The sequence below is a fragment of the Arachis ipaensis genome, chromosome B7, assembly GCF_059453495.1.
Source record: "Arachis ipaensis isolate K30076 ecotype BB chromosome B7, ASM5945349v1, whole genome shotgun sequence".
Classification (NCBI taxonomy): domain Eukaryota; kingdom Viridiplantae; phylum Streptophyta; class Magnoliopsida; order Fabales; family Fabaceae; genus Arachis; species Arachis ipaensis.
The window spans coordinates 13,985,345-14,115,848 of record NC_142442.1 but is presented as its reverse complement, the minus strand read 5'-3'; the positions used below and the strand labels follow the sequence as shown (position 1 = coordinate 14,115,848).

The 130,504-nt window shown below is 37.2% G+C and overlaps 9 protein-coding genes, 3 non-coding genes and 1 pseudogene across 16 annotated transcripts; 9 read left to right on the top strand and 4 right to left on the bottom strand.

Annotated features, from left to right (window-relative positions):
• Positions 1-12,099: 12,099 nt before the first annotated feature.
• LOC107606750 (uncharacterized) lies at positions 12,100-13,815 on the bottom strand. The gene is made up of 2 exons (XM_088494477.1): positions 13,086-13,815; positions 12,100-12,677 (listed from the first exon to the last, which is right to left on the bottom strand). The coding sequence occupies exons 1-2, from the start codon at positions 13,813-13,815 to the stop codon at positions 12,100-12,102; spliced, it is 1,308 nt and encodes a 435-aa protein (XP_088350603.1).
• Positions 13,816-14,526: 711 nt separating this feature from the next.
• LOC107606749 (uncharacterized) lies at positions 14,527-15,633 on the bottom strand. The gene is made up of 2 exons (XM_088494476.1): positions 14,906-15,633; positions 14,527-14,800 (listed from the first exon to the last, which is right to left on the bottom strand). Exons 1-2 carry the CDS (start codon positions 15,631-15,633, stop codon positions 14,527-14,529), a joined length of 1,002 nt encoding a protein of 333 aa, XP_088350602.1.
• A 13,051-nt stretch (positions 15,634-28,684) lies between these two features.
• LOC107606748 (uncharacterized) lies at positions 28,685-31,769 on the top strand. Its single transcript, XM_016308775.1, has 3 exons — positions 28,685-28,955; positions 29,189-31,026; positions 31,338-31,769. The coding sequence occupies exons 1-3, from the start codon at positions 28,685-28,687 to the stop codon at positions 31,767-31,769; spliced, it is 2,541 nt and encodes an 846-aa protein (XP_016164261.1).
• An 18,438-nt stretch (positions 31,770-50,207) lies between these two features.
• Positions 50,208-53,323, top strand: LOC107608150 (uncharacterized). Its single transcript, XM_016310031.3, has 4 exons — positions 50,208-51,427; positions 51,707-52,298; positions 52,382-52,821; positions 52,979-53,323. Exons 1-4 carry the CDS (start codon positions 50,684-50,686, stop codon positions 53,321-53,323), a joined length of 2,121 nt encoding a protein of 706 aa, XP_016165517.3. The 5' UTR covers positions 50,208-50,683.
• A 6,483-nt stretch (positions 53,324-59,806) lies between these two features.
• LOC107609442 (receptor-like cytoplasmic kinase 176) lies at positions 59,807-63,011 on the top strand. The gene is made up of 6 exons (XM_016311425.3): positions 59,807-60,228; positions 60,854-61,173; positions 61,264-61,399; positions 61,616-61,758; positions 61,840-61,963; positions 62,426-63,011. The coding sequence occupies exons 1-6, from the start codon at positions 60,177-60,179 to the stop codon at positions 62,857-62,859; spliced, it is 1,209 nt and encodes a 402-aa protein (XP_016166911.1). The 5' UTR covers positions 59,807-60,176; the 3' UTR covers positions 62,860-63,011.
• An 8,321-nt stretch (positions 63,012-71,332) lies between these two features.
• LOC107609610 (Radical SAM superfamily protein) lies at positions 71,333-75,275 on the top strand. Its single transcript, XM_016311619.3, has 10 exons — positions 71,333-71,653; positions 71,904-71,979; positions 72,058-72,155; positions 72,491-72,592; positions 72,759-72,845; positions 73,082-73,198; positions 73,442-73,545; positions 74,131-74,270; positions 74,381-74,517; positions 74,597-75,275. The coding sequence occupies exons 1-10, from the start codon at positions 71,447-71,449 to the stop codon at positions 74,780-74,782; spliced, it is 1,254 nt and encodes a 417-aa protein (XP_016167105.1). The 5' UTR covers positions 71,333-71,446; the 3' UTR covers positions 74,783-75,275.
• A 2,417-nt stretch (positions 75,276-77,692) lies between these two features.
• LOC148550387 (uncharacterized) lies at positions 77,693-78,550 on the top strand (annotated as a pseudogene).
• A 12,781-nt stretch (positions 78,551-91,331) lies between these two features.
• SCL30 (SC35-like splicing factor 30) lies at positions 91,332-94,102 on the top strand. 2 transcript variants are annotated; one of them, XM_016311225.3, is made up of 8 exons: positions 91,332-91,508; positions 91,592-91,884; positions 92,724-92,885; positions 93,011-93,048; positions 93,159-93,231; positions 93,313-93,501; positions 93,607-93,737; positions 93,838-94,102. In XM_016311225.3, the coding sequence occupies exons 2-7, from the start codon at positions 91,616-91,618 to the stop codon at positions 93,728-93,730; spliced, it is 855 nt and encodes a 284-aa protein (XP_016166711.1). In that variant the 5' UTR covers positions 91,332-91,508; positions 91,592-91,615; the 3' UTR covers positions 93,731-93,737; positions 93,838-94,102. The 2 variants fall into 2 exon arrangements, with proteins under 2 accessions (XP_016166711.1, XP_016166712.1); XM_016311226.3 differs by having other exon boundaries at positions 93,607-93,744.
• Positions 94,103-94,772: 670 nt separating this feature from the next.
• TRNAK-CUU (transfer RNA lysine (anticodon CUU)) lies at positions 94,773-94,845 on the bottom strand. Its single transcript has one exon. It is a non-coding gene; the product is annotated as a tRNA-Lys (tRNA).
• Positions 94,846-94,920: 75 nt separating this feature from the next.
• On the bottom strand, positions 94,921-94,993 carry TRNAK-CUU (transfer RNA lysine (anticodon CUU)). Its single transcript has one exon. It is a non-coding gene; the product is annotated as a tRNA-Lys (tRNA).
• Positions 94,994-113,820: 18,827 nt separating this feature from the next.
• On the top strand, positions 113,821-115,939 carry LOC107609241 (Calcium-dependent lipid-binding (CaLB domain) family protein). The gene is made up of 5 exons (XM_016311130.3): positions 113,821-114,016; positions 114,365-114,430; positions 114,584-114,725; positions 115,398-115,533; positions 115,684-115,939. Exons 1-5 carry the CDS (start codon positions 113,950-113,952, stop codon positions 115,738-115,740), a joined length of 468 nt encoding a protein of 155 aa, XP_016166616.1. The 5' UTR covers positions 113,821-113,949; the 3' UTR covers positions 115,741-115,939.
• A 443-nt stretch (positions 115,940-116,382) lies between these two features.
• Positions 116,383-116,454, top strand: TRNAK-UUU (transfer RNA lysine (anticodon UUU)). Its single transcript has one exon. It is a non-coding gene; the product is annotated as a tRNA-Lys (tRNA).
• A 351-nt stretch (positions 116,455-116,805) lies between these two features.
• LOC107609240 (ternary complex factor MIP1 leucine-zipper protein (Protein of unknown function, DUF547)) lies at positions 116,806-121,936 on the top strand. Of its 4 annotated transcripts, XM_088492409.1 has the most exons (10): positions 116,808-116,996; positions 117,243-117,359; positions 117,473-117,782; positions 118,246-118,452; positions 118,561-118,675; positions 119,146-119,245; positions 119,342-119,401; positions 119,515-119,598; positions 121,347-121,457; positions 121,530-121,936. In XM_088492409.1, exons 1-10 carry the CDS (start codon positions 116,928-116,930, stop codon positions 121,836-121,838), a joined length of 1,482 nt encoding a protein of 493 aa, XP_088348535.1. In that variant the 5' UTR covers positions 116,808-116,927; the 3' UTR covers positions 121,839-121,936. The 4 variants fall into 4 exon arrangements, with proteins under 4 accessions (XP_088348536.1, XP_088348535.1, XP_088348534.1 ...); XM_088492408.1 differs by having other exon boundaries at positions 116,813-116,996; positions 118,246-118,675; XM_016311128.3 differs by having other exon boundaries at positions 116,817-116,996; positions 118,246-118,675; positions 121,350-121,457.
• Positions 121,937-130,504: the final 8,568 nt, after the last annotated feature.

Sequence of the window (130,504 nt, the reverse complement as noted above, 5' to 3'; positions counted from 1 at the left end):
TTCCAGATAATTTTCTAACCGCCATAACACATTTTGTGGAGTTGAAAACCGCTGCAAATCCATAGTGATATTTTCGTTCAGCATTTCTAAATTCCTAAGATATTATATACATATTTATTATTCTATTTATTTTAAATTTCTTCATTATAATTGTAGTCTTGTAGATAATTTTAAATTGTTAATTATCTTTTGTATTTCTTTGTATATTATTTATCCTCAAATAGTAATTCACCAATTAAACCAATAGCTTGTGAGTTGTGACCTAATAATTCAACCGATTCAATTATCAATTTAATTCTGATAACAATGGCACCATAATGTTGATAATCATCACACTTGGTAAATTAATCTAATTCAATTTGTACTTAAATTTTGATTGCTTTAAATGTAGAAACTTGCAACTAAAAATCTTCTAAGTTCATCATCCTTCCTTCGGGATTTGACATTTTCACACTTTTAAGAAAATTACAGACATGGCTTCAACCAAAATGCATGCTTTAATATAGATTGTCCAGGGTTTGTTCAAACAACTGATGAACAATATCTTGGGTCAGTGGTGGTCTGGTGGATAAAACATCTGTTTATGAAGAAGACACAACAGATAAGGCTTTTTCTATTACACAAGTAATTTTGCCACACTTCAACTTTTTATTAATGATACAATTCTTTATATGGGAGCAAACTTGAGAGATGTTACTATGTTTTATATTTCTTAGATATTTTTAAAGATTTATATATTTGGCTTAAATAAAATTTTGAACTAATGTTATGGGACAGGGTAATACTACTCTTTAATTAATAAATTTTATTGTAAATGTCTTTGGTATTAAGAGTAATATGTTTAAGTCTCTAAAATTATTATATGCATTAATCATTATATATTTGTCATTATATATTATATTAATCAAAATAGTTAACCAAATAATAAACACGAGTTAAATTATTTCTAAATATGAGTTAAATTTAGAAACTAATATTTGTTGAAAATAGTTATAGAAATTATTCTGATTTATTAAAACCTATACTAATCAAAGTGACTCCTATATCCAGAGATCAAACGAGTGTCAACCCATATGTCTATTGTCATTACATAAATTTTGACTTTGAACTTTGTAACTCTTATTAGATTTTAATTGTTATAAAATTTATGTTTGATATAGTTTTATACATTCTTGTAATCACGGAAAAAAATAAGATAAAGTTTCACAGAAGTTACATAAAGGAACTCTTTCTAGGCATCCAACTACAAATGATAATTAAATTTATATGTGAAGAGGATATATAACATATAATGCTTATTAAAACAAAGTTGATGGATGCATATGCAGGACCCCCAAATGTTTTCTATATAAATTCAAATTACGAAAGCTGCACCTAATGATAAGCTTGCACAATCTTGCAAAGATAATGAGGATTGATTTATTTATTCATGTTAAATCAAGAAGCTTTGTTTTGAATTAATTAATAAATTAATGCTGTTACAATCATTGTGGTCTTTTCTTCTCCAATAATACAAATTATTGCATTCTATGTATTTTTGGTATAAAAGTTCATTGGAATTTAACTAGCTAGCTAGTCTGACTTAAGTTGAATTGATTTATTATATTATGCAAGAACTAGCAAATATTATTGTTATATTTAAAGATCGTATGATTATTTCAACACATTATCTACTTCCAAACTTTTTAATAATGGAATTGTATTATTTTACTCTGATCATCAACATCTAATAAATAATATTACAAAGAGGTTATAATAACATTCTATTATAATATATAAAAAGTCTCCAAAGAAATATTATAGTTGTAAGTTGATAACACTAAAATTTTTAAGGTTTTTGTTATAAATTTGTTATGTTAATATTAAACTAATATATAAAAGGAGAGATCAACTTAACGTGTGTTATAGTAAACTTATGATGCCGAAGCTATAAAGAGAAAGTCTAGGAGCCAGCAAATTCTTTTTTATTTGCTTGGAATGATGATTCATATCTAAAAATATATGAGTCTTTCTTATCTTTAATGGATTGATATGAAAAAAGATCATATTCATATTGTGTGTTTTTTTTTTAATGAGCCTAATTGTTGGTTTTTGTAAGGAATTGATCTGGTTTTTTTAGTGGTTTTTAGCCATCAATTAGTCATTAATGATATTTTTAATGGTGTGAGATTGCATCTAATGGTGTAGAATCATTCAATTTCTTTTTGATGGTTAAGTGCTGACCAGAATTTAACAAAGATGATACCCCTAACACTCATCTTCTATAAATTTGTCATGTCAAACCTCAACTTTTCTTTTAAATTATGTTCTCTCACTTATTATAACATAGAGAATAAAATTTATATAACTAACCTCTTATAATTTCTCATATTAAATTTTTCAATTATATTAAAAATATATTTTAGAAAATATTAATTCATGTACAAGGTCATGTATGTCTTGGTCACCTGTGGGGAGCTCTCGACCACCGGGAAGATTTCGGAGAGGAATCAAGCGAGAGAATATAAGATGAGAAGACACCACGTCCAACTAAAAACCTTAAGGTAGTAAGTTAATGAGTCTCTCATCTTATGTTCTTTCGCTTGATCCTTCTCGAAATCTCCCCGGTGATCGAGAGTTTCCCACGATGACCAACAAGTGGTATCAGAGCTGATGGTTAATCGGTCTAGTGGTTTTAAGGGGAATTCAAGGTGAAGTATCGAAAGTCTTCCTGGCAAAGGTGGTCCGGGCGGCGTTTCCCGCTGTGTTTTGCGGCGGTGTGATGGACGAATACTCATATGTGGTGGAGGAGCTAGAAGGGAGTTGATACTTGATGTGGAGGCTCACATTTGAGGGGGAGATTGTTAATGTTGTAAGTGTGAGGAGTGTTGAAGTTAGTCTCAATTGTTAATGTTGCAAGTGTGAAGAGTGTTGAAGTTAGTCTCACATCAAAGAAAACAAGAAAGAGTGAGAATTTTATAAGATGAGAGACCCATTAACTCAGTGGCGGAGCCACATACAAGCCAAGGGGGGCAATGGCCTCCCCCAACTATTAAGTTTTCTTTACAAATTATGCATAAATTTTAATTTAGCCCCCTTAAAATTTTTATTTTATTTTTTGTTAATTATAAAATTTTTTTTAGCCCCTCCCTAAAAGTTAATCTAGCTCCGCCCCTGCATTAACTTACTACTTTAAGGTTTTAAGTTGGATGTGTGGTGTCTTCTCGAAATCTCATGTCAACACTAAATTTAGTTTTTAACTGCATAGAAAAAAATCTATCTATATAGTTATATTTATAATATAATAGAGAACATCATCTATATAGTTTATAAGAACTAAAAAATTATTTAGATAATTTTTTAATTTTAAATTGGGCTTAAGAGGATTTAAATTGGCCAATTTAAGTTAATTGGCTAAAAATTTAAAATTGTCAATTAAAAAATTTGCAGATAAAAATTGAATTTAGTAAATTATTTGGAATTTGAAAATATAATTATTTTTTCTAATAAACCATACACACTTAAATCATGAGTTTGGTACTCCCAATAAAAAAAAAACCAAAAAAATATTCAAAATTTAGATCCCATATAGGACTAAAAGGAAAAAAAATTAAAGAAAAATGTGCCATTGTGCCTAAAGTCAAAGTCAAAGGCACCTAAGGTAGAAAGAAAATAAAACCAAAAAAAAAAAAATTAGATAACCCATTTTTCTTTCATTATGCAGTGCTTCTTAAATTGAGATATTATTTCAGGTTTTAAGCATGCATGATAAACATTTATAGGGTAGAGATTATTAAGTAGTTTGATATAACACTTCAAAAGATTTTAAAATAGATATAACTTGAACATTTTTAGTGTATTGTTATATCCATAGATCTCCAGAAGCTAATGCATGCCAATGATTGATGGACAAGCACTACAAGCAATAAGCAAATAAATAATCCTTGACTTTCCTGTGCCAGGCAATGAGTTATTGGGTATAATTAAGAGTAGCTGTCTAAACATGGTCTGCTAGAATTGAAATCTTGAAGCTAGTGGTAATTATTAAATGGTTAAAAAGAATTTTTTTTTTCTTGTCATCGTGAATGGTTAAAGATTAATTCTCTATTTAGTTATCAAAAAGATCAATAAAAGGATTTTGATATGCAAGTGTCTTGTTTTAATAGCAAAAAAGATAAAATCTCTTTATTAAATAAAAAAATATATTTTATATATATTTTTAATATATTAAATCTACCAAAAGTTCATTATTCTTAGTTTTTTTTTCTGAGTTAATTCTAAAAGATATACTAAATAAATAAGTCATTTTTACAACCGTTTAATCAACTTATTCTATTTTTTTTCTTATGTTTCTTTTTTTGTTATTAAATATTAAATTGATTAATTAATTAAATTTAATTACTAAAATTACTTGATCATACCGATTCTAAAAAAAAAAAGAGAACACTTCGTGAATCACAAAAAGTATGTCATAATTGTACCTTTTTTTTGGGTCAATTGTCATAATTGTACTTTCAATAACATGCTAACGTTTGAATTTTTTTTTCTTTTTGAATTTGTTTTTTGGATCTTGATTAGTGTTTGTTCATGACCACAAAAAAATGTTAAAAAGTGTAAATGATTAAGAGTGATGTCATTGTCTACGTCATAGGGGTTTGTAGGGCACTGTAAATTATCTTTATTTTTATATTTTTGTTTGTCATGATAGGGCATTATAATTTTGTTTATTTATTGAATGAAAGACTATTCTATTATGAATAATTCATGTCGTACAATTCCATGCTACTATGTTTTATATTCTTCTAAACTTCCATTACTGGTCCTATATATCTTTTGCAGCTTTCACACTGATGGTCAAATCCACGTGCATGTGTGACAACTTTATTTTCTTTTCAAACCTTGTATTAATTATTTTTAATTTTCAGATAAGTCAGCTAGGTCTAGTATTCGGAATAATATTAGATGATTAATTGAAAAATGCATGCATTTAGTTTAGTTTTACATTACAAGAGATCAGAAGTGCATCATGACAATAACCCTTAGTTTTACATTCATGACAATAATATTACGATTTTATATTTTGTACATTTAATTTTTTCTATTAATTTTATATAAAAGTTCAATTTATATAAATAATTACACAAAATTGGTATAGAAAGAAATTCTCATGCATAGTTTATGAGAGGATTTTTTTTAGAATTAAAAAAAAAAATATTTATATTTGATTTTTTAATTTTAATTTCTTAAATATGATTTTTTTATTTAAGACAAATTTGTCGTACTCATAGCAAACTCTATAATTTATATAGAATTCGCTTAATTCTCCTGCAAATTTCTATATTTTTATAGAATTCGGCTCATATCCTGGTGGACTTCAATATAGTCTTTCAAAAATATTAATCAGATTAAACGAAAAAAAAGTTAAAAGATTAACAATGACAACCATTATCACTATCTTCAGAATATATAGAAGTATATAAGGGTACATAAGAATAAATTATATTTTTTTAAAATAATTTTTTTAATTTATAATTATAAATTTTTTTTGTTAAATATGACTTATTTTAACGTATTTGTATATTTTTGGAGACGATGATAATAATCATCATTATTTTATTTTAAAAGAAAATCTGTTTATGAGATACAGAGAGTACAAGGTGTGTCATATATATCACATATGTATGTAATGATGTATTGGTGATGAACGTCAGTCGTGAATAATGGGTTTGTGATAATGTTATTAATTTGAAAACGGCACCCTTTCATTTTTTATTTTCATTGATAACTACTAATATGTATATGGAGTTGTCACGATATATGGTAGTGTTATGAAGATAAATTGTAGACTTTTGATAATAGAGATATCCAAAACCACAATATATGGTAGTGTTATGGAGATAAATGGTAGACTTTCGATAACAGAAATATCCAGAATCCAATATAAAATATTTTTATTTACAAAATTTAAAAAGCATTTTTATGACTATGTTTTTAAGTACAAATTTTAAAAATTATTACCTGATTATAAAGAAAATAATCTATCACTTCTGGTTTTTTCAGAGAGGTAGTATAATATATTAATACTCAATTTTACTTTTCTTTTTAAAAATAAAAAATAAAATAAAAGTTATTTTTCATAAAATAATTTGACAATACATCTTTTTTATTTTTTTTATAACTATAATTTTTTTTTCTTTTTTTCTCTTTATTCATTCTTTATCAATACAAGGTATTATACTTTCTACTGTGCATTTTATTTGTAATTTAAAAAAAAAAACACACATTTTTTTCTTTTTTAGATGAAAATAGGCTTTTAAAAAAATTATTTAAAAAACATTTTAACACGAACCTAAATAAAATAACATCCTCCCTCCCGTAAGGGCAGAATTACGTACTGTTATTAGAAAAATATATATTAATAATAGTAAATTAAGTTATTTTATGTTAAATAATTTAGATAACGATATAATCTCATTTATTATTATTATTATAAATATTGAATTAAATAAATTATTATTTTTTTAATTTAAAATTAAATAAAATTAAAATTAAAAATAAAAATAATTATTTTTTTATATCTAATTTTTTAATTTTAATTTTTTAAATATAATTTTTTTGTATTTAAGATAAATTTGTCGTACTCTCAGCAAACTCTATAATTTATATAGAACTCGCTTAATTCTTCTGCGAATTTCTATATTTTTATAGAATTCGATTTATATCCTCGTGGACTTTAATATGCTCTTTCAAAAATTTCATATTGGACGAGAAAAAAAAAAGTTAAAATGTTAACAATGACAATCATTAGGAGTACATAAGAGTACATAAGAATATATTATTTTTTTTTGAAAAATAAGTTTTTTTTAATTTATAATTAACAAAATTCTTGTTAAATATGACTTATTTTAACGTATTTGTATATTTTTTGAGACGATCATAACAGTCATCATTATTTTATTTTAAAAGAAAATCCGTTTGAGATATAGAGAGTAATAGGTGTGTCATATATATCACATATGTATGTAATGATGTATTGGTGATGAACGTCAGTCGTGAATAATGGGTTTGTGACAATGTTATTAATTTGAAAACGGCACCCTTTCATTTTTTATTTTCATTGATGACCACTGATATGTATATGGAGTTACCACTATATATGGTAGTGTTATGGAGATAAATGGTAGACTTTCGATAATAGAGATATCCAAAAGTCACGATATATGGTAGTGTTATAGAGATAAATTGTATACTTTCGATAACAGGGATATCCAGAAATCAATATAAAAGTATTTTTATTCACAAAATTAAAAAAAAGCATTTTTTTTTACTCTTTATGTTTTTAAATACAAAATTTAAAAATTATTACCTGAATAAAAAGAAAATAATCTATCACTTTTGATTTTTAGTGAGATAGTATAATACATTAATACTCAATTTTACTTTTCTTTTTAAAAATAGAAAATAAAATAAAAGTTGTTTTTCATAAAATAATTTGTCAATACATCTTTTTTATTTTTTTTATAACTATAATTTTTTTCTTTTTTTCTATTTATTCATTCCTCATCAATACAAGGTATTCTATTTTTTACTGTTCATTTTATTTGTAATTAAAAAAAAATACACATTTTTGTTCCTTTTCTTGGATGAAAATAGGCTTTTAAAAAAATTATTTAAAAAAAAATTTAACACAAACCTAAATAAAATAACATCCTCCCGTATAAGGGCAGAATTATATACTGTTGTTAGAAAAATATATATTAATAATAGTAAATTAAGTTATTTTTTGTTAAATAATTTAGATAACGATGATCTCATTTATTATTATAAATACTGAATTAAATAAATTATTATTATTTTAATTTAAAATTAAATAAGAATAAAATTAAAAATAAAAATAATTATTTTTTTATATTTAATTTTTTAAATTTAATTTTTTAAATATGATTTTTTTATTTAAGACAAATTTGTCGTACTATCAGCAAACTCTATAATTTATATAGAACTCTCTTAATTCTCCTGCGAATTTCTATATTTTTATAGAATTCGGCTTATATCCTGGTGAACTTCAATACGCTCTTTCAAAAATATCAGATTGGACGAGAAAAAAAAAAGTTAAAATGTTAACAATAATAACCATTATCATTATCTTCAAAGTATATAAGAGTACATAAGAGTACATAAGAATATATTATATTTTTTTGAAAAATAAATTTTTTTAATTTATAATTAAAAAAATTCTTGTTAAATATGACTTATTTTAACGTATTTGTATATTTTTGGAGACGATGATAATAGTCATTATTTTATTTTAAAAGAAAATCTGTTTATGAGATATAGAGAGTAATAGGTGTGTCATATATATCACATATATATGTAATCATGTATTGGTGATGAACATTCGTCCTGAATAATCGATTTGTGACAATGTTATTAATTTGAAAACGGCACCCTTTCATTTTTTATTTTCATTGATGACCACTAATATGTATATGGAGTTACCACGATATATGGTAGTGTTATGGAGATAAATAATAGACTTTCAGTAATAGAAATATCCAAAAGCCACTATATATATAGCAGTGTTATAGAGATAAATTGTAGACTTTCGATAACAGAGATATCCATAACTCAATATAAAAGTATTTTTATTCACCAAATTAAAAAAGCATTTTTTTATTCTTTATATTTTTAAATACAAATTTTAAAAATTATTATCTGATTGAAAAGAAAATAATATACCTGTACGAGATGTCTCTGGTATGGGTTAAAGGGTGGATCAGGAATGGGTACCTGCAAAGACACTCCGACGCTTAAGTCAGAATGGATCTGAGAGGTGTTACGTGTGTGAAATGAGTCATACCTGGAGGGACCTGGGTCCTCTATTTATAGGTGATGGGAGTCGTCTTATCTTATCTTGTTTGGCTAAGATAAGGGAGGTGTTTGAATTCGAAAGTCGGTTAGGAGCTCTAGAGGGCCGGTTTCGGGCCTTCCGGAAGAGGGAGATGGGTCGGACCCGAGGAATCGGGTTCGGGTTTAGCCTTGGGTCCGGGATCCTTGGGCCGGATCCGTAACAGTTGCCCCCGCAGCAGGAGAGCGAACAAGGTCGGTCTGTCGCTGGGAGGTGTGGTGTTTGACCGCGGGCTGGGTCTTTAGTTTTTCTCGGGTGTTCGTTTGGTTTTTTGACGTGAGATCGGTGTCTCGGCCTCGGCTTTTGCTGAAAGGTTCGTCTGACCGTTTTGGTTTGACGTGACTCTTCCGAGCCTACTGCGTCTGTTGCGTTCTTCGAGGCGTGCTTTATTAGCTTCTATTTTTGAGGGGGACATTTAATGCGAGGGGGCATTTTCCTCTTTTGCCCCTACGAGCCTTACCTTGTCTGGGGTTATTTGTGTATTTTCGCCTCCCTCCCTTTTGTAACCGTTTTGGCCTTTTGCTTTAGTTCCCTTGTTCGTTTTGTTTTTCCTTTTTTCGTTCTTTCTTGAAGAAATCTTCTCTTCTCTCTGTGTTACTGCTCTCTGGTGCTTGTTTGCCGCTTCTGCTTCTCAAGCTTTCCCAGGATCATTTTCTGCGTTTCCAGGTTGGTATGCTTCGCTTTTCTTCTTTTTTTTTTGTGCTATGCCTGTCATTCTGTATTTGCCATGCGTTGCTTTGTCATTTCCTTGCTGCATTGTGTTTTGGGCGGTGGTATTTGAGTTTTGAGGGGGCTGAGTGTGGTTGTGTTTGGTTAGTAGTGGCAGTGCACCACCGTGTTGGATTGGCAGTAGCGGTAGGTTTCTGTTCTTGCTTCTGCGTAGGGTTGGTAGGCTGATGGTGGTGCTCCTCCCTGTTTTAGGTATGTATCGGCGGAGAAATGAGGGTGTTGGTGCTCCCGTAGCTCCCTCCAGGGGCGTCCCCGCTCGCTACACTTGGGTGACTAGCGACGTGTGGGGCGTTTCGTCACGGATGACGGAGGCCGATCTTCAACGCCTCCGTGATCAGGGGACGATTTGTGGTGGTGGTGAGATGGAGCAGCAGTACGAGTTTGCCCTTCCAGATGCCGACGAGCGTGTTTGTTATTTAAATCTTCATTCGCCCACTGTTCCGGACTGGATGTGGGTTTACGAGTCGATGTTTACTCGGCTCGGCGTGCGGTTTCCTTTCTCGCCGTTTGTTCAGGATTTGCTGAGTCGGTGTTCCGTGGCGCCGTCTCAGCTTCATCCAAATAGTTGGGCTGCCGTGCGGTCTTTTGAATTGGTGTGCCGGTATCTCGACCTTCCGGCTTCTGTTCCTGTTTTTCTTTTTCTCTTCTTATGCACTCTCCCGACTAAGGAAGGGAAGCATAAGAAAGGATATATGTCATTCCATGCTCAGCCTCATTGCCAAATTTTTGGGTTATTTGAGGATTCCTTTCACGGTTTCAAAAGGGAGTATTTTAAGGTGCACCCCGTCCAGGGGCATCATCCGTTTTGGCTGTCGCCGGAGGGCGTACGCCGGTTTCCGACATACTAGAATTTCCGTGCTGGCCCGTCGGTTCTGACTAAGTTCACCTATGATGGTTTATCCCGGGAGGATAAGGATGTTGCCAACATTTTGTGGCATTTGTTTGGCGAGCATCCGTTGAATCCTCGGGATGTCATGGGGGATCCCGAGGCTTGTCGGGCGTATATTGGTGTGTGCCTTTTCTCTTTCCTTGATTTTTTATGTTTTGTTTTCCCGAGTTTGTAACTTGATTTTTCTTTGGTTTCTTTCAGTTGAGATGGCTGGTGGGCTGACTTCTCTGGCCAGGTTGAAGGCAGCGATGGGTCGGGAGGAGGGATCTTCGTCTCCTTCTACCCCTGTCTCCAATCCTGCCGTGGATTCTCAGGAAGTGATTTCCTCGGGTGCGCGAGCCGACGCTTAAGTTTCTCCTGGTCCTGCGAACTCTCCTGAAGTCGTCGTGGTGACGGCTGCTGAGGCTTCTCGGAAGAGAAAAAGGCCTGAGGACCCGAGCAGCGAGACTTTCGAGGAGGAGGGTTTGGTGCCTAGTGTGATGGATCGTCGTTTCGATGCCCCGGGTTTTATTGATCAACACTTGATGCCTGGTACGGAGCCATTTTTTGATGGTTACGATGTTTCGTTCCAGGCCAAGTCGGTGTATCGTGCCCTCCTTCAGTCTGCTGTCGTTGTTCGGAAGGCTGAGCCCGTGATGGCTCAAGTTAGTTTGTTGGATAAGAAACTCCGTCACTCTCAAGCTGAAATGGTTAAGCTGAAGGAGAAGCTTGAGGCTGCCGAGATTGCGAGGGAGAAGGCAGTGAAGTCTTCTGAGGAAGCCGGGGCAGAGATTCTCCAGCTTTCCGAGGTTGAGACTTCACTTCTTTCTCAACTGGGTGAGGAGCGGCAAAAGGCTTCTAATGCGGGTTCCCAGGCTGCCGTGCTTTTCGGTGAGACGGAGGCTCTGAAGGCCGGGGTTGCTACCTTAAAGAGGGAGAAAACGGAGTTGCTGGCTGATGCTAAGGATGCGATTACTGCTACCGAGGAGACGATGAAGGCACAGGCCCTGGTGTTGGCTCCGGGCGTGGATGTGTCCGTGATGGGAGCGTTCAAGACCGTTCGTGATGGCCGGATAGTCGACCTCGAGTAGCTTTATCTCTTGTAATTTTGTATTTTTGCTTTTAGACTTGGTTTGTTTCTTGGGTATTTTGGTTTTGGCCGTGGGCCGTGTAACTGTGACTTCGTGATTTCGGTTTTCGTTTAACGACTTTTACGGCCGTTCGGGCCTTTCGTATATTCCGTTTAAAGCTATTCCGTGTTTTTGGTTTATTTTGTTCCCTGTTTGGGATGAGCGGACCGTCGTGTGGTCGGATTTTCGTGGATATCCGTGTTTTGGGCCTGGAGGGTGATCGGTCCTCCAGTTTGTGGCCGTAATTTTGTTCCGTATTTGGGACACTTAGAAGATAAAGAATTTAGGGATAGCTTTTTAATGGAATTTTATTGATGGGTGGGCCTCGTTAAAATCCTCCGTGTGTGGCGGGAAAGAGTACCCGGGATTGATACTTAAACGAAATTAAAAAGGTTTTTCAAGATTTGTAAAAATGGGAACATAAGTGGAGAAAAGACGATAAAAAAGGAAGGGGGTGACTTAGCGAGGTCAGTCTAAGTGTAGTATCATCGTAAGTTGGCGGCGTTCCATGTCCTCGGGACTTCGTTGCCGTTAAGCCATTCGAGTTTGTATGCTCCCTTTCCGATTGCAGCCTTGATTCTGTATGGTCCTTCCCAGTTGGGGGTGAGTTTTCCCTCTCCTGGGGTCGGGGGACCGATGTCGTTTCGTCGTAGGACGAGGTCGTCAGTTACGAATTCTCGCCGGATGACTCCGTGGTTATATCTTAGGCTAATTCTCTGTTTTAGGGCTAGCTCCTTGAGATGGGCTATGCTTCTTACTTCGTCAATGAGGTCTCGTTCCGCTCCCTCATCGTTACCTCCGACTGTTTTTCTGGGGCTTGGGTCTCCGATCTCTACCGGGATGACCGCCTCCACACCGTATGTTAATCGGAAAGGTGTTCCCGTGGACGTTTGGGGTGTGGTTTGGTATGACCATAGGACCGATCCGAGTTCATCGGCCCATAGTCCTTTGGCTTCGTCGAGCCGCTTTTTGAGTCCTTTGACGATTATCTTATTCGCGGATTCCACCTGTCCGTTTGTTTGGGGGTGTTCTACCGAGCTGAAACGGTGAGATACACGTAGCCCTTCTAAAAATTCTTTGAACTTTTTGTCAGCGAATTGGGTTCCGTTGTCCGAGATAATGATCTCGGGGATCCCGAATCGGGTGATGACCTGTCGCCAGAGGAATTTTCGGCATTGGGTTGCCGTTATGGAGGCCAGTGGTTTGGCTTCGATCCATTTGGTGTAATAGTCTATGGCGACGATGAGGTACCTGAGTTGACCGGGTGCCGTAGGGAAGGGTCCGACGAGGTCGATCCCCCAGGTGCCGAATGGCCGTTTTGCCGATATGATGCTGAGCTGGTGAGGGGCGGCTTGGTGGATATTGGCGTGCCTTTAGCATTTGTCGCAGCTTTTGACTATTTGTATGGAATCCCGGATGACCGTGGGCCAGAAGTAGCCTGCCCTGATGACTTTTTGGGCTAATGTTTTGCCTCCGACGTGGTGGCCGCAGCAACCTTCGTGGATTTCGCGGAGTATGTACTCTGTGTTCTCAGGTTCGACGCATTTGAGCAGGGGTTGCGAGAATCCACGTTTGTATAGCTGTCCTGCGACAACGGTATATTTGGCGGCTTCCCTTTTTATTCTTTTTCCTTCTTTGGGGTCCGGCGGCAGTGTTCCGTCGAGGAGGTACTGTAGGATAGGGTGGGTCCAAGATCCCTGGTTTGAGAATGTCAGATGAGCGTTGGTTGTCGTTGACACGGAGGGTGACTTAACGACTTCCTGGATTAGCGATTTGTTACCGTGTCCAGGTTTGGTACTGGCTAGTTTGGAAAGTAGGTCTGCCCTGACGTTTCGTTCCCTAGGAACGTTCTGTATGGTAACGTGCTCGAATCCTTCTTTTAGTCTGTTTACCTTGGCGAGGTATTGTTGGAGTAGGGGATCTCGTGTCTGGTAGTCTCCGCTAATTTGAGAGCTGACTACCTGGGAATCGATATTTACCTCTAGGACCTTTGCTCTGACTTCCCGGGCTAGGGCTAGGCCTGCCAAGAGGGCCTCGTATTCTGCCTGGTTGTTTGAGACCGGGAATTCGTATCGTACTGACTGTTCGATCACGACTCCGTTATGGCTTTCGAGAATGACTCCGGCGCCTTCGGAGGTGATGTTCGAGGAGCCGTCAACGTGTAGTTTCCATGATTCGGGGATGGAGTCTCCTGGTGTCATTTCGGCGATAAAGTCGGCCATGGCTTGTGCTTTGATCGCATATCAGGGTTCGAACTTGATATCGAACTGGGATAGTTCGATGGACCATGCTAGCATTATGCCCGCTAGGTCGGGTTTTTGTAGTACCTGCTTGACCGCTTGGTCGGTTCGGACCGTCACGGAATGTGCCTGGAAGTATTGTCGTAGGAGCCGGGAGGCTGTAAGGAGTGCGAAAGCTAGTTTTTCTAAGCGTGAGTAGCGAGCTTTCGCATCCTGTAAGACTCTGCTTATGAAGTACACGGGTTTTTGTTCTTTTTTCTCGTTTTCTCGGATGAGCGCTGCTGCGAGTGTCTCCTCCGTTATGGAGAGGTACAGGTAGAGTGTTTCCCCTGTCTTGGGTTTGGCGAGGATTGGAGGTTCCGCTAAGACTCTCTTGAAATGTTGGAATGCTTCTTCGCATTCCGTTTCCCACTTGAAGGAGGCTCCTTTTTTCATTAGTTTGAAGAAAGGGATTGCCTTTTGAGCCGATGCCCCGAGAAAGCGTGATAACGCCGTCAATCGGCCAGTGAGCTTTTGGATGTCTTTAAGGTTTTTTGGGCTTGTCATTTCGAGGATGGCACGACATTTCTTCGGGTTTGCTTCAACTCCGCATTGCGTGATCATAAAGCCGAGGAACTTCCCTGCTTCCATCCCGAAGGCACATTTTGCCGGGTTAAGTCGCATTTGGTGCTTTCATAGGGTGTTCATTATGATCTTGAGGTCGCTGGTGAGTTGCTCGCCGGATTCGGTCTTGACGAGCATGTCGTCTATGTAAACTTCTAGTTTGCTTCCGGATAGGTTTTGAAATATCTTGTTGACAAGTCTTTGATAGGTGGCTCCCGCGTTTTTCAGGTCGAAGGGCATCACTGTGTAGCAGTAAGTCCCGTCTGGGGTGATGAACGCTGTTTTTTCTTCGTCTGGTCGGTGCATCGGGATCTGATTGTAGCCGGAATATGCGTCCATGAAGCTGAGGTATCGGTGGCCGGATGTGGCATCTACTAATCCGTCGATGTTTGGTAAGGGAAAGGCGTCCTTCGGACAGGCTTTGTTGAGGTCCGTGTAGTCGACGCACATTCGCCATTTCCCGTTAGGTTTTTTCACTAGTACAACGTTGGCTAGCCATGTCGTGTAGGGGAGTTCCCTGATGAAGTTGGCTTCGAGTAGGGCTTTAACTTGCTTTTTGACCTCGGCGGCTCGGTCTGATGACATTTTTCGTCTCCTCTGTGCTACTGGTTTAGCTTTGGTGTCCACGGCTAGCCGGTGGGACATGAGGTCGGGGCTTATACCCGGCATGTCGGCTGGTGTGAATGCGAACAAGTCTCTATTTTGCTTCAGGAGTTGGGAGAGTTCTTCTTTAAGATCGTATGGGAGGTTCCTATTAATGAAGGTGTATTCCTCCTTGGTTGGCCCTATTTGTAGCTTTTCCATGTTTCCTTCTGGTTCTGGCCTGGGTTGGCCGTCTTGGCGGGCATCCAGGTCAGCTAGGAATACCCCGGCTGCATCTCGGGATTTCTTCCTTAGAGCTAGGCTGGTGTTGTCGCATTCGGTTGCGACCTCTCGGTCTCCGTGGATGGTACCGACGGAGCCGTCGTCGGTTCTAAACTTCATGAGGAGGTATTTGGTAAAGATGACTGTGGAGAAGTCGTTGATTATTTTTCTTCCGAGAATCACGTTATAGGCTGTGGAGTCTTTTAGGACTACAAATCCAGATAGGACTGTCTTCTTTTGGTTGCTTGTTCCTATGGTGATGGGAAGGGTGATTGAGCCGTTTGGTTTGAGGAACTTGTCTCCGAGTCCCATGACGCCGTTGCGGTGTGTTTGGAGGTTGTCGTTGTGGAGCCCGAGCTTGTCGAAGGCTCCTCGGAAGAGGATGTTCGAGTCTGCCCCGGTGTCCACCAGTATTCTTCGTACTAGTCCTGTTCCGATCCTGGCCGAGATGACGAAGGGGGCATCTTCGGCCGAGGTACCGTGCTAGCAATCCTCTGGTAAGAAGGTTATCGTGTTGTCAGCTGCAATGGTTGGAGTTTGGTTTCTGACCGCCATTACTTTGAGATCTTTTTTCATTGTTAGTTTCGATTTGCTTGATATGTCCTTGCCCGTGATGACGTTTACTATGATGGTCGGGTCGTCTTCCGGGCTTTCCCTGGGGGTTTGCTTCTGGGTTCTCGGGTTACGCCCGTCTTTTTCGGGCGACCTGTCTCTTTCCGCACGTCTTGGTTCTCTGATGATTTTGGCAAGTTCTGGGATTTTGCCGTCTCGTATGGCTTGTTCGAAGGCGTCTTTAAGGTCGAAACAATCTTGCGTTCTGTGACCGTAACCTCGGTGGTAGTCGCAGTAGAGGGTTTTGTTGCCTCCCGTCCTCTCTTTGAGTTGTCGTGCTTTTGGGATGATGCCTCGATCTGCTATTTGGTGGTATATTTCGGTAATGGGTGCTGTCAGGGGCGTGTAATTAGAGAATTTGCCAATTCTCGGTGGTCGGTTTGTATTTGTCGGTCTGGGGTGGTCCCTTTGATTCTCTCTAGGTGGTGGATTTTGGCGAGAAGTCGAGTTACCGTGTTGGGTGTTGCCGTGCTACCGTTTGTTGGCGGCGACAACCTGGCTGACTTCTTCGTCATTGATGTAATCTTTTGCGACATTCTGGATCTCGTGCAATGTCCATACTGGTTTGGTGGTGAGGTGTTTGCGAAAATCTTCGTTCATGAGTCCGTTGGTTAAGCAAAGGCTCGCGACGGAATCTGTGAGTCCGTCGACCGTTAGGCATTCGTCGTTGAAGCGGTCGAGGTATTTCCTTGTGGATTCTTCTTGCTTTTGCGTTCCCCCTAGCAAGCTGATGGGGTGCTTGGCTTTGGTGATTCTAGTTGTGAACTGGGCCATGAACTTTTGTGTTATGTCGTGGAAACTGGCTATGGATCCGTTTAGGAGGGCGTTGAACCATTTGATTGTCGGCCCTGCAAGGGTTACCGGGAAGGCTCTGCATCGGACCGCGTCGGCCGCTCCTTCTAGGTTCATTCTGGCCTCGAAGGCCGTTAGATGTTCCTGGGAGTCCTTGGTCCCATCGTACTTCATGTCGGTCGGTTTGTCGAATCCTTTGGGGAGTTTCGCTCTCAAGATTCTTTCCGTGAAGGGTGTAGCTCCCATTATTGTGTGGTCGTTTCTTGTGCGCTTGGTATTTCAGTATCTCCGATCTTCGTCTGAGTCGTGTTGTCGACTTAGATCTCGGGAAGTGCTGCGGTTGTGTTTCTTGTTGTACCGCCGTTCTGGCGATTTCTCGTGACCGTGGTCTCGTGAGGCGCTGCGACCGTCTCTCTTATCGGGTCGTCGGGTTGGCGACCTGCCGCGGCGAGATCTTGACCTGGAAGTTGCTTGGCTTCCGTGTTCGTTGTTGTGTTTTTCTCTATTGGTTAGTTTGCCTTCGAGTTCCTGGACCCGGAGGCAGAGGTCCTGGATGATCTGCGCCGCTTTGTCCCTTGCTTTCTCAGTATGTCGTTGGTCCGTGACGACGTGATCGTTCGTGTGGTGGACAGTACTTGCTATTCTTGCTTGGTTTGTGACCTCCCGGTGTTCTGGGGTTGGGTTAAGCAGTCGGGAGTCATCCTGGCTTGAGGGGGTTTCCTCCAGGACGTCTCCCATCCGGCTCGGCTGGCGCAAGTTCCCCACAGACGGCGCCAATGTACGAGATGTCTCTGGTACGGGTTAAAGGGTGGATTGGGAACCTGCGAGTCGAGGCGAAGACCGAATCGCTTGACTGGAGCAATGGGGGGAGGTACCTGCAAAGACACTCCGATGCTTAAGTCAGAATAGATCTGAGAGGTGTTACGTGTGTGGAATGAGTCATACTTGGAGGGACATGGGTCCTCTATTTATAGGTGATGGGAGTCGTCTTATCTTATCTTATTTGGCTAAGATAAGGGAGGTGTTTGAATTCGAAAGTCGGTTAGGAGCTCTAGAGGGCCGGTTTCGGGCCTTCCGGAAGAGGGAGATGGGTCGGACCCGAGGAACCGGGTTCGAGTTTAGCGTTGGATCCGGGATCCGTGGGCCGGATCTGTAACAGTTGCCCCACAGCGGGAGAGCGAGCAAGGTCGGTCTGTCACTGGGAGGTGTGGTGTTTGACCGCGGGCTGGGTCTTTAGTTTTTCTCGGGTGTTCGTTTGGTTCTTTGACGTGAGATCGGTGTCTCGGCCTCAGCTTTTGCTAAAAGGTTCGTCTGACTGTTTTGGTTTGACGTGACTCTTCCGAGCCTACTGTGTTTGTTGCGTTCTTCGAGGCGTGCTTTATTAGCTTCTATTTTCGAGGGGGGCATTTAATGCGAGGGGGCATTTTCCTCTTTTGCCCCTACGAGCCTTACCTTGTCTGGGGTTATTTGTGTATTTTTGCCTCCATCCCTTTTGTAACCGTTTTGGCCTTTTGCTTTAGTTCCCTCGTTCGTTTTGTTTTTCCTTTTTTCGTTCTTTCTTGAAGAAATCTTCTCTTCTCTCTGTGTTACTGCTCTCTGGTGCTTGTTTGCCGCTTCTGCTTCTCAAGCTTTCCCAGGATCATTTTCTGTGTTTCCAGGTTGGTATGCTTCGCTTTTCTTCTTTTTTGTTTTGTGCTATGCCTGTCATTCTGTATTTGCCATGCGTTACTCTGTCATTTTCTTGCTGCATTGTAATTTACTAATTCATGTGAATATTGGTCAGCCCAAAAGAAGATCTATATTTGACCGAATTACATACACACATTGATGGTAACTATATGGTTCGATAACTATTTAAACTTAAATATTGAACCTTGTGTTTATTTTTTATTTAATCATACAACCATTTATCGGATCGAAGGAAGGTTGGTATTTGGTCAATTAATAGAAATATATACGGTAATAAATAGATATAATTCTCAAGTTTTCATGTGAATAATGAGTCGATCCAAAGATAGGCTTATTGTTAGACAGAATTTCGTTGAGAATGTTTGGTAAACTGCACTAAATAAATTTATGTCTGTGTAATTTATGCGAGTCCAAATCGGCCCAAAAAAAGTTCTGTACTTAACCAAATTACATGCACATTTATGATAATAAACATATGATACTTATTTAATTCCATGTAAACAATAAATTTGTCCAAAGATCCACTTATTATTTGATAGGATTTATTATCAATGTTTGATTACTATATTAAAATACTACTTACAAATTAATATTTTTATCTAAAGACTAGATATTAATGTTGTGCTAGGTATTTATGATGGACCCATCATTATACGAATTTTATTCATATAATATATAACATGTGTGAATACATTATTTTGCTTTAAAGTTATATCTGCTAATGTTAGTCTATTTTTTAAATAAAATTTTTAAATTAAATAAAAAAAGAATTTCTATGTCATTAATAACTTATATTTCATCAATTATTATTTCATAAGGTTGAGATAAATGGTTGAATTGAATGTGGTTGATAACTTATATTAGTTCAGTAGGAGTAAATATATTTTCACTATTCTTATATGTCAGCGACATGTATGATTGTAAATAAGGTTATATACTCAATTCTAAGGGAAACAAGTATAGTCTCATTAGATACCTCAAGAAAGTTATAAAGCTCAAAATGTTTATTATGTTTCAGTAGTAATCTGATTAATAATAAATTTGTAAACAGTTACAGTTATTATATATTTTATTGGTATTTTTGATAGATATTTGAGTCAGTTAAAAATGAATCACTAAATAATAGACAAATAAATTTTGTTATAGTAAAACATTACATGTTCACACATATAAAGTCAAAATCTAAAATTAGAGATTATTTGGTATTCAGATTTTGATTTTGTTGGATGTCAACATAATTTTGATCCATTGCAATTATATTTATATGCTCATTGAAAAAATTCTTTAAAAAAGTGTTGAGAAAATACTTATTACTCTTTTCATTAAAGCACTTGAGTATAAAACATATTTTTAAGGCATCCAATTTTACTGATTATAAATACTTGTCACAAATTATGAAAATAAATTTGAAAAATCATTTGAGTTATTTTGTGATAATGTATTTGTAGTCTAATATTTTAAATTATTATTAAATAAAAAATTTCAAAATATTTAAGTGTCTAATGAGTAAACTAGCACAAATTCCATAAATACATGCATATTTGGTTTATAAAAACAAACACCTAAGGTCTTTTATGTGGATACTATTCATATGGGTGTCATGTCATTTTATGATATATTGTAAATCTTGAGTAATTAGTAAATAATTAATTAATGAATTAATTATTATTCAAAAAAATTAAAAATTAAATTTTATAGTTTCATGAAGTAAAAATAATTAAAATATGAATTTTAACACTGATTTTAAAGATTTTAGTCTAAAATTGGATCGAACCGATTGGACTAGACTTAAATTGGACCCAAGGCTCAGCATATAAATGGGACATTCAGCCTTCTTCCTTCCTCAGGAACAGTTTCACGCAGAGGAAGTTGAAGAAAAAGAAAACCTAACGAAATCTTTTCCCCAAATATTCAAACCCTTGTAGCTTTTAATCTAGAGCTTTGATTGACGAGCTGTTAGGGCCATGCGTTTATCTCAGAATTCTCTACAGAATCCACCTAACAATTTGGTAAGAAATTTTAGATTTGATTCTTAGTTCTTCCCCTCTTTAATTTGTGATTTTAGGGTTTTGATATTGAGAGATTTTATGATTTTGATGGTTTAGGGGTATTCTAACGGTGGATAATTGTTGGGTTTCACTCCAATTTTGAGTGGATAAGGTAAGAAATCATTTAACCATATATGAATCATTAATCAGCAAACTCTATGTTAATTATAGTGAATTTGGATTATATTAGATTGAATTGGGTGTTTTGGAGTTAAATTGGTGGATATTGGAAGCTTGAAATTGAATCCTAAGAGCTGAAAATTTAATTAGTGAGGAGTTGGAGCTTTAGAAGTTGAGAAACGGTGGATAATTGAAGCGTTCTGAGTTTAGAGAGGAATCGGCCACGGTATAGTTTCGGTTTCTCGTAATTAAAATATAATGTATCGTGAAAACTTAGGTTAGTTGACTGTAAGATAGGATTGAATTGTTGATGTTGTGAGGATTGATATTTGTTCGTATTTATGAGGTTTGGTGATTTTGATGTTGATGATTATTGATATGTATGATTGGGTATTGTATTGGTGGTGTGATAATGATGATGTATGTTTGGAACGAGCATAATTGGTATTGTTGTATTTGGATGAGAATTGTTGAATAAAGGATGAGAAATGGGAGTTTGAATAATGTTTAAATGTTGGAAGGGTTGGAGAGTATTTAGTATAGTATAAAAATGCTTGATATTGATTTTGGAATGGTAAAAATTGGGTTTTGTTTGTGTGTTTTGAAACTTGGAGGTTTGGTAAAATTTGAGTAAAAATCAATTTTTGACCAAACTTCGACAGGTCATAACTCGGCTTCTGGACTCTCAATTTTTGTTAAACTTGTTTTTAAAAGAAAATTGTGTTTGTGAGATTTATGCCATTCGAAAAATGGACGAAAAATGTTTTAAAACAAAAGAGTCATGCACGTTTGAAGTTTGTTGTGTGAAAAGAGAAATTTGCAACTTTGCTATTTTTTGGAAGAAAAAGGAGGCATGCATACGTGGACCATCATATGTGACGCGGACAGAGAGCGCTACCCAAACGTCTCGTGTATGCATTAGTTTCTGGAGGCTCGCGTACGCGGACACCATGTTGCGTACACGGAACCTTGTTTTGGTAGCATAAGTGATTTTTTTGAAGTCTTGCCAATTTTCTAGTTTTCTAACCTCTTTTAATTACCTGTTAAGGTTCGATACGCAGTTTTAAGCGTAGGAACGATAGTGAGCCTATAGAATAAAGAAGAGAATTTGAGTTACAGAGTATAAATAAAGTGATATATGACTTGAATGAGAACTGAAACTATGTTGATTGATTAGGAATGATAAATTGTTGATGATATATGATTAATGGATATATGATTGATAAATAAATGAGATTGGAATTATTAAATTGAGGATTCGGATAAGATGCAGTGGCATCATCCACTTGCTCCAAGTAAAGGTTCAAGAAAGTGATTATGATGGTTAGGCGGTTTGAGAAGGAGGAGGTTGGCTATGAAAATGAAGAATGATAAGAGTTGATTTAATTATGATTTAATGAATGAATTTGGAAATGAAACTGTTTTTGAGCTTGACCTAGCAAGGATCATGGTGCTTTATCGCTTGTCCAGTGTCGATATATCTGTAGGGATCATGGTTATTTATCGTCCACGTGTGTACTATTTTTCAATTAAAAACGTCTATGGGGATCGAGGTGGTTTACCGTCCGCAGATGGTGGGGATCGAGGTGGTTTACCGCTCACCAGTTTTCAAGAGGACAATGTCCGGGTTAGCTACCGGACATGTCGGGTTGACTATATAACCGACAGATAAGACTCATCAACCATAGGACAGGCATACACCATATGCATTTGTTTGTCTTGATTGAGTTTGCATTTCTTAGGTTTGCCTATTTGATTTATTTTGTCTAATTGCTATATGTTCTATCAGTTGTATCTGCATTCTATCTGTGTTTTCTTTATCTGCTTTGTATCTCTATGCAAATGAGAGGCCCCTTATCTGGTGGAGGAGTGATGAAGGCAGTTCCACCAGTGTTTCGGAGGGTTGGAGGAAGCAGGATTTGAAGGGTTAAGTTAGAATTAGAGTTATAACTTGAGATCCTTAGATTATATACCCAAGATATGTTTTAACTTATTCTTTAAGTTTAATTTAAGTGTCGGGGTTCTAGGATTGTTTCTGGCTTTCTCGAGACCTTATATGTTAATTATGTGGGCACCGTTTTCATGCTAAGAACCTCTGATTCTCATTTCATACATATTATTGCTTTTTAGATGCAGATCAAGAGGTACCTCACTGAGCATTCTAGAGACTCTTGGGACCGAAGAACTATCTTAGGATTTGATGTTTGTATTTGGTTTATGTTTATATATTTGTATAGATTCTCTATCTTGTATATATTATATTTTGTCCCTCTTAGAGGTTGACTTGGAGAAATAGGATTTATATTTATCTGTTGATTCATAATCGCAGGTCGAGTTCGGAGTTTGATATTTGTATTTTGGAATTCTAATATATGTTTATGGTCTTTTAGCCTTCTTTTCAATCTTGCTTATCTGTCTATGCTTATCTTTCATGAGCGACGCGATTTCTGTTTCGATTTTGCTTAACTTCTTTTTCAAGACTTCCAGTTATAACTTCTTTCAACTATATCTATGTACGTATTTTATTTTTAGAGGTCGTAGCACCTCACCACCCCTGATTTACGTCATAGGCGTAAAGCTCTGTGTGATAGGGTGTTACATATATTATTTCAGCAAGAGTGTACATTTGAATGCTCATAATTTAGACAAATTTACGAATATAAATATTTCTGCATAAATAAAGGATTTAGTTTTGTTTTCACTATGACTCATTATCTCATAAAGGTATTAAAGTTGGACCAGTTGAAAATAGACATGAATGAGATCATTTTTGCATGTAATTTTTAGATTTTCTCATCCAAATTTGATTTATGTCATTGAGTATATTAGTATGGTGATTATCGTGGTTTTGTCGCGACACTAATGTGATAAAAGTTGCAATAATTTCATAATTGATATAAGAGACGGATCATATTGTTAAAGTAATAAAGGAAATAGCATTCAGATGTGCGCATAAAATTTATAAGATGTGATTATCTCAAAAAAATATATATGTATAGTCTAAGTGAGAGATTGTTAGGAAATTATTGTTTTCTAATCTATTTATGGACAATATATATATTAATTATAATCGTAAATTAAGCTATTTCATAATAAATGACTTATATAACGATGATCTCAATTATTGACATAAATGGTAAATTAAATAAGTTATTATTATTTTTTATTTGAAATTAAATAATAATAAAACTAGAGATACTAATTTATTTGAATTTTAGAGTTTGATGAGTGTCACACTCAAATACACTCAAATATAAATAGTAACTTTAGGATTTTAGTCTCCAACATAAAAAAAAATTATAATTCGACCCTATTAAAAATATAAAAAATTTTAATTGATAAAGACTGAGATAACTTTTTTTTTTATCATTTTTATGAATATAAATTCACTTTTGTATCATAATATATATTTTTTTGATAATTTAATATAAATAATCTAAATTAATAAAATTATTTGTTCTAACACGCGCGCATAATTAAAAAGGAGGAAAGGTCTCCTTCCTTTTAAAATTTCAAGAGAACTTTTATCATTTTATATTTTGGCACTTTTTAACATTCTATTTTTTATTTTGGTTAGACCCTTCTCATTAAATTTATAATTCGCTGATGAATATTTGAAATTTTTTTTATCAAATACTATTAAAGATAAAAAATTTAAAAGTTTCTTATCAAAAAATATTTAAGATTCGTCTTTTCATAATTTTATAGGCTAATTTTTATTTGAATAAACTCGTACTTATATTTAAAATAAAAAATAATCTAGAAATTATTTTAAACACAAATTTTTACTATTATATTTCTTTTTAATTTGGTGATATATTAGTGTAAACAATACGAAATATGTATCAAATAACATATATAAGATTTTTTATTTTTTAAAATAATTTAATTTCTCAAACATATTTTTTAACTTTTTTTAAAATATCTTTCAATCCAACAGATCAAGAATTTCTATATGTACAAAATGAGATTCAAACCTTTAACATTTACTTAAACAAACTAGTAATCTAATTACTAAATCAACCCAATTTTATTATAATTTTTTAATAACTATTATTTTTTCTTACTGAAAATTTTGGCCCCTTGCAAATGTGGCCTAGTTCTATCTCCCCAACCCCCCTTCTCTCTCCACTAGCTCATTTTAACTATCTTAGTCTCCCCCCCTTTTCTCTCTCTCCACTAACATTATTATTATTATTATTATTATTATTATTAAAATACTATTTTAGTCCTTAACATTTGAATTAATCCTAATTTAATTCATAACATTTTAAATATTTTATTTTTGTCCCAAAAAATTTTAAATAAATTTAATATTGTTCTACTATAAATTTGACACTAATACTAATAGTTAACGGAACAAATGATATAAATGTTAATAACATTACTAGTTAAGTTATATATCTTTCACGTGCTAAAAAAACATAACCAAAACTTTTTTGTAACACTTCTTTTCAATTTTCTTTTGGTACGAAATTCCAAATCCTAACAATCAATCATTAACGCGCTTTAAAATCAAAGAAAATTTTTTTATATTAGTGATCGTGGATCAATTTTAATTACTTACATACTGAAATCGAATGTTATTGGCTCTTTAATATACAAATTGTTTATATCAAATTTAATGGTGAGACAACATTGAATCCACTTAAAACTTTTTTGGAATTGAAATAAAAAATTTGAAAATTTTTTAGATTGAAAACTGACATTTAAAATTATAGAGACCAAATTAAAATTTGATCCAAATACTGAGACTAAAATATTATTATTATTATTATTATTATTATTATTATTATTATTATGTTTTTAGTAGTCAATATTATTTAATTTTTTATTATAAAATTATTCTTTAATTTTTATTTTTAGAGAATTTAAAATTTAAAAGTAAAATTAAAAATTAAAAAATTAACACTCTAATTAAATCTCTGTTGTTATATACTATATATCTGCATATATATATAAATAAACTTCAGGAGTTTGAAAAGCAATTAATTAATTTCGTACTTTTTATTGGTTTATTATTCGATACCCTTGACTTTTATTATTATAATTTTTGTTGGTGCATTTGGTACCTCAATCTTTAATATGCATACTTTTTTAACGGTGAGTACTAATCCATGGCCACACAAAGCAAAACAAAAACGATTACGATGTGGATTGCTACATAATATCCCTCTAAAACTCAATGCATATATGAAGAAATCTAGTGTTGTTGGATCAAATCTAGCAGCACATTATTGCCCAGCGGAGTTTTGTCGTATGTTATGGACCACTACAAGTTCAGTCCAACTAGTCGTCGGGTTGGATCACCACCTCTAATCCAGGCCCAAGCCATCCCTCACAAGGAAAATTCAACGGGTCGGCCCCCAACACTTGATCTGACCGACATCCGGCTTCACCACCTGCGCAAATCGGCACACCACGCCTAGCAAACCGGTCGGGTCGGTTTTTTCGGGACAACACCCGAAGTCCGGGACGACCAGCACCTCCCACGTGGACAGGGACAACTCATGAGCATCCTGGCCAGTGGGCTAAGTCATCTTTGGGCCCGTCCACCGCAGTATATAAGGGGAGAGGTTAGCACTCCTCCCCGAGGTACACATCACCTTTCCTAATCTGGCTATCATTTCGTACGGGCACTGACTTAATCGTTGGAGTGTCCTTGCAGGTGGCCACCCCCTTCTCTCGTCCGTTGCACCACCAACTCCATCAGTCTCTGGTTAGAGGCCAAGAAACCGCTCTGTGCTACTTCAGGGTTTCGTCCCCTCATCCTTTCGTCATCACCCGACCCATCGAGCACCCGAGATCATCAGGTGACGAACATTGGCGCCGTCTGTGGGGATCCTGGAGCAGACATGGAGTGACTCCCCACTTCAGAGGAACTCCGTGACGGAGGTGGGGCCCGCCTGAGCAGGGAAAGTTTGACAGCCCGTGCCGGCGAACAGCCACGATCCTCCGTTCAGCCAAACCAACAAATCTACACCAAGATCCCCGAAAGACGTCCCTTCGGAGGAACGGGGCCGACAGCGCCAAGATCATGCAAGAACTCAGGCACAGAGTACAAAACCTTGAGCGAGAGCTGGCAGCGAGGAGCCGATCCCACGGAGACATCAGCCACTCTCACGGCGATGCCAGCCAATCGCGCACCCGCACCCGATCCCCCTCTCAAAGACACGAGATCCAAGAAAGGAGCCTAGCATTGTGCGACAAGGCGCATACACAGGCGACTTCTCGACCTACCCACGGCAGGTCCGAAAGTCACGGGGAGTCCCAAAGAGGGAAAGCCAAGAAACAATGTGATCCCATCATCATGGGAGCCACCCCCTTTCACCCCTCAATCCTCAAGGCTCGGCTTCCGAAGAACTTCGACAAGCCAACGAACATGAGGTATGACGGGACTAAGGATCCCCAAGAGCACCTCATAGCCTTTGAAGCAAGAATGAACTTGGAAGGAGTAGGCGACGCGGTCAGATGCCGAGCATTCCCTGTAACGCTGGCAGGCCCAGCGATTCGATGGTTCAACGCCCTCCCACAAGGATCCATCACAGCTTTTACGAACATTTTCCAAAGCTTCCTGGCTCGATTCACGACACGCATAGCCAAGGCAAAGCACCCAATCAACTTGCTAGGGGTTACCCAAAAACCCGGGGAGCCGATCAGAAAATTCCTAGACAGATTCAACGATTAGTGCCTGGAGATTGACAGCCTTATGAACTCAGTCGTTAGTCTTTGCCTAACGAACGGCCTGCTAAACAAGGACTTTAGGAAGCACCTCACTACCAAGCCTGTCTGGTCCATGCAATAAATTCAAAGCGTGGCCAAGGAATACATCAATGATGAGGAAGTGAGTCAGGTTGTAGCAGCCAACAAACGGCAGCTCCCAAACCCCCAGCTCAGCAGGCCCCCCAGGTCGACAGGTACAAAGAAGCTCCCAGGGACGGCACCCTAGGCAAGCAGTCCAAGCAACCCCCACGGGTAGGAAGGTTCACGAACTACATGCCACCTACGACGGCCATAGTAGAGGTTTACCAACAGATTGCAAACAAGAGAATCCTATCTAGACCTAGACCATTGAAAGAAAGAACGGGAGGCAACAAAAGCCTTTACTGTGATTATCACAAGGAATTTGGTCACAAAACCCAAGACTGCTTCGATCTCAAAGATGCCTTAGAGCAGGCCATCAGAGAAGGAAAGCTGAGTGAATTCTACCGGCTCATCAGAGAACCAAGAAGACGAGAACGAGAGCGCTCTGAGGAAGATCGTAGCCGAACTGTCAAGCCAAGGCAAGAACCCATGGGGGATGGAAATAACCCCCCAACCTTTGTGGTCAACATCGTGGTCGGGCGCGACAGCCCTCCTAAGTCCAAATCGGCAGCAAAAAAGAATACCCGGGTACTCTCCATCTCAACAGAAGGTCCCGTCACCAGCAAAAGATCTCCCACGATATCCTTTGGCCCGGAAGATAAATGGTTTCACAACCTCCCCGAGAACCCCCTCCCCCATGGTGGTTACTGCGATGGTCGAGACAGGATTAGTCAGACGAATCCTCGTCGATACGGGAGCTGATTCTAACATCCTATTCAGAAACGTGTTCGATGCCATGGGGCTCAATGAGTCTGACCTCAAGAATCACCAGCATGGAGTCATGGGACTAGGTGATAACTACATAAAACCTGACGGGACGATCTCTCTCCCAATCTGCCTGGGAACCGGTGACGCCAGGAAATCGGTTATGGCAGACTTTGTAGTCCTCAGAGACTCCACAGCCTACAATCTCATCCTGGGGAGAAAGACCATCAACGAATTCTTAGCTATAATATGCACTAAGTTCCTAACAATGAAGTTCATAACGGACAAGGAAACAGTTGGCTCTATAAGGGGAGACCTAGAAACGGCAGTCGCCTGCGACAGTGCCAGTCTCTCCTCAAGGAAAGAATCTAAGAGGGCAGCTGGCGTGTTCTTGGCAGACCTGGACGTCAGGATGGAGGACAAGCCGAGACCAGAACCAGAGGGGGACATGGAAAAGTTTCAGATAGGGAGGTCGGCAGATCAGTTTACCTTTGTAAACAGGAACCTGCCCCCATGAACTCAAGGGCCCCCTCATGGAGGTTGTAAGGGCAAACGGCGACCTCTTCGCATGGACACCGTCAGACATGCCGGGACTGGATTTCGAGGTCATGTCCCACCGACTAGCCGTAAAACCTGATGCCAAACCAGTATCCCAGCAGCGAAGAAAGATGTCTCAAGAAAGGGCCGATGAAGTCACCAGACAAACAGCAGGGTTACTAGAAGCAGGATTCATCAAAGAACTCGAGTATTCAACATGGCTGTCCAATGTCGTCCTAGTCAAAAAGCCAACGGAAGGTGGAGAATGTGCGTTGATTACTCCGATCTGAACAAAGCATGCCCAAAAGACTCTTTCCCCCTCCCCAACATCGACACTTTGGTCGACTCGGCGGCAGGATATCGTTTTCTTAGCTTCATGGATGCCTACTCGGGCTATAACCAAATTCCAATGCACTGACCTGACAAGGACAAAATGGAATTCATAACGCCAGGGGGTACTTATTGCTACAAAGTAATGCCCTTTGGGCTGAAGAATGCAGGGTCCACCTATCAAAGGCTAATGAGCAAGGTCTTCCATGACCTCATCGGCAAGTCAGTAGAAGTATACGTTGATGACATCCTTGTGAAAACAGCAGAACCGAACAAGCTAATAGACGACCTTCAGGATGTCTTCAAAGCACTAAGAAAATTCAAAATGAGGCTCAACCCACTCAAGTGCGCATTCGCCATGGAAGCAAGGAAATTCTTAGGGTTCATGATAACACAAAGAGGGGTAGAGGCCAACCCAGACAAATGCGAAGCCGTCCTCAAAATGACAAGCCCTGGGTGCGTCAAAGACGTGCAACAACTCACTGGGAAACTCACGGCTCTATCCCAGTTCCTCGGTGCCTCGGCAGAAAGGGTCATCCCATTCTTCAACCTAATGAAGAAAGGGATCACCTTCGAGTGGACCCCGGCGTGCGAAGAAGCATTCAGCCGCTTCAAAAAGATACTCTCTAAACCTCCCATACTCAGCAAGCCTAGAGAAGGGGAGCCCCTGTACTTATACCTAGCTATAACCACACAAGCAATGGCGGCAGTCCTTGTCCGAGAAGAAGACAAGACTCAATGCCCAATATACTTCATCAGCAAAGTACTCCAAGGCACAGAGTTGAAGTACACCAAGTTGGAAAAATTGGCCTACGCCCTACTGACCTCATCCAGAAGACTAAAGCAGTACTTCCAAGGGCACGTGATCATCCTGAGAACCAACCAAGCCATTCGGCAAGTCCTCCAGAAACCCAACCTCGCGGGAAGAATGATGGCATGGGCAATAGAGCTGTCCAAATATGATTTGCAATACGAACCCAGGCAGGCAATCAAAGCCCAAGCCATGGCGGATTTCCTGGTAGAGGTCACGGGGGAGGCTCCTGATGTACCGAACACACGGTGGAAGCTCCACGTCGACGGAGCATCCAACCAAATGTTCGGAGGGGCCGGGATCATTCTCGAAAACTCGGCAGGAGTAGCCTATGAACAATCAATCAAGTTCGACTTCCTAGTCTCCAACAACCAGGCAGAGTTTGAGGCCCTGATAGGAGGGTTAATATTAGCCAAAGAGGTCGGAGCATCAAGGGTGGAAATAAACAGCGACTCCCAGATCGTCACTTCTCAGATAAATGGCAGCTACCAAGCCAGGGACGCACTACTACAAAAATACCTAGAAAAGGTAAAGGAGCTATGCAAAAGCTTCGAGGAAGTCACAATTCAGCACGTCTCTAGAGAAAGAAACGCCCGAGCCGACCTCCTTTCTAAACTAGCAAGCACCAAACCCGGGACAGAAAATAGATCCTTAATCCAAGGACTGGCAACCGAACCAGCAATCATCTTATGCGCAAGCCAAAATCCAAACTCTCCCTCATGGATAGACCCTATCTTCCGATATATGGAGCATGGAGAAACATCCCTAGACGAGAAGGAGGCACAGGCCACCAAGAGGGAAGCTCCCAAATACGTGATCATACAGGGGCAATTATACAGGCAAGGACTCCACCAATCCCTACTCAAATGCCTACGCCCCGACCAGACGGACTACGTCCTAAGCGAAGTCCACGAGGAGTGCTGTGGCCATCATATTGGGGGAAGGTCGCTAGCAAGAAAAATCATCCGAGCAGGATATTACTGGCCCACAATGATGACGGATGCCCAGGAGTTCGTCAGAAAATGCAAAAAATGCCAGGAAAATGCCAACTTCCACAAAGCACCACCCGAAGAACTCAACCTGATGATGGTCCCCCGACCTTTCGCCCAATGGGGAGTCGACCTCTTGGGACCGTTCCCACCTGGGCCTGGGCAAGTGAAATACTTGATAGTAGCCATAGACTACTACACTAAATGGGTAGAAGCAGAATAACTGGCTAGCATATCTTCAGCGAATTGCCAAAAATTCATGTGGAGGCAAGTGGTCACCAGGTTCGGAATCCCAGAAACCGTTATATTGGACAACGGAACACAATTTACCGGCAAGAAGTTCAAAGGATTCCTAGCAGGACTGGGAATCAAGCAAAGATTCTCCTCAGTCGAACACACCCAAACCAACGGCTAGGCGGAGGCAGCCAACAAAGTTATCCTAAAAAGGCTAAAGAAGCGACTTGAGGGAAAAAAGGGCTCATGGGCAAACGAGCTAGCTTCAGTCCTATGGTCTTATAGGACCACCCCCAATCATCCACCGGCGAAACCCCCTTTCGACTCACATACGGGGTCGACGCAGTCATCCCAGTCGAAGTCGGGGAACGGAGTCCAAGATTACTCCTCAGAGGAGGAAACGAAGCAATCAAAAAAGATCTGGTCGATGAGACAAGGCAAATGGCGCATCTAACAGAAACAGCAATAAAGCAAAGGATAGCCCTAAGGTACAACGACAAGGTGCTAAAAAGAAACCTAGGAGAAGGTGACTTGGTCTTACAATGCAATGACATAGGGATGCCAACCCTAGGAGAAGGCAAGCTGGCTGCAAATTGGGAAGGCCCTTACAGGGTGAGAGAGGTTCTCGGCAAAGGAGGCTACAAGTTGGAGAAGTTAGATGGAAGCGAGGTACCGAGAACATGGAACATGGAAAATCTAAGGAGGTTCTACTCATAAAGAGAAGCAACCACACGATCTGACAACCTCGCTCCCTCCCACTAATTCCCTTTGCATCCCTTTTTACTATCTTTCACTTAATTATGCATTACATCACTTCTTTGTTCAAAAGTTCTATAATAAGTATATAACGAATGTCTTTTTGCAAGATTCATATCAAAATGACAAAACGGAAAAAAACAAATGGTCGACCTAATGGAAACCCAGGACTGATCACCCCGGGAACCAAAGGGACCCAAAGCAAGAACGGCTCCGCGACAAGCAACAAAAACGGTAAACACTATAAAATGGTAAACCAAAAGGCCTAGACGGCCCGAGTAAGTGAAAAATAAATAATAAAAGTAAGGCCACGATGGCCCGAGAAAGCAAACAATAAAACAGAAAAGGCCTAATATAGATAAAGTGCCAAAATGTCTGTTACAACCAAAAGGCTCCTTAAACAGGCCCAGAGATAAAAGCAAATCACAAAAGATAAGTCAAGAAGCATAAAAACTTAAGACTTGAAGATGTCAACAATCTTCCCGTCCTTGACAGTCTTGAGAGTGCCAACTTAAGAAAGATCGAGGTCGGGAGCCAGCACGGCCACCTGAAGCTTGATCCCCTCCTCAGTCAGCTTCACGGCCACCCAGGCCCCCTTTGCAAGCTCCTTGTTTTTCTTCTTCAAAGCAACCATCTCCTGACGAGCAGCCTCGGTAGTCTCCGCCAACTTCAGCTTTTCCTCAAGTTCTTTGGCCTTCTCCCCAGCAGCAGCAGCCTCACCACGAGCAGTATTCAAATCTTTCATCAAGGTGATGTCTCGATCCACCAGCCTGTTGATCTCCTTGGCATCCTCCTCAGCCTTCTTCTCCTGTTCAGACAATTTTGTCTTCAGAGACTCCTCCCGAGATCTTGAGTCCGTCAGATCTTTTTGGGAGTCCCGAAGCTTCACTTCCATAGCGTGATCATTTCCCAAGACAGGCTCCACCTTCTTGGCAATAGCTGCAGCAAGAAGACTGCAGTAGATCCACCTCGTTTGCCTAGAAAGGTCGGCATCATGGAAAAACTCTACGGTGCCTGGGAGCAACTGGGATTCGATGAAGCCCTCAGCATCGAAATTCTTCTCCATAACCGAGAACGCCTTCCCAGAATTCTATTTTCTCTTTTTAGGGTTGCTAACGACCTTCAAGTCATCGTCACCAAACCCCAGATCCTCCTCGTCAAAAGGAGCTTCCACCTCCACGCTCGGATTCCCCGAGGTGTTCTCAGGGGGCCTCAACCTTCTCCGACTGACCTTGGTCGGCCCCGTCATCCCGACCGCTGCCCTCCCTGGCATCCCCCTGGTCCTGACTCGCCGAAGGAGTCGCCGAGGAGTCCTCACCACCCTCACCATCCACTTGGATGAGATTCATCAGGTCAGCCAAAGTTTTCCTCCCACCAGCCATGGAAACTGTAAGCAAAGAAGAAGGAAAAAGCAAAGGCGTGAGTGATAGAAGAGCAAAACACTAAAAATACGAAAAGTAAAAGAACTCACCAACATACGACTGACCGGCCTTCCGGTTCTCCATAACCATACGGGGATTAAGATTTTTCTCGCCGAAAATAGCCAACAAGATGTCGGCAATATTACAGTCTTCCGGGCTCAACCAATCATAGGATATTTTTATCAAATAATCAGATCCCGCCCCGAAGCTCCAGTAACTCGGGATCCGCCTTTCTCCCTCGGCAGTGAGCCAGAATGGTTGATGACCCTCGATTGGCCTAACCTTGAAGAAAGTAGACTTAAAACCATGGAAAGAGTCCTCGAAAAGGCCAAAAATCCTACGACCTTGCTGTGCCCTGAAGGACATATACCCCTTCTTCGACTTCCCTTGACGAGAAGGATTCGTAAGAAGAAAAAGGTAGAGGAAGACATTTACAGAGGTCGGAAGCTCCAAATATTAACAAACCATCTCAAAGCACCGGATGGTAGCCCAGCTGTTCGGGTGCAGTTGCGATGGAGCTACATCGCAGCGGTTCATCAAACCCATGATGAAGGGGGAGAAGGGTAGGCGAACCCCCAAGGTCGTGAACATGGGTTCATAAACCCACAACCAGTCAACGACCCGAGGATCCGCCAAGTTCTTCTGGCAAACGCGCTCCCGATTAGCAGGGACATAAACTTGGTAAAATGCCTCCTCGGGACCACCACTAGGGCAAATCCTGGAGGCTCTCCTTTGTGACCTTGGAAGGGGTGTCCTTCACGTCGGAGGAGACCCACGCATAATGATCGATGAAATCAGCTAGCGGCTGTTGAGCCTGGTTAGGGAGAACGAGGCGCTCAGCCATACCTACAGCGGGGCACCACTTAGTCAGAATGGGAGATCGGGAACCCATAAAGCAGCAAAACAAGTTACAACCAAAACCACCTCCTAAGACACCCCTATGCTAACCCAAAACTCAAGACTAACCCAGAAAAATCCAGTGGCGCCCCCTCTAAAGGAAGAAGTAGCGAAAAGCAAAAAAGAAACCCAAGCATGCACAAAAATGCACAAAGGCACCAAGGGAAACCAGAAAAAAGGAAAAGAAAAGAGAAACCATAACAAGGTATCAGGAAAATGCAGAATCTGGAAAAGATGAAGGAGAAATCCAAAAGAGCAAAGCAGCAGCAAGAGCAAGGATGGAAATGGAAGCAGCGGTAGTTCGAGAAAATAGAGGAAGAAGAAAAAAGTGGAGAAATAAGGAGTTGTGAAAATAAAAAGGGCAAAGAATGTAACCGTCGGAAGGAGCGCCAAAGGACAGGGGCATACCTGTTATTTTACGTGAATTTGAAATCATGAAATGATGGGGCATTAAATGCCTCGCGCAGAAGCCAAGAAGACAGCATCAGAGATGAGGCAACCACGCGTGTGAGACACGAAACGCCATCAACGGACTCCCGAGAAGAGGAACACATTCCCTCTCGGCGAGTAGGACAAACGCGCCTAGCCATGAGCTCCAAACCTCAAGGCTAGCGTGTTGGGGGCACTGTTACGGACCACTACAAGTCCAGTCCAACTAGCCGCCAGGTCAGGTCACCACCTCTAACCCAGGCCCAAGCCATCCCTCACAAGGAAAATCCAACGGGTCGGCCCCCAACACCCGACCTAACCGACGTCCGGCTTCACCACCTGCGCAAACCGGCACACCACGCCTAGCAAACCGGTCGGGTCGGTTTTCCCGGGACAACACCTGAAGCCCCGACCCGAAGTTCGGGATGACCAGCACCTCCCACGTGGACAGGGACAGCTCATGAGCATCCTGGCCAGTGGGCTAGGTCATCTTTGAGCTCGTCCAGCGCAGTATATAAGGGGAGAGGTCAGCACTCCCCCCGAGGTACACATCACCTTTCCTAATCTGGCTATCATTTCGTACGAGCACTGACTTGATTGTTGGAGTGTCCTTGCAGGTGGCCACTCCCCTCTCTCGTCCGTCGCACCACCAACTCCATCAGCCTCCGGTTAGAGGCCAAGAACCCACTCTGTGCTACTTCAGGGTTTCGCCCCCTCATCCTTTCGTCATCACCCGACCCGTCGAGCACCCAAGATCATCAGGTGACGAACAGTTTATATGATAAATTTAGTGTGTGATCAAATTACATCACATTAAAAATGAGTTACTAAATTATTTACTATTTATTTATGATAAAAATTTATGTATATTTATTTTCATGTAAAATTAATAATAAAAAATTATTAAATAATAATTTAATCAAATCTATTAAATTATTTAATAATTATTAATTATTAATTTTATATAAAAATAATTACATATAAATCTTTATTTTTATTTATATATATAAATATATACATATATTATTTAATTTATTTTTAATATATATTTATTTTATATAAATAATTAATTTAATAATTGACTTTTATGTGTACATAACCTGATGAAAAATTAATAATGAGATCAATTTTTTGTCGTTGAAAATTTAGATAGGAACATTGATTTCTTAAGCATTGTGGGTGATATTAAAGGATGACTTCTGAAAAAGTAAAAGTACACATTAATTATATCTGTTAAGTCAACTATCTAAATGTCGCCGCTAAATCCTTTGTTAAAATAGGTTTATTTATTTATTTGTCCATTAAAAATACATGTTAAGTTTGTAAATTAATTTTTTTATTAAAAATATAAAAAATTTTAATGTATTTATTTTATATTATTAAATAAAAATATTTAAAATTTTCTACTTTTATCATGTATTCTCAAAGTACATATTAACTAAATTCGATTAAAATATTTATCGTTTTTTTGAAAAGGAAACATGTTCAAATAATTAAACTTCAGAAAAAGGTCTTAAAATGATCTTCTACAATCGAATATTACATCAGCATTTTTATCTAATATAATTAATCTAAACAATAAGTAATGATACAAGTTACTTTATATTTCGAATTAGGTCAAATTACTTGTTAAATGAATTTGAGTAAATGTCTTTTTTAGTTTTTAACCATTTATCCGATGAATTTTTCATTCTCTAAAAAATTTAAAAACTCAAATCAGTCTCTATCTATTTTGATATATGTATGTTCTAGTTCTTATCTACTTTGAGTAAATACTCTTTTTGATCTCTAATTAGAGACTAAAACGTACATATATCAAAGTAGATAGAAACCGATTTAAATTTACTGAATAGGTAATTTAACTTAAGTAACGCATGCAGGCACCAGCTACACATTTTGCATATAAATCGGACTCTCAAGTATATAACTTCAAAAATATCACAATCTTTCTCTCCCTCTGCCAATTATTTTAATCTTTAATTTTTTTAACAAAAATTGTCCACCTCTTTTATTTAATCTTGTTTAATTTGTGGGTGTCTAAACTGAAGTTTCTACGCACTCAAGCTAAGGGTTGAGAAACTCATTATTTCTCCCTCTACAGTTACCTGGTTAAGATTGTGTGTTTAATATGATCTAAAATAGATATTATAAAAAAAATATTTATATTCATAAACTTTGTAAATACTAATAAAATTATTTATTAAATAAAAAAATTAATGTTATATCTATAAAAAATAAGTTTTGTGTGATGAAAATATTTAAACTTTAATTTTTTGTTAACTTTTTAATAAAATTTTTAAATAATTTTTATATTGTACAACTAGTAATATGGTAGAGTTAAAGTTAAAGATAAAGAATAAGATAATTTGAAAATTTTATTAAAAAATAATAAAAAATTTAAATTTAAATATTTTTATTATACAAAACTAATTTTTTATAAAAATAACATTAATTTTTTTGTTTGATTGATATTTTTGTGGGTGTCCACAAAATTTAAGGAGTACACATCGTCATTTTACTTAATAACAAATAAATAGATTCATTGTATGACAATTAAATTTGGGTTCTGGATGAATTGACCGAGTTACGACGAGGGCGTGGGACTCTGGATCCTGTCACGCCCCCCACACAAGTGTGGAATATTTTATAGCTTAAGGCTTTTGGTATGGTTCTTTCATATATTGGTCTCAAATTTAAAAAAAAAAAAAAAAAAAAAACGTCTTTTCATTTAGGTAAAAAAAAAAAAACAAACTATTTCTATATTTAATATAAAAAGTTATGAGGCCATGAGGGCATGTAAAAAAAGTCAGGCCAAAATCCATTTTCTAAGTTTATTTTTTTTAAAATATTTTTTGTCATCAACAAAAAAAATTGTAAAGGAATATTTATTTTAACTCCTGAGTAAAATTTCAAATTTTAAAGATAAAAATGTTATATTTTTTAATTATATTTGTAAAAAATAATATTTAAAATTTTTTTGAAAAACATATATTTAATAATTAAACATTTTTGTTATATTCTAAAATATTTTAAAAATATTGCTTTTGTTAACAAATTCACATGATATTTTAGTTAGGAAAAGTATAGGGTACCAACATATTATCTGCCAACTTCTGCCAACTCTTATTTATAATTGTATTTTATGGAAGTGTGTTTGTGGATGTGTCTAATAATTAATATTTTTTAAATACATATATAAAGAGACACATCCAGAAAATATATCTATAAAGACACTTCTATTAAACACAGCTATAAAGACACATCTACAAACACACTTCTATAAAACACAATTATAAATAAGAGTTGGCAGAAATTGGCAGATATGGTGTTGGTAACGTAGCGAAACCGTTTTAGTTAACTATCGAATAATTCAAGAAACTCTTAGTGGGTTACACAAAATTTTGGCACTTTTCATACTTTTCTCAAGATAATATTTATATTACCAACATTGATAGGTACAAATACAACTAGGTCCTGGCTTGAAATGTCAATACCATCTATCCAATTAATTAGTGCAACACTAAAATCAAACGGCATTGAGTAAGGTACTATTTTAATTTTTAAAATTTTAGTTAAATTTTTATTTAGTCTTTAATATTTTAAATATTATAGTTTTGTTTTAAAAAAATTTAGTCAAATTTAAAATTGTCATACTGTTAAATTTAATATTAATAATTAAAGAAATAAGTGACGTAGACGTTAATAATGTTACTAATTGTTACGGCCTGGCCCACCCTACGGTTCGGTCCGACCCGAGCGCCATCTGACCCGGACACGCGTCCCGCGACCGACCCGGACACGCGTCCTGGACAGCTCACGCATGGCTGTGAGATAACGTCCCTAAGAAAGTGGGCCCGCCCTCATTGGGCCCACCTCTGACAGTATATAAGGGGAAGATTTACTCTTCCCCCAAGGTACGTAACATATCGCATCACCCCCTTTCACCTGCACATTACTGACAAGAGCGTCGGAGTGTCTTTGCAGGTGGCACCCCCCCTTTTTACACGAAGTACTCGGGACCTCGCACACCCTTGGCCGGTAGTCCACGACCTGACGAGCCCCTACCATCTCCGAGGATTTCAACCCGAACCGTCCGATAACCGACCTACCGAATATTGGCACCGTTTGTGGGGACTCGTCCATGGACTTCGTGCTAGTCCAAACTGGGACAGGCGGCGAGGCCGTACCTGGAGGCGACGCCGCCGGGACGGAAACCCGACAACATCCAAGGTCGCCCCCGAGGAACGCAACCCAATCACATGAGAGACGCCCCTTTGGGGGGACCGGAGACAACCACGCTAGAATAATGCAAGAGCTACGCCACAGAATGCAAGACCTAGAACGCCGGTTAGCAGATAGGGAACGCGACCAACGTACCCCAGAGCAGAGTGACTCCCGCTCTCGCTCCAGGAGTCGCTCCAGACGCACGCCTACCCCCCAAGCTGAGTCCGAAAGCACCGGGGGGAGAGGGCGCGCGAGAAGACGTCGTGACCCCGTCATCTACGCCAGACGTGAGAGGCGGCATACCACGAACCGCAAGGACGAGGACACTCGTCGGGAGAGCGACGAGGGAAGAACGACGGGAACACGGGAACCCGTAATAATGGGGGCGACCCCTTTCCACCGTTCCATACTCGAGGTCCGGCTGCCAAAACACTTTGACAAGCCAACGGACATGAGGTACGATGGAACGCAAGACCTGCTGGAACACCTTACGGCCTTTGAGGCCAGGATGAACCTAGAAGGAGTGGGAGACGAGGTAAGGTGCCGCGCTTTCCCGGTCACCCTAGCGGGACCTGCAATACGGTGGTTCAATAACCTCCCGCAGGGCTCGGTGACCCAATTCTCCGACATCAGCCACGCCTTCCTGGCTCAGTTCACGACCAGGATCGCCAAAGCCAAGCATCCGATCAATCTGCTGGGAGTGACCCAGAGAGCCGGGGAGCCGACCAGGAAGTACTTAGACCGTTTCAACGACGAATGCTTAGAAATCGACGGGTTGACAGACTTCGTGGCGAGCTTGTGCTTGACGAACGGGCTCCTGAATGAGGATTTCAGAAAGCACCTCACCACAAAGCCAGTATGGACAATGCAGGAGATCCAATGCGTGGCTAAGAAGTATATTAACGACGAAGAAGTCAGCCGGGTCGTGGCTGCCAATAAACGTCAACCCTCCTACAACCAAACCCGGCACTACGAGGGTGGAGAAAGACAAAAGGAACACGCCAGGGATGGCGGTCCGAGTAAGGCACCTAAGCCATTCCCCCGGGTCGGGAATTTCACCAACTACACCCCCCTCACGGCACCGATCACGGAAGTTTACCAACAGATAGCCGAGAAGGGGATACTATCGAGACCCCGACCTCTGAAGGACAGGACGGGGGGAAACAAAAGCTTTTACTGCGAATATCACAAGGGATACGGGCACAAGACCCAAGACTGCTTCGACCTGAAAGACGCCCTGGAGCAAGCAATCAGGGACGGAAAGCTTGCCGACTTCTCCCACCTCATAAGGGAGCCGAGGAGACGGAATTGGGACCACGATGGCGAAGACAGGTCCCGGGCGACAAGACGACGTCAAGAACCAGAGGGGGACGACCACGGTCTCACGGTGGTGAACGTAGTAACAGCGAGGAATTCCGCCCCGAGGTCGAAATCGGCACAGAAGAAAGACGCCAAGATCCTGGCGGTCTCCTCCTCATCCGCCAGAAGTTCCCGGGGACTTCCATCCATCTCCTTCGGCCCTGAGGACCAATGGTTCGACGAGGTACCGGAAAGTCCCCCCATGGTTATCACGGCCAGAGTCGGAACCGGCCTCGTCAAAAGGATCCTGGTAGACACAGGGGCGGACTCGAACATCATGTTTCGCAACGTTTTTGATGCCTTGGGACTGCGCGATGCCGATCTGGCGACCCACCAGCACGGTGTGGTAGGGTTGGCTGACCACTTCATCAAGCCAGATGGGATCATCTCACTCCCGACCTCCCTGGGACAAGGACAGAGGCGAAGGACGGTAATGGCCGATTTTGTTGTCTTACGAGATTCCACAGCTTACAATATCATCCTGGGGAGAAAAACCATCAACGACCTTGGGGCAATGATTAGTACGAGGCTGCTCGTAATGAAGTTTGTTACTGATGACGGATCCGTAGGATCCATCAGAGGAGACTTGGAAACGGCAGTCGCTTGCGACCACGCCAGCCTTTCTCTCAGGAAAAAGTCCAAAGAAGCATCCGAGGTTTTCCTTGCCGACCTGGATGCCAGAATAGGTGACAAGCCCAGGCCTGAGCCAGAAGGGGACTTGGAAAAATTTAGGGTCGGTGACGGGGAGGAGAGGTTCACGTTCATAAACAGAAACCTCCCCCATGAATTAAAGGAACCTTTGATGGAGATGATCAGAGCCAATGCCGACCTCTTCGCGTGGACGCCAGCCGACATGCCAGGGATAGATCCCCAACTCATGTCACATCATCTGGTCGTCAAGCCGGAAGCTAAATCAGTGGCCCAGAGGAGGAGGAAGATGTCACAGGAAAGGGCAGAGGAGGTGGCCAGGCAGACGGCTAGCCTCCTTGAAGCAGGGTTCATCCGAGAGCTGGATTACTCGATGTGGCTGTCGAACGTGGTCTTGGTAAAAAAGCACAATGGGAGGTGGAGAATGTGTGTAGACTATTCCGACCTCAACAAGGCATGTCCCAAAGACTGCTATCCCCTCCCCAACATTGACGCACTCGTCGATGCGGCGGCAGGGTACCGTTATCTGAGCTTCATGGACGCCTACTCCGGGTACAATCAGATACCTATGCATCGACCCGACGAGGACAAAACAGCGTTCATAACGCCAGGAGGGATCTATTGCTACAAGGTGATGTCATTTGGTTTGGAAAATGCCGGCGCCACATACCAGAGACTGATGAACAAGATATTCAGTGAGCTCATAGGCAAGACAGTAGAAGTCTACGTGGACGACATCCTTGCAAAAACCACACAGCCCGACGATCTCCTAGGCGACCTGGGGGGCGTATTCGCGGCCCTCTGACAACACGGCATGAGGCTCAACCCGTTCAAATGCGCCTTTGCCATGGAGGCCGGGAAGTTCTTGGGATTCATGATCACCCAAAGGGGAGTAGAGGCCAACCCAGAGAAGTGTCAAGCGATTCTTCAGATGAAGAGCCCGGGTTGTATCAAAGACGTCCAACGTTTGGCGGGAAGGCTAACGGTATTATCCCGCTTCCTCGGCGCATCGGCAGCAAAAGCCTTACCCTTCTTTAACCTGATGAAAAAGGGGATAGCATTTGAATGGACCCCAGCGTGTGAGGAAGCATTCAACCACTTCAAGGCAATCCTGGTGACACCCCCAGTGCTCGGGAAGCCCAAGGCCGGAGAACCACTCTATCTCTACTTAGCAGTAACAGAGGAAGCGCTTACAGCAGTGCTCGTACGAGAAGAAGGGAAATCTCAGCAACCGATTTACTTCGTAAGCAGGGCTCTACAAGGAGCAGAGCTGAGGTATAGCAAATTGGAAAAACTGGTGCTCACACTCCTGACCTCCTCCCGTAGGTTGAGACAATACTTCCAGGGACACCGTGTAGTCGTGAGGACGGACCAAGCAATTCGCCAAGTACTCCAAAAACCTGATTTGGCTGGGAGGATGATGACTTGGGCCATTGAGCTCTCCCAATATGACTTCCAATATGAGCCCCGACATGCGATCAAGGCGCAGGCGATGGCAGATTTCTTGGTAGAGGTAACGGGTGATCCCCCCGAGGAAACGGGCACACGGTGGAGGCTCCACGTAGACGGTGCCTCCAACCAAACGTCCGGGGGAGCCGGGGTCATCTTAGAGAGCCCGGAGGGAGTCATTTACGAGCAATCGACCAAGTTCGAATTCCCCGTGTCGAACAATCAAGCGGAATATAAAGCCCTCTTAGGTGGACTAACACTAGCTCGGGAAGTCGGGGCAACAAGGCTGGAAGTATGCAGCGACTCACAAGTTGTCGCCTCGCAAGTAAACGGAAGCTATCAAGCCAGGGACCACCTCCTACAAAAATATTTGGAAAAGGTTAGAGAATTGACAAGGCAGTTCCAAGAGGTCACAGTCCAACACGTCCCAAGAGAAAGGAACACACGGGCAGACCTCCTATCTAAACTAGCGAGCACGAAGCCAGGAACGGACAACCGGTCTCTCATCCAGGGCATGGTGAAGGAACCAACGGTTGCCCTCCATTTGACGGAGTCAAGCCCCTCCTGGTTGGACCTCATCACAAACTTCCTGGAACACGGCAAGTTACCTGACGATGAGAAAGCAACCAAAACGTTGAGAAGGGAGGCAGCCAGATACGCAATCATACAAGGGCAACTGTTCAGAAAGGGGCTCAGCCAACCCCTATTGAAGTGCTTACATCCCGACCAGACGGACTATGTACTTAGAGAAGTCCACGAGGGATGCTGCGGCCACCACATCGGGGGCAAAGCCCTAGCAAGGAAGCTCATCCGAGCTGGATATTACTGGCCATCAATGATGAGAGACTCCAAAGAATTTGTTAGGAAATGCGTAAAGTGTCAAGAAAACGCCAACTTCCACAAAGCGCCGGCTTCCGAGCTGAGTTTACTGACGTCTACACGACCTTTCGCTCAATGGGGAGTCGACCTCTTAGGACCTTTCCCAGTTGGCCCAGGACAAGTTAAATATCTCATAGTCGCCATCGACTACTACACCAAATGGATAGAGGCTGAACCACTAGCCAGCATATCCTTATCCAATTGCAGGAAGTTCATGTGGAGACAAGTGATAACCCGTTTCGGTATCCCGGAGGTCATCATTTCGGACAATGGGACGCAGTTCACTGATAAGAAGTTCACGGAATTCCTCACCGGCCTGGGCAAAAAACAAAAGTTTTCCTCAGTAGAACATCTCCAGACAAATGGACAAGTGGAGTCCGCAAACAAAGTCATCCTACTAGGCCTCAAGAAACGCTTAGACAGCAAGAAAGGCGCATGGGCCGACGAGCTCGCTTCGGTCCTCTGGTCCTACCGGACAACTGAGCAAAGCTCCACCGGGAAAACCCCCTTCCGACTAACGTACGGGGTCGATGCAGTGATACCCGTGGAAATTGGCGAACCGAGTCCACGGTTACTTCTCGCAGGAGTAGACGAAGCGGTGGAAAAGGACCTGGTGGAAGAGACCAGAGAGATGGCCTACTTGTCAGAAACAGCATTAAAACAAAGAATAGCTCTGCGCTACAACACTAAAGTCCTCAGGAGGGATTTTGAGGAAAGAGACCTCGTCCTACGATGCAACGACGCCGGTTTACCGACCTCAGGAGAAGGAAAACTGGCGGCAAATTGGGAAGGTCCCTACAGAATCAAAGAAGTGCTCGGTAAAGGCGCCTACAAGCTGGAAAGACTCGACGGCAGGGAGATCCCGAGAACATGGAACGCAGGTAACCTGAGGAGATTCTATTCGTAGCTTGGGCTCACCGACCAAGTGGCCTAATAAGCTAGGTAGAGTCTTGCCTTGATCAAATGTTAATTCCCAATTATTCACTTTTATCAAATGCCTATTGTGTTAATAAACTTGTCTAGCTAACGACTAATTCTTACTTGTCCAAATTCTTCCATCTATTATCTTCCAACGCGTACCTCACGAGATCGTACTCGTAAACGGCAACCCGGGACTGATCACCCCGGGAAGCCAACGGAACCACAGCCATATCGAGCAGCTTCATAAATAAAACCACAACGGTTCTAATCGGATTACCAACGCAAACGGCAAAACGGGCACAAGCAATAAGCCCGCCCCGAAAAGACGATAACGAAAATTAAACGCCAAGCAAGATAAACAATAATAATGGTAAGTCGATCAAGCGACCAGTTAAGCATAAAAGTAATAAACTCAACGAAATGTTCAACAAATCCACACCAAACCAGTTACAAGAGATCACTTTTTAGGCATGTCAACAATCTTGCCGTCCTGGATCATTTTGAAGACCCCAATAGCCGATGTGTCGAAGTCGGCAGCCACGATCTTCACCTGGGCCTTCAGAGCGTCCTCAGTCATGGAGATCGCGTTCTTCCCTTGCTCCTTGGTCGCTTTAAGCTTCTTCCTGAGCTCCTCAACCTCGGCTTTAGCGGCTTTAGCCAACGAAACGGCTTGGTCACGCTCCTTCTCCAAGACCGCCACCCGACCCTGAGCGGCATTCAGCTGGCTCTCCAGGGTCATCTCCTGCTCGGCTAAGCGGGCCACCGTCTCGTCAGAAGCCTTCAATTTCTCCACGGCAGATGACGCCTTCTCCTCAGAAGCCTTGAGCTTCTCCCCCATCTCGGACAACTGACTCTGGAGTAGCTCGACTTGCACCTTGAAGTCATTGTTCGCCTTGCCTGAGGATTCGAGTTTCCTCCGGAGAGCCTGCATTCCCGACAACTCGAACTCAGCCTTTTGAGCTATCACGGCCCCCGGAGCAAAGTCCAGTACATCCATCTCGCCTGTCCAGCCAGGTCGGTTCCATGAAAATGCTCCTCCGTCCCAGGGATCAGCTGGGAGTCAATAAACTTTGTAGCATCAAAATTTCTTTCCATAATGGTGACAGTCCCTTCCGGGCTGGCAGACGCCCTCCGCTTCTTAGGGGTGTGGATAAGTTCCACATCATCATCTTCCTGATGGGTAGAGGACGAATGCCCACCAATGACCACCTCATCGGGAATGGGGGAAGCCTGCGCCCCTGCCGAGTTCTTCTTCGACATACCAGTATCCTGGGGAGAGGGCACAGCCTGATCCTCCTTCTCCCCGGAAGGGCCCTCCGACTTTCCGGCATCTTTCTCTTGGGCCTTCTCTTCATCACTGTCCTCGAAGAAGGTCTTCATCAAATTTTCAAGCCCCGTTACTGAGGCAGATATCTCCACTGCAGCAAACAGACAAACACATCAGTCGTTAGATCAAGTAAAACAAGCAATGACAAACAGTACAAGCACAAAACAAAATGACTCACGGATATAGCTCATGGCGGCCTCCCGTTCACCCATGAGGAGATGGGGGTTCATGGGATTCTTCCCAAAAAGAGCAAACAACACATCAGCTATTTTCTTATCTACAGGGGACATCCCTTTGTACGTCACCTTAATAAAAGAATTAGGCCCCGCCCCAAAACTCCAATAAGTTGGGATGAGGCGCTCCCCCTCTAACGATAACCAAAAGGGATGGCGACCTTTAGTAGGGTGAACTTTGAAGAATTTGTCTTTGAACCCATGGTAAGAGTCCTCGAACAGACCAAATATCCTCCAACCTTGGGCAGACCGGAAAGAAAGGAACCCTTTTCTCGCCTTCCCTTGTTTAGAGAGGTTGGTGAGGTTGAAGAAAAAGAGGAAGACATCCACTGACGCCGGCAGCTCGAGATATTCACAAACCATCTCGAAACAGCGGATAGAAGCCCAGCTGTTCGGATGGAGCTGCGACGGCGACACGGATATCCGATTGAGGAGCGACATCTGAAAGTCAGAGAAGGGTAGGCGAACGCCGACCTGGGTGAACATGGCCTTGTAAAACCAGATCCAGTCGGCGAACCGGGGAGAACGGAGGTTGATCTCGTACAACCGCTCGTTGGGGGCAGGAACGAAGGTCTCGTAGTTGGTCTCCTCATCTGTCCCACCACATAAGTACCCGGCTTGCCGGAATTTCGTCAGCTCTTCCAAATCCATCTGGTTAGGCGAGTCCTTTACGTCTGAGGTCACCCAGGCGTAGGGGTCGTAGTTTGCGCCAGAGGTAGAAGTCCGGGAGACGACGCGAGGCATACCTACAGTGGGGTACCACTCCATTAGTCTATGAGGTCGGGAGCCCGGATAAAACCCAGAAACCATGTTTACCCTACTCAACAATTAAGATCAAGCATGGCCAAAGCTACATCTATCCCACAAGTCACCTAAAAACCTACCCTGGAATGGTACCCCTCCCCTAACATATCTACCTAGCATCGAAAGGCCACATAAACAAATTCCAAACAAAATAGCAAGGGCACTAAGCAGATACAACAAACACACAATAAACAGAGCAGAAAAGAGAGGAGCCAGAGGATTATCTGAATTTGTTGAAGCTGGAAGAATGAGAGGAAGATGTTCGAAGAAAACCGCAACAACACTCTAGAATTCCCAAGGGAAGAGGAGGGAGATAGCAAGGAAATGGAAGAAACAAGAGCACAAAAGGAGGAAAAGGTGGAAGGTAAACTATTTAAAACTGCCACCCAGGAAGCGCGAAAGACTTGGGGGCAAAATAGTACTTACACGCAGGGTTTTTTGCAACCCATTATGAGCATTTAATGCTCAGCGCAAAGAACGAAGCGATAAACGGTTGCTTTAGCAACCAAGAGACACGCGCGCAGGGGGTATGTCCCTTCCACGAGCGGCCGACCAAACGAGTATGAACGAAGCGAGAAGCAACACGCCGTTGATAGCTCCCACGACTATCATTGGCGCGTGGGGGCACTGTTACGGCCTGGGCCAAACCCTCTACGGTTCAGTCCGACCCGAGCGCCATCCGACCCGGACACGCGTCCCGCTACCGACCCGGACACGCGTCCCGGACAGCTCACGCATGGCAGTGAGATAACGTCCCTAAGAAAGTAGGCCCGCCCTCATTGGGCCCACCTCTGACAGTATATAAGGGGAAGATTTACTCTTCCCCCAAGGTACGTAACATATCGCATCACCCCCTTTCGCCTGCACATTACTGACAAGAGCGTCAGAGTATCTTTGCAGGTGGCACCCCCCTTTTTACACGAAGTACTCGGGACCTCGCACACCCTTGGCCGGTAGTCCACGACCTGACGAGCCCCTACCATCTCCGAGGATTTCAACCCGAACCGTCCGGTAACCGACCTACCGAACACTAATTAAGTTATATCTTTTTTGTGTTAGAAAATTATAACTAAAACCTTCTTGTAACACTTCTTCTCCTTAATTTTTTTATACAAAACTCCAAATATTAATAATTAATCATCAATACTTTAAAATTAAAAAAAACTTTTATATTAGTGATCTTAATAGATAGATTTTACTTACGTACTAAAATCAAATGCTATTGACTCTTTAATGCAAATTATTTGTGTCAAATTTAATGGTGAGACAACATTAAATTCGCTTAAACAAAATAATACTTTACCCAACCGTCTATTATCTCATAATTAAGGATCGGAATACTAATATTTTTTTCAGAAATGTTTGGTAACCAAAGAAAATCAGCCAAAAACAGCCATAACTTGTCTTATTTAGCATTCATTAAATGTTGCGATAATTAATGAATACTAAATAAAGCAAATTCTGGCTGTTTTTTTTTGTCTACCTAGTATTACCCTTTTTTTGTTGGGTAAAATACATACCTAAACCAAAGACATTTCAAAATTACATGAATTTTCCAAAACAAAAATTATTACGTCAAAGTCCCATACACATATCTATATAAATCGAAATGACCTGCTAATTCGAATTAGTCCTTTCCGTAATAAATCAAATTGACCTAATTTGATTTACATGGAATATGGTGGATACTAATAAATCGAATTGACCTAATTCGATTTACTACTGAACAACCCATATATAGTAAATTGAATCAAATTAATTCGATTTAACACTAGTACAAATTATTGACATTTACTACTTTTAAGTTATTAACTTTAAAACATAAAGGTCAATAAGAAAATACCCCATTTGGATTCAAATAAAATATAAAAAAATAAAAATGAATAAGAATAGATATCCAATTTTTGTGTTCTAGTTCAAATTCTAAAAAATTTACATTTTTATAAACTTATGAATTTAAAACAGAATAATAAACGATTTCTAAAAATTCATAAAAAATCATCCTTTGACTTATTAGCATTTAAAGAATCATTAATGAAACTTTTGATGTTGAAAAAATTAATATAAAGTATAGTCCTTTAAGATGACATAGGACTTAAAACTTAATTTTTTTCAAAGTCAGAAATAACAGATAGTTATACATTATAATACGATTAACTATATATTTAAACAATTTATAATTTGAAAAATAATATATTTAAAATTTTAATTATTGAAATGTATATTAAAATGACTAATTATATTTATACAATATATAATTAAAATTTTAAATATATTATTGTGAGAGTCAATTACATAATTATTGTGTCTTGGACAGTTCATCACTCCACCTATTAGACATTATTGTAAGAAAATTACACTGGGATCAGTTTTGTGATATTGAATAATATTATGTCATTTTTTTTCATTTGTAAAATATCTTATTTGATAATATATGATCTATTTTTTAAAATGAGATATTGAGCTTATTCATTTAATTGTATACTACATTGATCTCATTTTAAAGTTTTCATGACATTGGACAACATATATTTTGTCAGACAAGAGATCAATGTAGGTATAATTGATAAAAGAGTAAAAGACATATCGGTCTCTGACCTTTTTAAAATTGGACATTTTCGTCCCTTAACATTTGAAAATACCTTTAAGCTCCTCACCTTGTAAAATCTGGGACAATTGAACCCCTCCGTTGATTTGGATTGAAAAAGGTCATCGGAGAAGGCTGATGTGGCAGAGGAGAGTGTGACCTGTCCGTTTAGGTTGCTGAGCTGGAGGGGATACTAAAAGTCGAAGGACAAATCGATCCCTCACCCACAAAACAACGTCGTCCCCTTCCCTGAGCCCATTTCACATAATGTTATTCCCATAACACCCAGAAGCCACGCCTGTAATTACTGAAAACCCTACCTGAAGACAAACAGTTTCTTTCTCCCTCAAAAAAAAAAGAACGTCATCAACTCGTTGAGAAGGTCTTGTGTGCTCAGTGGGCGTTGCGGGTGGCGAAGGATTTGACAGGCTTCGTCTTGCAAGAAGCTGCCTTCTGCTACAGAGGTAAGGGTATTAGTCGAATCACACTGTTCGTTCTTGTTTAAGTATTTGGTAGAATATAATGCATGGGGTTGGGGTTAGTGATGATCGCTTGCTCTGTTTCGGGGAGAAGACTGGAAAAAATTCTATAGGGATTTAACTGATTTCAAATTCTCAGGCAGTTGATCTAGGGTTTAATGTGTGATTGCTATATCTATGCGTAATGCAGATGGTTGATATATATGCCGTACTTGTTTTTTACCATGGAGGTCATTTTGGTAGAGGACCCAGTGGCACTCTTGAGTATATTGGTGGGAAGGTTGAAAAATTTTCAGAGATGGATTTGGACTTTGTGAATTTTGGAGATTTGGTTACACTATTCAAAGGTCTGGGCTACGCAACATACAGGGTAGTCTATTGGTATGACCCAACCAGTAATGATCTTGAGTCTGGATTGCACATACTGAGAGGGGATGCTGGAATCAATGAAATGCGAGAGAACAAATTGAGGAATTCAAATATCAACGAGTTCTATATTTACTTCGATCACCCTGTTGATGAGCCACAGATTGTGGAAGAAGAAGCTGCTGCAGAACAGGGGCCGGAAGAATTTGATGAGGCAGTTGATGTGGACAGTATCATGCGGGAGCTTCAGTCATCACCATCGACAGCAGGGGATGGGAATGGTAGTGGGGAGGACGAGTTGTATGAACCTACTCCGAATGGCACTGAAACTGGTTCTGATGATGACTCCTCTAGCTGTGATGAGGAGAATGATCTTATGAAGAAAAGAAGCACTGTGAAAGGAAAGGAGAAAGTGATGCCAAGAAGAAGGGTCACTGTCAAGGAAGGGCCAGGGACAGAGTCAAGTGGGAACAAGAGAGGTGCTGGGAGAAAGACTGCAGGTGTGCCTAGTGGCAAAGGTACCATGCCAGCTGCCAAGCCCAAAGGAAGTGTTCCTCATCACAAGCCCCAAAAAACTGGTGCTGCTGTGCATGCTGAAGAAGATGTTCCATCTGTGCAGCCCAATGACAGGCCTCCAATAGGGCTCTATGTGAATGAGGAGGAATCAGATGATGATGACCCGATTTATGAGTATGCATCTGAGGACCTTCACACACCAGTAAATCCTCAGAGGATGAGGGAGACAAACATGAATTTTCAGTGTTTAATGAAGACTATGGATTTGGAGAGGGGAGATTTGAGGTGGATACCAAGTTTGCAACCATAGATGGCTTCAAAGAGGTTGTGAAAGATATGTTCATAGCTGAGGGGAGAGAATTGTTGTGGATAAAGAATGATAAGGAAAGGGTGAGAGTTGCATGCAGAGGTGAAAATTGTCCATGGCTGGCACATCTATCTTACAACAAGACACTGCTATGCTTCCAGGTTAAGACTTACAAGGCTGAGCACACATGTGCAAGAGATCTGGGTAGTAATGCTGCTGATCAACACTGGATCAGTAAGAAGATGGAAAAGCGAATGGAAAGTCAACCTCATATGACAACTAATGAGGCAACTGATTTTCTCAGAGAAGAGTTTAACTTAGTTGTGCATCCGAAGATGGTATATAGGGCAGTAAAGGAAGCCAAGGAAAGGCTAGTGGGAAACGAAAAAGAACAGTATGGAAAGCTCAGGGAGTATGGGATGGAGATTCTCAAGAGTAATCCTGGGTCAACAGCAAGAATTGATGTGAAGCCTATCCCTCAGTCCCTTCCTGTCTTTGACAAGATATACATATGCTTCGAGGGCTGTAAGCAAGGCTTCAAGAGTGGATGTAGGCCTTTCATCCATCTAGACGGGGCCTTTCTTAAGACATACCATGGAGGCCAGTTACTATCAGCAGTGGCACAGGATGCCAACAATCAGTTCTATGTTGTGGCATTTGCTGTTGCAAGATCTGAGACGAAGGAGTCATGGAAATGGTTCCTGACACTACTTCAGGAAGACCTGGGTGATGCCTCCCAATTCGGTTGGAACTTTATGTCCGACCAGCAAAAGGTAACAATCTTACTTTCTTTTATGTGTTTAGTTGTTGGTGTTGATAGAATTAGTCTATAATATGCTTAGTTGTTGATGTTTAGGAAAATAGCCTATAATCTGTTTATATCTTGTTGTTTATTGAATTAGCATATAACATGTCTAGATGTTGGTGTTTATTGAGTTAGCCTATTTGCTGTTTATTTTTTGGTGTTTATTGACTTAGCTTATAATGTGCTTAGTTGTAGAGTTTGTTAGGGTAGCCTATAATGCTATTTATTTGTTGGTGGAAATGAGTAGGACCTGCTGCCAGCCTTAAAAGAGGTAATGCCAAGGGCACATCATAGAAACTGTGTCATGCATATATGGAAGAACTTTATTAATAGGTTCAAAGACATGCACATTAGAGACATTGTGTGGGAGTGTGCTAGGTGTACAACTGAAGCAGAATTCAAGGAGAAAATGGATAGACTGAATGGGGTTAACAATGCAGCATGGGAATATTTGATGAAATTTGAACCTACCACCTGGGTTAAAACCTATTTTAGTCATGGACCCAAGGTGGATAACCTGATTAATAATATGTGTGAAGTGTTCAATGCAAAGGTAGTAAAATACACAGTAAAACCTGTTTTGACAATGTGTGAGGAGATTAGGTGCTACTTAATGAGAAGGATGACCAAGCACATTAGATTGTTAGAACACCATAGGGGTAAGTTAGCACCAGTTCAAGAGAAAAGGTTGCAGATGAAGATAAAACCAAGTAGTAGGTGGATAGCTGAGTGGGTGGGGGACAATGAAAGAAAAAGGTTTGAGGTAACCAGAAAGAAGACGAAAGTGGACGTGGATCTAATCAAGCACACCTGCTCATGCAACACATGGCAATTGACTGGTAAAGAGTTTAAACCCAACTAATATGTTTTAGTCGTATGTAAAATTATGCTGGTTTACATGTAACTTTTGCTGCTTATGCAGGCATGCCGTGCATACATGCTATTGCTGCTATCAGAAAGAGGCATGACCAGGTTGAGGATTACGTGCATCCATGGTTGTGTATGGAGTCAATTCACAAGACATATGCACATTGCATCAAGCCCGTTCCTAGTGAAGAATTCTGGACCACAACTGAGCAACTGAGGCCTGTCCCGCCACCTATCAAACGGCCTATTGGGCGGCCAAAGGTGCACAACCGCAACAAGGACCCTGCTGAGGCTCATATTCAAGGAGAAAAGCTGAAAAGAAGCTTCCAGGTTACATGTAGCAAGTGCAGCGAGAAAGGGCATAATTATAAAACTTGTAAAGGAGCTCCAAGCAACCCGAACTGGAAACTAAAGAAGAAAAAACCCAAGAAGACAGTTGACAACTCACAAGCTCTGGTGCTGCTTCCCCTTTCACAATCAGCCCCTCAACCAGAGGTAAGCCGGCACCCAAAAATGCTTTAGACCTCATTTGGTTAAGCACTAATCAGCCCCACCATTTTATGCTTCTTATTATTAGTTAGTATTACAAAATTGATACTGCTTAAGCATTAATTACCCCATTTGGTTACATTGCTGTGTCTTTCTTACATAGGATCAAAATCAATCACAGGGTGAAACATTGGGTGAACCTAGTGCTGGGGAGGCAGCTGGGTCTGCACCAGTTCCTGCACTATTTATGGCCCAACCTTCAGCTCCAGCACAGACTCCATTCAGACCTCCATCCCAGCTGCCAAGAATGGACCAACCAGACTCCAATGCTGCTGCACATACTTTCAGACCCAAGCAACCAATTGTTCGACCACCAACAAGTGCAAATCCACCACCAAATCCAACACCACACACACACAAAACTCCAACCAGCAGGAGACCCTCGAAGGAGACCATGAAAGCAGCTACCAGTGCCACAAAGAGAATTCTCAAGCCTCAGAAGAAGTGAACAAAGCAGCATGATTTCTGTGTTTTTTTTTTTTTGGCTAGTTATTAGCTTGACATTAGACAATGCTTATTAGCAAAGTAATCTTGGCAAACTTGTTTACATGCCAACCAGAAATTATCATATTTTGGAGTTAACTCATGCTGTTTAGCTATGTTTTGGATTAAATCAAATACAATGTCATTCTAACGTTTTGCTTTAAATATATCCAGAGTTACTATCTTGTTTAATGCTTGGAATAATGTCTGAATGTTCTAAATTATATGCATACAGCAACAAGAAATTCCAAAAAAACATACATACAGCAACCACAACAAATTCCATGTACATCAATCAGTTTTACATCAATTCCATGTACATCAACCATTTTTACATCAACCATTACAACCAATTCCATGAACATCAATCATTTTTTCACCCTAAACATACATACAACAACAACAACAACTACTACACCAATCACAATTATATGCCACAAACTCAATTTTTTTTGGCTTTCAATAGACAACAGCTTCCTCTCCAACTCTTCTACTTTTTTCTCAATATCCTTATTTTGAAGCAGCTGTTCTTCAATGGTTACTCTATCAGCTTCATCCACCGCACCCAAGGCTTCAAACTCGACAGCCCTAATTTTTTTCAGATGTTCATCCAGCCAGATAAAGTACCGGCAATACGGTTCTTTAGCCTGGAACAAAATTGCAGTGAATCACCCATTAACACCCAGCACACTATAAGCCAACTTCTGTAAAAATCGCTCACTTACCTTGAACAGTGGACACCCAAGAAACACTCTATTAGGGTTACTAGTCGTTCTTGACTTGTACATAATGGCGTAGACGCCACAGTAGCACTTGGGCGCAATCGCAACTCGCTCACATCCTCCTGGCACAGCCCATGAAGATCCCCCTCCAGGTCTTGTGCATGAAGAGCTCCCTTCACTCATCATGGACGATCGCAGCATCAACACCCATGTCTTTCTCCAAAGTTTTCGATCAAATAGGGCTCAGGGAAGGAGACGACGTCGTTTTGTGGGTGAGGGATCGATTTGTCCTTCGACTTTTAGTATCCCCTCCAGCTCAGCAACCTAAACGGATAGGTCACACTCTCCCTGCCACATCAGCCTTCTCCGGTGACCTTTTTCAACCCAAATCAACGGAGGGGTTCAATTGTCCCAGATTTTACAAGGTGAGGGGCTTAAAAGTATTTTCAAATGTTAAAGGATGAAAATGTCCAATTTTAAAAAGGTCAGGGACCGATATGTCTTTTACTCTTGATAAAAATATTAAGGTAAATCACGTAAACAAATTAAATGGCCTTTAATATTAAAACAACTTATATACATATATTTATATATCTATGTATTAGATTTGATTTATATAAATGTCAATAAAAAATATCTTTATTTAAATTCAAATAAAATATTAAAAAAATTAAAACGATTAAGAATAAAAATCTAATTTATATTTTAGTTCAAATTTCAAAAAATCTATATTTTTATAAACTAATAGATTTAAAATGAAACAATAAATAACGTTTAAAAATTCATTAAAGATTATCCTTTAACTTATTAGCATATAAAGAATTATTTTTGAGATTTTTAATGTTAAAAAAGTTAATATAAAGTATAGCCTTCTAAGGTGGTATTGAAATAAAACTTGAATTTATTTTTTAAATTATATATTGTACAAATACAGTTAGTTATTTTTAATGTATAACTATCTGTTACTTCTGACTTTGAAAAAAATTTAAGTTTTAACCCCTATGCAACTTTGAGGGTTATACTTTATATTAACTTTTTTAACATCAAACGTCCCGGTAATGATTCTTTAAATGCTAACGAGTTAAAGGATGATTTTTAAAAATCGTTTATTATTCCGTTTTAAATTCAGAAATTTATAAAAATTTAGATTTTTTTGTAATTTGAACTAAAACACAAACATTTAATTTTTATTCTTATTCATTTTGATTTTTTGATGTTTTATTTGAATTCAGGGTATTTTCTTACTGAAAATTAACTTTAAAATAGTAAATATCAATAATATGTACAAATTACTATATATGTGCTGTTCAGTAATAAATCGAATCAATTAGAATTGATTTACTAAGAAAGCTACATATTCATTAAATCGAATTTAGTTGTATCGATTTACATTGAATATGAATTGCTCCTAACACTAAATCGAATATAATTCATTCGATTTACCACGTATATTTCTAAATCGACATCAGTTGATTCAATTTACATTGAAAAAGTGTAAATCGAATTCAATTATTTCGATTTATATAGAATTATTCAGGGCAATTTACTATAATAGATAATGTAGCCTCCAATATTACTAGAATGCATAAAATGGTAAATGGATACCAAAATGCATTTTTTCCATAATCTATGTAAACTGCGACAGGGGTGTCACGATTTACAAATGCACGTAATCCACTACAGAGGTGTCACGGATTACGTTGGAAAAAACATCACATAATCCGCGGTAGGGGTGTCGCAGTTTATGTGTATTTTGGGTTTCGTGCATAAACCGTTACAGGGGTGTCGCGATTTATACTTTAGGATCAGGCCAACAGTTTTGCCAGGCGCTGGTGAAGGTGATAGAGCGCAACCTGAAAGATGCGAGGTGCTTCACGGTTACTCTATTCGACAGACATCAGTCTGAGTATACCGTGGTTGAGACGACTCCTACTGGTAACTTCTCGCTTGGGACGTGTCGGGTTTCCTTCAGAGATCGCACTTGTGATTGCAGGTACTTTCAAGCTCTCCATTACCCGTGCTGCCATGCGATTGCATGCTGTGCTCAGTTCCGGTTAGACTGGGCTACGTACGTCCATGAGGTTTATACCATGAGTAAGGTGTTCAGCGTATACCAGATGGGATTTTTACCCCCTATTCCAAAGGGTCTGTGGCCACCGTACGCCGGTCCTACTATCGTCTCTGATCCTAACATGAGACGTACCAGAAAAGGGCGACCGAGGTCAACAAGAATCCGTAACACCATGGATGAGGTCGATACTAGTCGGCCGAAGCGATGTGGGCTATGCAGACAGGCAGGACACACTCGCAGGACTTGCCCTCAGCGAGGATCCGCCCCCAGTGCCGAGGCATAGGTGTCATTAGGTCGTCATGATTAGCTTATATTTTTCTTTCCTTATTTGTGTTCTTGTTTTGTTTTAGTTGTACTTACTGTTAAGTAAAGTTGTACTTGCTGTTCGTTTTACGGTGACGTTGTTACTGTTACGATTCTCTGTGTAGTTGTCATTCTTTTGAGTTAACGTCGTCTAATTTTGTTGGTAAGTCTATGAGTCCAACAGACTAATGTCAATTAAACCCAAGCAGGAACCTATGTTGCGCCATACATAAAAATTGCAAGCCAAACTTTCAACCAGAATCTCATCCTCCATGAAAAATGAAGTAAGTCTACACTAAAGCATAAACCGCGACACCCCTGTAGCGGTTTATGCACGAAACCCAAAACACATATAAATCGCGACACCCTTACAGCGGATTATGTGATATTTTTTTAATGTAATCCGCGATACCCCTGTAACAGATTACGTGCATTTGTAAACTGCGACACCCCTGTCGCGGTTTACATAGATTATGAAAAAAATGCATTTTGATATCCGTTTTTTATTTTATACATTCTGGTAATATTGGAGGCTACATTATAATATATAGTAAATTGTCCAATTATTCACAACATGCATATAACGAAAATTAAATATGATATTAGCGTAATTTTGATAGACTGAAATAATTTATTAGTGTGTTTTATCCAAAATATTACGTATAATATCACTTAATCTGAAAGAAGATGAACGTAATTAAATTTTATATTATCATTTTTAATTAATTATTTTCTTGTATGAGACACAAATTGAATCTTTGATTTAAAAGAAATAACCGCAAATAACACGCACATAGCTTAGCTTATTCTGTTATTTTAATTTTGTAAATTTATGAAGAAATAAATATGTATTTTTTATTTTAATTATATATTTTGGTGATAATTAATAATAATTGAAAATAATTTGTCTGAAGAATTGATTATTATAAAAATATTTATTCATCTTGACTACATATAGTAATTAATATCTAACTTTATATATTTGATCTAAATTTCTGATTGATGTAATTATAATCCGATGATTATATTAGCTTGAGTATCATCACCAGGCTCTCAATATAATCCAACTTCTAGAACTAATTAACACAACTAACATATGTGATCAACATGTATTAAAAAAATGTGTATATATTTAATGAATAATGGTCCAATCTCACGTAAAATGCCATTTTGGACACCCTAATTAGAACACGAACAAACATGTGTTATTGACTTAAATATTATATTATATTGCTGATTAATATTAGTCAACATCTTAAAGGCATTGAAATTTTGACAACAAATAGTAATTACGATTTACGAGTATTTTTTCTTATATATCTCTGTGAAAAGAAGGTTTGCACTAATTAATTAACTGATTAAAGGTTGTCGCCGTGTATAGTTGTCATTTTCAATTTTTCATTTTTCAAACAGTGGTCAGTCAAGCAAAAAGAGAAGGATAAGCTTGAAAACCATGCATGGATTGGATAATAATAATAATAATAATAATGAATAAAAAATCAAAATTCCAAAGGCAAATATTGAACCCAACAAAATAATAAAACTATAAAAGTATCGGCGTTTTAATTGACGTACATGTTTAGGTCATAAAAATAATTCAACTTATTATGAAAAGAGCAACAAATAAGAGGACAAGTCTAATTTATGTTTGAAAAGAAAAAAAGAAATTCTTTTTCAATAACAAAACCAAAAAATGCCTTTAGAAAACAAGGAAAAGAAGCTAATAAGATAGATGGACTCATAGAGTCACAAGAAAATTATTTAATTAAAAAAGACGCACAGTTTTTTAAACTAAATTGTTTAAAATTTTTATAACATAGTACAAAAATAATAAGTGGCAAAGAAAAATAATACAAAAACTTAAGCCTATAGTTTAATATTTAAATTTTTACATCTTTTAAATAGTTTAAATATTAAAATAAATAATTTCATAATATAATATTAATTTTTTTCTAAAAATAAATCAGAGTTCAATATTTTTATTTGCAAAAGAAAGAATTATTTTTATATAAAACAAAAACAAAGTGTAAAATAAAAATACCAAACATTTGAGATAAATAATTTTACTATATCTGTAAACCCTAAAATTATGTGTTCAATGCTATGATGCATGGATATTGATATGGATACGGGATACGATACGATATGGGATAAGCAGATACACAAATTTAAAATTCTTATAAGATATAAGGACTCGATATATATATAAAATATAAAGTAATTTTTAGATAAATTATAATGATATTTTGGTATTTTATCGATTTTAAAATATAAATTAATTTTTAATTATTTTAATATCTTTTTTAATTATTTAAAGTATTTAAAATATCTTTTATTGTAGTAATTAATAATATATACTATTTCTAAACTTATTTCAAGAATACATCTTATGAATAAGATTCGGCACGCTGACACGTGATGGTATTTAGGTGTGTCCGAAAAAGTTTTTTTATTTTTTATTAAGACACAGTTGGACACAGAAGACACATATATCGGACGAGTATCGATGAATGTCGTATTTGAAATGTGTCCGATACGCGAACACGACAAATAAAAAAAGTGTCGGTGCTTCATAAGTTTAATGTCTATATTCTCCTATTTATCTTTGTTAGAAAAATAAAAAAAATAATAAAAAATATTCCTTGTACACTAAAATTAATCACTAATATAATTGTATATAAATATATATATATATAGTTTAATTTATTTTCATATATATATATATATATTATACTAATAACTAATTTTAATAACTGATTTTGATGCACCCATCAACGCTTTGTATTTTTAATATGGAGGTGATAGCGATGTTTTTTAATAAGGTGAAAAATTTGTGTGTTTTTTATTTATATGAATACCACAAATCTAGAGATCCGATTTGTGGTGTTTTAAATTTTTTTATTGATATCACAAATCTAAGAGTTAAATTTGTAATTTTTAAATTTCTTTTAAAAAATATAAATTTAAGAGTTAGATTTAATTTTTTTTATTTTAAATTTTTTTGAATATACAAATCTGACCCTCAGATTTCTCTACTTCTCTAAATTCGAAGGTTTAATTTATTATTTAAAATTAAAAAAATTAATTTATATAAAAAAATACACCAATTATCTATAATGATAAATTACATACCACCTTCTTTCATATAAAAAAAATTAGCCAAACACATCAACATAGTTGAAAAATAATAGAAATAAGAATATGAATAAGAAATATTAAAAGAATGAGGCGGGGTAGTTCCATCCACTTGCACATAATCTAACAAAGTTAATGGTATGTGTCAGGTCAACCCCGTTGAGGATTTGTCCTTCCATGCCATATTTGTCAAAACTATGAACTTTCCAAGAATCCCATCATAACCATTACAAAAAAGTTGAGTCTTTGGAACTGGAAGGAAAAAAAAAAAAAAGGCATGTTGTTGCATTGAATGGAATTTGGGGTTGGTTAAATCCGGGTCTGACAGCTAAACCTTCATGTGGAAAATAGTGTTGCTTTCACACTGCATTCTTTTCCATTCATTTTCTTAACCCTTTTCACGGACCTTAACTTAGTTTTTGTTCTTTTTGTTGTTCACTAGATATTACTTTCATTTTTTTATTTGTTTTCCCACTTCAGATATAGCTAGCTTCTCTTCTTGTTCCTTCACTTGTGTTCTCTCTCTCTCTCTCTCTCTCTCTCTCTAGTTCATCCCTCTTCGAGTGTTCTTCAATCACTATTCTTTCATGGGTTGCTGCTTCAGTGCAAAGATCAAAGCTGAGAGCCCTCCACGCCATGGTAACTTTTTGCTGTGTTATATATATGTATTGAAAAAAAAAAACTCTTCTTTTCTCTTCTCTTCTCTTAACACTTTTGTTCTTGAGCTTTGTAGGTTTCTTTGGATTGGGTTTTAAATGCCCTCAACTTGTGTCTTTTTTGTGTGAGTAGAATTTGGGCTATGGTTATGAATTATGGGGTTTTGATTTTGTTTGTTTGTTTGTTTGTTTGATTGATTGATTTTGAAGTCTCTCTCACAATCATAATCATAACACAAAGAATTAGGAAACTTACTTTGATTGAATATCATGTCCTTGTGTGGTAGTTTTGTCTTGTTCATCAGTTATGTTATGTTGTAATTACATCGAGAATAAATTTAGATAGATTATAAATGAAGCTATAATAATATTGACTTAGGGCACAGGGTTGTGAGGATTTTAATTACTTATTTTGGAAAATATTCAAGATTCTCCCACTGCCTTCAATTCAAACCCTTGGAATTGTTTGAGCCTTTGCATGTTCTTTTAACAATACAATGTGGTGTTTAATTGGCAGAAAAAAATCCTTGTAAGCAATGTTTCTTGTTAGAATGCTTATACATATGTGGCCTAAATATTTGGATCCATTTTTTGTTTGATATGTGCAGGTGTGAGTTCAAAGGATGGTAGCAGAGAAGATGGTTTGAGTGGTTTAAGCAGCAAAGTCTCGACCACTGCTCCTCCGACTCCTCGGTCCGAAGGAGAGATCTTGAAATCCTCGAATTTGAAGAGCTTCACCTTTGCTGAACTTAAAACCGCTACGAGGAACTTTCGTCCGGATAGTGTGATAGGAGAAGGTGGTTTTGGTTCTGTATTCAAGGGGTGGATTGATGAGCAGACACTTGTACCGGTTAAACCCGGTACTGGAATGGTCATTGCTGTGAAGAGGCATAACCAAGAAGGTGGACAAGGACACAGTGAATGGTTGGTGAGTATCATTTATTGATTGTTAATGTTTCGCGGCTTTGATCTATCGAAAACGTTAGATTTGCTTAATGGGATGCTTTTTGTGCTGTAGACCGAGATAAATTACCTGGGGCAGCTGCGTCATCCTAATCTTGTGAAACTGGTTGGTTATTGCTTGGAAGATGATCAAAGGCTTTTGGTGTATGAGTTCTTGACCAAGTGTAGTTTGGATAATCACTTATTTAGGAGTAAGTTATTGATTTTCCTTCTGGCATTGCTAGTTTCAAGTTTATTGATTAGGTGACATTGTTTAGTACCTTAAGCTTGTGTTTGATTCTGCTTTTGTAGAATTGGTTTTAGTTGAAATTGACTTTCAAGTAAAGTGATTTTTGACACCAGAGAACATTATCTAAAATGCATGTAATTGATTTGGGGAAATCACACTGATATCGCTTTTGCTACAGGGGCTTCTTATGTTGAGCCGCTTCCTTGGAACATTCGGATAAAGGTTGCCCTTGATGCTGCTAAGGGTCTGGCATATCTCCACAGCGACGAAGCAAAAGTGATATTCAGAGACTTCAAAACTTCTAATATATTGCTTGATTCGGTAAGTGAATCTCATTCGTTGATCTTAATGCGGTTTATTGGCTTTACCGGCGGTTCTGACACTTGTTTTTGTTCTTGACAGAATTATAATGCGAAACTTTCTGATTTCGGCTTGGCAAAGGATGGACCAGCAGGTGATAAGAGCCATGTCTCTACAAGGGTGATGGGCACATACGGTTATGCTGCACCTGAATACATGGCCACAGGTATCAAACAAATAACAAAGTTTGCATAATGCCTCTTACTCTCTTAGCTTATGTAGTTAGTTATGTTCACTTTAATTTCATTCACGTATGATATAGTGTTATATATATGGCCTAGGCTCTTTGACTTTTGGTACCACCTATCATCACTTCAACAAGGTGAAAACTCGCATCCAGTTGTCTCCATATAAAGTTGATATATGAATATCGTTAGATGATTTGATAAGTTTGACTAAATTATCTTCTAACGGTTCTCAACTATAAACTTCATATGAAGACAACTGCATGTGAGTACCCTTCAATAATTTGAAAATGTAACTTACCTTAAATTATCAGTTAGTGAAGTTGATTAGGACATTCTTTGCATCTTTTTTAATAAGGACAACTCTTCTTACAACAATAACTACCCTGAGTTTCGAACTTCAAATACTAATCTTGTTTTTGTAACTTTGTCTTTCTTTGTAGGTCACTTGACCAAGAAGAGTGATGTATACAGCTTCGGAGTTGTTCTCCTAGAAATCATGTCGGGTAAGCGCGCCCTCGACAACAACAGGCCATCCCGGGAGCAGAACTTGATTGAATGGGCCAAACCTTACCTCAGCAGCAAGCGCAGGATCTTCCAAGTCATGGATGCTCGAATCGAAGGCCAATACACGCTGCGCGAGGTGATGAAATTAGCTAACCTCGCCATCAAATGCCTATCGGTCGAGCCGAGGTTTCGGCCGAAGATGGATGAGGTGGTGAGGACATTGGAGCACCTGCATGATTCCGACGGAGAGGGATGCTCTAGAGATCAAGATTTGAAAAGGAATGGTCATAGACATAGCTCAGGAAGCAGTGGTACTAAACAACATAGAAGAAAGCATGAAACAATTACGACAACCATGCAAAAAGAATGAGATTAGTTGCCACTACTTATGCTGTTGAGTTTGGTATATCATTAATTAACTAATTAATTAATTAATTATTGTATATGATGAAGAACTTAAGCGTATATGAGGCATCTGATCGCTGTACAGGTTTTGATTCAGTAATATTATTAATTCCCACATTTCTTTCTCTTTTTACTGAGATCAATTATGTAAATTGAAGTCATATTTACTTATAGATCGAAGGATTGTATTTGTAAACATTAAAAAATGTAACTACATTTTAAATAGTTTCACTAACTTGTGACTAGGATGTTAGTAGGGGGAGGCTGCGGATGAATATTGTGTCTCATTTTTATTTTTCGCCTTTTCACTTTTTATGAAAATTTCCAAATGTCTGGAATCAGAAATTAATTAAAATTCGACATCATAAAGTGAAAAACAAAATAGCACTTAGCGGTTAGCACATCATAGTTTTTGCTAATTTAAGTTTTAACACAAATTTAGTTTCAAATTAGGGTTAGAGGCTAGCGCTAGTAGTTTAGGGTTAGGTTTAGTTATGTATATGAGATGTGAAAGTCAATAAATCTAAATTAGTAATTATACCTAAGGATAATTTAGTCATTTTATGTATTTCGACAATTTTAACAAATGAGCTGGCTATCTTCACTTGAATTTCTGAACATGTTTTAGTAAAACTTTGTTTCATTCCCATTTCAACAGGTATTATTTTCAGTGAAGAATATTGACATCCATACATGTTAAAAGATTAACAGAGTGAATAAAAATCACTATGTGACTTAAAAAATAAAAATAAAAAATCTGGGAAAAAGAAAAGAGAAATAAGAGCATTTTTTTTGGGTAAAGTATGTCTTTTGTCCCTAACATTTTTATGTAAAATATTAGAAACAAAATTGAAAACTTCTAGGGTAGTTTTGACACAAATAAAAAACGTTAGGGACAAAATTGAATTAATCGAAAACATTAACTACAAAGAAAACTGATTGAGATTTTTCTTATAAGAAAAGAAGAATTTTGAATTTTCTGAAAAATTAAATATTGTTTCTTTGAAAAAGTTTTAGATGATTAACAGTTGGTTTTTAAAAAGATTCATAAGACGAGCGATAATCACCGTAATCTTCCTAGCCCATGATTCAGTCTGTGGTCACGGAGCTATGTAATACCTTTGTACTAAAGTACCTGGTCCTTTACTTGACTAAGGAAAAATCCCTAAGAAATGCGCCGAGCAGAATAGCAACATCATGCTTCAATTTAATAAGGATGTTAAGCTAGCTCGATCGCAGGAAATGATGGAAAGGTTGAAGCCCCAGTGGCAAGAAGAACAAGGTAACGGATGAAAGATAGATAGAACGAGGTGACATTGGAACAGGCAGTCAAGTAATCAAGCTACTGCCCTTCCTCGGGAGGGATAGGAGCCCTTCTTCTCGAGCATTGAATAGCATGGCCTGCCTTTGGATGGGCTTTTGGGAATGAATGATAGAGCACAGGCAAGGCATAAGTCCAAAAGAAGCACGGGCATTTGCTGGGACTTGAATGGGCATGCTAGAATAAGTCCTTTCGATCCTCAGAAAGGAGCAAGTCAGCTAATGAAGGCTCGCCCATCTCATTTTATTGATTCTCGCTAAAGGATCGGGTACTTTGATTGGTATTAAAGTAAAGTGTTCTATCCATTCGATCAAGTAACCTATTAACTTAACACCAACAAAAAAATTATTTATAATATAAAAAAAAGAGATTTTTGTGTGGCCAACACGCTCAACGGCTTTTTATTCTCTATCAGCACTATTTACTCTCTCTACCTTTCTCTCCCGCTCGGTAGAAGTTTGATGGAAAGGGGATAATAAAAAACGTTCTTTACTTCTTAGCTCATCAGGCTATCTTAATCACTCGCTACCTAGGTACATGGAAAAATCGATACAAAGGGGAAGTTTCGACTCAATCGCTCTTTTAGTAGATAGTGGGAATCATGCTTAGTCAAGGGGGAAGATGAATGTACTTACTTGCTCATTCATTCGATAAGAGAGGGATTGGAAGAAGAAGTCTAAGGTGTTATTCACTTTTATATAAAACTTCTTTATGTACCAAAGTAGTCTTAATTAGAAATATACCAGCAAAGATCGAACAAAGGAGAGTGTGTATTCTTCCGGGAGGATACCGAGCCAAGCGAGCGAAGCTGGATAGATGTGTGGGACAGAGGGAAGACCAAGGGGTTCGACAGATGAACGAGTGATTAATACTGCTAGAGGTATCTTGTTCGACTTCTACTTGCATTTGTGAAGTATATCCTTAGCTTTATCTCGTCTGAGCCAGGATCACGAATTATGAGAATCAATCAACTTACAGAGAACTAAGAACAACGACTACGCCCCCTACGATTGTTTCGATTTCTGCCACTACTTTTTGAGTATCCCACTCCTCTATTGGTTGAATTCATACAATAAAGTGAAATGAAAGAAAAGAGGGAATGAGACATCACAATGAGATCTTCATCTAAAAACAAACTAAAAGAAGGGTTTTCCTTCTTGAAGAAGATTCAATCCGTGCTATTTTTAGCCAAACACTCTCATGTTCAAGGAGTGGCGCGGGGAAAAGAGCTGGGTCCCTAGCTCATGTTCAATCAGGGGTTTCTACACCCGCCCACGAATATAGATAAGGAAGTGCAGCCGAAGGTAATGTAATTGTGGAATTCCGTTCAAATAGAAAGCTTTTGCTTTTGGCCAGTTCAAGGCTTCCTCCCTATATACAACCGTGAGCTGTAGGCTCAGATAGGATAGTAGCGAACCAGAAAAAATTTTCGTAGTTGAATAAGGTAAGGTGGACGTTGAAAACTTTTCAACAGATAATATGGAATACTCTTATCAAAAGACGAGCACTATACTCTTTTTTTAGGGCAGAAAGATGCTAACTCGGTTTCGGGCTAGTGGAAGGACGATTACCATAAGCCTCCAGAAAGAAGACAGGGGCTTATGAATTTCATTCTTTGATACTACGCGCTAGACTAAGAATCCCTCTATTTTTATATCTTTTATTGGTGCTTCTATAGAATAAAAAGAAGATTTTCCTCGTCAAAGTACGCCCAAAGACTTATCATAAATTCCATTAAGCAGAGACCCTTTTTTCTGTGAGGGGTCGTAGGCTAGTCTTTCAGTAATTTCCGAGGAGTCAATTCTAAGAGTTCTCTATTGGTTCACGAACACGACCCAGCAGTCGTGAACCTTTCCTCTAGTTAGTGACTTGGCTCCCTTCCTTCTAGTCACTGCTAGTAGGATAACATCTATTAATCCCTTCTCTTCTTTCTACTTTTGCTTTCTTTCTATCTTCTGATTGTTGGTTCATAAAGGGCTACTATAAGACAGCTCTGCATTCCTTCGAGGCAATCGTAGCCAAGCTCTGAGACTATTCAAGCTAGTGTGGTAACGATATTAAGGAGGATACCTAGCTAGTCTTGAACCAGAGCAGGGAAGTGAAGCCCTCGATTAGCTAAGCAAATAGCTAGCTATATATGTCTTGGCCTCAGGAAAAGACTTCCATCTACCAATCAGCGGACTGAAACTCCCAGGCTCTGTATTTAGCAACCTCAGAATCGACTATGTGTTTTCCGGGTGAATCATTTAGAGTTCCTGGGGAAGAGGTGTAATATCCCTTTAACCTGGGAGTGGCTCAAAGCCTTTTTTAGACAGGAGGGCATCATCTAGGTTGGAAGTCTCCATTCATTGTTAGAGCTGTTGGACAGCTTTAGAGCTCAAGGTTCGTCAAAGTCTTATGGTCTTCCATCGGGACTAGTTCCGGGGTGGAAGTGACTCTACCGAACCCTTAACCTCGGTACAAGAAAGAAAGGGAACCATCACTCTCATAGGAGTAAGGACAAGAAAATCATCAATCCAAAAAGGCGAAATCCATTTTTCTTTTGTCCTACTTTTATGAGAAATTAGATGGGGATTCTAATAGAAGCCCTTCCTTTTCTGTCTCTTTGTGACTGTGAATTGAATGAATAAACAGATGAGTTCGATTCAAGCATCCGAACAAAAATGCCAACTGGGTTCAGATACCCCAAAGCCATAAGAAGACACTTAGGATTTTTTCTATTCCAGAGGAGGGGTCTCATTCGACTAAAAAGTCTTTATCGTACAGATTCATTTCGATCGATTCTTCCCTTTTAGATATGGAGAAGTGAAATAGAAATATTTATTAGTTATTACATGATGCATTCCTCTGGAAACATGTGAATTCAGCTTTCCCTCTCCGTTGAATGAACTAACTACATGCTGCATTTGTCTCCCGAGCCAGAAAGCCAAACAAAATGAGGAGTCGGGTCGATGGAATATCCCTGCTATTTTAGGAAGAGACCAGTGCATAACAAAGGGCTTTCTTCTTGACAGGGTTGGATTCAGTCTAGGGTTCATCATGAAATCTGAAAAAGGGGTCCTTACCTCAGATGTTTCGAATGTGTTGGGTACATCGGGAGACTGATCCTTCTACTTTTGTTGCAGCTGTTGTAATTGAATCATCATAAGCTGGACATTCAGAAAAATAGGTAGCTCTCATGTGAAAGAATAAGCTTCTATTACTTTCATCTCTGGCTATTGAGCCAAGTGGAAGTAACTCTTACTGTTATAGAATCTGCTCTTACTGGTCTCCTAACCGGTGCTAGTGAAAGCAAATAACATAGTAAAAGAAGAAGAGAATGTCCTGAGAGAAGGAAGACTAGATAAATATCGTTTTTTGATAGCATCTGATTCGTAACTACTCGTATTAGCTCTCCCAGTAATAAGTGCTTAAAACAAAGCTCTGCCCTTTGACACGATCATAGACGCAAGCAATCTAGCAAGTTTGAATGAAAAAGATAGAGGGGATCCGCAAGGATCGTTACGAGCGATTAGGACCCATACCAATAGACTTAGACTCCCTCTTCCCCTATTCCTGAACCCCATAATTAGACTCACGAGCCAGGTGGCGGGAGAAAGCACTTTTAGAAAAGAGACCCAGGCTGGCCTTTTATTCCCGATTCGCTAAACAAGAGATCAATTAACTAAGCGGGCAGGTAAAAGAAATAACGAGCAATCTTCGCCACATCGCGTATAATGGGAGTTGAACCCACTACATAGGTTTCTTCCTTGTTTTACGCTTGAACCCCAACTTAAAAAGGCATTTTCGGGGACTAGATCTGTAGCCAAAACACATGAGACACATAGAACGATTACAAGTCGAACAAATTTCCCATCCCTTCTTAAATTAAAACTTAATCAAATCAAAACAACCATCGACCATCCCTTCTTTGTAAAATAATGTGAGAGTTTCGGACTAGTAGCTAAGCCTCCAGCCTTTTTAGGAATGATAAACGAGAGTAGTCAGCAGTGCGGAGCTTAAGGCTCAGGGAGCGCCTGGTGCTTGTTTATGAAAGATTCACCGGGCAAGCAAGTGATTTCATACCTGCGGGAGCAAGCCAAGAAGCCCTTCAATCTAGTTCAAAAGTAAAGACTAAGTAAGGTAAGGAGGTTACTTGTACCTCGACCATAGATAGAGTTAGCTAGTCATGAATCCCTAGCTTGTTTAGTAAAGGTCAATTCACTTTGCTTAAGATAGGTCAGCAGGACTTCTTTCTCACCCTCGCCGGGTCTACGTGGTTGGTAGATTTCGCCTGATCATAGCCTAGATTGACTTCTTTCAAAGCCATGCATCTTACTAGAGATGAGAGTTCAACTTGGCATCGAGTCGAGCTAGGAGTGACTTTTCCTCAACTATGGTAATGGTAGTAGAAGGCAGCGCCCCTTACTGCTCTCTTGGGCTTCCTTCGCAAAGGGGTTCTGTCGAGAACAAGAAAAGGAATATCTTAGCATGATACTCGGGGAGTACTTGAAAGCAATGAATAGCTCTCTAAGGTTGCAAGCAAGATAGATACGGAAACCCTGCAAATGAGTCAAGAAGGCCTGTCAATTCATTAGATTGACTCGTTAAGTTAGAGATTAGATGGTATACCGATGTCGGATTCTTTTCCTTCACAGCAGGGCCCTGTCACGCTGGACAACAAAGGGGCTGTCTGCTTATATATAATTATATATACAACCTTGAACTTTCACTTTCCTCAGCTTCAATTCTACTGTGACCACAAAAAAATGTAAAGATATATATTTACTCTATAAGTTCGATGTCCTAATCATATAAATGAAATGGATAGCTAAGTCTGAGTTAATCCCTTTCGAAAGGGAGTGAAGTGACCCGTTAGGGTTCAAGCTATGAATGTAGAGGTGAGGGCTGGCTGCCATCCTCTTAGAATACTACCCCTGTTTCCGTAATATATTCCACTAACGTTAGACTGAAAAAAGAAACTCCCCTATCATCCGTATAAGGGCTCCTAAGGCCCCTTCTTCCTGTTATGGTCGTTTGGCTTGAGCTTGAGTGGGTCAAAGATTGGAGGCTCGGTAAAGGCCTTCTACCTTAATTATTAAAACGGACTAGGGATAGTTTGACTATGCCATAGTAGGGTGGAATCCGGGGCGAATGAACTACTTTTTTAGAACTATACTACATTGAAATAGCCCTAAGATGCGGTGTGCATATGGGAGCGCTTGAAATGGTTTAGTTTTACTGAATGCCCACGTCGGTGTTGCTGAGCCCTTTCGCTCCTTGAATAACTGAGAACACATTTTCTACGATCCTATAGTGGCTTATCGTAGCTAACAGATGATCTTCACAAAATTTGGTCAACAAGCATGTAGCCCGATCTAAATATAATTACATGTCTCAATACTTACTACCTATACCCGGACTCGGGCCGGAAAGGGCTAAATATAGCATTCGCTAAGCAGCTAAGCTGAAGTCAAATACTTGGCTAAGTCCTATCTCTGAATTCCGGTAAGGAAGAAATTCATTGATAACAGATCATTGCTAAGAAAGAAGAGTTGAGTTAGCAGGCTCAGGGGGATCTTAGATTAAAGCATTTTTCTTTCGAGCTGGGAATAAGAGAACGAGCTAGACACAAAAGCTACCACTGAAAGAAGGTAAACCGAAGCAAACAAATGAAGTAGAATTGGCCTAGTCTAACGATTCTATAGCCTCTACCTATTGAGTTCCCTCTCCTGGGGTTCAAGAGTTGCTTTCAGAACCCTTGATTGAGATTTCCGTCTCATCACGAACTCATAAAGACAGCGATCAACCTCTACTTTTTATTCTTTGGCAGATTACTAGCTCCAGGAATGCTTGTTGTCAGCAGTTAAGGGACAAAGGGAAGGTGAGGAAGGTAATCCAACTACAGCACTAAGACTAATTCCGTCTATTTGGCGACTATTCCTACTGCTACTACTATGGCTACTATAGTAAGGAAGGAATTCGGTTTCAAACTGAACTTGTTGCGAGGGGTTAAAAATGGATTATACTCTTTCTCTCCATCTTTCGTCTATCCTATGTCTCTTTCCTCTGTTCTTTGTCCTTCTCCTTCTAGGAGTAGCAGGAAAGTCGTCAATTGGATATATGATAGATAGTATGGGGACGGTGCTTCGGGTTAGCACTATCTATTTTCTTTTCATTGGTGAACAAGTCTCATTCGTTTGGCCAGCCCTAAATCAGCATTGAAATCAGTTTTAAATGGGCATAGTTTGATTTTGACTTATGAGTAACAGGCTCTGTTTATCAACTACGGAGGATCAATTAGCATTACCTCACCTGAAATTGGCACATAAATACTCAAAACCAACAATGAGTGACTATGCTGAAATTGGCATATAATCACCATAATCGAAAAACAGTTTTCTTTTAAATATCCTCTTATAACAATTTTTAAACCCTCTATTGAGAACCCTTTTGAGGATGATGTTCTCACTCCCTTACATCATTTCTTTTTCAGTGACAGATTCAGGAAGTTTTGGCACGGAGCTGCGATCGAACTACGGAGCCTTATGTATATATGTATATATGTATATATGTGTTTTCATTTTCTGTATTTGATTTAGTCTTAAATTTTCGCTTTTATAATTAAAGATTCAATTCATATTTACGAAGACTCAATATTAAATAAATGAGTTATGCTACGTGTAGTCGTGTACACTAAAATCAACCACCAGTAAAATACATGTTGGAATACAAATACACATTGAAAATAAATTAAACCACACATGTATTTATACACAAATACATTGGTGGCTGATTTTGGTATACAAATAATATTTTTGTAAATGAATATAGTATCAAATTAAAGAATTAGAGGTAAGTAACGCCTGAACTTTTAGTACTATCATGAGGTGTTAAAAATAAGGGTGTTACATTATAAAATTAAATATTAGGGGTATTTTTGAAAAAATCGCAAACGTTAGAGACAAAAAGTATATTTTATCCTTATTTTTTTTAACAAGCTATTTTCCGAATTTTAAAAAAAAAATTATACAAATTAATTTCTAATATTTTTTAAAAAATAATAAATTATTTTCTAATTTTATAAAAATTATAATGGAGAGATTAACTTAAATTTGAATATTATTCAAAATAATAAAAAAGAAACGAGAGGAGGGTTTAAGACTTTAAGCCATGAAGGGGTTTGGGAGATTTGGATATTTTGTTATTTACTTGATCGTTTCGTTATCTTCTTTCTGAGCTAAGAGCCACTATGCTGGCCGTTTCAATGGCGCTGCTTCACCACTGTTCCACACCTCTAGCACGTGCGGTCAGCACTCCAGCACGTGATCGCGCACGTGCTTGCTCCACGGTGGCCATGGCCATGGCCACTGCACCTCGCAAATCGCAGCCGCAGCAGCAGGTTCTTCTTGGCATGTCCGAGAACGACCTCCAACAACTTGCTCTCAACTTGGGTCAGGTAAATCTCATATCTTTTTTCACTTTGATTCGTTCCCACATCATTTAATCCCACAAAGAATATAACTTTTTCTTAACTACTGTAAAGAAAATGATGTTAACAAGTGTGTGAATTGGGGACTCATTAACTATGATATGAGATATATTATGAAAGGTTGTGATTCAAAACTAACTAACAAACTATAAGTTAAATCTTCTATATACTGTTCATTTTTATTTATTTATTTATTTATTTTTGTGGAATTTGTTAGCAAAGCTTTAGGGGGAAGCAGCTTTACCATCTTATATACAAGAGGAAGGTCAGAGAAATTCAGGAGTTCATTCAGTGTGAGTATTTCTGCACCCCTTCCCTTTTGAAATAAAAAAATAAAAAAATGTTTTAGTTGACATTGTATTGCATTTCAGTGCCTCAGGCATTTAGGAATGAACTTGAGGAAGCTGGATGGAAGGTAGGGCGGTCTCCAACTTTTCAAACAGTTACAGCAGCTGATGGGACTGTTAAGGTGAATTATGAAATCGTAAAATTTATAATTTTCGGTCCTCAATTTATTGATATACATGGTAGTTTACTAGCTTTTGAACTTTTTGAATGATTTCTTGCTGTTCTAGTCACCATCTAAATCTTATGTGTTGAGAGTTTAGATGTTACGCACAATATCTGTTGCATGGACCATATTCTTATTTGTTTCAGCATCAATGCTTCAAGTTTTTTAAGTTGGCCCTACTGTTTGCTATACATGGAAGGTTAACTTGCATGATTCCATGATTTTGCAGAGAACGTGGTCGTTGATGATTCCATGATTTCTTATACTTTTTTGGTTGGCATTTGATTTTGCAGTTGTTGCTGAAGTTGGAAGACAACAGATTGGTTGAAACAGTTGGTATTCCAGTTGACGAGGATAAAGGTTCAGCTCGCCTCACAGCATGTGTTTCATCACAGGTGTTGGATCTTGAATAATCTATTGATTAATTATTGTTCGCTTCTTTTCTGGAGTATTTGTATACTTTATTTGGACACCAATTCTCTGTTTATGTTAATGTTAATGCAAATTTGTTGCCAATGTTCACCATTATTTTGACTATGATTCACTTTTTTGCGTATTTAGGTTGGTTGTCCATTACGTTGCTCTTTCTGTGCCACTGGCAAAGGAGGTTTTTCAAGGAATCTTCGCAGCCATGAAATCGTCGAGCAGGTTTTTGTCATCGCTTATTCATATTCATTCATAGAGTAGTTAATTCGATGTATGATCGTTTGCAAAATAGATAGCTTGGGGACATTTAGATTAATTTATCCATTTTAGAGAAACACAATGGACAAAAGAAAAGAAATGAGAAAGAAGGAATAAATATAAGATGACATTGTTCATTCTCGTTGGCTTTGTTCACCATAAGACAAGAAGTTTCTACAATGTGCATATTATGGACACAGGTAATGGCAATTGAGGAGGTCTTCAACCGCAGGGTGACAAACGTAGTGTTTATGGGAATGGGTGAACCAATGTTAAATCTGAAGGCAGTGCTTGAAGCTCACCATTGCTTGAATAAGGTAAATCAACGACAATGATATGTGAAGTTATTTTCTTGTCAAATTCTTAGCAACATTTTATTGAATGATTAAGAATAGACAAACCCTTGTTTTATCCCTTTCCTCTTAACGTCGTTTACATTATCATTTGAACATGTGATACGTGTTTTCAAAATTCATCTTTTTATGTTTTGATGTATTGTAAGAGAGAGTACATAAGTTTTGTTTCTAAGTGTGCTTTTGTTCAATGTATTTTCCTTTTAGGATATCCAAATTGGGCAAAGAATGATGACCATCTCCACTGTGGGTGTTCCAAATACATTAAAGAAGCTGGCTTCTCACAAACTTCAATCTACATTAGCTGTGAGGTAATTTCTCTTGTTACAAATGAAGGCTTGATTCAAGAATTAATGTCCTTACTTTGTCCCTTGATTCTAAGATTGATATTTGATGCCATTTGCATGGATATTTAGAGTTTAGGCCTTGGGTTTGCCACAGTTGCTGGCATCCTTTATAATTGAGAGTCTTTGTTCTATTCCAAAGTTCTTTCTTTTGCTTGGTAAGTATTCTGTAATGCGATAATTTTATGGTGGCAATGGCAATTAAATTTTCTGATGTGCTCAGTGAAGAGATATCCATTACTGCATCATGAACTTATTTAATATCAGCGTCTAGCAGTAAATTCATAATATTGAGCCAGAAATTAGGAAAGTTTTATCATAAAATTTGTTAGGAAATATATTCGTTCCATCATCTTTTGATACCCCCAGAGCAGCTTTAGAGTCACCGGCTTGACCGCAAATATTGGGAGCGCTGCAAGTTTACTTTCTGTTGAGCCAGTTGTCCATATATAACTCTATAAAATGACATTACTCCCTAATTTCTGATGTATGTATATATAATTTTCTTTCTAGCATGTGTGCATGTGATTTTTATTTTGTATCTTGCAACAGCCTGCATGCTCCTAACCAGAAACTTAGGGAGAAAATTGTTCCTAGTGCAAAATCGTATCCATTGAATGCACTTATGAAAGATTGTCGGGAATACTACCGTGAAACAAATAGGCGGGTTTCCTTTGAATATGCACTTTTAGGTAAGAAATTTAATTTCCAATTCAATGCTGACTTGTTCCTCGTCCATATGTTAAATGTTGATGAATCTACATAATTTAAGGAGTATTTTATTGGCATTATGTTTGAACAGCTGGAGTCAATGACTCGGTAGATAATGCGATAGAACTCGCCAAACTACTCCATGAATGGGGGCCTGGTTATCATGTGAACTTGATACCTTTCAATCCGGTAGAAGGCTCTGAGTACCGCCGTCCTTACAAGAAAGCAGTATGCTGATTTCATTATTTGTTTGTCCATTCTACATGATTTGCCTTATCAACTGAGTTATTTGATAATCTTGGAATAGGTGCAAGCATTCGCGGCTGCTTTGGAGTCCAATAAAATAACTGTTAGCATACGTCAAACCAGAGGACTTGACGCAAATGCAGCGTGTGGTCAGTTGCGAAACAATTTCCAGAAAAATCCTTTGGTTACCGACGCCGAAAATCTGGAAACAGAGCTCCCAAACATGGAGCTTGCAGTAGCTAGTTGATTTCACAACGCTCTTAGCAGTTATGTTTTCAACACTTTTGCCTCGGTAAATCGCTATATGCCATGACACAAACAAGTTCCTTTATGGTGAGAGACAGAGAGGTGTGATGAATAAGGTATGAAGTATGAACAGAAGATTAGCAGAGTCTCTATTGCTAATAATGAAGTCATAGAGGAGTTTGCTATGTTGCATTATTTGAAAATGTGTCAACCTTCTTTATATGATCACATGATGCTGATACACAGTGAGAAATGTGGACACACATCTATGCAATCATGGTATCCATTTTTCATCTACAACAACTAAAGGTTTAGGCACAAAAGGTAGTGTGATTAGGAGATAATTGTGATGTTGTTAGTGAGAGAGATTTTTTTCCCCCCATCTATGTCTTTTCTTTTTCTTCCCTCAATTCTTTGGTTGATATATATAGATAGCAGCAATTGGTCCATTGTAAAAATTTTAGACTGATGTTAAAGTCCCATTTTGAACCTAACTATTGTTTTATCTTCTATTTATATTTCGGTCCATTTGCTCCATTATATTTATATCAATGATACCCTTCACAAATCCATTCACTCATCTTGCTCAAAAAACATTTTCCGACCAAAATGGACTATTTCTGCCCCACAACTATTATCCCCGAGGCTGTTGGTTGAGTGGCTAAATATATTGCACTCGGGTTTGAATCTTAATAATGGCCAAATAATGTATATGAGTGTGCTGTGTGTGATATAATATCTAGAATTAAGAGTTGTTCAATCCATCTAACTGAAAAAAAAAAAAAAAAAGAATACGTGCATGTCGTATTGTTCTCGGTATATTATATATCTTTGTTTTGTTTTTTATTTTTCTTTTAATGAAATCAAATCTTCTAGCAGAAAGAAAATTATTGACCTCAAAATTAAGAATTCCTTATAATTCTTTTTTTACTATTTTTTTTTAATTTTTAATTTTAATAAAATTGTTCAAAATAACATTTGTCAATAGAGCCATCTTTATTTTAAAAAATAAGTTACATAATTTGAGCATATATACGAAATTGTAAAATAAAATAAATAAAATTAATAACTAAAAGAAGAATAAAAACAAAAAAATGAAAAAAAAATGTTTGAAAATGATATAATTATTAATTTTGTAATAGTAATTATTTAACAAAAAAAGAAAAAAAAATCTTTGATCCGGCGGGTCGCCTCGTCCTGCCAAAACCCGCAAATTTGGCAGGTTCCAAATTCTAACCCGACCCGCATTTTTAGCGGGTTTGACCCGTTTTGCCACCCCTACTCTCCCGTGAGCAAGCGACGTTCTTTCCACGAGTCTCTCTTTTCCCGTGGACTTCACTCTCACTTTGACTTAAATAAAAAACATACTTAGAGTTTCAATTGACAATTTGGGGCCAATTAGGGTTTTAATATGGGATAAATTAAATTAAAGACAACTAATACACTCTTTTTGGCCATGTCAGCGTGTCACTGTCCACGTAAGGAACCTCCGATTGCCACATCATTCTTTTTCGTTAACCTTGAATGGAGCCGTTAACGTTTGCGTATTTTTGTCGATAACAAAATCCAGGTGTATTTTTATTAACAGACAAAATTATTTGAGTGCATTTTTGGTAGTTTACCATAAATTATTCGTTTATATTTGTAATAAATAGTTGATGAGACTCTAGAGTCAATGAGTACGGCTAAACTAAAGCCTAAAATTGGGTTCCTCAAAAATAAAAAGTAAGGTTCGAGAACCAAATCGGTCAATGAATTGTTTAAGTGACCGATTCAATGAATTACTAGTCCAACCAGAATCTAATTAGAATCCAACCGATCTAATTAAATATAAATAAAATTATTAAAAATATAATATATAATTTCAAATATGTGAATTCACCATACTAATAAAATTTAAAAATTTACAATTTTATTTTATAATTTATCTAAAAATTATGATTAAAAGCTTATAAATGATTCAAACATAGTGACAAACACACTAATTAACTTTAACAGTAAACACACTAAACTAGCCCATGAATCATGATGCTTATAATCCTTGTTTTTGAATTTTGGAAAATAAACATTGAAAGAATAAATGACCATTTGTATCTATAAAAGATGAAAATATTGACATATGTATCCACATTAGATCGAAATTAAACTTGTACCCACACAAGATGCTTTCTGTGTGAGAAAAGTACCCTACGTGGCACTCCAACCCTCCAAAGACAAGGTACTTTTGTCACACGGAGGACATCTTGCGTGGGTACAAGTTTAGTTTCGATTTAGTATAGGTACATATGTCAGCATTTTTATCTTTCATGGGGTACAAATGATCATTTATTCTTTGAAAACTATGAGTAATCTTCAGGATTTTTTATTTTAATAAATAAAATAAATGTAATAAGTACTAAAATAAATAATTTAAAAATTATTTACCGATTTAAATTTCTCTCTCTTATCTCGTTTACAGTGTAAACGAGATAAGACACGTCACACTGCCACGTGTATATCTCGTTTACACTGTAAACGAGATAAGAGAAGACAAATTTGCAGCTGCTATAAAAGGATGTGTAACCCTTGGTATTCTCCAATCTCCACACACATTTCAAATCCTTTCTCTGTCTCATTTTTTCTCACGGAAACAAGGCAACAATGGCCAGTAACAGTGTATATATAGTGTGTGTGTTTATCCCAATTGTTGTATGAAAAATGGCAATAACAGAGTGACATTTGAGTATGAGAATCCGATATTGTTGCGCACTCAACGTGTAAATACGTTGTCAGAGTTGAAAAGTTTGATATTGAGCAAGCTCGGTGGTACAGAAGTGAGGGAGATCGGAAGGGTGGGGTATAGGTTGCTGGCACCCATGGATAACAGAGTTTTCCGGTATTCCGACTTCAAGGGGACGAGCATGTGCGACTGATGTTCAACATCCATGGGAGGATCATGGCGGAACAGGTAATGGAGCTTTCCATTGAGGTGGGAGATAGTTGTCGTGGTGGTTTTGTGCACTCGACCTATGTACCGAACGACCGACCTCTCGCACCACCGCCCATTCATGTCGTCATTCCATTGGATGAGGCGGAGGAGGGCGAGGAGGAGTCGGACAAAGATTACGTGGTGGATAGTGCGAACAGTGATTCTTCCGAAGGTGGCGATGAGGAAGAGTTTGTGCCGGAGATGTCTGCCCAGACTGTGGCATGCCATGTCTTGCCTCTACTTCACCCAATTCCGGTGCTATCGACGGTGCCAAGTCACTATCACAGTTTGGATCTGGACGCCATGCATGAGAGGACTCCGTTTTCGGACACGGGTGAAGAGGATTACAACTTAGACGGTGGGGTAGAGTTTCGGGTCGGCCGCAGGTTCAAATGCCGATAGGCAATGCTGCAAAGTGTGAAGAACTACAGTATTCGCAGGAGTGTTGAGTACCGGGTGCTCGAATTGGATCGGTTAAAGTACCATGTGCAGTGCCGTCAAGCAGACAATGGGTGTTTATAGAGCCATCGTGTGGCCCTTCGGCAGAACCTCAGATACTGGTAAGTTCAACTTTAATTGTGCTTTTGAGTACTTCTGTGTAATATATTAAAGAGGTTTGAGATATGGCTGAAGCAATATTGTTTTGTTGTGGTTAGGGAGGTTTGGAGGGTTGGTGGAGTGCACAGTTGTCTAGCACCCACCATGTCTCAAGACCATCGCCAATTAAACAGCAGTTTCATTTGCATGGTCATATTGCCGTTGATACAGTCCAACCCCTCTGTGAGTATTCTGGTGTTATAAGGTGCGGTCCAGGCGAGCTATCATTTCAAACCCTCCTACAGAAAGGTGTGGATGACAAAGCAGAAGATAATTGCACAGATCTACGGGGATTGGGAAGAGTCCTACAACAAGGTGCCGAAGCTGCTTCAGGCACTGCAGAACTATTTTCCTGGAACCATTTGTGACCTACGTGTCAAACCGTTCTACGATGGGCACCTCTTGGTACGAGGTTGTACCATGTTCGACGAAGTATTTTGGGCTTTTCCCTCATGTGTCGAGGCATTCAAGCATTGCAAGCCGTTTGTATCTGTCGACGGCACGCATCTGTATGGCAGATACAGTGGAGTGTTGCTTATTGCGGTGGCGCAAGACGGCAACAGCAACATCCTGCCTATTGCTTTTGCCGTTGTCGAGTCCGAAAGCACCGAGTCATGGTCGTTCTTCTTTACTAATCTGAGACACCATGCCACCCCACAAGATGGTCTGCTGGTTATCTCCGACTGATCTCAGGCCATCAAGGCCGCGCTAAGCGCCGACGATAGTGGATGGCATCCCCCAAGAGCATTTCATGCTTACTGTATCAGACACATAGCTGCAAATTTCATGACTCAGTTCAAGTCAGCTAAGGGCAAGAGATACCTCATAAATGCTGCTTACAGTCCAAGCAAGGCTGGGTATGAGTGGTACATGGATGCCTTGAGAGGATTCTCCTCGGCGATGGCAGATTGGGCTGGTCGGTTCAACAGGAGATTTGGCTGCAACATTTCGACAGTGGGCGGCGGTTTGGACACATGGCCACAAATCTGTTAGAGTGCATCAATGTAGTTCTGAAGGGGACACGATACACTCTGATTTCAGCCATTGTGCGCATCATGTATGAAAGACTGTAGAAGTTGTTTGTGACGAAGGGCAGGGAGGCGCAGTCACAGATGGCGAATGGAAACCGTTTCTCCCAAAGACTCTTAGCCACCATTAAAAAGAATAGAGAAGGCATCCCGAAGATGCGTGTCACTCATTGTGATAGGCGGGCCTCTATGTTTGTTGTGAAGGAGCTAGAGCCGTTCGAGGGTTGGTCGCAAGGTTCCTTCCGTCTTCGTCTATCAAAAAGTACGTGTTATTGTGGACTATTTCATTCTCTCCACTATCCGTGCCGCCACGCACTTGCCGGGTGTGTCGCCGCTAGCATTGAGTGGTACCCGTATGTGCATCCGATTTACAGGCAGGAAGCTATGTTCAAGGTGTACGAGGTGGAGTTTCCACCGATTCTTGACGAGTCCCTTTGGCCGGAGTGGTATGGGACGATGTTGTGTCCTAATCCTGTCACGCGTTCGAAGGCGACTGGACGACCCGTTTCCACCAGATTCTTGAATGATATGGATGAGGTCGAGCAACATGAGAAGCGGTGTGGCCTCTGTAGGCAATCCGGTCATATTAGAAGGGGTTGTTCTAATCAACCCACGAGAGATGCCTAGGACCTACAGTTCTTTTAGTATGGATGTAGTTTATTCCTGTTGAAGTTTTTTTATCATTTGATTATACCAGTTAAATGAAGCTGTAGCCTTTTTGATTTATCAGAAATGTCAATCCTTAGTTTTACATTTTAGTTTAATTGATGATGTAATATGTTGGTGTTATTTTTATTTTTGTTTAAAGTGGAATCCTTTGGTTTTGACATTTTATAGACTTCGGAGATGTAATAATTTAGTTTCGTATTTTACTTTTATAAGGCAGAGGGTAATAGTCATAAGAAATTACAACATAATAAACAACAACTGTTTACAATACAGAGCTTCACATACTAGCTAAAAAAGTGAATAAACAAGACAACCAAAATATAAAACAATAAAAAGAACTACAACCCAAACATATAACATCATCGGTGGCGAGGATCCTAGTAGTAGCACCTGTGCCCGGTACCACACGGTGGAGGTTGAGCCTGGCACTGAGGTTGAGAAGGACGAGGATCTTCCTGAGGCATTAGAGGGACAGCGGTGTCCTGGAGTGGCTGCGGATGATATGGCTGGAGCCCTCCAGAGGATGGATATGTGGCATACTGATGGATGTGAAGCTAAGGTTGAGACAGTGGAGCTAATGGAGGGGTCGCTTGAGGCTGTGATGATTTCAGGTACATACCATAGTTGTAGGATGGCGGGGTCGCAGACTGGGTACCAGGATGAAGACTGATGAGCGAATAATTTATACGCTTTTTGGCATTGTTCTTAGGTAGTTTTTAATATATTTTAATTACTTTTTAGTATATTTGTATTAGTTTTTATGCAAAAATTACATTTCTGGACTTTGCTATGAATTTGTGTATTTTTCTGTGATTTCAGGTATTTTCTGGCTGAAATTGAGGGACCTGAGCAAAAATCTGATTCAGAGGCTGAAAAAGGACTACAGATGCTATTGGATTCTGACCTCCCTGCACTCGAAATAGAATTTTTGGATCTACAGAAGTCCAATTGGCACGTTATCAATTGCGTTGGAAAGTAGACATCCAGGGCTTTCCAGCAATATATAATAGTCCATACTTTGCCCGAGTTTTGATGACTCAAACTAGTGTTTAAACGCCAACTTCTTGCCCTATTCTGGCGTTAAACGCCAGAAACAGGTTACAAGCTAGAGTTAAACGCCAGAAACAGGTTACAACCTGGCGTTTAACTCCAGGAATAGCCTATGCACGTGAAAGCTTCAATGCTCAGCCCAAACACACACCAAGTGGGTCCCAGAAGTGGATTTCTGCACTATCTATCTTAGTTTACTCATTTTCTGTAAACCTAGGTTACTAGTTGAGTATACAAACTACTTTTAGAGATTTATTTTGTACCTCATGACATTTTACATCTGAATTTGTATCTTCTACAGCATGAGTCTCTAAACCCCATGGTTGAGGGTGAGGAGCTCTGCTGTGTCTCAATGGATTAATGCAATTACTACTGTTTTTCATTCAATCACGCTTGTTTCTATTCTAAGATATTCATTTGCACTTCAACATGATGAATGTGATGATCCGTGACACTCATCACCATTCTCAACCTATGAACGCGTGCCTGACAACCACTTCCGTTCTATCTTAGATTGAGTGTGTATCTCTTGGGCTTCTGGTTCATGAGTTTGACTGCCTCTCCTGACAACAGAGCACTCAAATCCGTGAGGCCAGAGTCTTCGTGGTATAAGCTAGAATCGATTGGCAGCATTCCTGAGATCCGAAAAGTCTAAACCTTGTCTGTGATATTCCGAGTAGGATCTGGGAAGGGATGACTGTGACGAACTTCAAACTCACGACTGTTGGGCGTAGTGACAGACGCAAAAGGATCACTGGATCCTATTCCAACACAAGTGAGAACCTTCAGATGATTAGCCATGTACGTGGACCTTTTTCACTGAGAGGACGGATGGTAGCCATTGACAACGGTGATCCACCAACATACAGCTTGCCATGGAAGGAGCCTTGCGTGCGTGAAGAAGAAGACAGTAGGAAAGCAGAGATTCAAAAGACAGAGCATTTCCAAAACTCCAACCTATTCTCCATTACTGCATAACAAGTATTTATTTCATACTCTTTTATTTTTCGCAATTAAAACTAAGAACCATTATTGATATCCTGACTAAGATTTACAAGATAACCATAGCTTGCTTCAAGCCAACAATCTCCGTGGGATCGACCCTTACTAACGTAAGGTATTACTTGGACGACCCAGTGCACTTGCTGGTTAGTTGCGCGGGATTGCAAAAGTGTGATTGCAATTTTGTGTAGTAAGTTTTTGGCGCCGTTGCCGGGGATTGTTCGAGTTTGGACAACTGACGGTTCATCTTGTTGCTTAGATTAGGAAAAATTGTCTTTTGTTAAGTTTAGAGTCTCTTTATTTTTCTTTTCAAAAATCTTATTTTTCCTCATTAATTTTCTATTTTTATTTGAGTTCAGTTTCATGAATTAAGTTTGGTGTCAATTGCATGCTTTTCGTTTTCCTTCAATTTTTCAAAAATATTTCTCTCTTATTTAATCCTTGCATTTATTGAATGTGTCTATGTTCTTGTGAATAGTTGCTCATTTGAGTCTTTCTTTCTAAAATCTTTTCGAAAAAAATTTTCCTTGTTTGATCTTTAATTTTTCTTGTTTTGTGTCTTTCCGTGTTTTTCTTGTGATTTTCAAAAATTCCAAAAAGATTTTTCAAGAAAATACTTTTTCTTTCATAACTCAGTTGGTTAGAGCGTTGGCTTATGTTTTTGGTATCTTCTTTTCAAAAATAATTTTTCTTTGATTAAATCTTGTGTCAAATTTTAAGTTTGGTGTTCTTTCTTTATGTTCTTGAGTTCTTTGAGTCTTTGAATTGTGTTCTTGTTGTTCTTGTGAGTCTTCAAAGTGTTCTTGAATTTTCTTAGTGTTTTGATCTTAAAATTTTTAAGTTTGGTATTCCTTGGTGTTTTTCCTCCAAAATTTTCGAAAACAAGGAGTATTAGAACTAAAAATTTTAAGACTTGTGTCTTTTGTGTGTTTTTCTCTTTCATCATAAAATTCAAAAATAAAAAAAATATCCTTTCCTTTAATTGCTCATAATTTTCGAATTCATTAGGTTGATTTGGTCAAAATTTTTAAAATCATATCTTTTTCAAAAAAAAAAAAACTCCTAACCACTTTCTCTCTCTCATTCTTTTTCAAAAATCATCATAAAATATTTTCAAATTTTTTTATTTTATTTTATTATTTTAATATCCATTTTCTTATTCTTATTTTTTCGAAAAAAATATAATAAATATAATAAAATAAATAAAATAAGTAAATAATATTTTCATCTCCAATCCATATCATCTTCCTTTCTCCATCATGGACCTAAGTAGAAATGAACAGTCCAGAAAGACTCTGGGGTCATATGCTAACCCCACTACTGCTTCATATGGGAGTAGTATCTGTATACCCTCCATTGGAGTCAGTAGTTTTGAGTTGAATCCTCAGCTCATTATCATGGTGCAGCAAAATTGCCAGTATTCCAGTCTTCCACAGGAAGAACCTACTGAGTTTCTGGCACAGTTCTTACAAATTGCTGACACAGTACATGATAAAGAAGTAGATCAGGATGTCTACAGATTATTACTGTTTCCATTTGCTGTAAAAGACCAAGCTAAGAGGTGGTTAAACAACCAACCTAAAGCTAGCATAAGAACATGGAAACAGTTGTCAGACAAATTCCTGAATTAATATTTCCCTCCTAAGAGGATGACACAGCTAAGGCTGGACATCCAAGGCTTTAAACAAGAGGATAATGAATCCCTTTACAACGCCTGGGAGAGGTACAGAGAGATGCTAAGGAAATGCCCCTCTGAAATATTTTCAGAATGGGTGCAGTTAGACATCTTCTACTACGGGCTTACAGCAAAAGCTCAGATATCTCTAGACCACTCAGCTGGTGGATCTATACATATGAGAAAGACAATTGAAGAGGCTCAAGAGCTCATTGATACAGTTGGTAGAAATTAGCATCTGTACTTAAGTAGTGAATCCTCCATGAAAGAAGAGGCTAAGGCAGTATCCACTGAACTTAGTCCTCCAGAATGTGGAAATCAATCAGTAATTATGTCATCTAACAGAACAGTTGGCAGAATTTAAAGAGATGTTACAAGACACTAAGGATGCAAACAAGAACATGGAAGCACAACTAGACCAGACAAGACAACAGTTATCTAAACAAATAACAGAAGAATGTCAAGCTGTTCAATTAAGGAGTGGAAAAACATTGAATACCTCAACTCAAAGCAGCAGAAAGCCAAGAAAAGAACAACTAGCAGAGGATGAGCGAAATGCTACCCAAAATCCCTCTGAGGACAGTAAGAGCCCAGAGAGGAATGCTTCTGGCGTTCAAACACCAGAAAAGGGTGAAAACTGGCGTTAAACGCCTAGTGGACGCCCAGTTCTGGCGTTCAAACACCAGAAAAAGGGGAAAATTGGCGTTAAACGCCCAAACCATGTTCAGTTCTGGTGTTCAAACGCCAGAAAAGGGTGGGAATCTGGCGTTAAACGCCAACCCAGCTCCCAGTCCTGGCGTTCAACCGCCAATGAGGGGTCAGACACCTGCAATTGCTAATAATAAACCTACAATTGCTGATAATAAACCTACCTCTGTAGGAAATAAACCTGCAGCAACCAAGGTTGAAGAATACAAAGCCAAAATACCTTATCCTCAGAAACTCTGCTAAGCGGAACAGGATAAATAATTTGCCCGCTTTGCAGACTATCTCAGGACTCTTGAAATCAAGATTCTGTTTGTAGAGGCACTTGAGCAAATACCCTCTTATGCTAAGTTCATGAAAGAGATCTTAAGTCATAAGAAGGATTGGAGAGAAACTGAAAAATTTTTTCTCATTGAAGAATGCAGTGCAGTCATTTTAAAGAGCTTACCAGAGAAGCTTAAAGATCCTGGAAGCTTTATGATACCATGCACATTAGAGGGTACTGGTACCAAGACAGCTTTATGTGATCTTGGGGCAAGTATCAACCTAATCCCTGCATCCACTATCAGAAATCTTGGCTTGACTGAAGAGGTCAAACCAACCAGGATATGTCTTCAACTTGCTGATGGCTCCATTAAATACCCATCAGGCGTGATTGAAGACATGATTGTCACAGTTGGGCTATTTGCCTTTCCTACTGACTTTGTAGTGCTGGAAATAGAGGAGCACAAGAGTGCAACTCTCATTCTAGGAAGACCTTTCCTAGCAACTGGACGAACCCTCATTGACGTCCAAAAAGGAGAAGTAACCCTGAGAGTCAATGAAGATGAATTTAGGCTGAATGTTGTTGAAGCAATGAAGCACCCAGACACATCAAAAGATTGCATGCGTATTGATATTATTGACTCCCTAGTAAAGGAGATCAGTATGGCTGAGAGTCTCGAATCAGAGCTAGAGGACATATTTAAAGATGTTCAGCCTGATATGAAGGAACCAGAGGAAATAAAAGAACCTCTGAAAATTCCTCAGGAAGAGGAGAAACATCCTAAACCCGAGCTCAAACCACTACCACCATTCCTGAAATATGCATTTCTGGGAGAAGGTGAAACTTTTCCTGTAATTATAAGCTCTGCCTTAGAGCCACAGGAAGAGAAAGCACTAATACAGGTGCTAAGGACACACAAGACAGCTCTTAGATGGTCCATTAGTGATCTCATGGGCATTAGCCCAGCTAGATGCATACACAAGATCCTACTGGAGGATAATGCCAAGCTAGTGGTTCAACCACAAAGGCGGCTGAATCTAACCATAAAGGAGGTGGTGCAGAAAGATGTCACTAAATTACTAGAGGCTGGGATTATTTATTCCCTTTCTGATAGTCCCTGGGTGAGCCCTGTCCAAGTTGTACCCAAAAAGGGAGGCATGACAGTAGTTTATAATGAAAAGAATGAACTGGTCCCTACAAGAACAGTTACAGGGTGGCGTATGTGTATTGATTACAGAAGACTCAATACAGCCACCAGGAAGGATCATTTTCCTTTACCATTCATAGACCAGATGCTAGAAAGACTAGCAGGTCATGACTATTACTGCTTTTTGGATGGCTATTCAGGTTACAACCAAATTGCAGTGGATCCCTAGGATCAAAAAAAGACAGCATTCACATATCCATCTGGAGTATTTGCCTACAGAAGGATGCCATTTGGTCTGTGCAATGCACCTGCAACCTTTCAGAGATGCATGCTCTCTATTTTCTCTGATATGGTGGAAAAATTCCTGGAAGTCTTCATGGATGACTTCTCAGTATTTGGAGACTCATTCAGCTCCTGTCTTGACCATCTAGCACTTGTTCTGAAAAGGTGCCAGGAGACTAACCTGGTTTTAAACTGGAAAAAATGTCACTTTATGGTGACTGAAGGAATTATCCTTGGGCACAAAATTTTGAACAAAGGAATAGAGGTGGATCAAGCTAAGGTAGAGGTAATTGAAAAATTACCACCACCTGCCAATGTTAAGGCAATCAGAAGTTTTCTGGGGCATGCAGGATTCTACAGGAGGTTTATAAAAGATTTTTCAAAAATTGCAAAATCTCTAAGCAATCTGCTAGCTGCTGACACGCCATTTATCTTTGATATGGAATGTCTGCAGGCGTTTGAGACTCTGAAAGCTAAGCTGGTCACAACACCAGTCATCTCTGCACCAGACTGGACATTACCATTCGAACTAATGTGTGATGCCAATGACCATGCCATTGGTGTAGTATTGGGACAGAGGCATGACAAACTTCTGCATGTCATTTATTATGCCAGTCGTGTTTTAAATGACGCACAGAAGAACTACACAACCACAGAAAAATAATTGCTTGCAGTGGTTTATGCCATTGACAAGTTCAGATCCTATTTAGTAGGATCAAAAGTGATTGTGTACACTGACCATGCTGCTCTTAAATACCTACTCACAAAGCAAGATTCAAAACCCAGGCTCATAAGATGGGTGTTACTTCTGCAAGAGTTTGATATAGAAATAAGAGACAGAAAAGGGACAGAGAACCAAGTAGCAGATCACCTGTCCTGGATAGAACCAGTAGAAGGGGCGTCCCTCCCCCTTACTGAGATCTCTGAAACCTTTCTGGATGAGCAACTCTTTGCCATTCAGGAAGTACCATGGTTTGCAGACATTGCAAACTATAAAGCTGCGAGATTCATACCCAAGGAGTACAGCAGACAGCAGACGAAAAAATTAATTTCTGATGCAAAGTACTACTTGTGGGATGAGCCATATCTCTTTAAGAGATGTGCAGACGGAATAATCCGTAGATGCGTGCCTAGAGAAGGGGCACAGAAGATCCTATGGCATTGCCATGGATCACAATATGGAGGACATTTCGGAGGTGAGCGAACAGCCACAAAAGTCCTCCAATGTGGCTTCTACTGGCCTACACTCTATAGAGACTCCTGAGAGTTTGTACGTAACTGTGACAGTTTCCAGAGAGTTGGTAATCTGCCCCATGGTTACACCATGCCTCAACAAGGGATCTTAGAGATTGAGTTGTTTGACGTATGGGGTATTGACTTCATGGGGCCTTTCCCACCATCATACTCAAACACTTATATTCTGGTGGCAGTAGACTATGTATCTAAATGTGTGGAGGCAATCGCAACACCCACTAATGATACTAAGACAGTGCTGAAGTTTCTCCAGAAACATATCTTTAGCAGATTTGGTGTCCCTAGAGCACTAATCAGTGATGGAGGCACTCATTTCTGCAATAAATAGCTGTACTCTACTATGGTCTGATATGGAATTAGCCACAAGGTGGTAACTCCATATCATCCACAGACAAATGGGCAAGCTGAAGTCTCTAATAGAGAACTAAAAAGAATCCTGGAATGGACTGTAATTGCCCGTAGGAAGGATTGGGCAAAGAGCTTAGATGATGCTCCATGGGCATACAGAACAGCATTCAAGACTCCTATAGGAACTTCTCCATACCAGCTTGTGTATGGGAAGGCCTGTCACCTGCCCGTGGAACTGGAGCATAAAGCCTACTGAGCAACCAGATTCCTAAACCTTGATGCCAAATTAGCTGGAGAGAAAAGATTGCTCCAGCTGAATGAGCTAAAGGAATTCAGACTCAATGCTTTCGAAAATGCAAAAATTTACAAGGAGAAAGCAAAAAGGTGGCATAACAAAAAACTGTCATCCAAAGTCTTTGAGCCAGGACAAAAGGTTCTGTTGTTCAACTCTAGGCTCAGATTGTTCCCTGGGAAATTGAAATCCCAGTGGAAAGGCCCATATGTGATTACAGGTGTGTCACCATATGGATATGTAGAGCTTCATGATATTAACTTTGACAAAAAGTTCATTGTTAATGGACAGAGAGTCAAGCATTATCTTGAAGGCAATGTTGAGCAAGAATGCTCAAGACTGAGACTGGATTAAAGCCTAGTAAAGTCCAGCTAAAGACAGTAAAGAAGCGCTTATTGGGAGGCAACCCAATTTTATTTATTTATGTTATCTTATGTTGTCTTTAGGTTGATGATCATGTGGAGTCACAAAAACAACTGCAAAAATTAAAGCAAAATAAAAAACAACATTAAAAACAGCTTACCCTGGATGATAAGCTTACTGGCGTTTAAACGCCAGTAAGAGTAGCAGAATGGGTGTTAAACGCCCAGTCTGGTACCATTCTGGGCGTTTAACGCCAGAAAGAAGCAACAAGCTGGCGTTAAACGCCAGAAACAAGCAACAGCTTGGCGTTAAACGCCAGGAAAGGTATAAAAGCTGGCGTTAAACGCCAGAAACAGGTAGCAACCTGGCGTTTAACGCCAGACTTGCATTCTATGGGCATTTTTGCACGCCTAAATGGAGCAGGAATGAGAAGTCCTTGACCCCTCAGGATCTGTGAACCCCACAGGATCCCTGCCTATCTCAACTCACTCTCTCTCTTCTTCACACCTTTCCATAACAACCTTTCCCCTCCATCTCCTCCATTTCTTCTTCTTCCCCTCATTTCTTTCTTCTTTTGCTTAGGGATGAGCAAACCTTTTAAGTTTGGTGTGGTAAAAGCTTTGCTTTTTGTTTTTTCATAACCATTTATGGCACCTAAGGCCGGAGAAACCTCTAGAAAGAGGAAAGGAAAGGCAAAAGCTTCCACCTCCGAGTCATGGAAGATGGAGAGATTCATCTCAAAGGTCCATAGCTCAGTAGTAGAGCATTTGACTGCACATCAAGGAGCCATGAAGGAAGAGCAACAAAGACAAGGAAGATACATTGAGGAGCTCAAGCACTCCATAGGATCTTCAAGAAGGAGAACTAGCCGCCATCACTAAGGTGGACCCGTTCTTTAATTTCCTTGTTCTTATTTTTCTGTTTTTCGAATTTTTGAGCTTTATGTTTGACTATGTTTTGTGTCTTTACTGCATGATCATTAGTGTCTAGTGTCTATGTCTTAAAGCTATGAATGTCCTATGAATCCTTCACCTTTCTTAAATGAAAAATGTTCTAAATACAAAAGAACAAGAAATACATGAATTTCGAATTCATCCTTGAAATTAGTTTAATTATTTTGATGTGGTGACAATACTTTCTATTTTTTGAATGAATGCTTGAACAGTGCATATTTTTGATAGTGAAGTTTATGAATGTTAAAATTGTTGACTCTTGAAAGAATGATGAAAAAAGAGAGATGTTATTGATAATCTGAAAAATCATAAGATTGATTCTTGAAGCAAGAAAAAGCAGTGAAGAACAAAGCTTGCGAAAAAAAATGGCGAAAAAGAAAAGAAAAAGAAAAAGAAAAAGCAAGTAGAAAAGCCAATATCCTTAAAACCAAAAGGCAAGGGTAAAAAGGATCCAAGGCGTTGAGCACCAATGGATAGGAGGGCCTAAAGGAATAAAATCCTGGTCTAAGCGGCTAAATTAAGCTGTCCCTAACCATGTGCTTGTGGCATGCAGGTCCAAGTGAAAAGCTTGAGACTGAGTGGTTAAAGTCATGATCCAAAGCAAAAAGAGTGTGCTTAAGAGCTCTGGACACCTCTAACTGGGGACTTTAGCAAAGCTGAGTCACAATCTGAAAAGGTTCACCCCGTCATGTGTCTGTGGCATTTATGTATCCGGTGGTAATACTGGAAAACAAAGTGCTTAGGGCCACGACCAAGACTCATAAAGTAGTTGTGTTCAAGAATCAACATACTGAACTAGGAGAATCAATAACACTATCTGAATTCTGAGTTCCTATAGATGCCAATCATTCTGAACTTCAAGGGATAAAGTGAGATGCCAAAACTATTCAGAAGCAAAAAGCTACTAGTCCCGCTCATCTAATTGGAGCTAAGTTTCATTGATATTTTGGAATTTATAGTATATTCTCTTCTTTTTATCCTATTTGATTTTCAATTGCTTGGGGACAAGCAACAATTTAAGTTTGGTGTTGTGATGAGCGGATAATTTATATGCTTTTTGGCATTGTTCTTAGGTAGTTTTTAATATGTTTTAATTACTTTTTAGTATATTTTTATTAGTTTTTATGCAAAAATCAAATTTCTGGAATTAACAATAACTTAAAACAAAATCAACAATCAACATTAAACCACAAAATTAACAATAACTCAGAAGTCGAAACAAAATTAACATTAACTAAGAAGTAGTGGAGGCATACGAATGGCGAGAGAGAGTGAGCTCGGAGAGAACGAAGGTGACGAGGAGGAGAAAACGACTGAGCGCAAGTAGAGACGTTCGCAGTGAGAGAGAGCGCTTGAAGAGAGAGAGATTCCGAGGAAAGAACTAACCACCGCTACGCCAAGAAAAGGACCGCGACGAAGAAACGAAGAGCGCCGGCGAACGACGGGAGCGATGTGAGAGACGGGAGAAAACGAAGGACCCCTGGGTTTATCCATGTGAGCGACGCTGACAGAAGGTGGAGGCTAGGATGACGGTGACGACACCCTCGACTGACAGAGAGTAGCTCGACGATGAAGAAGGTGAAGCGTGGGTTGAGTGGCTGCTAGGGTTTTTTGGGTGAGATGGGTGAGAGACCAAGAGATAGAAAGCGGTGGGTGGATTACTGAGTTTTTCTGAAATTTTATATATATATATATATATATATATATATATATATATATATATATATATATATATCACCGAACTTGTAACTAAAAATGTCCGGCCAATTCTAGCAGTTTACCGATTAACCATCGGTTCGACTGATTTTTAGTCTGACTTTTTTAAAACAATTTTATACATCAACCGAATTGGTTAGATGATCGATTTTTGATTAATCCTGTTGAACCGACCGGTTCGATTTTTAGAACATTAAAATTTAAAAAGTGAATTGGACCATCAAAACGGTGCGCTTCATTTGAGGAATAAGAGTGTGGTCTCTTTCTCTCAAGTCAAGTCGCTAGGGTTTTTAAACCCAGCTTGTTCCCCCACTCTCATTTTCCAAGTAAAGCATCAAAGTCAGACAAATCAAAAGCACGCGCTCTCTCCCTTCTTCCTCGTACAAGTTTCGCACCTTCCTCTGCATTCAAAGGTAAACGAAATCTTCATTTGTTGCACAATTCCTAAGATCAAAGCCGGAAAATATGATTTCTTGTTTGTAATTTTGAATTTTAGGGCACAAAAAAAGGGGAGAAGAAGATGCGGAGGCACAGTCCAGGATACTACAGTCCGCCTAGGAGAGGGTACGGCGGCAGGGGAAGATCTCCTCCGCCGCCACCTCCTCCGTCGAGGAGGGGCTACGGTGGTGGTGGCGGCGGCGGCGGGAGGCGCGGCAGGGATAACAACAACAATGGAAGCCTTCTTGTTCGCAACATTCCCCTCGATTGCCGACCCGAGGAGCTTCGAGTCCCCTTCGAGCGGTTCGGACCCGTTCGTGATGTCTACATTCCCAAGGATTATTACTCAGGGTTAGTTGGTGCATTTCTTATGATTTATATTTGGAGAAAGAGACTCAAAAAAAAGAGAATTTTAAAGTTTGATTGTTGTGGAATCAGAATCATCAATTTTGTCGCCGTGTTAGATGTACTTCCTTGTTTTTGTGAAATTAACAAATAATTTGTTGGTCTTTAGGTTTCCTTTTGGTAAAATTAGTTGGAGAAATGTAAGTAGTTAAGTTGATTGAGTGTGTCTGAGCGTGAATTGTGAGAGCTTGGTTGGGGTGATTCTGAACTTTTGAGTTTTCTTCTTTTTTCTTTTCTCTTGTTTGAAGGTGATTGGTATTAATTATTTGATTGTGGATTGATTTTGGACTGGTTTGTCAGGGGGTTATGTTTATTTGAAATTGGAAGTTAAAACAAGATCAAGCCCCACATTTGACCAAGTTTTTCCCCCCAAGTGTGTTAATCTTCATACGAAGAGAAACTATTTAATTACACAATGAATACAAGTTTGATGGAAGGTTGGTTGGTTCCTTGTACAAACTGAAGTGAAGACTTCGTGCTTACAAGATTTTTTTTGTTTCTTGGGGAGCGTTGAATTCAAGTTCTTATAAATACAAGAATGTTGAAGAATTTTCCAGATACTTTACTACTTGTCAATGTAAAGAAAAAGGGCTTGCTTTGAAGTTTTTGGATTTTAGCTGCTTTAGGCAATCCAGCTTCCACAGGCTGTGTTCATGTCTCAGAAAGCCTTAGCTAAGTTGTCTAAAGAAAGATATACTCTGCCTAGTCTACGTATGCTACAATCTGTGTCTGCCCATGTTTTTCTAGCAGTGTTAGAATGAAGCTCCGCTTTTTTCCCCATACAGAGAACCTCGAGGCTTTGCGTTTGTGCAATTTGTGGATTCTTATGATGCTTCAGAGGCACAGTACCATATGAACAGACAAATCTTTGCCGGAAGGGAAATATCCGTTGTTGTCGCTGCTGAAACAAGAAAAAGACCAGAGGAAATGCGCCAAAGGACTAGGAGGTATATCTTATTTTCCCCCACTATATATTCCACTATAATGTAGCGGATGATAAGAATGTAAAAGTGGTCTTGTAGCTGAAGCATTGCTTTATAAATGTATAGCTAAAGTTTTTGGAATTTTGCAGAGGACCAGCGAACTATGGGGGGAGAAGGTCTTATTATGGTATTATCATTTAAAAACTCAAAATTGCATTATGTATTTTGAAATGCTTACATAGTTCACTGCTTGTTAAGATTACTGACTTGTGTGTATCATAATATTGATTCTATCAGGTCGCTCGCGCTCTCGCTCAGTATCACGCTCTCCACCTTATCACTCTGGTTCTAGAAGTAGATATCGCTCAAGGTAAGTTTTAGATATCCTTAGTATCTTAATTTTGTACTTCCACTAAAGCATGTACTCATGATTTGAATTGACGTGTACCAGATCATATTCTCCTGCTCCAAGAAGGCAAAGTGATTACTCTATTTCCCCTAGAAGGCAAGCAGAACACTCTAGATCACCTCGATCACCAAGAGGCCCCCCTAGAGAGCGAGATGCTGATCAGAAGCGCAGATCATATACTCCAGATTTTGGCAATGGTGTTGATCAGAATCAAAACAATGGATATCCTGAGTGAGTTGCAATTTAATAATTACCTTCTGAACACACAGTTTTTCTATTGAAATTATTTTCCCCTCTTCTCTTGTGTTCTTACACTATATACTATCTTGTACTAAGGAAATCTACATACAAGTCTGAGGCCGATGAAGGCCAGTGGAAGTCATCTGGACGTAGACCATCGAGGTCACCACCTGGATCCAGATCTAGGTCAAGGTCTCCTGATTTGTCTCCTAGACATTGAAGACGAGGTAAAATGTACGAGTTAAGATTCCATATGTTAGATTTGGTTAAGCTTTTTTTAAAATTAGCTTCGATGGTTTTCATAATGCATATTTATACATGTTGCAGGTCTTTGGCAATGTGATGCATTCTGCTGATTCTGTACCAATTCAGTATCTTTATCAGGACATTTTACAAAATTGCATAATGTATTGAATGTGTTTGTAGTGTTAAGATATTACTGTTGTGCAGCATTTTGGATATTGTGAAATTCTGTGGTAAAACTTAACCTAGAGTCTTGATAGTCTAGATGAAATGTTTGGAGCTTGTTTGATTTGTCAAGTACCCTCTTGAACAATTTTTCACTTCAAAACTGCGTTTATCTTGGTATTAATTACTTGTTTAAATGGCTACCCCCATTTTTCCCTGTTTGGATAAACTAGTGTACTACCCGCCCTATGCGCAGGCGAAGCTCAAAATCCGAAAATCATATCTCTTTATGGAAAAAGACTTGTCATGTATTCAGTGAAAATCACAATAAGATTATATAAGTGTGGCAAGTGACAATTTAATTCAAATTATTTCAAAATCTTTCTTTTTAGTCTACTTGTAACTCGTTGAAATAATGGTTACTCTTCCATTCAAATTTTCGAAATAAAGAAAGCCATAAACTCTGTAACACGTTTACTAATTTGATCTTCGCTTTTGAAACTTCTTTGTTATTTACTATCGCAATGGAATTTGAGTGTAAAATTTTCGGTGGTTTATATATAGCATTTACCTCTAATGCTATATTAGTATTGCTTTCTTACCCCAACGTTGTTTTCGTTTGCAAATTATTGAATCTACAGTATTTTTATTAACTTCAATTTAAATAAGTTGACTCTAAAATTGACGAATTTCCAATGCTTTCCAGAAAAGTAGAGTGGAATGCTTCAGCAAAAGTAGGAAGCGTAACACACTAACACTTTGACAAATGACCTCTTATTAGTAAGTATAGTATAGTATAGTTTTTAGATTTTCTTATTTTGATCAATTTTAGAAACTATGGTATAATTACAAAGCGCCCACCGTGGGGCTCGAACCCACGACCACAAGGTTAAGAGCCTTGCGCTCTACCAACTGAGCTAGACGGGCTGTTTAAGACTCTTACGAAATAAATTTAATGGAATGGGCTTAATTTATTTAAAGATTAAAAAATGTAAAAATTCACGCCCACCGTGGGGCTCGAACCCACGACCACAAGGTTAAGAGCCTTGCGCTCTACCAACTGAGCTAGACGGGCTATTTGAGCCTTAATTCTCCATTTATTAAATTTCTAAGTATCAAATACGTTATTGATGGAGGAATTTGGTTCCATGGAGATGGCTGCATCCATTGAATATATCTCTTAAAAGCATCTAAAATATAGAGGAGTTCAATCTTAGGCATATTAGGGACTAATTGGTTTGCAAATTTTTTTATTTTTTTTATATTTATTTTTTAAAAATAATTTTATTTATAAATTTTCAAAAATTAAAGTAATCAGTTTGTCAAATTAGATTCTATTTCTAATGGAGGAAATAATAAAAATGTGTTTGGTTGATTTATTTTTAAAATGTAGTTTCAATAATAAAAATATGTTTTATTCGCTAATTTAGTTGAATTATTAAAATGATTTTTTTAACACACTAAAATTAATTTTAAAGTATTAATAAATGGCAGAAGCTAAGGTGTAAGGAGAGAAGTAAAATTTAAAAAGTAAAATATTATTATTTTGATAAATTTTATTATTTAAACAACTTTTTTACTTTCATACAAATAAAAAAATTAACATTAAAATTTATTAAAACAAAGGTAAGGTGTAAGGAGAGCAAAGAGTACTCTTACAGTCTTACCCTTTTGGAAACAAGTTGGTTAAGTTTCACAGCCTCTTCTCACATGAAACTTTGTTTTATATCCGTCACTCATTTGAACTATGATAACAATTTGATCCCACCATTAATCACCCCAAAATAATTCCTCTCATTTTCTTACATGTTCAAATTGATCCAATTAACTATCATGACTTATTAATTACTCTTAAGTCATAACAAATCAGCGGTTAGTTTTATGCTTTTATTTCTGGTTTCATATATGATTGGTCAATTAGTTCTTGATTAGCAGGACTTTTGTTTTTTATTAGTTATAATTCCACAAGTAAAATAATTCAAAGACTATCAAATTTCCCACAAAGATTATAAGAAAACAACTTGGAGAGCTACAATATATTTCTCAAATCATGTTAGTTCTTCATATATTGTCTGTTTTATAATTTGTGGTCAAGGAGAAAGATAAGGGGAATCGAATATCTCTTTTAATTTTTCAAAGAACTTGAACATGTTCCTGGGCCAATTTTCTCTACATCATTGTTAACATTTTCTAAATGGAAAATTTAATTGAAAAAAGATATTCTTTGGCCCTTCTAAAGGATATAATAAAGCTATTTTCATTTTTATTCCTTTTTGACCTGCTAGAAAATAAAGCAATCTAAAGCATCAAAATCATGACATAATTTTACTGAAATAGATAAAGGAGTGTTTTTTGTCTTATGATTGTTTAAAACTTTGAATTATTAAGAGATTATTGCACATATATTGTTTATTTAAATGTAACGAATTATCTAATCTAATCTGTCAAATATACCATTGGTAACCACATCACATTTTATATATTGAAGGTGAAGGAATAGAGGTTGTATAGTTGGCCAAGTTGAAACCATTATAATATTTGTGTATTTGAATTAACATTATAGCAAATAGGTGTTAGTATAAATGCACTTTTGCAGAATTAATTTTAATCAAAATCAAATTGATGTTAATATGATTTGTGTTTGGATAGTTTTTGTCAAACGGAATTTAAAAAAAATTAATATTGTTTAAATGATGTTAACCAAAATTCTGTCTCTTTAAGGAAATTAACCAAATTGTGTATCTATTGAATGGGTGTGTACTGTGCAGTCTTAAGATATTACTGTTGTAAAGTATTTCGGATATTATGAAATTCTGTGGTTAGAGGATTGACAGATGAATCATTTAGAGCTTATTTGATTTATCAAGTCCTGTGTTTTGAGCAATTTTTTCCTTTTTAGCAAATAGGATGTGAATTCTATCGAATTTTTTCTAAAATAATATGTAAATTTTGTATGATATGTCAATTTTTAATTGGATGATAAATTATTCATAAGATAATTTTATAATATATTAATAATCAAATTCCTCTTTTTTTAATTATTCTTTCTAAAAAAAAAAGCCTTTTTTTATATTCTCATCCTTTCAAGCATTACCATTGTCCTTTAGTATCTATCTCAATCTCAGTCTCGCCACTTATAATTAATTAATCTCATAAAAAAAACTAACTCTAACTAAATTATATTACTGTATCACGAAAGAAATCAATAAATTATCTCATATATAAAGTAAATTATGCTGAAAATACTACTCATTATTTATTTGCGATTTTTGGCATTGGAATGTAACAACTACTTTATAAATGAGCATATTAGATTGTGATTAATGTGCCACTGAACATAAATACTGTTGTTAATTTCAGTAGTTTATTACAAATGAATTACACTAAAATTTTGAAAATGAAATTTCTTTTAAACTAGACTGCACCTAATTGTCAATACAATGAAAAAATGGTGGAATATGGTGTGAATTTGATATTATTTTTTATTTTTAAATAAAATAAATAATACGGAAAATGTAATTATATATATATTTCTCAAAATGTAATTATTCATGAAACTACATAAATAAAAAAGTAAAAAATTACATAAATATTTATAAGTCAAACTATATAATAAAAAAGTAAAACCAGACTTTTGGAAGAAGACTAAAAAACCTAACAAACACTAATCCAAAATAATTAATTATCAGCTATTTAGTTAATTTTTAAAATGGCCATTTACAAGTGGTGAAACAAAGAGCTGAAAAATTATAAGGAAGAAGGTATATAAGACTTGACCAGTGTAATAAAGTTTGGATGACAAAAGTTGAACGTAGAAATAACATTTTGGTTGCTTTTAGAGAACGTGAATTAAGAAAAATTGGACGTTAGTTGATGATAACTGTTCAGCGGGTATAGTAACATCCAGGTGAACTTTCTGTTAGAGGGACAAAGACTGCTATTGGGTCTTACTTCCTCAAACCTGTTGGTGGAGGTCGTATATGTAAAAAATTCTAATGCTCAAATATATAATAATTTAAGAAGTATAAAGATCATCGTAGATAACATATTTTGTTATAGATTAAGTCATCTATTTAGAATATCTATATTAGAAGATAAACTTAAGGAGAATACAAATGAATTTGTACAAGACATATGTAGAATCTTACATAGATATGAGTTAAGTTATATTTTTTATTATTGGTATATCCCAAAGAAGAGTGCTTTTAGATCAGCTATAGGTTTAGACTTGTTCTGGCCCAGTTCAACAAAGATTGGAGGTCCATCCGACAGACCTACGAGTCAGTGGATTCACGACCTGTCTGAACCACCACGTTTCTCGCGTGATACAATACCCTCCGTCGAAGTCTCGATAGTTGGCAGAAGCTTCAAGACAAAAAAGCCCAAGAGCAAAAAGATCCACCCGAGGATAAAAAACAAAGGGGAGGAACCTACCTTTTCTCTATGTACGTCACATTTTATCCTAATTAATCGTCTATTTCTAAGAACACTTACTTTAATATCGGAGTGTCCTTGTAGGTGATTCCACCCACCAATGACTTTTAGATCTCCACCTCTCTTCAGTTCTTGCGCTCAGGTTCCAACCCTTACCTTCAACTACCCTTACTCCACCGGACCGACGAACAACTGAACAAGACTCATTATTTTTTAATCTAATTACCTTGTGTCAAGAGTGTATATACCTTTAGGGCAAAAGATTCGATGGTCCCAAAATGTTTGGACCATTAAATAGTCCTATAACAAAACATGTTTTTTTAATTTTTTAATAACTGCTAAGTAGTCCTTATTTAATTTTAATTATAAATTAATCCTTTATATATTATTTAATTATAAAATTTATTTTTTATTTTATAAATTATTTTTTTATCATTCATCTATCATGTTTATTGAGAATAAAAAATTAAAACAATAATAAATTAGATCTTCCATTAATCCTAATAAATATTTTGCAATCGTAATCGATCATAATTTTATCATTGATCCAATTACATACGTATTGGGTTAGAAAAATCGTGTTTGTTAGAAATTCAATCGATTGGATGCACAAACCAATCGATTGAAATTCAAAGGCTTCCCAAACTTCAATCGATTGGAATTGATACATAATCGATTGAATTTTGCAAGGCATGTGGGATTTTTCTTATTCAATCAATTGATCATATTACTCGATCGATTGAAATCATCAAAGCAATCTTGGTTCTGTCAATGAATTCATCTCCAAAATCTTGTTCGGATTTATATTGTTTATCCATCATATCTTGGTCATATACTAGCTCTTCTTGGTTAATGTCATCGTCCTCATGGTATTTCTCATCCATCTCAGCCAGGGGGCGGAGCTTAGTTAAGACAAGGGGGCCATGGCCCCCCAAACTTTTGTTAAAAAAATTAGTAGTACTTTTTCAGAAAATAAAAAATAGTTCAGTTGGTTTAAATACTTTATTATGACTTAAAATATCAAAGTTCAATCTTCAGCTCTTGCTTTTATTGCACAATAGTTTTTAGTTTTAAACATTCAAACCTTGTTGGATTTGGACTGAACTGAGTGTATTCGTATTTCGCAACTCTCTATTTAATAAGCAACACTCCATCTACCTTTGAGTTCAAATATAAAAAATTAGGTATTTTTTATTTATGTAATTTAATATTATTTTATATTTTACTATTTATTTAATTTAATTTTTTATATGATAAAAAATATTAGAATATTTAATAAGTATTGATATTATTGTATTTGTATAAATTAATAAAAAAAATTCAATAAATATTATAAATTTTAATATTTATCTTTTTAATTTTATTTTTACATATTTTACAGGATATATATTCAAATTTTTATATAAAATAATTATAAAAAATTAAAGAATTGATGCATTTTTAAGAGGAAGGCTAATATTCAAGAAGGAGAACATATAATTTTTACAATATCAACACCTATAGATAGTTCTTCTACTTTAATGAATCACGAAGAAAGTGAGATACAACCTTTAAAAGTTCAAAGAGTTGCATCTGATAAGTTTAACCTTAATTCTTTAGAACGAGACATTAGAAAACGACTTTAAATTTGGCAATATCATCCAAATTAGAGAGATGAGGTTAGACGAGCTTATCTTAAATAGAGTCTATATCAAAAATATCTTGACAATTTTTTTCTATTTGGCCCCCCAAAATTTTATTTCAAGCTCCGCCACTGAGATTTCTCAGCATCCGTATATATACATGATATCTTAAAAATTTACCAATGAAAAAATTTTCAGTACACAACGTCCTATAACACTAAAATCATTTTTACTTTTGTAAAAGATCTATTAAAAAAATATCATTTAAAAAAATATTATTTTCCAAAACTCCATCTTTCAACTTTAATTTACAGATTTTTTTTAATTTAGGGCGAGTTAGCCGTACTCTATATTTTTTTATAGAGGGAACTTCACTCGAATTTTTTTCAAAACCAACAAAACTTAAATTTGTAAGCCATTATTATGGTCTACAAGAGTACATAGGAGCACACAAAAATACACAGACAATAAGCATGACTTTTTCAATATTAATGGCAATCATTATCATCGTCTCCAAAAATACACAGATACATGAGAATAAGCCATATTTAACAAGAATTTTTTTTATTATAAATTAAAAAAAATATTTCTTCAATATTCTTGTGTACTCCTATGTACTCTGGACAATGATAATGGTTGCCGTTGTCTATGAAGTTTAAGAATTTGAGTTAGCCATTTTTTTTTTTAGAATTTGAAGTGAAGTTCGTTGGGGTTAGGTGAACTCTATAAAAATTATAGTGCCACGAACTTGTTTTGCATAAAAAAACTCGTATTTGGGGAATTAAAGTTGAAAAATGGGGTTATCGAAAATAATAATTTAGTGAGAGGGTAACAGAACCAATCGATTGAATTAGTTAAACCCAGATTACTTTTATGATTTCAATCGATTGGATAATATGACCAATCGATTGAATAAGAAAAACCCCACATGCCTTGCGAAATTCAATCGATTGTGTATCAATTCCAATCGATTGAAGTTTGGGAAGCCTGAATTTCAATCAATTGGTTTGTGCATCCAATCGATTGAATTTCTAACAAACACGATTTTTCCAACCCAATACGTATGTAATTGGATCAATGATAAAATTATGATCGATTACGATTGCAAAATATTTATTAGGATTAATGGAAGATCTAATTTATTATTGTTTTAATTTTTTATTCTCAATAAACATGATAGATGAATGATAAAAAAATAATTTATAAAATAAAAAATAGATTTTATAATTAAATAATATATAAAGGACTAATTTATAATTAAAATTTGATGAGTTTGGAAAACTCTAAATTAAATTAGTGATGACTAAACATTATTAATATGATTAATTGTAAAATTATTAATTTAATTTTAGCTCATATGTGTTAATTAAATAATTTTGCAGTGCAGATTTTGCTATTGGGCCGAATATTAGCAAGCCTAATATGTTGAAGAATTTAAGCCTAGTGTAAAAATGTTTAAGTTGTTATGGCTGAAGCAATAATTTGTTAATTGGGCTAGAATTATGTTGAACAAGCCCAAAACAATTGTTGCCCCAAGACCATTAAAGCTTGGTCCAAAAATTTGATGAAGAGAAAGCAAATCTGCATGCTTTGTTCGGTCACCTCTTTCTCTTTTTAGTTGGAATTCAAATTTTTATGAAATAGCCTTAATTGCCTTGGTAATATGAGAGAGAAAATGCAAATGTGATTTGATAGCAATTAAATGTGAGCTACACGTTACAAGGCAGAAAAGAAAGGGAAGTGGATTTTTAATTGAATATAATTGATTTTAATTCTTTTCTTTATTTCATTTGGAAGCCATTTCTTTCTTCTCTCTCATTTCTCTTATTGCCTTCGGTCACCTCACTGTCAGAGAAGGAGATGGTAGAAGCAAGTAATCAAAAGAAAGGAAGCAGAAGCTAGGCATGGTAATGTAAACCTAACTATTTTCATTTTCTTCTTTAATTACATTGCAAGTTTTTCTCTGTTCTCTCTCCTCTCTCTTTCGGTCATATTACAGGAAAGCATGGAAGCTAAAGCTAGCTACCGAAGAGATGAAGATGCAAGTAACAAGACCATCACAATGATGGCAAGAAAAAGAAAACTAAAAGTATGTAGTGGCTGAGATTCTCACCAAGAATGGTAAGATTTGGTGAGGTAATCTCGAGCTCTTCATACCCAAAAAGAAAGAAGAAGATCTCGACCAGCAAGGAGAAGATCCTTGAAGAGGATGGCTTGTCTCTGATTCTGCTCAACCACCACAGGAGGTAGCTACAGTGGCTACGTGATGGAAGAGGCAGAGATTGGAGCAGATAAAGCTATCATCATCATGAAGCATCAAGGGCCAGAAGTTCATCTTGGAGAGCAAGGCAAGGATGAAGGGCTCGAATTGATGAAGAGTGGTGACCAAGGAAGGACTAGAGGTAATTACATATTGGGTTTTGCATGAGTTATCTCTTCTCTCTCTCTGGCCGAACCGGTTCTGACATGAAGAAGAAGAAGATTGGCTTGGTTTGTTTGGTTTCAACCTTGGAGGCTTCTCCCTATAAGTATGGATGAACAGTCAGGGTTTGATTCAAGGAGTGAGAGTGCAAAGCACAGGGTTCTCAGAGCTACCTAAGCTAATAGAATTTCTTCTCCTTTAATGTTCTCATTTTGTAATTTTTCTGTTTAATTTTGTCATGTCTTGAGTCTCATGGAGAAAGGCAAACAGTGAAGTTTGTATGAAAATATCATAGATGTCCTTAGAGTTCCTTTGTACATCTGTGTTGTATTTCATGATTCTGTGGGAATCCCCTTGTAAGTTGGGTTAGCACTTTACAGTTGAAAGCTTGGCAGTGACCAAGTCAAGTTCAGTTTGGGATTAAATTCTGGACTTGTCCCGGATAGGAAGGGTAGTTCCCAGGGAGAATTAGTGTATGTAATCAAGAATGATCATAGTGAAATTCCATCATTATTGTGATAGAGACTGGATGTAGGCTGCCTTACACTTAGCAGCTGAACCAGGATATATCTTGGTGTAATTCTCTCTCTCTTCTACTCAATTTCTGTTTCTGCTGCCCAGGAGATAAAACTGAAAATATCTCGTGCTGATCGACGAGACAAAAAGAAAAGTTTCGTGGCTAGGTACGAGACAAAAGAAAAAGTCTCGTGGCTAGGTACGAGACAAAAGAAAAAGTCTCGTGGCTAGGTACGAGACAAAAAGGCAAATAGTTTCCAAAAGCTTTTTCAAGACCAGCAAGTGTTATTGAGTAAAAAAGGGGGCTAAGATTCAACCCCCCTTCTCTTAGCCACTGAAAACCATCAATTGGTATCAGAGCTTGGTCTCAAAGAGATCAAGCTTTGCAGCTTGGAGAAAAGATCCAGATGGCAAAAAACAATGGCTCAAATCTGCAACAGACCTCCTCTTTTCAATGGGAAAAACTACACCTATTGGAAGGAGAGAATGAAGATCTTTGTGTAAGCAGTGGATTACAGACTTTGGAAAATTATCCTAGAAGGTCCTCAATATCCAACCATCACAAGTGCTGAAGGAGTTGTCACTCCTAAACCAGAAGCAAGCTGGACCGAAGAAGATAGAAAGAAGGTGGAGCTCAATGCCAAGGCTATCAACTTATTCAACTGTGTTATCAGCTTCGAGGAGTACCGACGGGTATCACGATGCACAACAGCAAAGAAAATCTGGGACAAACTTCTAGTGATTCATGAAGGTACCACCATTGTAAAGAAGACCAAGATAGACATGTTGAACAGAGAGTATGAAATGTTTGCAATGAAGGAAGGAGAATCTATTGATGAACTGTTTGAGCGCTTCAACATCATCATTGTCAGCTTGGATGCTATGGGAATCAAGCATCCTGAATCTGTGCTAGTGAGAAGAGTGTTAAGATGTCTCACAAAAGAGTAGGAAACAAAAGCATTAATGATTTCTGAGAGTAGTGATCTTGATTCCATGACATATGATGACTTGAGAGGAAATCTTCTTGCTTTTGAAAAAAGATTCAAAAAAGAAAGAAATTGCTTTTACATTTGTGACTAACCCCCTGGATGATGAATCCAGTAATTCTAAAAATGAATTTGTGTTGTTTGCCAAAAATTCAGGAAAATGGTGAAGCTCAAGGAGAGAGGCAAATGAGGCAGTTCAAGAAAATAAAAAAAAGATCTCAGCAAGGTGACTTGCTACAACTGTAAGGAAACGAGGCACTTCAAGTCCGACTGCCCTAAGTTGAAGAAGGAAGAAAGGCCAAAGAAAGGAAAGAAAAAGGGTCTGATAGCATCATGGGAATATCTGGAAAATGATTCAGAAGACGATGAGGAATCCGAAACCTTGTCTCAACCATGTCTTATGGCTGACCATGTGAACAGGTAATCATTCCTAATCCTAACAATGAATCTCTTCATCTTATGATAGATCATCTTTCTGAAAAAAATAAGATGCTTTTTGCTGGATAATCAAGATCTTGAACAACAAATCATCATTCTTAAAGCAGAAAATAGATTTCTCAAAGAAAAACTAAGGGAGGCCAAAACTGCTTGTGACCTCGTTGAAGAAAATAAGCAGTTAAAATTCCAACTTAGAATCTGTGAAAATGACCATTCGGTTATTGCATATGTAAATTGTTTTAAAGAAAATGAAGAGTTACTTAAAGAGGTCAAAAGACTTAAAGAAGACTTAGCCAAGTTCACTCAAAGTTCTGAAAATCTGAATCAAATCTTGCCTAGTCAAAAACCTCTTTATGATAAAGCTGGCTTGGGATTCTATAAATATGTTGAGAAACCACATTTTGAAAACATTGCTTCATCTTCAAATGATACAAGATTTCAAAACCCAACAAGCTTTAACAAAACAGCGACTCCAAGATTTTGTAGATTATGTAAGCGAAATGGACACTTTCCCATTCAATATTTTTTTGGTGAAAGGATGATAGGTGATAAGGTTTATAAAGTTATTTTTTATTATAATGGCTTAGGACATAAGAGATGGTTTAACGTAAAAGGATCCAAGAAAATTTGGATACCTAAGGTCACTTAAGCTTGTTTTGTAGGTATTCCTAGCATCCAAACGGAAGGAGAATATGTGGTATATGGACAGCAGATGCTCTAGGCATATGACCGGAAAGACAACCTTCTTCATAAAGCTTGATGAATATGATGGAGGATTTGTCACTTTTGGTGATGATGCTAAAGGAAAGATAGTGGCTGTTGGAAAAGTTGGTAAAAGCTTTTCATCTTGTATAAATGATGTTCTTCTTGTAAATGGTTTGAAATATAATTTACTTAGTGTAAGCCAACTGTGTGATCTAGGTTTTGAAGTTACTTTTAGAAAGTTTGTGTGTTTGGTTGTTTGTGAAAAATTTGGGGATATTTTATTTGAAGCTAAAAGGTGCAATAATATGTATGGATTGACTCTTGAGGACTTGAAAGAACAAAATGTAACATGTTTTACTTCTATTGAATCTGAAAAATGGCTATGGCATAGAAAGTTAGGTCATGCTAGCATGTACCAAATTTCTAAGCTAGTTAAGAAAAATCTGGTTAGAGGAATTCCAAATATCAAATTTGATAAGGATCTTACTTGTGATGCTTGCCAATTGGGCAAACAAGTAAAATCTTCTTTTAAACCAAAAGATGGAATCTCAACCAAAATGCCATTAGAGATGTTACACATTGATCTTTTTGGTCCAACAAGAACTTAAAGTTTAGGAGGTAAACACTATGGTCTAGTGGTGGTAGATGATTACTCTAGATTTGGTTGGGTACTTTTTCTTGCTCATAAAAATGATGCTTTTCATGCTTTCTCAACCCTTTTCAAGAAAATTCAGAATGAAAAAGATTTAAAAATTGCCCATTTGAGAAGTGATAACGGAAGAGAATTTAAAAACCAAGACTTTGAAAAATTCTGTGATGACTTTGGAATTGCTCATAACTTTTCATGCCCTAGAACCCCTCAACAAAATGGGGTGATTGAGAGAAGGAATAGAAGCCTTCAAGAGATGACTAGGGCCATACTTTGTGAGAATGAGATTCCTAAATTTCTATGGGCTGAAGCTGTAAATACAGCGTGTTACATTTTGAATAGGACAATTATTAGAAAAAGGTTGAAGAAAACCCCCTATGAGCTATGGAAAGGAACCCCTCCCAATCTTAAGTATTTTCATGTTTTTGGATGCAAATGATTTGTACTTAACAATAAAGAAAATCTTGGTAAATTTGATCCAAAATCCTATGAAGGGATGTTTGTTGGATACTCCACCACTAGCAAGGCCTATAGGATTTATCTCAAAGAACATAGGACCATAGAGGAATCCATACATGTTACTTTTTGTGATTCTAATTTAATTCCCAGTACTGTGATAGATAATGATTCAGATTGTGAAGAAGTTGTCAACAAGAGAACAAGTGAAGAAAATCCCAAGTCTGCTCAAAATGAAGAATCTGCCAGTCCAGTTTTGTCTCGTCAAATTGGAGGAGACATTTCCATTGTCTCCTGAGCCAGCACGAGAAACTGAAACAGTGAGACCCCCAGAAACTCATCAAAGCATAACACCACTCCAGAAGCCCAGGGAATGGAAGTCTATGAGGGGTTATCCTCATGACTTTATCATTGGTGATCCCTCTCAAGGTGTAACAACAAGATCCTCAACCAAAAAGCAATCCGAACCAAGCAATTTTGCCCTCTTGTCACAAATGGAGCCCAACAATGTCAAACAAGCTCTTGAAGATCTCTCATGGGTCAAAGCAATGCAAGAAGAGCTTGCTCAATTCGACAAGAATGAGGTTTAGACACTAGTACCTCATCCGGATGGTAAGAAAGTTACGGGTACTAAGTGGGTCTTTAAAAATAAACTTGGCGAGGATGGACAAATTGTTCGTAACAAGGCTAGATTAGTGGCCCAAGGTTACGATCAAGAAGAGGGTATAGATTTTGATGAGTCTTTTGCTCCGGTAGCTAGAATGGAAGCAATTAGGTTGCTTCTTGCCTATGCTGCCCATAAGGGTTTCAAAATATTTCAAATGGATGTTAAATGTGCTTGTCTTAATGGTTTTATTGATAGAGAAGTGTTTGTAGCACAACCCCCGGTTTTAAAGATAAAGAATTTTCAAACCATGTTTTCAAGCTTTCTAAGGCTCTTTATGGTCTTAGACAAGCTCCAAGAGCTTGGTATGAAAGGCTTAGTGCCTTCTTGTTAGAAAATCAATTTCAAAGGGGTACCACCGACACTACTTTATTTATTAAAGCATCTAATGATGATATCCTCCTAGTTCAAGTTTATGTGGATGACATTGTGTTTGGATCGGCCAATGAGTCATTGTGTGAAGAGTTTGGAAAACTCATGACTAGTGAGTTTGAGATGAGTTTAATGGGAGAGCTAACTTTCTTTCTTGGCCTCCAAATTAAGCAAACTCCTAGTGGTACCTTTATTCACCAAGGAAAGTATGCAAAGGAACTTATAAAAAAATTTGGCCTAGAAAGTTCCAAACCAATGGGAACACCTATGCATCCAAACACAAAACTTGAAAAGGATAATGATGGCAAAGATGTGGATGAAACAAGATATAGAGGAATGATAGGTTCACTTATGTACCTTACCTCCTCTAGACCGGATATTGTTCAAAGTGTGGGTGTATGCTCAAGGTTTCAATCTCACCCAAAAGAATCTCATCTTTCAACTGTTAAACGCATCATTAGATACATTAAGGAAACTAGTGATTATGGCTTATGGTATCCTAAATTTGATGATTTTTGTGCAGTAGGGTTTTGTGATGCAGATTATGCGGGAGATAGGGTGGATAGACGAAGCACATCAGGCATGTGTTGCTTCCTTGGAAGCTCACTCAACATGTGGTCAAGCAAAAAGCAAGCCACAGTGGCTCTATCCACAGCTGAAGCTGAATATATTTCTACATTTGCATGTTGTGCTCAATTAATTTGGTTAAAAACGCAGTTGGAAGATTACAAATTAAAGATCAATAGTATACCCTTATTTTGGATAATATGAGTGCTATTAACATCTCAAAAAATCCTGTTTTACACTCAAGAACCAAGCACATTGAAATTAAATATCATTTCATTAGAGAACATGTGCAAAAGGGTACTATTGATATTCAATTTTTAAAATTTGAAGACCAACTTGCTGACATTTTTACAAAACCCCTCTGTGAAGACAGATTCTGTACTTTGAGAAATAGTTTGGGAATGATAGAATTAAGTTCTGTTGAAAATTTGTGAACTTTTTGATTCTGTTTGATTTTGTCTCGTAGGAAAGCAGGAGACAAATTTCAGGATGGGTTGAACGGGCCATGATACATGGGGAGACTGCGCTGACATTAATTATCTTATCTTTTCAAGTCTTTTCAAATGGTGATGTAGTTGCATGTTTTGTGAAAAACTTCCTTGGGTACGGTTACCAACACTTCCTCTCTTCCCTCCATTAACTTCTCCTCAACTCCTCAGTTTCCTCCACTATCTTTACTGTTTCTCTTCCCTCAAAAGCCTGAAACTAACCAAATGAGGAAGAAAACTATTGCTAAAAGGCCTCCTCGTGAAAAAGTGTACAAGCTTCCCACAAAGCCTTCCACTCGCTCCCAAGACCGGACCTTTACCCCATCTCCTTCTCCTCCTACCTCTCCTCCTCGTTGTGACCCCATGGCTCGGACCAAAAATACTCCAAGATACCCTGCCTCTGCCAAGCCAACGCCACCACCAAAGACAACGCCCTTCAAACCAGGCTCCTCAAAACCTGGTTCTTCAAAGCCAAGCTCCTCCAAAGGCAAATGTCCGGCGGCTGAGGAACCAGTTCCCGAACCAACACAACCCAAATCCAAGTCGGTTCCTGTGCACTCTCAACGAGGTAACACTCGAGTCCCTCTCAAAAATGTTAAAGAACCAGACATTGGACCTTTTGATCACAAAGCCCATTTTTTGACCTCTCACTCGAACTATAATCCCTATAGATTCAAATCTGCCATGAATAATGACTTTTATGATGGGGTTATCAAGTATCGTACTCTGTGTCCCTCTTTTCTTGCTGATTTGCCATCTTTGAAAAGAAAATGTTTTCCATTTGTTGATAACTTGATTTTTCTGGACTGGAATCATCTTTTTGACATCAAAAAGCCTGTTTATCCCTTGTTGGTCAAAGAATTTTATGCAAACATGACTTATCATGAAGGCACTGTTCACTCATATGTAAAGGGCAGAGATATTGTACTAAATAATGAAACCATCAGTGATTCATTGAAGTATACTGATGTTGGTCCTTGTGCTTACACCTCGGTTAAGTGGGATGAAGGAGTTGGTATTTTTTACAATGATGCTTTGGCTAATATTTGTGAACATGTCTCCTTGATTGATGGCATTACACCCACTCACAAAGCCCTTGGATATGAACGTGCTCAGTTGCACAGAATTGTCAACCACATCTTACTTTCTCAAAGTGGTTCATATCAAAGGGTTTCCTACACTGATACTCTTGTTTTATATGCCCTTCTTACCAAAACTGAAATTTCATTTGCATACTTGATGGTTAGATATATGTTTGACTCTGTTAGGAGTGAAAAGGACAAAGTACTTCCTTATGGCATATTTCTAACTTGCATATTTGAGTATTTTGGTGTTGACTTGACCAATGAGAAATATCAAAATAGACATTCATACCTAAAAGGGGGTGGTTCAATGAAACAGCAAAAAGGACCTACTAGATCTGAAAGAGTTGTCCTAGATGATAAAGATGATGACTTTGTCCTTGAGGATTCTCCTGCTCCTTCCACTGAGGGTACATCCATCTCTACTGGAAAGAAATCTATCTTGCTGAATGTGGTCAAAGATGTTGTTCAGGAGTTTGTTTCTCAATCAAATCACTTGATTGCTATGAGCAAAGAGCAAAGGAAGCTGGCTAGCAATCATGAGAACTTCCTAAAGAAATCAAGGGATAGAGTAACTGTGTTCATATCCTTCATCGATAACCTTCAAGAGGATGAAGACCCTGCCACTGATGTTGAAGAGGAAGCTAATTCGGAGGAGAATGGTTCTGATGCCTAGAATTTGTCTCATGAATTTTGTTCATTTTGCTACTATTGAATTGTTTTTCTTCTTTTATTTTGGATGACTGTAATAACTCTAAATACTATTGCACCTTTGGTAGTTTAGTTCATACTTTGCACTGTGAACTGACTCTTTTCTATAGGTTTCAAGACATTCTTTTTGTTGATAATGCTTATTGTCCGCCCTTGATGACAAAATAGGGAGTAATATTGAAATCACATGATGAATCTTTTGGCTGCCAATATTAGTTTGATATTGGGCTGATTATGTGGTGTTGCTTATTTGATATCCCTTAGGCAAGATAAATATGTATAGCTCTTTATTGTGCTCTCTTTAAGTGTAATGTAAAACAGGAACAAAGAGGAAAGCACAAATCCAGGGGGAGCTAATCTTGAAAAGGAAAGGGGGAGCAACATAAAAAGCAAATGACAAAAAAAATCAAAGGGAGTTTCTAAACCTTACTCAAATTCATTTCCTTTTGATTATTGCTTAAATCATGTTTTTCATCAAGGGGGAGATTGTTGAGTTAAGAAATTAATTAATAAAATTGATGATGACAAACATTTGATTAGTGGGCTAATCACCCAATTAGTTTTGATTATTTTTGATAAGTGATGCAGGCCAAAAACAAGTGTTGCAGCAGCCCAACATCAAACAAAAGATATCTGCTAATGGGCTGAATGGTAAGTAAAAATAAAAACAAGCCCAAGTCATTCATCTCAAGCAAAATTCTTCAAAGAAGCAAAGGCAAGGCAACAACGGGCTGAACTTGAGTAGAACCCGATCCAAGCCCAAATTGAATTTCAATTCCCTCTCACTTGCTTTCACCAAATCAACGTTCCTTTCTTCTCTGTCTCAGTCAAATCAGAAAATCAGAAAAGTGAGAAAGAAAGAAAGAGAGCTTAGTTCCTAAGCTAGTCATCAAAGAAGAAAGAAAGAGAAAGACTAAGTTTGAAAGGCAGAAGTCTAATCATCCATTTCAAACCAAATCAAGCTTAGGTAAAGGTTAAAGGTAACCTATTTCTTTTTACATGCATAAGATCTTCTTCTCTTCATCTTCAACGTTCTGCCACTCCACTTTGGGTTATATGGAAAAGAGGATTTCTGTTCTTCACTGCTGTGCATCAACGGTTGAAAATATGTCTTGGGGACCAAGTTGTGTTTCAATGGTCAAGATTTGGGTTTACCATTGAAGAAATCTTTTTCTGGTGATAATGTGGCTTTCGGTCAAGATAGGGAAGTCAGAAGCAAAGTTTCCATTGTGAGGATTAATGGGAAAAAGTGAGCTTGTGGGTTAGTGAAGCATAGTGCTCAAGGAGTTGACCTAGGAAGAAGAACCAAGCAACATGCAAGGAGATAAAAGAAGCCCGCTGTTCATTCAGAAGGCAAGGAGAGATAACCAGAGTATTGAGGTTTTGTTCTGAGAAGTGTTCTTTGAAGAAGTTCATCTAGCTGGACAGTGTTTCCTAGTAAAAGGAGCATTCCGCCAGTATGAAGGACTGAATCAGAGACTTGCAAATCTGGTTTATCACATAGCAAAGAGGTTGTTGATGAAGTCAATCTCCTTCATGTTTTACAGATTGTAATGTACTTTTCAATGTTTATCTTTCTGTAATTTCTTGTGAGAAAATGCATTGTGAGGAAACTCAAGTAAAAGCCATGAGTGGAAAAAGGTTGAGTGAAACACTTGAGAGAAAAGCCTCGAGTTATTTTCTGATTTCTTTAGGTATGTCTATGTCTTGTATCTTGTACCTGTGAGGTATCCCTTTCTTAGTTGGGTTAGCACTAAGAGTGAATAGTTAGGTATTAGCATAGCCAATGTCAAGTTAGGTTAGAACTTGAGTGTGAAAGGATTGGGTCAATCCTGTGAAATTGGTGTATGTAATACGGTTAACTATAGTGGAAATTTCTCCATAGTTGTGGAGGAGACTGGATGTAGGTTGCATAGCACAAGGCAACCGAACCAGGATATATGCTGGTATTAGCTTTTCTCTTCTCTGCACTGTTCTATTTTCTGATATTCATGAGACAAAAATAAATTGTCTCATAAATTTCCGCTGCTGAGTTCAAACAGAATCAGAATTAAAAGTTTGATTAAAAAGGGTCATAACAGCAACTAAAAGAAAGGCATAGATTCAACCCTCTTCTCTAAGCCTACCACAACCTTCAAGGATATATCTTGGTATAATTCTCTCTCTCTTCTACTCAATTTATGTTTCTGCTGCCCAGGAGATAAAACTGAAAATATCTCGTGCTGATCGACGAGACAAAAAGAAAAGTCTCGTGGCTAGGTACGAGACAAAAGAAAAAGTCTCGTGATTGGGTACGAGACAAAAAGGCAAATAGTTTCCAGAAGCTTTTTCAAGACCAGCAAGTGTTATTGAGTAAAAAAGGGGGCTAAGATTCAACTCTCATTCTCTTAGCCACTGAAAACTATCAAAATTAAATAAGAACTATTTAACAGTTATTAAAAAAATTTAAAAAATATGTTTTGTTATAGGACCATGCATTTAATGGTCCAAACGTTCTGGGACCATCGAATCCTTTGCCTACCTTTGGTTTTTTTTTTTAATCAACTCTTTTCATTTTAAAAAAGTTTGATAAGTTAAATTGTTACTCTCCCTTAAATGAGCTTCTTTAAAAAAAAAACAACTGTAAACTCTAATCCCGATTTCTTATTTCCTAATCTCAATTCTCAAGCCATTTTATTTATGGATAATACTAAAGAGACAAAAAAAATCAAAACTTAATTTATTTAACATTCATTAATTATTTTTTGATTACTAAACATTTTCGTTTATTTATTTGGTTGTGATGAATATTCGACCAAACTTGGTCAATCGAACTCCACTAGAAAGCCTCTTGATAGAAAACGATAGATTTGACCATTGAAAAGTAAGATTCTCATAAGAAAGCCATCTTAATTAAAAACCAATTGATTTATTTATTTATTTATTTATTTATTTCAGTGGTACTTAAATGACTAAGCTTAAATTAAAGTCGAATCAATTGAAGGTTTCATCCTTCTTTTAGGTATAGAAAAATTTTAAAATTTTGGAACAGTAGTTTTCTCACGCATTGTAATGTCTACAACCCAGCTAAATATTAGTTGAATCAATTCTTTTTAATGAAATAGCATTATGCCCTTTTTATTAGAAAAAGAAAGAGTATATTTAAGTATTTATAACCAAAGAAAAATTATTACGTGATTTGAGGCCAATTTTTTAGATATAAAGAAGGATTGCGTGTAATTCATGGTAATGGTTAATTAGTGTGTTTTTCTTTGATATGAATTTTAGTTTTTTTATTTTAAATAATAAATTGAACCCTTAGTTTATAGAAAAATAAATTTTGTAAAGATATTTGAGAATTAAATTTTTTAAGTTCCCAAATTGAAGGGTCTTATTTGTGTTAAAATATATTTTTTTATTGTAAAACAAATTGGAGGTTTTGATTTGCATATTTAAAATTTTTTTAATACTAAAATAAAAATCTAAGAGTTAGATTTGTATGTTCAAAATAAATTTTAAAAAAAAATAAGTCCAACTCTCAAATTTACATGTTAAACAAAAAAATAATTAATAAAAAGAATTAAAAGTCGCAAATCTTACCCTTAGATTTGTGCTCCAACACCAAAATTAAAAAGTGGTGATTTGATAGGTCTAATTTGAATCTTTTGGCAAACTAGGGTTTACCAAGTCATCTAAGTATTTATTAATACCAATTGACATGGGGTGCTTTGGACTAAGCGCGTATATGTATAATTTTCATTCTTTTGATTTGTAAAATTCATTTATTAATATACAATATATTATATTCTCTTAGCTTGTTGAGACATTTATATAAACCAATTAAACAAGTTACAACTCCATCTTGACATAGACACTTGCTGAATTAGAATCTTCAGAAAGAGAGACACAAATAGATTGAAGAATTTGTACTTTGAAGGTCATGGCAATTGGGTTCATGGAGGTGCAGCTTCTCAAAGCAAATGACCTCAAAGTCACTGATTTTTTTGGTATATGATTGATTGCTAGTTCCTTTATTTTCCTACTTTAATTGCTTCAATATATCTGCTTTAATTGCTTCTGTGTGTTCTTCATCTCTATTCCTTATATATAGATAATTGGAATATGATCAATTGTTCTACTTAGGGACTTAATTGGTTGTTTTTAACCAAATTATATATACCTCACATGTTAATGTAGTGTTCCTAATTTCTTTTTTGTGCTAATTCTTTCCCTTTTAATACTCAAATGGATGGTATTATTTAATAAACATTCTGACTATGTTCAAGTTGTGAAATTCTAACTATGTTAATAAACATTCTAACAAGTTCTTTAAATTTATTTTGTGTGTTTAATAGGCAAAATAGATCCATATGTTGTGATACAATACAAAGGACAAGAGCAAAGGAGCACAGTTGCTAATGGTTAGTTAGATGGCATATTCAAGTTCATTTTAACTTCATGCCTAAAAATCTTAAACAATTGCTATTTCAAATAATGAAAGTATATTCTAATTTTATGATATGAATGTATTATAATTCTATGTGCAATTTCTAATAATGGTTTGTTTGGAACAGGGCAAGGAAGAAATCCAACATGGAATGAGAAATTTATGTTCAGAGCAGAGTACCCAACTGGATCTGGAGATCAATACAAGCTCATTCTCAAAATCATGGACAAGGACACTTTTTCTAAGGATGATTCTCTTGGCCAAGCCATGTAATATTTCTATCACTTAATTGGAAAACTATCATTTCTATGGCTTTATTTCTTGTGTATCAATTTTTACATTGTTATTCAGTTATATTTTTGTAGTTAATTAGCGGTAAGTTTGTCAAATACTTCTTATTCGATACAACAAAATAGCATCATGATAAGGCTCACAAATAACTATTTTCAGGTTTGACTAAGTTGTTTTAGGAGTTAATTATATTAATTTCTTGCTTTGGGAGGGTGTTTTTATCTTAATTGTGTTTATTGTGGTCTATATATACCTATATTTAAAATAGGTTTAATTATTTTATTGGTCCTTATAGTTTCGTAAAATTTTCAATTAGGTTCCTATATTTTTTCCTTTTAATTGGGTTCTTGCACAATTTTTTTTTTTTAATTTTAGTGCAAGGACTTAATTAAAAAAAAATACAGAAATTTAATTAAAAATTTTGCAAAACTATAAGGAACAACAAAGTAATTAAACCAATATTATGTTTGTTTTGACAATTTCTACTAACCTGACTTTTTTAAGTGTAGTTTGTGAATCTTTAACTATTAAGAAAAGATGACGTGATATTCTAAACTTTTTATGTTTGTGTGAAAAAATTTTACATTAGAAAAACCCTACTTATGCTATATTATTCATTATTTAAAAGAAAAATTTGTTACTCTATGCAGAATCTATGTTAAAGATTTATTGGCCCAAGGGATAGAGAATGGAGGTGCTAAGCTACAAGCTCTCAAGTATAGAGTAATTGATGAAAACAACTCATATTGTGGTGAAGTTGATGTTGCCATAACTTTTACCCCAAAGGTAAATTAAACCTCAAATTCACTTGAAATAATCAAATTTAAAAGCATGTGTAACGATATTAGTTATTTTTATTATTTTATGGTAATGGAATTGATGGTATTTTCTTATTAGCTTGACTTTTTTTTTTTTTTTGATGATCTTTTGGCATAGGTGGAAGAGAAATTTATTGGTGAAGATATTGGAGGATGGAAAGAAAGTTCCTACTAGCAAGTAGCAAGGCTTAAAAAGTTCCTAACTTAGATGTTCTTAATTCTAGAATGGTTATTTATGTAATAATATAAGATCGTTCACTTTCTAATACCATGTTGTTTTCATTCTTTTTGACAAGCACGGACATGATAGATAGATTAAACTGTTTGTATATGTATCATTTCTCTAATTAATTTATTCTTGTCATTTGTCATTTCGTTTCTTTGGTATTATTTTCAACTACCTATTCAAAACCCCCTCAATTAGCGACAAACCTTAATATATTATTATATATTCCTTTATTTTTAAAACAATTGTCAAAGTTGTTTAAAAGCACATATTTTAAGAAAAAGAATAAATATTCGCATAAAAAGAAATGAAACAAATGAGTTTTACTAAAGTTTGTATGGATAAACAAATATTTTTCTCTAATAAATGAAATTATGTAATTTTTTTGTCCAATTATCACAATTCAAGAAAGTTCGTTAGTAGGGAATTAAAAATATTATGGTGCATTTAGTTTGTGTTTTTATTTTTTTCTTAATAAAATACTGAAAAAAGCATGTTAAAATGAAAACATATGTAATAGCTGTTTTCCTTTTTCCAAATTAATTATCATAACTTAATTATATTAAGTACTATGCAAATTTAAAAGCACAAGCCGTCTTAGCTCAGCGGTAGAGCGCGTGGCTTTTAACCACGTGGTCGTGGGTTCGATCCCCACAGACAGCGCTTAATATATTTGAATATTTTATTTAGCCAAAACTGGCTCTTACATTAATGGATTTCATGTTCATATCACCACCACCACTTCATTCATGGCTATCATGTCACTACCTCCAACTTTGAATTGCAAAAAGTGTTCATGGGATTGCCATGCAATGCAAAATCTTAAACCCTAATATGCTTGTTATTATTCCCAACTGTCCCAATCCACCGAACAATCTTTTTAATTTTCTTTCTCTCTTTTTTATTTATTTAATTTTTCAACCACTTTGAAGCAAGTATATCCTCTCCAATTTTATACCTAACAACCAATACTTTAATGGCAACAACTAAAGAAATGATATAAATCACTTAGCACCCATTTCATTTATATAAAAGCTTCTTGATAGTGACCAACATTACACCAAAGAATACCCACCTAAAGTAAAAGTCAAAGCTATCTGCGTTGACTTTTTTTCCCCCTTTATTGATGTTAGCAAATGAAATTCGAAGACTATCTAATGGAGAAAAGCCAAGAGCCCCAGAAAAGAAAAGAGCTTGAGAAAGAGGTTAGCAAGTTCTTCAATATGTAGCATCTCTTTATTTGTTATTAATAAAAGGATTTCGCTAACCAAAGTGATTAAGAATTCTAGCAAGGGAAAATTTGTTAATTAACTAGTATCCTTAGTAAAACCTTTTAATAAAATGCATGAAAAAGAAAGGAACAAATAAAAAACAAAGATTGAAATTCATTTGAACATTTTTTTTCTTTTTCTTTGATCAATTAATTGATAATTACATTCACACCCTTCTAGGTTGTGATATTGCAAGCTCAGTTGAAGGGAGAACAAGCAATGAATAGGGTCTTGCGTTGTGCTCTTCAAGGACCTGTTTTCTCTCTTCCACTCATTCCCTCTGTTTTTCCACCTCAGGTAATTAAAAAAAATCAATATATATTAATTAATGTACACTAATTAATAGAAATATTGTTTTAATTTATTTTTTTAAAGATTTATTTTGGAGAGAAAACAAATACTATATGCAGGTTCATGAGCTTCTTGAAGAATTGGCAATGGTTGAGGAGGAGATAGTTTTGCTTGAAAGAAAAGTTAAGGAACTAAAACTAAGATTGTACCAAGAGAGAGAATTGGAAACAATGCAACATAGAAGGAAGCTTAATAATAAAATATATAAGAAGCAGTTCCAAGGGTCATCAGAATATGAACCAATGATTACTGAGCATAGATGCAGTTCACATAATTATGAAGTCTTCACCAAAGGGAGAAAATCAAGAGCCTCTCTAAGTTCATCATGGGATATACATAGCCTACTTTCCATGCCAAGAAGGTCAAATGGTAAAAAAAAAAATAATAAAAAATCACAACTAATGACCTCTTTAATTTGCATGTATGTATGGGGATATGGAGAGGATTAAACTTATACATGGATAATCGAAATTAAAAATCATTAAAGTTTAGGGTTATATAATCATTTAAAAAAGTCGCACAATTCTTGTGTAGACACAAATCTAACATGTCATTCTTAGGTACGTTTAAATAAATTTTTTTAAATAAAGTTTACTTTACAAGTGGCTAAAAATAATGTTAAACTTGTGGTTGTGCAAAGCACCTCAACATTTATAATCTTCTAATGCATAAAATTTATTTTTCTAGAAGCAAAATTCATGTTTTTTTTTTTTTAATTATCTTTAGTATTGATGTAAGACTTTATAGGCCAAAATTTGTTATATTATCTTTACTTTTTTTTTTTATCAAATTTCTGACCATATTGTTTGGGATATGGTGGTGCTGTAAACAGAATATGAAGCAGCAAGAAGGAGCACTCAAAAGATTCCAAGACAGTATCCTATACAAATACAAACATCCATTGAGAAACCAAATGAATTGTCAGAAGAACTTGTGAAATGTCTCATAGGAATTTTTCTTGAATTGAACCGGGCATCATCATTGGACAGAAACAGAATAGAAGAATCTGAAACTGTGCCAAGACTCATTACTCTTTCATGTATGAAATCTACAGGGTTCATTTCAAAGACCTCATTCAGCTGCAAGACACCTTCATTCCATTCAAATGGCAATGCTTCTTATTATGATCCTTATGGAACTTCTTCAGATTTAGATTGCACTGCAAGGGATGTTGGACCTTACAAGGACTTGATTCAAATCACTACCACTTCATTGGATATTGAACGTTTCACTCACTGCTTACCAGCATTCAAAAAATTGAGGTTGGTTTTGAGTTTTCTTGGCTTTTCAGTAATCACAAAAATTTTGAGTTAATTATACGCAACAAATTAGCTTCATTTGATAAATTGATTTCATTTTTCATGGTTGTTTGATAAATTCATTAATCAATCATGTATTCATTAAGGTAAACACAAATAAAATCAACCACCCGAATAGAATATATATGAAAATAAGTTATACAACACATATTTATATACAAATATATCGCTTTCATTGATAGAATTGTTTGTGTCACCTTGTCATTAAGACATGTGAGCAACTTTGTCAATGAAAAGGAAGTCTAGTAACAACTTAATGAATAAGTCTAATGGAGCAAATTTTTTTGGATATATTGGATAAATATTCAATCTTTCAAGAACTATTTTGTTAACGAAATGATCTCTCAAGGGCTATTTTGGTACTTCACTTTCTCTTTTTTTTTTTTCCTTCTAATCTATCCTTCCTCTTTCAGGACCTTGATGCACAAGTTATGTGATGTGGATTTAAGTTTCTTGACCTACAAGCAGAAATTGGCATTCTGGATAAACATATACAATGCCTGCATAATGAATGTACTGTAAGGCATTTCAAGCCTATATTGAACTTACACTTTACATAACATCTTTGTGGTAAATCTTAGAATCTTTCTGTTTATGATATAATTTCAGGCATTTTTGGATCATGGCCTTCCTTCTACAAATGATAAACTGTTGTCTCTTATGAATAAGGTACACATCAAATAGTAATAATAATAAATGGTAATTGAGAATTTTCTTTTCCTTTTTTTTTTGGCAAGTTATCAAGCAAATGTTAATTATCTAGCTACATGTTGTTGATTCAGGCAGCAATGAATGTAAGTGGGATAGTACTCAATGCTCTGGCTATCGAACACTTTATTCTTCGACATCCGTATGAATCAAAACAGGTAAATTTATAAACCCTAAATCCTAAAATCAATTTTTCTGGTCACTAAATACTCTACTAATGGAATATGCAAATAATAATGAAAGGAGAAACAGAGAAAGTGTGTAATAGATTTTAAATTAACAAGCCAACCCCTCCCCCACCTCATTTTAAAGAATATCATTTTCATAAAATAAGATCAATACAAGAAAATTAAACACTATTATATAGAAAAAATAACATTACTCCAACAACGAGTTAAATCTCAATTTGCCCTTGAAATTTACCCCGATACTCAGATAACCCCCACAATTTCGTTGACTCCAATTAGAACTCCCAAATTTGTAATTGTGGCTCCAATTTGCCCCTGCGATTATCTCTGTCACCAGAATGCTGATTTGATGTAATTGCATGACACGGTGGACACTACTTAAATGATGACGCATTGGTTTCGCGCCCAAACTCTTTGGAAACCACGACGTTTCAGTCTTTTGTGGGTTAAAATTCTCTTTCTTTCCACTACGACGATCATAAGTTGTCAAACATCAAGAAAACCCTTACACTACGTGGTTTTCAAAGGGTTTGCGTCCGAAACCAATGCGCCGTCGTTTAAGTAGTGTCCACCATGTCATGCAATTACGCTAGATCAGCATGGAAATGATCGCAGGGGCAAACTCGAGCCATAATTGTAAATTTGGGGGTTCTAATTGGGGCCAACGAAATTGTGAGGGTCATTGTCAGGCCAAATTTTAGGGACTAAATTGAGAATGTAAAGTAGCAACCAATATTTTATTTTTAAATTATTAGAATGTAAAGTTGGGTTTAGTTCTGAGAATAGGACAAGACAAGATATTGATAACAAGATACAAAAAAACAGAGACATAAAAATTAGTATTTTTATATTTTATTTGATAATAAATTAGAATAAATTATGAAAGTTTAATTTATTCTCATATTTTATTCAAAAAATTTAAAAAAATATAATAATAAAAAATATAATTATAAAAAATATAATTATAAAAAATTAATAAAATAATAAAAAATAAAAATAAATTGTATTTTTTGTTAGTGTCTCTGTCAGGATAGATACAAAATATGAAGACCACCTCGACAAAGACATTAAAAATGTCTTTTTCTTAAAGACATTTATATGTGTCATGATATTATTGGACATCTTTATTAAACCAATTAATAATTTATTTTTTAATAAATCAGGACAAAAATTGATTTATTATAACAACAATAATAAATCCAATTGTCCGCATTATAATTTTTAGACCCAATTTGATCCGATCGATTTACACAATCTAAACCGAATCATGTTTAAATTTTTTGATAAAAAAATAAATATATCCCTGATTTTTGTTTTTAAACAAAACAAAAAAAACCATGATCCAGTGGGTTATATAAATTAGTCGATTCAACCGGATCTAATAACAATTGAGTTTATTGTTATTATTATAAAAAAATCGATTTTATTTTAATTTGTTAAGAAATTCAAAAATAACCAGTTCATTAATACCTCTAATAATAATGTGACACATAAGTGTGTTTACAAAAAGATGTTTTATGCGTCTTTATAGCAGCATCCTCCTACGAAATATACTAATTCAAATGTCTCTGCACACCATATTTCTGTATGTCTCTTTTTCAATGTCCTGTATATGTTAATAAACTCAACTTCAAAAATTTTACCGAATTGGTAGTTAATCCTACTTTTAAACAATTAGGATTTAAGATATTGGTCTCTATAGTTAACAGAAAGATTAGCAGGGTCCCGTGGACGAGAAGGAAGTGTTATTGCGACATGCTTATGGTCTGGGGTATCCAGAGCCCAACATAACTTTTGCTCTTTGTCGCGGCACTTGGTCGTCACCGGCGGTAAGATTATGGTTGTCCCCGTCCATTATTTGAATAAGATTGAATGAAAGAAAAATGTGATGTTTGTTGTAGCTAAGGGTGTACACAGCAGAGGAAGTGGTGAACGAACTGGGGAGGGCAAAAGTGGAATACTTGGAAGCTGCAGTGGGAATAACAAGCAAGAGGAAGATAATAGTGCCAAAGCTATTGCAGTGGCATATGGAAGATTTTGCGGATGACATGGAATCACTAATAGAATGGATATACAGCCAATTGCCACGTTCAGGATCATTGAAGAGAGCCATGATGGAGTGTCTAATAAGAGAAACAAAGTACCCCATTTCTAAAATGGTAGAAGTCCAATCATATGAATCTCAATTCCGATATCTCCTACCCATTTAATGTAATGTATCATATCGCTTAAATACAACCAACTAACCTTATGCAAATAAAAAACTCGTTTGCATGCCAACTATATTTATTTATTTTCAGACGTTAAATCAACTAGAGAATGAACCTAACTAAATCTAACTTGAGTAAAAATTAGGTTTGTATCATATAGGATTTGGTTAAATTCTAAGAAAATTGGTGATTGTAATCTTTAAAAAAAAAGGTAAAAATTTTATCACTGTTATAGTAGAGACTGGATGTAGGTCACATAGTACATAGTAACTGAGCCAGAATACATGGCTATGTAATTCTTTCTTCTCTACTCTTCTTTTGTTGTCCATCAAGACAAAATAAAATTATCTCCTATTTTATTAATATCACAGAAGTCACAGCAACCAAAAGTAAAGAGTTTACTTTGTTTCTAATCAATCATGAAGAGACAAATTAAAATTATCTTCTAAAATATTAACTTCGATAGACTCACCAACAAATAAGTTTTATATCCAGTTTGAAGTCAAATTAAACAAAGAGGAATGCTAGGGGCCAGCAACTTTTGGGATTTATAGTCATCAAATAGCCATTAATGAGGCTTTTAATGGTGTGAGATTAATGTGAGATTTCATCCAATGACTCATTCTTCTTTACTGGTTACATGCTGGCCAAAATTTGATAAAATTGCTAACCCCTAGACTTTTCCTTAAACAAAATTTAAAAAATGACCATAAATTCAACTTTGTTTCTCAAAACCATTAACATACCTTTAATTATTATTATTATTATTATTATTATTATTATTATTATTATTGAGCTGTATTTTATTATTGTAACTATTTTGTGTTTTCTAGCTATTCATTGTAACTATGTCCTAGCTTTTTTATTATTATTATTATTATTATTATTATTATTATTATTTACAAGGAAAAATTTGAGATACTTATTCAAATCCAGCAAGATAGAGTAAATATTTATGAACATATATTCTGGTGAAGAGAATTGCATAGTTGCCACTTAAGGGGGCACTGTGTAAACCACCTCATTGTTTTTGATGCAGCAATATTTCATACAGTCAAAAAGATTGAATGCGCAGCATGGACAACCATGAACTGTAACATAAAAATTACGTAGTTAATTTCACCTTATATCTATATATTAGTGACATTTTATGTGTATTTGGACATTCTCTCTAATCTACTAGACAAAAATATAGAAATAACAGTCTTTATACTTTAATCAAATTTTTAATTAAATTTTTATAATTTAAAAATTTGTAATTAATTTTTTATAATAGATTAAATCTTTTAATTATGTCATTCCTAACTATTTTTTGGTTAAAATTGTAATTATTTTTTTGAAATATTTATTTCTATGTTTGATATAAGATGAACTATAAAATACTTTTATATTCTAGCTAGAATTATTTTGATTTTTTGAAAATAAAAAATTAATAAATTTCTAATTATAAATTTTTATTTAGTATAAAGATCGAATTACAAACTTTTAAATTATAAAGACTTAATAAAAAATTTGATAAACTATAAGAGCTAACAAACTAATTAAATCACAAACTCATTTTTTATTTTGGAAATAGTGACAAGAAAAATATAAATTAAGATTTTGGTTTTTAAATTTTGTAAAAGAAACAATGAAAAAATAAAATAAAAAAGAAAATATTTTTTCATAAAATTTAAAAATATAGAATGTTGAAAGAAAATATTTTCCAAACTAAATATGCCATAATGTTTTCTGTATTTTGTAGAAGTGGTTATAGAAAATATCTATTTTGTAGATTTTTATCTCAGAATAATAATGAATCTAAAATTAAGAACACATATTAAGACTTTACCTCCATCAATATCATGAATTACACGAGCCTCTACAATTGCCTTATTCAAAATAACTATGAATACAAAATGTAAGAGACATGAGATAGTAGAACCAAAGCTTCATTCGTTTTTAACCATCATGTTGATCGGACGCAATTTCTTCTCTTTGTAAACCTTTGATATTTATAATTTGGTCATTCCATTATTTCAATGTAACTGTCCAGCATATTAAAATATTTTATGAGCAATAACGCATCTCTGAGTTCGTGATGGACTTTTAATAAGTTTTAAACAATACGGATGCTTGTTTTTTCTTTTTGATAAAAATAGTTTATGAGAATTTTATGGAATAATTAAGTAATGTTTTTATGATGCATGCATATAGTTGAGCTCGTGATGGTATGTTTAAAAAATGGGGATATCTTTATTGAGAAACTTCTCTTATGAAAGATTTCTTCAGTTATGTCAGCTATTATAACTTATTATCGTTATGTTTGTTAGCTAATTATAATTTTAATTAGTATGATAGTATGATACCAAACATAATTTAATGATTAAGTAATTGTTTCGGGTTATTATAATTGGTATGTTGAAAAACTGGATTTGGGTTGGAAGTATGTATGATGGAACTATGAGTGAGTACTTTATGTTTTATTTAACAAAATATGTTTTGCCTTATTCAAAATAACTATGAGTGTTAGTATATATATACGAGGTCACTGTGACAAAAGCTTATTGTTAAGTGAACTTGTGATTAGTGAGAGTGAGGAATTAGCTTGTGTTAGCTCTTGAAATCAGATGTGCCAACAAAGTGGTTATTCGCCACATGATCTCCAGCCTTCAGGTTCGCAACTCCTTCACTCTCCGCAATTCTGTTGAAATAAGTAATAAACTCATCAATTAGAAGTTGGCCAGACTTAATCACAGAGTTGCTGCTATATTCAATGTTTAAGTGATATTAAGAAAGGTTGGATTTGACTCCTCTAGAGAGCAGCTTTTGGATATAACAAAATGCAAATCCCTTCATGGATACACGCCTCTAAATTGTAGATGAGAAGATCTGAGGTTTTATATTTAAGATGCGAATACATGTATAAACTATTTATAAATCTAAACTGATAAAATTTTGGACATCTTAAGCAGTCAGGGATCCATTTATTTGTGGGTAACTGCGTTTAATTGAGTGTGCAGTGAGATGAGAATAGAAGAGAAGGAAGCTTAGCTGCTTAGGTAGGGAAAAGAAGAAAAACCAAACAAAAAAGAGAGTTTATATTATGCATGAGGTTGATGCAAAAATAGGAGGAAAGGGTGGAAGGAAATGAGTAAGAAAAGAGATAGAGTTTTGGGAATTGAGGTTCATTAGGAATGGTTGCATCTATGTTAAGAAGAGATAAGAGAGAAAGCATATAGAGCAGAGGGAAGCACTACACTATGCAGGAAACAGTGAATCAAATAATGGTTCCTTGTAAACAAAAGTAACACAACATAATCTTCTACAGGTTTCTGAAATGAGCGCTTAACAGTTTCCTTCTCTATTGGCCAATTTTATTTAGCTGCTTTCATAGGAAGCTATTATTCTTTCTCTATTGGCCAATTTTATTTAGCTGCTTTCATAGGAAGCTATTATTCTTTCTGGAACAGAAGAAGAACAAAGAAGAAAGAAAAAGTTGAACAAAAGGGTTAAGAGTATAAAAAACTAGCCAGGGACTCTTCTATTTAGTGTTCTCATCGTAACCTTGTTGTGTATTTCTGTAAAACTTTCCTTATTTATATAAAGTAAGGAACAGATTCTGTGAATTGTTCATCTTTTCAAATATTTTGTTATCAAGGAATTTTGTTGTCTTTCAACCATTCAATTATGTTATAACCACTACATATATTTCATGCATGAGTTTAATAATCACTATAACTATTAATTAACTAGTTTCTCATTAGAGCAATGCTAGGGGCCAGCAACTTTTGGGATTGGTAGCCATCAAATAGCCATCAATGATGATTTAATGGTGTGAGATTGGTGTGAGATTTCATCCAATGGCTCACCTTTCTCTGCTGGTTACATGCTGGCCAAAATTCAATAAAATTGCTGGCCCTTTAGACTTTTCCTTCTCATTATTTGAAAAACCATATATAAAGTACTTATTTATTGTATATTTTCTCATCTTTGAGTCTTTTTCTTTCCTCTTAAAGACTAAAAGATATTCTGTCCGGTATTTGTGTCCCACACTTATATTTTTCATTTTTCACAATTTTGTAACATCATATCATGTATTCAACATTACACATGATTCTTCCCAAAATCAAACATGTGAAAATTTACCCATGATAAAGGAAGGAGACACATGGGACAGAACAATTGTTTTCCCTCAACAAAGCACAGTTCAACTATAGCAAATTAGACAATTTAACTCATATCAACTATCCTTAAATAGAATGAAATGATGAAGACATGAAAACTCTTAAAAAATAGATATCTGGCTGACTGCCCAATGTTAATAAAAAATATATAACCAAGTTTTCCCTTCCTTTTTTTTAACGTTGCAAATCTTAACAAACTCCATCGACTAGTAAATAGAATACGGACATGGTACCAAAATCAAGTCCATTTTGTTGACAGAGACACAAATGCAACATAAACATTGTTGCTACCATAACCACTGCCTCTGCATCAATGCAGGAATTGCAGCAATGTCAACCAATTTTTCCAACAAGTTTCTGCAATTACAGTTATATCTGCCAATTTTTCAGTTATCCACAAAATGCAGTCATTACAAGCCATATATACTCAATTATTATTATTATTATTATTGAACTGTATTGGAAAATTTTGTAAGAGCAATGATAATAGAAGATACAGTTCACTTAATTGGCCAAAAAAACGAATCAAATTCTGTTTTCTTTTCCTTTGTTCTACAAAGATACACTATCTCTATGAAATCAGTTTTAAGCCTGAGATTTGAATATGTTTTTTTTTTCTTCTCTTTAATTTATCTTATTTGTAATATTTTCAAATCTTGAAATTAACTTACCTTTTTTAAAATCAGAAGATACTGATTGATTGAAAGATTTAATTTGAATTTGTCAAACAAATTAACATAATATAAGAAGAGGTGCTTGATTGAATGAAGTATACACATTAACGTACACTTTCCAAAACTTGTGCCCACTCACTTTCTCTTCAATCTTCATTGCTAAAGAAAAGAATGGAAACGCATAGAGCCAAACTACGCTGCCAATGGTTCCCATGCAGACCACGTTCTTCATGCAGCGCAAAGAACAAGCTGAAAGAGCTAACTCCTTTGGTTACTGTTGATTCTGATGATTCTACAGTTGAGTTGGTGAAGAATTTCTTTAATACAGCATTTGCTATTTCCTATTAATGTTGTATTTGTATACTCTTACCATGTTTATATCTTGCTTAGTTTTCTCCCCTTTGTTTTGGTCCACTGTGCAATTCCTTTTTTCTTTCTCTTTTTTCAAAAGAAATTTTAGATTCTATTCGCACAAAACATTTTGTTTCTACAGTGAATCTCAAGTCAATGAAACACCCACTAACACCACAAGCACAAAAGATGTAAGTCAATTGCATTCTTGAAGTTGATCTTAGCAAATTATCACAAAAATCACAAAGAAATAAGATTTTTACTTTGATAAGGAATTAATAAATTGAAAGCTTTCAACCTATTTTTATACATCTAATGTGCTGAATGTAAAATTTCTTCTTAAGATTCCACTGATGGGAGCAGAATTTTGGGACTTGAAGATTGGAGTTCATGGAAATGGCAATCCATTGGGAAGCTTGATCTGTATATTGCAGCTGCTGGGATAAATTCTAAAGGGTATATGTGCAACATTTTCCATTTATTATTTCTTTCAAACTGTTCAAATTTTGATAAATATATTGAGGTATCTGATTTGTTTGATAAACTGAATTTGGCCAGATTACAAAAATTTAGGCTAGAGCGGTTATCCTTGTTTGATACTGTTTTCAGCAGGTTAATTTCTTTTCATTTCTTTGCTTTACATGAGCTTTGGTTGTTGCTTCGGTACCAAGGTTGTCTTGCCATGTAATGTACTCTCTTGCTGCTAATCTTCATTCCTTGAGTAATGGAAATTGATGAATTATTGCTGCTATATAGGCCATGTAATTGCAGTGCTAGTGAGGGAGAACCATCAAGTAGTGCTGCACAGGCAACCATTCAAGGACACACTGTACTTGAAGCTCTATGAGGATGTAGCAGAGAAACACTGTGAAATTGATCAACTGTGTATATATTACCATTAATAAATGCATTTGAAATTCAGAAGTAAACAACCCCCCCCCCTTCTCTTCTTTTCTCTCTCTCCATTTGAAAATTCATGATAATAGTCATAATATCATTACAAGGTTGAAATATAATCATACTATTAATGTATGTACTTATTTCCCCCCTTAATGCCATATCATTTATATACTTGCATTATGTAGCACTGCAGCATACTATACAAGCTGTACTGTTATTTTAATATGAATTTTGAAGTGATCACATAAATTGACATGAGCCACAATTTAAGGTTGGGATGCAACAATGATGAGAAAATGTATTAAAAGATCATCATATCGCCCTCATGAAGCTATTATTTGAAGAAAAGATGCTTCCTGCTTTTCCAAAGAAACTTTGACCTTGTCCTGACTTGTGTTCATCCTCGCCAAATAAAATCTGGACCACATAAAGGTCAATGAACTATAATTATACTCGCAGGTCACATTGCATTAAAATTGAATTCTTTGTATATTACTGCACAGAAAAACTCTTAAGAAACTTCTGGTTTTGTATTATTTAATGCATGTATAACATCTTTTGGTTCAGGTTTTTATTTTTTTATTTTTCACTATGAATTAGTCATCATCATTTCCTTGTCCTTCCTCTTTCCAATAATTTATGCTTCTCCGAATCTCCCTCTATTTTATATAGAAAGTGGTTGTATCCATAAGATCTGGCAATTTAATCTGGAACTAAAGCTACTAACCTCAAGATCTGCATAATCGGGACGGTTGATGAATTCCTTTGCAAGCAAATATCTGTCTGGCCTATCCTTGTCATCACTGAACACTTTCCACATTCTGAGTGTGATCAAAACGCCACAGGAATCAAACAGCAGATCAATGTGGTTAACCAAACAATTTAACATATTGCCTACAGCATGAAATTTGACCAAATTTGAATAAACAAAAATGACAGAATTGGAATATCTTCACATAAGTATCCTGCAGCACATATATTACAGCCCTGTTAAGAAGAACTAAGAAAAGGAAAATACAAAAGGACATAAATATAAGTATATTTTCATGTATTTATGACAGAAAAAACTAAATAAGAGGATGAAGCTTTCTGTATGTATTCATAAAGTTCTGTTTCAGTTTGCACTCAAAAGATTTCTCACAAACACAAAGGATAATGATGAGTTTGGAAAAACTCCAAATTAATATTTATGATGACCAAACATTATGAATATAATTTATTACAAAATTAACTTTGGATTAAATGTTGATTAAAATAATTTTACAATACAGGTTTATAAATGGGCCGAAATAAAAAGGAAATGTTGCTAGCCCAATGATTAAAATATTCAGCATTAATATGAAGTTAGTTTCTTATGGCTGAATGAAAAATATATCACTTGGGCCAGAATGAATTCTTGTTGATCCAAGCCCAATTGTGATATATGCTACAGATCCAATGCTTAATCCAAAATCCATCAGGAAAGCAAATGTTATCATTTGCCTTATGCCTTTCATCGAATTTCATGGATGAAATAATTTTTGGGCCAGTTGTGATTATCAATGTTACAAGCCCAAAATAAAAATGATTGAAGGGAAGCATGTTAAGTCCGAAACCATGAAGCAAAGAAAACAAAGCTTCGTTTGCTCCCAACGGATCCAAGAATTTTACCATGCAATGGATTCCAAAACTCATTAAATTGTCATTTATTGCATGGGAAATATGAGAGAGAAATTTGCAGCTGAATTGATTGATTGCTATAGTGCTACATGCCACTCTAGCAAGGGAAGTAAAAGCAACTCATTTTAATTAATTTATTCAAACACACTTGATTGCTTTTCTTCATACTTTCTTCTCTCTCATCTCTTTCTTCTCTTCGGTCATTAACCAGGAAACCATGGAAGCAAAAATGAGCTACCAAAGTAAAGGAAGAACTCTCTACAAGACCATCATGATGATGGCAAAAAAACATAACAAAATAAAAGTATGCTGTGGCTGAGATATTCATCAAAAATGGTAAGATTTGGTGAGGTAATCTCGAGCTCCTCATACCCAAAAAGAAGAAGAAGATTTCGGCCAGCAAGGAAGAGATTCTTGGAGGCATGACTTGTCTTTGATTCTGCTCAACCACCACAGGAAGTAGCTAGAGTGGCGAAGTGATGGAAGAGGCAGAGATTGAAGCAGATGAAGTCATCATCATCATGAAGCATCAAGGGCCAGAAATCCATCTTAGAGAGCAAGTCAAGGATGGAGAGCCCGGATTGATGAAGAGTGATGACCAAGGAAGAACTAGAGGTAATTGCATGTTGGGTTTTGCATGGTTATCTCTTCTCTCTCTATGTGGCCGAACCGGTTTTGTTTCTTGGAGAAGAAGGAGTTGGCTTGGGTTTTTGGCTTCAAAAGTGGAGGCTTCCCTCTTCTATAAAAAGAGAGAACAGCCACTGTTTGGAGCAAGGAGAAAGTTTGAGAGTGCAAGGCACAGAATTCTCAGAGCTACCTAAGCTAATAGTTTTCTCTTCTCCTTCAATGTTCTCATTTTGTAATTTTTTTGTTTAATTTTGTCATGTCTTGAGTCTCATAGAAAAAGGCAAACAAG

Bases quoted from the DNA above. Each gene is read 5' to 3' on its own strand.
- LOC107606749 (XM_088494476.1), bottom strand. From the start codon at position 15,633: ATGGGACTCGGAGACAAGTTCCTCAAACCAAACGGCTCAATCACCCTT. The intron at 14,801-14,905 runs GTGCGTCGACTA...CCGATACCTCAG, and splicing joins CCTAACGGGAAATGGCGAAT to CTTCATGGACGCATATTCCG.
- LOC107608150 (XM_016310031.3), top strand. From the start codon at position 50,684: ATGTTCATAGCTGAGGGGAGAGAATTGTTGTGGATAAAGAATGATAAG. The intron at 51,428-51,706 runs GTAACAATCTTA...GGAAATGAGTAG, and splicing joins TTATGTCCGACCAGCAAAAG to GACCTGCTGCCAGCCTTAAA. The intron at 52,299-52,381 runs GTAAAGAGTTTA...CTGCTTATGCAG, and splicing joins CAACACATGGCAATTGACTG to GCATGCCGTGCATACATGCT.
- LOC107609442 (XM_016311425.3), top strand. From the start codon at position 60,177: ATGGGTTGCTGCTTCAGTGCAAAGATCAAAGCTGAGAGCCCTCCACGC. The intron at 61,174-61,263 runs GTGAGTATCATT...TTTGTGCTGTAG, and splicing joins AAGGACACAGTGAATGGTTG to ACCGAGATAAATTACCTGGG. The intron at 61,400-61,615 runs GTAAGTTATTGA...CTTTTGCTACAG, and splicing joins GGATAATCACTTATTTAGGA to GGGCTTCTTATGTTGAGCCG.
- LOC107606748 (XM_016308775.1), top strand. From the start codon at position 28,685: ATGGAGGTTGTAAGGGCAAACGGCGACCTCTTCGCATGGACACCGTCA. The intron at 28,956-29,188 runs GTGCGTTGATTA...TGAAGAATGCAG, and splicing joins GCCAACGGAAGGTGGAGAAT to GGTCCACCTATCAAAGGCTA. The intron at 31,027-31,337 runs GTAGAAGCAGAA...ATGGTCTTATAG, and splicing joins TAGACTACTACACTAAATGG to GACCACCCCCAATCATCCAC.
- LOC107606750 (XM_088494477.1), bottom strand. From the start codon at position 13,815: ATGACACCAGGAGACTCCATCCCCGAATCATGGAAACTACACGTTGAC. The intron at 12,678-13,085 runs GCAAAACATTAG...AATTTTTAGAAG, and splicing joins CTGCGGCCACCACGTCGGAG to GGCTACGTGTATCTCACCGT.
- LOC107609240 (XM_088492408.1), top strand. From the start codon at position 116,928: ATGAAATTCGAAGACTATCTAATGGAGAAAAGCCAAGAGCCCCAGAAA. The intron at 119,402-119,514 runs GTACACATCAAA...TTGTTGATTCAG, and splicing joins TGTTGTCTCTTATGAATAAG to GCAGCAATGAATGTAAGTGG. The intron at 119,599-121,346 runs GTAAATTTATAA...CAGAAAGATTAG, and splicing joins ATCCGTATGAATCAAAACAG to CAGGGTCCCGTGGACGAGAA.
- LOC107609241 (XM_016311130.3), top strand. From the start codon at position 113,950: ATGGCAATTGGGTTCATGGAGGTGCAGCTTCTCAAAGCAAATGACCTC. The intron at 114,017-114,364 runs GTATATGATTGA...TGTGTTTAATAG, and splicing joins CAAAGTCACTGATTTTTTTG to GCAAAATAGATCCATATGTT. The intron at 114,726-115,397 runs GTAATATTTCTA...TACTCTATGCAG, and splicing joins GATTCTCTTGGCCAAGCCAT to AATCTATGTTAAAGATTTAT.
- SCL30 (XM_016311225.3), top strand. From the start codon at position 91,616: ATGCGGAGGCACAGTCCAGGATACTACAGTCCGCCTAGGAGAGGGTAC. The intron at 92,886-93,010 runs GTATATCTTATT...GGAATTTTGCAG, and splicing joins ATGCGCCAAAGGACTAGGAG to AGGACCAGCGAACTATGGGG. The intron at 93,502-93,606 runs GTGAGTTGCAAT...TCTTGTACTAAG, and splicing joins CAAAACAATGGATATCCTGA to GAAATCTACATACAAGTCTG.
- LOC107609610 (XM_016311619.3), top strand. From the start codon at position 71,447: ATGCTGGCCGTTTCAATGGCGCTGCTTCACCACTGTTCCACACCTCTA. The intron at 71,654-71,903 runs GTAAATCTCATA...GGAATTTGTTAG, and splicing joins TTGCTCTCAACTTGGGTCAG to CAAAGCTTTAGGGGGAAGCA. The intron at 73,199-73,441 runs GTAAATCAACGA...TTTTCCTTTTAG, and splicing joins CTCACCATTGCTTGAATAAG to GATATCCAAATTGGGCAAAG.